This window comes from Mustela putorius, unplaced genomic scaffold, assembly GCF_011764305.1.
Source record: "Mustela putorius furo isolate JIRA1106 unplaced genomic scaffold, ASM1176430v1.1 tig00003834_pilon_pilon_pilon, whole genome shotgun sequence".
Classification (NCBI taxonomy): Eukaryota; Metazoa; Chordata; class Mammalia; order Carnivora; family Mustelidae; genus Mustela; species Mustela putorius.
The window spans coordinates 118,570,556-118,714,734 of NW_025421987.1; the positions used below are offsets into that span (position 1 = coordinate 118,570,556).

The 144,179-nt window shown below is 39.7% G+C and overlaps 3 protein-coding genes, 1 non-coding gene and 1 pseudogene across 6 annotated transcripts; 2 read left to right on the forward strand and 3 right to left on the reverse strand.

Annotated features, from left to right (window-relative positions):
- Window positions 1-6,016: 6,016 nt before the first annotated feature.
- UBE2E1 (ubiquitin conjugating enzyme E2 E1) lies at window positions 6,017-80,305 on the forward strand. 3 transcript variants are annotated; one of them, XM_045088965.1, is made up of 7 exons: window positions 6,017-6,201; window positions 7,313-7,497; window positions 11,503-11,553; window positions 69,940-69,996; window positions 77,020-77,152; window positions 78,306-78,453; window positions 79,510-80,305. In XM_045088965.1, the coding sequence occupies exons 2-7, from the start codon at window positions 7,346-7,348 to the stop codon at window positions 79,605-79,607; spliced, it is 639 nt and encodes a 212-aa protein (XP_044944900.1). In that variant the 5' UTR covers window positions 6,017-6,201; window positions 7,313-7,345; the 3' UTR covers window positions 79,608-80,305. The 3 variants fall into 3 exon arrangements, with proteins under 3 accessions (XP_044944900.1, XP_044944901.1, XP_004754419.1); XM_004754362.3 differs by lacking the exon at window positions 69,940-69,996 and having other exon boundaries at window positions 6,022-6,201; XM_045088966.1 differs by lacking the exons at window positions 11,503-11,553; window positions 69,940-69,996 and having other exon boundaries at window positions 6,018-6,201.
- LOC123394476 lies at window positions 21,622-23,459 on the reverse strand (annotated as a pseudogene).
- Window positions 31,877-31,983, reverse strand: LOC123394574. Its single transcript, XR_006609333.1, has one exon. It is a non-coding gene; the product is annotated as a U6 spliceosomal RNA (small nuclear RNA).
- Window positions 77,204-111,205, reverse strand: NKIRAS1 (NFKB inhibitor interacting Ras like 1). The gene is made up of 5 exons (XM_004754361.3): window positions 111,015-111,205; window positions 104,708-104,820; window positions 88,140-88,381; window positions 82,236-82,343; window positions 77,204-77,824 (listed from the first exon to the last, which is right to left on the reverse strand). The coding sequence occupies exons 2-5, from the start codon at window positions 104,799-104,801 to the stop codon at window positions 77,678-77,680; spliced, it is 591 nt and encodes a 196-aa protein (XP_004754418.2). The 5' UTR covers window positions 104,802-104,820; window positions 111,015-111,205; the 3' UTR covers window positions 77,204-77,677.
- Window positions 111,206-111,281: 76 nt separating this feature from the next.
- RPL15 (ribosomal protein L15) lies at window positions 111,282-113,838 on the forward strand. The gene is made up of 4 exons (XM_004754360.3): window positions 111,282-111,409; window positions 112,066-112,254; window positions 112,576-112,712; window positions 113,482-113,838. The coding sequence occupies exons 2-4, from the start codon at window positions 112,083-112,085 to the stop codon at window positions 113,785-113,787; spliced, it is 615 nt and encodes a 204-aa protein (XP_004754417.1). The 5' UTR covers window positions 111,282-111,409; window positions 112,066-112,082; the 3' UTR covers window positions 113,788-113,838.
- The last annotated feature ends 30,341 nt before the right edge of the window (window positions 113,839-144,179 follow it).

The following is a 144,179-nucleotide window of genomic DNA, read 5'->3' on the forward strand; positions in this document are numbered from 1 at the left end:
ATGCCTCTCTGTCTTCCCAAGTCTTTCTTGTCCTTCTCGGCTTAGCTATAATCCCTTCTCCCCCGGCCCTTGCTGGAGGCCAGCGAGTACCTCTTAGACTTCTTTACATCTGCTGAGACACCCAGTACTATGCTTAGCACACATGGGGCGATTAATAAATGTTGTTGATTAATTGATTTGTGGCTGAGACATAAGTACTGTCTGCTGCAAAGACAGAACTCGGTCATGTATGCTCAGCAAGTCAAGATTGGTGTGTTTGCCGCTGATCGCTTCTGGGGTTTTGCAGTTATTGAGGTAAAGTTTGGATTCAAAACCGGATCCTTGACTATAGAGTTGCCACACCATGGAACTGCGGGGAAAGTGATGTTTAAAAAGTTTTACAATAGATAATTTAGAGAGTGAAATAGAAGTAATTTTTCCCTACTATTTCATTCCTCCCAAATTAAAAAAAACTATGAAAGTGTTAAGTTTAAGGAGAGCACATGGGTGGCTCAGTGGGTTGAAGCCTCTGCCTTCCGCTCAGGTCATGATCCCAGGGTGCTGGGATTGAGCCCCATATCAGGCTCTCTGCTCAGCAGGGAATCTGCTTTCCTCTCTCTCTCTCTGCCTGCCTCTCTGCCTACTTGTGATCTCTGTCAAATAAATAAATAAAATCTTAAAAAAAAAAGTGTTAAGTTTAAGAAACGGTTTCAGAGATTAATGAACCCAAACTGCCTGAATTGCAGTCCAGTATGTTTCAATATAGTCCTTACGTTATCAATATAAAGAAGGTTGAAGAAGCTAGTTTGTTTAGAGAATAAGCTCTACAAAGGACATGCTAAATTATAAATTGAGAGAACGCTTTCCTACTAAACGCTACCCATTTGTCAGCATCAAACAAACCTTTTTGCCCTTGCCTGAGAAAGCACCAGACTCTTATCAAGTCTTGGTAAGTTTTGAAAATCACATGGTTGTTCAATGCCTCCATGTGGTAGAAAAAAATAATTTAGCTCTGTCCTAGCTTCCTGTGATAGCAACATTCAGGACCACTAAAGTCTAACAATGCTTAGGTCCTTCAAAGGGATCAGTGTTTTTTTAAAAAAGGCCTACAGAAAAATGACCTGAATTGAAGATAAAAGCCCTAGATATCATTAGACTTTATGGAATTGACCCTTCCTTGCGAACCTTCCTTATCTCTCTGTGTAAGGAATGCATTTTTCAGGCAAAGGAGCATCATAAAATAAATCAAGTGCACTGAAATCTGCAGTGAGTCCGTATTTTCAGAAAGACTTTATAGGAATTCTTTTTAAATTCCAAACGTAAGTTTTTTTTTTCTTTTGACAGAAAAAGGAAATCCTTTCTATCCAGCCATAAGGCAAGTTTAAAAATGCATATTAACAAGTGTTCATTTGCTTGATGGTTCTTTCGATGTGAAATTGGCCAAAGAGAACAGTTGCTTTTATGAAACACCTGAAGTTCAGTGTAAGCAACGAGCCAAAAATAGGAATGCTCAAAAGTTAGACTAGGTCCCTTTCTTCTGAATCAACTGTATCATTTCACCTACTAGGGATCAGTCAACACCTTGATCTTCAAGTGTTTCTACTTAAAAGTACTTGATACTCTAAAGATGGTTTGAGGAAAAGAGTTGGATTATTCTGAGGATAAGGAATAGGTATTAGTAAAAACTGAAGCCCACTTTCTCAAAGCTCAGAGATATCACAGTATTACATCACGTGGGCTTCTGTGACTGCAATCATCTTTTAAATGTAAATTGAGCATTCCTACCAAAGCATCCAGTGTATTTGTATGCATTTGCTGGCTTAAGCACAGCCCACCGCAGAGTTGGGGGAGTGGCAGAGAGATATTTTCCTGGCATACCTTTGATTTCTTTAAAAATGACATAGCATGAGAATGTATTACCTATTTAAAATATATCCAAAAATATAAAATAAATAAACAATGATGATTTTTCTCAGAATGGGGAGTAGGAACTTCAGTGGTGGTCATTGTTTTAAGTAAATGTTGTCAAGTAGTGATTCTTTTAACTTGCTTCCATTTTTTCCACTTTCCCATCTGTCTTGATTGTTAATATGTTATTTTTTTAAATATTTATTTATTTATTTGACAGAGAAAGAGCAGGAGAGCACAAGCAGGGGGAGCGGCAGATAAGGAGAGGGAGAAGCAGGCTCCCTGCTAAGCAGGGATATGGGGCTCCATCTCAGGACTCTGGGATCATGACCTGAGCTGAAGGCAGTCACTTAACCAACTGAGACCCCCAGGCACCCAATTGTTAATATGTTCTTGAAAATATTACCCAGTTTTTTTAAATATATTTTTTATTTGACAGTCAGAAGTCACAAGTAGGCAGAGAAGCAGGCAGAGAGAGAGAGAAGGAAGCAGGCTCCCTGCTGAGCAGAGAGCCAGATGCGGGGCTCAATCCCAGGACCCTGGGATTATGACCCTAGCCAAAGGCAGAGGCTTTAACCCATTGAGCCACCCAGGTGCCCCGAAAATATTACTCAATTTTTTAAAAAAGATTTTATTTTGGGGTGCCTGGGTGGCTCAGTGGGTTAAGGCCTCTGCCTTAGGCTTGGGTCATGATCCTGGGGTCCTGGGGTTGAGCCCCGCATCGGGCTCTCTGCTGGGCAGCGAGTCTGTCCCCCCCCACCCCCCCACCCCGGTCTCTGCCTGCCTCTCTGCCTACTTGTGATCTCTGTCAAAGAAATAAATAAAATCTTAAAAGAAAAAAGATTTTATTTTTGAGTAATCTCTACACCCAATGTGGGGTTTGAACCTACAACCCTAAGATTAGGAGTCTTTTGCTTCACCGACTGAACCAGCCAGGCACCCCCAGAGCTCTTTTATATTTAATACCTTTTTAAAAGATTTTATTTATTTATTTATTTTGAGAGCGAATGAGAGTGACAGAGCACAAGTAGAGGAAGTGGCAGGGGGAGTGCAGAGGGAGCAGCAGAGGAAGAGACAGAGGCAGGGAGAGGCAGAAGTAGGCTTCCCGCTGAGCAGAGAGCCCCCATGCAGGCTTGATTCCAGGACTCTGGGATCAAGACAGGAGCCAAGGGCAGATGCTTAACTGACTGAGCCACCCAGGTGCCCCTTAATACACATTTTTTAATGTAATTGAGGCTTTCCCCTCCTCTCCCCCCCATATCATCTCTCGGCAGCATGAGTGATAGCCACAATTTTGCCACCAACTTACTGCATGACCTTGAACAAGACATAACCAGGCTTTCTTTGCCTTAATTTCTCCATCTATAACACTAGAAATTTGAACTTGAATATATCTTAGGCCCCGTCTAGTAAATAAAATTCTATGGTTCCTTGACTCTCTCATAGGAGGCTTTTTATATTTGTCATCAATTCTAAGTCATAAAGGCTCCATGTATTCCATAACAGAATTCCTGAGAATTAGTATCAGGGTGGGATTATTAATAATTTTCTTTGCATAACAGTTAACAAACCATCTTTATCATAGAGCCTCATTTGACTCTTCTAACAGCTCTGCCTGTCAGTGCAGCACAGGTAGTCTTGCTCTTTAGAGACAGGGAAACTGAGGCTCAGGGAGTTCAATTTAACTCCTTAGGCCTTATAGCTAATAAGTAAAACTGGAAGGTTGCAAATGAATTTTTAGTTTTTTGTGACTGAGACAACTGTATATTTAAAATAATCTGATGTAATGATTAGTCTTTTGAGAGCAGTGAATTCTTTTCTAAACATTTTGAGGTTTTTATTCCCCCTCAATAGGTCATTCTCAAACCATAAAGCACTAACCAAGGTTAGAGATAAGGGCCCGGACACAAAAGAGGGCTACTATACTTCTAGACTGGTGGTTGGGAAAACACTTCTCTTATAGAGGAGGAGCCCTTCGATTACATGATTTATTTCCCGAGGGACAGATCCAACCCAAGCATCAACAATAAACACAAACTACCATGTTCAGGATTTTTTTTCTTTAGATATTATTATATTTAGTATCCTAGTATGCGACATATGCAAACCAAAATTGAAGAAAAAATTCACCCACTGTCCTAATCATATCAACAAATCAAACCTTTTATTTTCCTGTGTTCTGTCAGCTCTCTTCTTTATACATACATGATTTTTTACTGGTTGTACTCATAGTGTGTACATGTATTTTAATGTATCAGAAACTCAAATTTTTGTAAAAGAAAGCCTCAATTGTAATAACTTTATTTCCTTTATTCCAACTCAGTTTATTTCATACTTGCTTATCGTTTTCTTTTGAATTTATATCTTTTTCATTAGAAGCACAAAAATATATACTTTTTTAAAAGATTTTATTTATTTATTTGATACAGAGAGGGAGAGCACAAACTGGGACAGCAGCAGGCACAGGAAGAGGGACCGAGCAGTAGGGAGCCAGCCATGGGCTTGGTCCAAGGATACTGGCATCACGGCCTGAGCCAGAAGCAGACACTTAACCACCTGAGCCACCCAGGCACCCTACAACCTGGTTTTAGAATTTTTTGGTGGTTGTTTTTAAATAACATAGAGCAGAGAATGTCATTTAAAAAAATATATATGCTCCATCAGGACTCCTGAAACCAAATGCTATGTGTGGAGGTCTTTCAAAATTTCTATGCATTGGAGTGATTGAGGGATAGCTCTGTCTGAAGGTAGGAGGCTGGAGGCTGATATGATGACCTATAAAGTTTTTTTCCACTTCTTGAATCTTGGCAATTCCCAGTAGATACAGGTTTCCTGCTAAGGATTAAGAAGCATGCCCAATCACTTTCTCAGTCCTGATAAAGTTGGAGTTTCAATGTTGAGGGCTAGAAGGGTTTCAGGTGGGTGGTAAGAATGCTTGTTTTCCTGCTTAGTGGATTTGCCATAAGCTTTATACCTGTTGTGTTGCCTTATGGTAACTGAAGCCACTGTTGCCATGAAAAAGGATGGCAATTTGAACGAGATAATTTAGAATGCCCATGGAAATCTCTCAGCGGCTCCTTAATGTACCAGATCCTGTATATGTGGCATTGCACATATATCTTCAGTTTCCTTCAACTGAAATGATAAGTGAGAAACTAAATCATAATTTGATGCATTCATCTTTTTTTTTTGATGGCTTAATCTTAACCTTGGTAAAAGTGCTACACTGGGAACAATTCATAAGAATTACTGAGTGATTATTCTAAAAATATTATTTGAATAGCATTTATATTATTGTTTAAGCAGGTTCCAGAGTCCCAAAACTTTGGATCTAATTTTCAAAATCCAACTTTCTATTTAAAGTAAACTGACACCAAAAATTCTAAATCCAGTCTAATTCAATAGCAAAGGTAGCAAAGGGTTCTTTTTCCCAGTGATTTCTCACAATTTGTAAGGTCGATACACGTTGGTTTTACCTGTCACGAATCCTTTGTATCACTTTTACAACACACCACCATTTTTTATGAAAAGTGACTAAAAGAATCTAAAATTGTAAAATTGCACGTGCCTGAGCAGAAAACTCCAACTTTGAGATTTTTCTCCCAGGCGTGCCTAAACCGACCTCTGCTCTTAGCAGGTAAATTGCCAGAGGGTGAAGCCAGTGTCAGCTCAAAGGGAAACCCTGTTGTAGGATTTCTTTTATCTCCTTAAACTGATCACTTTTTCGGGGGAGTTTCCACTGCATTCTCTGGTCCAAAGTCCTTCCCACCAAATTACTACCTTCCCTACCAATTTGTCCCCCTCCTTTCCAAAAGCCCTTATTGGAAAGAACTTCCTCTCGTGACCGCCCTATTCCATACAGTTCCTATCGCTCCCAGCGCCCCCCATCTCGGAACGGCTTGCCCTCTCCAGCCCAGGATCCGGGTCCCCAAACCACTTGAGAGAAAATTCCCACCCCTCGCCCCTTCTCTGGCGTCCCGCGGCGGCGCTGGGGTGGGGGAGTGGGTGGGGAGGGGGGTGGGTTTCCCGGGGTCCCCTGTGTCCTCCTCGCGCCCCCCCCGGAGGTGTGCAGGGGGAGGGGAGCGCGGGTGGGTGGGACCGGGCCGGGTGGGGGAGGGGTGAGGGCGAAGAGGAGGAGGAGGAGGAGTGTGTGTGCGAGCGTGTGTGGCTGGGGGAAGCCATTGCCTGTTTAATAGTTGCTGTTGCTGCACTTCCGCTTCTCTCCCAGCGAGAGAGAGACACGAGTGGCCAGGCCCAGCCGCAGCCGCAGCAGCAGCCGCCGCGGCGGCACGGAGGAGCCAGACACAAAGAGAGGTACGGGGATCCCCCCTGCCGCCCGCCGCCCCCCGGCCGCGTCGCCGGGCCTCGGGGACACCCCTCGCCGCCTCCCCCGACCCGCGCCTCCCGGACCGCCCGGCACGGGGCTGAGGGGGGGCGGAGAGCGGCCGAGGAGCCCCAGGGGTCCGGGGCCCGCCCGCGGGGGATGGGTAGGGACCCCGGGCCGCGTGGGGTGCGGGGGCCGCCCGCGTCGGGGATGGGGGGGCATTGTGGCTCGAACTGTCAGCGCTGCCCCGGGAGCCCCCCACTGGCCGCTGAGGGGGTCGGGAGCGGGGGAGGGGGAGGCGGGGGAGCCCCGTTTCCCCCCCGGGGCGGGGGCCCGCGGGGATTAACCCCTCCGGGGCGGAAGGGCTCATTGTTATTCCTCCGCTGTGGAGGCCGAGCCCCCCCTTCACCCTCGCCCCACCCCCACTAGGGGTGGCTGTCGGGCGTGTGCTCGGGACCCCCGCCCCAGCCGCGCAGCCCTGGCCGGGCGGCCAAGCCACAGGCCTGCGGGGAGAGGCGTCGGGGCGCGGCGCTTGGGGGGGCCTTGGGCCTCGTCGCCCCTGCCCCCCCGCCGGCCTCTCCCTTCCCCCACCGGGCACCCGCTCCCCGCCTCCGTCCCCCCGTTTCGGCTTCCTCTCTTACTCCTCTCCGCCCCTTCTCTCTTCTCGACCTCGCCAAACTCCACTCCTGGCCCCAGCTGTCTCGCCCTGTTCAGTGGCCCCCCGCGACCCCCGGAAAGCCCACTGAAACAGCCCCGAGGCCAGCACTCCTTGCCCCGCCGAGGCGCTCGGCGCCCCCACCCTGCCCTCAGCCTGCTTGGTTTCTCCCCTCCCTGCCCCGAGGGGAGCCCCGGGGGGCGCGGGAGGGGCCTCTCCCTGAGCTGGTTCTGGTTTTCCCTCCGCGTCCCCCACTTGGGGCCAAAAATAAACGAGCCGCGTCGGATTTGCTAAAGCCTTAATGGGCCTGAATACTTGGAAAAGCGAGAGGAGGGCGGTGGGCGGCCGGGTGCACCCCTGGCCAAAGCCCTTCTGACAGCACCCGAGTTCCTTATTTACACTGACTGCATGGTCTGTGTGTTTGTTTTGTTTCTCTCCCCCTGCAGGGGCTGTTTGCGGGGTGGGGTGGGGGGTTCGCTATGTCGGATGACGATTCGAGGGCCAGCACGAGCTCCTCCTCATCTTCGTCCTCCAACCAGCAAACCGAGAAAGAAGCAAACACCCCCAAGAAGAAGGAGAGTAAAGTCAGCATGAGCAAAAACTCCAAACTCCTCTCTACCAGCGCCAAGAGGTACCGTACTCCACCCCCAACCTCCTAGGCTTCCTATTTTCCGAACTGCCTCTTGCTGCTTCGTTTGGTCTGCCTCCCAATGAGGGGTAGCTTGAATGCTCCTCTTGGTTTGCGTGCTGTTAAAAATGAAAAAAGGGCTTGGAAAAGCTTTAATTATTTTACTCTATTGCTTCTGGTTTTTCCCTTTTAATAGTTACCCACGTGCAGCTGTTGTGGCTTGCCTCTCTCATTTCTTGCTAAAGTTTGTAAGAATCCTCATTACTTTTATTAGTGACCCCCAAATCTGATTTCAAACTACTTGTCCTGTTAATCACTAGCTTGTGACCCTTCTCAAGGCTGTCATCCCACTTAATTACTAATACCTGCCCAGACAACTCTATCAGAATGAATTCTGTTACCGTTTTGCTTCCTCTTCACCTGTTGCACTGTGATCTTTTTTGAGTGGAGCTGCATAAACTGCATAAGGAATAACTCCTGTTAGTGGGGTAAAAAATTTAATAGGTGAAAACAGGTGTTTTCCGATGGAACTTAAAGAGATTCTTCTGATTTGGAGAGTTGAGGCAAATGATAAATGATGTAAAATGGGTGTTGTAGGTTGTTTGGGGGATTCTCTTTTTCTCTTTAAAAACTTCAATTTTGCCAAATTAAAGGGAGACTCACTTTTTCATGATACATCCTCTCATATGCTCTAAAAATTTTTCTTTTCCCAACTGAATTCAAGCAGTGGTTCTTTTTTCTTTACTATTTTCCTCTTAGTCTCTGAAAGAACCTACTTTTTTTTTAATCTCAAGCATCCTTCATTCAGTAATATTCTCTGATTCTGGGGAAACCCCGTGCCCTTTCATAAATCCTGCTGCTCTCAGGTGGACAGTCATTAAACTTTCAGGTGGCAAACCAGGAAGACAGTAAGGAATACAAATGGTGGGTTAGATAGGGGTATCTTTTTAAAAGGAACGTAAAATAAAACAGAATGTGAGTCTTTAGTTTCCACTGAGTAGTGAGCCCGGAACTCAGAGTCAAAGTTTGTTCTGTCATTTTTCCAGAAATTTGAAAACTTGGTAAAGTGCTTTGGTGATCTAACCGTGGGGGGAATGAAGGAGAGATGTTAGCTTATTTTAAAGAATATAGAGGTTTAGAGTTAAATGGCAAGATACCTTTGCAAGATTCTACTTATTTTTGGAGAGGTGGTTTGATGGCACCTCGGCTTCCCAGGAATCCAAACTGGCCCTCATTTATTAGTTCAGAACCTGGCATCTCCCCTGCTCACATTGGATAGGGCTTTCCTTAATCTCCCCATCTCCCTACCCCTCACTACCCTGACCTGCAGTACCTGTGCCCCCTGATCCATGCTGGAACAGCTTTGGTACTGACCTGAGTAAGGCAGGATATTTGCTTCAGATTATTAGTAATTTTTGTGTACCAGGATATCACTGGCGCACATGAATATATTTGGGGGTAAAAACACAGGTGTCAAATATAAAATAGTCTTCCTTTGTGTCAGCAAATTACGGAGGGAGATTTTCATTACACACAATTTGTCCATTTATGCTAAGGAAGTTTAAAAATTTATTTGAAAATTCCTGGGAAAGAGATTAGTAGGTGTACAAAAAATGAAAGGTGGGAAGCTACAAGGGGTAATTTTACGTATAAAGTTAACATCAGTTTTCGCTCCTTGAATATCTTATGGAAAGAGTGGCTGTTAGTGTTAAAGCAGAGCTAAGGTTAATAGTGAAGGCAAAAAATGGGAGAGGGGCAGCATATCCTGGAAAGAATAAGGGGGAAATTAATGTTAGTGGGACCCTATTAAAGCTGCTCTGTGAAATACATTGACTTGGAAGTTGAGTGTTGCTGTAGACTTGGAAAGGGCCCATATACTGGGAGACAGAATAAAAAAGCCTGAATTGGTAGACATAAAGTTACTTAACTGCATATTGGAAAGTGGTTTCATTTGTAGTCCATGGGTAGATGAAAAGCTCCTATTGAGAGTGGTCTGGACAAGAATAATTCTGTGAAACGTATGTTACTCGTACGAATCTTTTGTCAGTATTACGGAAATCGTGCAAATGTTAGTTGTAGAGATGAAGTGGTTAAAACTGGTAGTATACTTTTTAGGTATTAAAGAAGTAACCACCTTTTCAGTAAATATAGTAGAGGTTGAATTGGCAAGAAGTGAAGTCAATATGTATTTTTATACAAGTTGTGTTCAGGTGGAGGATATTTTTGCTTATGTCCATAGGTCTTAAGGTATAGTCATTCTAACATGCACATAAAGAATCAGGAAACCAGGATTCCAAACTTTTAGTCCAACATACAGTAATGAGTCAAACAGCCCGGGTGTTTGGGAATGTCTCAAAACCGAAATGCTTATTGGTAGCAAAAGAATTTAGCAAGACACAGATAAGTAGATGTCTGTAAAGGCTGTGATCAAACCGCCTTCTAAAGCTCACCAGATTTGTAGGGGGCAGGAAGTGTCCTCCAATAGGAAGGTCTAAAGAACTTCCCTAATAACCACCCTTAATTTCTCTTTACTTACACATGGAGAAAACAATGCCTTCTGAAACCTACTGCCCATTGCATCTACCCAGCCTATCTTCCCACCCTCAGAACCTTTGGAAAGAGAAAAGCAACCATTGTGATTCTGATTGCCTTTAGACAGTGTGTGTGTTTAGTTTTTTACTACCGTTCTACCCCCGTGAGATTTTTTTAAGTTGTACCGTAGCCCTTTGGGGTTTTATGTGATAGGAGCAAGAAAGGTTATAAAAATAGAAGGTAGATGTCACAGGCTTAAAGGTCTCAAACTTTGTCTTATTAATTGATGCTCTAAGCGCCTAGGTAAGCAGAAGACAAAGGCCAGGGTTTGGTGTGAACTGCTTGGTGGCGTCGGCCTAGGAGTGGGGGATGGGGCTCTTTGTGAAGTCGTGGGTTGGTGCAAAGATAGAAAATGGGCCAGGGGCCGCGGGGGGGGGGGTATTGTCCCTGGTTTTGTGTTTATGCTGAGATGGAGAAGGAAGGGAGCAGATCTAAGAGAATTTAGAGGATATCCAGGAAAAAGCAGGTCCGGAAAGGGGGGGGGCGGCTAGAGTGCGAGCGCTTTGCGGGACGGAGGCTGGGTGCACCTGTGCGGGTCGGCTGCTAGTGTCCAGTCTCGCTGGAGGGGCGGGCGGGAGTGTTGGCGCCCAGGGGTCCGCGCGCGGCGTGAAGGCTGGAGGTCCCAGGGCGCGGTGGAGGCGAGTGGGGGAGTCGCTGTGCGTCCTGGCGCGGGCTCTCGCCACCCTTGGTCCGCAACTTCACCCGCGGGTCTGGCGTGCGCCTCCCGAGTTGTCCGGCGCGCGCGGGCTGGGGGAGGGAAGCCCGGGCAGCCGAACGGGGGCTCGGCCTTGCGGCCTGCGCTGCGCCGGCACCCCGCGACGCGGGGCAGGTCAGTCAGGACCCGAGGGGCCTCGCGGGGAGCGGCCATGTTGGCTTCGTCACTGAGGACGCGGGACGGCCTGGGGAGGGCGCCCTGCCGAGGCGGCGGGGAGGGCATCCGAGGTGCCCGGAGTGGGGGGGGAGTGTGACCCGGGCGGAGATTGGGGGCGCACCCTTCCCACCCACGCGGCGGCTTGGGTTTCTCCGTCCAGGGAAGACGTGCAGCGCAGAAGTGAGTGTGTCCCGGCACATTCTAATGCAACTTGGGAAACGAGTCCGCAAGCGAAGCTTTACAGTGATTTCCTAAATGGAAAACCCCGAGAAATACAACTGCCTCAGTGTGCGAGGCAAGACTGGAACCGAAACATTTTAGATAACAGCAGGAGACCCCGGACCGCCAGCTCACTGCCGGTGGGAAAGAAGTTTTTTCCTAAACTATGGGCCTGAAGCTTTTGATGTGTAGTTTCCGTCTCCCTCAGTAGAACCCAGTTATCATGGCAGGCAGTTAGGGTTATCTGCCAGACCTATGTGTTACCGGTGGGAGGCTACCAACGCCTTCATGTTTCTTGTGTTTCTCTCTCACTTCCCTGACTCCAGGATTCAGAAGGAACTGGCAGACATCACTTTAGACCCTCCACCTAACTGCAGGTGAGCTTCCTTTCACATTTTTTTCTTTTTAAAAATCTTCTAATCTTTATCTTGGGGGTTTTCTTTTTGTTATTAAAAACTGCTTTTATTTCATGAATTATTTTGGTGCTAACATTAAGTAACAGCTGAAATCGATTAACCTGGAAGTAATGTTTTGGTGAGCCTCTGACAGTTTCAGTGTCAATGCTGAAGAGAAGTAATGAATTTATCTGGCGTGGACCCTTACACATATATAAAACAGAACTGTGAAATGAATTTAAAGGTGTACATTTGGCCTAATTGTGGACCTTGGATATGTCATTAAGGATTATGTAAAACCTTTTTAGATACTCAGGTACATTTTGGTTTAGAAAATTGCTTTGCCATCTTAATCTGTTTTCAAGCTCTCTGTTAAGCTAATAGATCATAGAGTTAAATCACAACAGATTCTCAAGCTTATTTCATTGTATATATAAATTCTGTGTTGGACTTTGGCAGATCAATTCAGGACATAATTTGTGGCTTTGATAGAAAGGTTTCTTAAATTGTATAGATTTAAGCTCTTCCATGTATATGTACGTGTGTATGTATACTTACGTGTGTTTCAGTTTCAAAGCAATTTGATTCCAGCTTTGTGGGGCATTTGCCAATCACTTTATTTTATTTAGAACAATTGTTTTGCCGCTGTTGAGGTAAAAGACTTGGATTTTATTAAGTCAACAGTGAACTGAGGAAAGAATTAATGTGTCGTAATAGGCCATTTATTTAAGGAAGATTAATTCAAATCTTTTACTCCACTAATTTAAAAATTAGGTGTAACATTTAACCTAATCCTCAGTTCTCAGGGTTAGCATTGATGGGATGCCACATATCAGAAGTGTTCTCAACTTAAAAGAAGTTAGTAGGAGAAAATATTCAGTGGCTGTGCGCAGAATTTAAAACAAGCATGTGGAAATAATTCAAGTTGAAAAACTAAATGAAATATTTTGTTTATTAACACTGAACTTTCTAAAGTATGGTTAATGGGTTAAATGGAAACTTTAATATTGCCGTTTGGGTTACATATGTTCTTACTGTTGGTCAGGTCTGGGCTTTTCTTTGGTAAAATTTTGTCCTGTTTTGTAAGGAAAGTTGTTTTGAATTTGAAATGCTCTTAAATTATGGTTTGTAACTGAACCACTTAACTTCTTAAGGATTTCTCTCATGGCTTTTAAGAATTTTTATACTAATGAGAAAGTGGAGAAATAGGCAAGGGTTAGGGCTGTGACATTTTACTTTTTTATTTTAGTGGAATCATTGTTCAGATAGAAGCCTATAGCTTCCCTTGGCTGTGTTGAATCCTTGGCATTCCCCATGGTAGATAGATGCATGCTGTGTAGTTATTGCTCGTGTTTGGTATCATGTCTCTTCCAATGTGCCTCTTGTGAGTTCAGACTTAAGCTGATGAAGTTATACAGTTTTTAAAGCATCTTTCAAAACTAAGAACATTGATCAAAACCTAATGGTTTTCTTGCAGATATGTGCAGTCATCTTTAAAATTGTAAACACTTTGAGGGTTTTCATGGGATTAACAATTTTTAAAAAATGGGAAAAGTACACTTACTTTCACGGCATTTGAGTTGAATTCATGTGTGAGAGATTTGTGCTGCTGAACATGTAGAACTTTTATTCATGGGAAACCCTCTTAATTACCCCTTCAAGATAAAACCTGTGAATGTTAGGGGTGCTCCGGTAAAGCACCAAACTGGATGGGAATTGGAAGGTTGGTGTGGGGAGACAAACTGCGACATACTTAAATAAAAATTCCAAAAAAAAAGATTCTTGAATTTGGGAGAAGACACTAGGTATCTAATTTGCAAAGAATATATTATGGTGAGTTTTAAGAATAAAGACTGCTTTATTTTCTGAAAACATTTTTACAGCATGACTTCTTAGGTGATAATGAATTAAAGTTTCTACTTTGTGTTGGCTTACTAGTGTTACTGACTAAATGTCATATAGTAGTCCCAATATTTAGCTACCTTAAATAAATTTGGTTTTGTGTTTTGGTGTTGGTACCTTTTGGGATTCAGTTATTAAACATTTTAATGTACATTATTTGAGATGGAAGAGGATAATTTGGGGATACTTTTGAAGTTAAAAATGTATGAATTAAATGACATATTGAATGCATTCATGTTTATTTTTAGTAAATCTTTCTGATGTTACTCCGCATGAGAGCTCCATAGCTTGGTCCTTCTGAAACTGTAATTTCATCAACTATGAATTCTGTTTTGAATGAGTAAACAATTGACTTTAAATTAACCTATTTATGTATTAATCCTTTGTAGGACTGCCTTTTTTCAATCAGTATTCAGCCTGTAGTTTTAAATTTAACCGTGTTACTTTATTAAAATACAACAGTTGGCACAGAGTAACCTCTCAATACACAGTTGATTATTGCAGATCAGTGGAAGATTTGCTTCTCTTGAAGGTGCATTGCTTGCATTCCAGTAATTTTCGCACTTTACTTGGCAAACTTCAAAGTTACTGAACTTAAACTTGTGTGAAATGCAGTTGCTAAATATGTTATAATGTGTGAGCGAGCACATAAAGTTAAATCCTGTGTTGAATATTGTGTTGAGTAGATTTTTTTTTAAGAATGGGGTGCAGGGGTGCCTGGGTGGCTCAGTGGGTTAAGTCCCTGCCTTCAGCTCAGGTCATGATCTCAGGGTCCTGGTATCCAGAACCCTGCAGGATGTGGGGGGTGTCTCTGCTCAGCGGGGAGCCTGCTTCCCCCCACTTTCTGCTTGCCTCTCTTGGTCTACTTGTGATCCCCTTCTCTCTGTCAAATTAAAAAAAAAAAAAAAGAACAGAGTGCAGATTATAGTCAGTGACCAGTCCGAAGTTTTTTAGGTGAATATTTAAAGATTTTTCTAAATTACCACATAAATCAAATTCTTTGGTATCTGTTTGGTTCTGTGTGTGTATGCAGATTAAGTAATAGTCTCCCCACTCATGTACTGTGTATGCATTTGGTTAGTATTTTCCTTGCATTTTGGCTGTTTGGGGGAAAAATAAACTGTCTTAACTACTGTAATGATTTCCTCAAGCATGCTCTATCCTGGATTTTAAAATTATGCCTTTTATTTAACTTTTTAAAAGTTTTTATTTAAACAAAATGATGCCTTTTAGATATCTGATGAACTCTGGGACCTAGAGTCAGTTTTGTACCTGTTATTTATAGTCTAGGGCTCAGGCTTTTCTAAATTGTCTAGTTACAGCTATATAACCAATCTGTACACATGTTTCTATAGATAGTATGTCTGTATGTAATAAATGATATTTTCCCAAATCCTTTAAATTCAGAATTTGTGTAAGGAAATACTAGTATTTTGAGTAAACTATTTATATAGCAACGTGAAACCTAAAAATTCAAATTTTTTTAGAGCTACTCTTTTAGAATAAAATGTCTTTGAGAAGTCATTAAATTTTTCAAGTAAGGTGGAGAATAATAAAAAATAAATTCTTGTTTTATATGACTTTATTTGATAATTATTTTTGTATTTCTTAAATATGTAAACCCTACTAAATAAATGCGTTTTATTTTTCTGGGAGAACTATAGAATCAGATATAGTTGGTTTTAAAGTTTTACAGATAAATCTTACTTTTATTTTTTTTTTTAAGATTTATTTATTTGAGAGCGAGCGAGTGTGTGTACAAGCATGAGTGGGGCGGGGTGCAACGAGGGAGAGAATCTCAAACAGACTCCTTTCTGAGTGCAGACCTGGACATGGGCTCATCCTACCACCCCGAGATCATGACCTGAGCCAGAATAATACCGAGAGTTGGATGCTCAATCACGAGTCACCCAGGTGCCCCAGCTAAATCTTTTAAATTATCTCTTTAAAGATAATTTAAAGGTTAAAGTGAAGAGCATTTTAAAAACGTAATGGATTTGTTGAAGAAGTTAAAGTTTTTTTAACCTTTTTCTCATTTACTAAAAGGGCCAACTATCTGACTTGCCTATCACATAGTATTGTAAAAATTCAAATGAGATGAGAGTTTTCTGTATGTGTTAGATGTTGGTATTATTAGAGTTGCTCATTTAGCTCCTTTTAATTGCTCATTTTTAAAATTAACATTATCTTTTATTGCTTGTATTTTATTTTTTAAAAAGATTTTATTTATTTATTTGACACGGAGAGAGATTGCAAGGAGGCAGAGAGGCAGGCAGAGAGGTTGGGGGGGTGGTGATTCAGGCTCCCTGCTGAGCAGAGAGCCCAATGCCAGGCTCTATCCCAGGATCCTGAGATCATGACCTGAGCCAAAGGCAGAGGCTCAACCCACTGAGCCACCCAGGCACCCCTATTGCTTGTATTTTAAATAGTCTTAAGCCATTATACAATAATTGGAGTGAATGTTTTTGAAAACTTGAGATGTAGAAGTTGCGCTGTAAAAAGTGAAAAGTCCCCCTCATGATCTCTTCTGATCCTGCTCCTTTACAGAGATGCTCCTAATTTGGAGCTAATTGCACTTTGTGTATATCCTTCTAGATAGTTTCTGTTAATGTACATTTTTGTATTTTTCTGGTTTTATAAAATCTGGAATTAGTGGCAATAATAATGAGATGTTAATTTAGAAATCCCAGGCTGCTAAACTTGAAAGGAAAAGAGGCCTTTTCCTTGGAATAGCAAAGGCCTATACATCTTGTCCAAATTTAGCTTGCTTTAAACGGTGGTTTGGGTATAAGAAATGGGCTCAATAGAAGTCCTTTACAAAATCCAGTATCTCACCTGAAAAAAGCCCTTTTTGTTTTTCATTAATCTAATGTTACTAAATGTATTAAAGATAAAAATGTGACTTCAATATCTGAACAGTGTTTAGTTTCATAATAATTTTCATTTGGAGAGTTACCAGTGCAGTGTGTTTGCTTTTATGTGCGCAGAGGCAATGTTGAAAAACAGAGAGAACCAGGAGACTGGAGTGTCAATGCAATCAAAGCCCCTAAACGAGGGTCAAGTTCCTGGAAATTAGATCATCATCTAGGGCCTGAGTGGGTAGGAAGGAAGGTAATTTATCCAGAAGTGAATTGCTTACTAAATAAGTAGGAAATCTTGTGACTGTTCTGTTTACTAAAAGACCATGTGTCTGGATTATAAAACTATACTACTATTGTTCCTCAGAAAGCTAAACAGAATTACCATATGACCCAGCAGTTATACTCCTAGGTATATACCCGAAAGGATTGAAAACACTGAGTTGAATAGATTGTTGTCAGTGTTCATAATAGCCCCAAAGAAGAAACAACCCAAGTATCCATCAACAAATGATTGAATAAACAAAATGTGGTATTTACAATGGAATATTATTTAGCCATGAAAGGGCATGAAGTTCTGATATATACTACAATGTAACTGAATCTTCAAAAATGTTAACTTAAGTAAATAAGCCAGATACAGAAGGACAAATATTGTGATTCTAGTTGCATGAAATACCTGGAATAGGTAAATCCATAGAGGCAGAGTATTAGAGGTTTTCAGGGCTATGGAGAGGTCAGAATGGGGGATTTATTTCTTAATGGGTACAGTTTCTGTTTGGGGTGATTAAAATTTTGGAAATAGTGGTGATGGTTATACAACATTTGAATGTCATCAAATTTCACATTTAAAAATGATAAAAATGGCAAATTTTATCACAAAAAAAAGAGGAAAACCCCTATACCATTGTTGTTGCTGCTTTTTAAAGGGTTTTTTTTTTTTTTAAATCTCAGAGAGAGAGCGAGCTCTTGAGCACACAAGTGAGGGGAGGGCAGAGGGGTAGGGAGAAGCGGGCTTCCAGATGATCTGGGAGCCTATTCGGGACAGATCCCAGGACCTGGATACTTGGACCTTAACTAAAGACAGATGCTTAGCTGACTGAGCCACCCAGGCACCCCACATTGTTTAAATGTTAGCAGTATTTTGAGGAAAGATGCTTATACCTTACAAGGCCACATATCATAATCTTTATGGATTACTGCACAGGATACTAATATTATATTCTTGTCACAAACCTTGAGTGCTGTTACATATGAAAACTGATGACCTTGAAGGAGTTCATTGTCTAGTGGTAAATGCATGTATGGTTCTTGAGTAGTACTTGGAAACATGAGTATTATTTGGAATAATGAGTGCACATCACATGTTATGAAGGTTCAGAGAGATTGCTTGGCCTGGGTGTGAGGAATAGTGTCTGGAGCACTCAGATAAAACTTCCTGGAGGAGATGAGAAGTGGAGTGGGAAGAGCAAGAGACATCTCTGTAGTAGAGGAAAGGCTGAGAGGGCACTATTAGGTAAGAGTGAATAAACCTCTGGCCAGAGTGGGAGGATAACCAGTAAGAGATAAAGGTTGTGCTCTTCAGAGTCAGGCTGAGGCTTTGAATTTCATTATATAGTTATTGGAGAATCATTGAAATCCTATTGGGCTGGATGTCTAATCCAGTTAGAACTGAGTATCTGGATAGAGACAAAGCAAGGGTGGAGTGGAGTTTGGTGGGAAGCAGGAGACTTGGTAGAGCGCTGCATTCGTCCCCGTGAGAGGCCAGGTGGGCCTGGGGCAGGTGACAGCCATCAAATTGGAGAGGAGAGAATGGGAAAGCAGTGGAGTCTAGAGAACTTGGCCACTGATTTAGAGATATAGGACTTGAAAGGACTCGGGTTCTTTGGGTATTGGGGAAGATGGTGGTGCCATTAAAAGAAGTCAGTAAGGCAGGAAGAGGAATTAGTTTGGGGGAGCAGAGGGATTGTAGATAAATCCTCTTTCCAAGGTCTAATTTGTGTGGTTTGTTGACCATATAGAGCGCTTAACATATTGTTGTCATGTAGTAGGCTCTCAGTAATATTTGTAGTTCCTTTTTTTTTTTTTTTTTTGAGGGAGACAGCGAGCAAGCACACGTGTTTGGGGGGGAAGCAGATGACCTGCTGAGCAGGGAGCCGGAGTGGCTCCATCCCAGGACCCTGAAATCATGACCTGAACTGAAATCAGACGCTTAACCAGCTGAGTCACCCAATGCCTCAATATTTGCAGTTTGATTTTACATTTAAGTTTAATGTTAATCAGTCATTGAACTCTGACATCTACCTAATTTTAGATTAGTTTAGACAGATGGATTATAAAGCCTTAAAATGCAGGGACCATGGCTTTTCTCCTTGATTTTGATCTATGTGTTTTCCCCCCAACTTTTTTATTTTGTGAATTTCAGAGCTACAGAAAAGTTGAAATGATGTGCATCCTTCACTCTATCTACCATATACAATATATATCTTCAAGGAATTGCTGTATGCCCATGGCTTTTTTCTTTTTTTTCTTTAAACTCTCTATATTTATTATTTGATAAAGAGAGAGTGTGAGCGTGCGCACGCCAGTGTGCAAGCCAGCACAGGCAAGAGGAGCTGCAGAGGGAGAGGGAGAAGGAGGCTCCTTGCTGAGACCAATGTGGAGCTTGTTCCCAAGACCCTGGGATAATGACCTGAGCCCAAGGCAGATGGTTAACTGACTGAGTCACTCTCTCTTATCTCTGTATGTTTATTTTGTGGGACCCTTTGACAGTGTGTTACAGGCATCATGGCACAACTGTGTTTAGGGTACATGCATTAAATCTGAGGTGGGCTGGCAGGGATGCTGAGGCTGGACCTGGCTTTGCGGGGGAAGTACACATTAGATTTAAAAGTTTGGGTGGTGGTTGAAGTACTCCTAATTGCCAAGAGGAGGAGGTGAATTGAGAATTGTGCTCTGAGGGGTGTCTACACAAGGATAGGGAGATAACGACCTGGACAGAAGCAAAGTAGGAGGAGAGCTGCAGGCCTTAACGGGAGGTCAAGGAAATTTTTTCGTTGGCCTTTGAAGTGTAGAATTAAGAGTGCTCTGTAGGCTGAGAGGAAGAAGCAAGTAGGAAAAAAAGTGAAAATGCGAGGGAGGGAGTTACTGTAATGTTTTAAAAACACAATTTTAGAGAAGGTGATAGAATATGGAACTGAGGTCATAAGTGGAGAGCGTATGTTTAGAAAGGCTGGAAGCCTGAACTTTATGATGGAGTGACAGTTTCAAAAGGATTGGAAGCATTTTTTGTCCTTGAGTAATACTCCAGTTACTTGTATAGGACAAAAAGAAGCAGCATATGTCCCCAGTGCTATTTGGGTAGATTTTTTTTCTTTCTTTCTTTTTGGGTAGATTTTAAGTTCCTTGAGAGCAGGGATGTCTTTGCCATCCCTACCTTGTCCAAGAAAGAGAAGATAAACAATACATATTTGTTAAATTAAAACACAGACACAAAAACCTAATTTGAGTCTCATGGCTTAATGGAATGTCTTCATTACCCTCTTTGGAAAATAATGGAAAGAGCTGGGAAAATTGCTGTCACATTTTACAGCTGTCTGTTGCTGGCAGTCTCTCTGAGTTGGCATCCAAGCAGTTTTGGCAATTTTCACCTTCTCGGAATCACAGAGGAACTCTGGACTGCAGTGTGATGCAAAAGACGGGATCAGTGCTTTGGGCTAGATTGAGAAGATGTATAAAGAAAATACCAGTACCTTTGGTTACCATGTTTTGACTTGATAAGATTACCGTTTGCTGACAAGTAAGCGTGGGTTTAGGCGTGCTAAGTAAATTGGACTTCCTAGCAATGTTCCCCCAAATCCTAAAGCTATTCCAGATAGTCAGTTATGTTATAGATGCTGGCACCCGCCTGAGACATCTGACACATTCCCAGTCATCAGTGGAGTGAAACAGGGTTTCATAATAAGCCCATTCTTATTCAGCCTCTCTTATGCAGCCATGCTGTAAAGTGAAACAAAAGACCTAGTAACTGGTGTCAGAATATGCCTCTAATCCTCTGGGAAACTTCCTACTCTGTAGGCTAAGAACCTCATCAGAGCTCTTTGCTGGAACATTGTAATCAAGGAATTGCTGTATGCTCATGGCTTTTTTTCTTGAAACCTCTATGCAAGTGATTATGGATAGTTTTGTAGAGTCTCTGCTGCACTGCATAGGTGATAAACCTGTGGAAGGCCAAGGTAGTGTTTCAGCCCAGTCAGCAAAGTCCTAGGAAGCCAACGGTTTTCATATGCAGAATGTAATTGAAAGTTGTCACTGGGTTTTGTTACCTGGGGCAGCATACTGTTCACTAATATGTCAATTAAAAAAGTAGTTAAAAACTGAATTCTGTCTGCTTCTAAAGAACCTGAATATGACAAAGGACAAGGCCAGGCCAAAATAAAGGGACTGTATTATCAAGCTCTTAAATAGCATTTAACATTGCATTCGCCACGGATGTCACATCTGACTTGATTCTAGTACTGAGTTGTGTCAGTATTAAATTTTGAATATAAATAATTAATGGAGAGTCGCAGTAGGATCTGCTAGCCTTGAAATGCTGATCATTATGTGTAATACCAGGACATTGGTTGTTTGTATCTATTTAAATAGAGGAAAATTGATGTGGGATGGATCCTAATTAATTTCTTTAAAAAGAGGCATAGAAGCACATTTTCAAATAGCAATAGATAGAGCAGCTTGGAAGGATTTTACTTAGAAAAAAGTTTTAGGGGCACCTGGGTGGTTCAGTTGGTCAGGCATCTGACTTCTGCTCTGGTCGTGATCTCAGAATCCTAGGATTGAGCCCCTTGATAGGCTCAGCGCTCTCCTTCTCCCCCCCCCCCCACCCCACCATGTACAGACACATGCGTGCATCCATGCTCGCTCGCTCTAATAATTAAAATCTTTTAAAAAGAAAAAAGGTTTTAGACTATAGTTCAGAAAGATTGTACAAGAGTGACAAAAGCATAAGTAAATTAGATTATATTCATTTAAAATAGAGTCCTCTCTGTCCTACTCAGGTGACTAAAACAGATCTGGCCTCTGGGTTGTGGAACTTGAATTTTATTTTACTTTTCTTTTTTTTTTTTTTTAAGATTTTATTTATTTATTTATTTGACAGATAGATCACAAGTAGGCAGAGAGGCAGGTGCAGAGAGAGAGGGAAGCAGGCTCCCCGCTGAGCCAAGAGCCTGATGTGGGGCTCGATTCCAGGACCCTGAGATCATGACCTGAGCTGAAGGCAGAGGCTTTAATCCACTGAGCCGCCCAGGCGCCCCTATTTACTTATTTTTAAATCACTTTTTTAACATATAAGAAATACATAAGACACAAAGCCCAAGAAAGTGCTCAGTCCCTGAGTTGGCAGTTTAGGGAGGGTTGATGACAATGAGCCTTTCCAGTCTTCCAGGGAAAGACAGGTTGAGAAGTCACAGTATCACAAGGCCCCTCGTGAACTCAGCACTGGGGCCACTCGCGGCCTAGGTTTTCCTTAACCTGGTCCTAGTCCTGCTTCCGCACTAAGCCTCCAGTTTTCAGAAGTCATCCAGTTCCCAGAATGTCTGCTTCTTTTAGCTCCCTAGCATTTTCAATCAGGGGAAAAGACCCTGTCAAGGTATTAGGATGGTGGGGGGAGAGCTCCCTAGTACCTTAACATTTACTTACCGTTCATCTGTTGTGCTTAGAACCTAAAGATCGGGGGAGTCTCAGGTTCCCTTAAGGGCTTGTTCGAGCCCTGGCTATTCATGGGGGTTTCTGAGGGCTGTCCTGTGCTTCCTTCTTGGAGAACACCTGCTTAGAGAGGAGGGAAAACTAGGTGCCCAGAGGCAGAAGAGGAAGTTGCTTCTGCCTCTAAGGGCAGAACAGGCTCTCAGGAAGATTTGATTTGGGGCCTTCAGTTTCAAATACTTCATTCAGGTGTTTAACCAGTGGGTTTGGGAGGCTCTCTGCTGCTGGTTTTCATAGGTGTCCTTGCAATACCAAGGGTAGAAGAGTGGGGGTCTGAGTTTTGGATGTGATTAGGACCTTCCAGCTGCTCCCCTGCTGGTAGGTTTGGCTGTGGAGTGCTCTCCACTGGGATGGGAGTATGCAGAATGACGGTGTTAGGTAAATGGAGTCCACCCTTGGGCCAGAAGTTTGTGTGGTGGAGGCTGTGCTGGAGTGACTGGGGTGCTTTTGGCTGAGCCCATCTCAACCAGGAGGAATCAGGTGGGGCAAGGGTGCAGCCTGGGGAAGGGAGAAGGTGCCTGGCCCCAGTTCCTCTTCTGGGTGCACAGCAGCTTGAGCTTCAACTCCCTATGTTGAGTTTCACACTTCCCTGAAACTTAAATTTTAGTAGGCAATACAGACAGTAACCAGGTGGAAGGTTAGGTATCTACAAGTTGTGTTAGTTAATAAGAGAGAAATTAACAGTGCAATAATGGAGAGTAATTGGGGTAGGTAAGTTACTTGGAGAAGGCTTAAAAAGACATTTAGGCAAAGACCTGCTAGATGAGAAGAAAGGAGAAAAACCTTGTTCAAAGTACAAAAAGAACATCCCAGACTGAGGGAAGCACAGACCTGGAGGCCATGAGGTGAGGAGTAGTACCATGTGAGGCGGAATCATGTAAACCAAGGTAGAGTTTGGATTTCATTCTAAGAACAGGGGAAAGCCATTCAAGGTTTTGAAGCAAGGAGGTGACATTATTTCAATAGTGATTAAAAAGTCTTTTCCTGCCTTCCTTGCTATGTGGCAGATAGCTGGGAGGAAGGCACAAGTGGAAGAACAGAGATCAGCAAGGAGGGTATTGCTCTATTCCAAGCAACTGGTGATGGCAGTTAGGATTAAGATGTTGGCAGTGGAGATGGGGTTAGAACACCTGTATCTGTTGATGGATTGGATGTGGGAGGCGAGAAAAAGGACCAAGAATGGCTCCAAGTTTCTGTGGTCTTAACAATTAGGTAGACAATGGCCATGTTTTACCAATAGGAACAAGACTGGAATAGGACCACTGTGTGTGTGTTTTGGATGAAGGCAGCATAGAAAATGAGTCCTTTATGGATATGTTTGGCTTTATTTTTTAATTATATTTATTTATTTATTTAAAAGGCAGAGAGGCAGGCAGAGAGAAAGGGGGAAGCAGGCTTCCTGCTGAGTAGAGTGCCCGATGCAGGGCTCAATCCCAGGACCCCAAGATCATGACCTAAGCCAAAGGCCGAGGCTTTAACCCATTGAGCCACTCAGGCATTCCTATTTTTTTTATTTTTTTAAAAATATTAATTTATTTGACAGCACAAGTGGGGAGGGCACAGGCAGAAAGAGAGGAAGAAACCGGCTCCCAGCTGAGCAAGGAGCCCCACACGGGGCTCAATCCCAGGATCTTGAGATCATGACCTGAATCAGAGGCACACAATTAACCGACTGAGCCACCCAGGCACCCCATGTTAGGCTTTTGATGGAGACATCCAAATGAAGGTGGCAGATAGAAAGTAGAAGTTAGATACAGGTGAATGGAGCTCAGAGGAGTATTTTAGACTCAAGTTAATATTCATAAGCTTGAGATACATACACATTTGGGAGATGTCAATATATAGAGGCCCTTGTCTGAGGAATCCCTCAAGCTCATCAAGAGAAGAAAGGTGGAATGAGAAGAGGGTCCAGGATGCAGACTTGAACCTCTAGTTTAGAGGTTGTATAGTCTGAAGGAGAAGCAAAGGGGACTGAGAGATAGAAGGGAAAATCAAGAGAGTAATGTCAGACAGCATGAGGTTGGGATAGATGAGCAAGTAATCACTGGATTTTACAGATCTAATGTAGAAGAGGTGATGCACAAGAGGGAATGATTTCAAGAAGGAAAAAATATTTGTGTTACTCTACCAAATTAGAAGATTTCATGTGTTTATCCAGGGGAGGTGATTTAGTATTCTCAGATTTTTACACTTTAGCGCAGAACTTCTTAAAACATTGTATAATTATTTTTCTTGGGGGGTGTGTGTCCTTTTTAGTGAATTCTCAGATTTGCCCCACCCCCACTAGAAAAAAGTTGACTTCTGCTTTACAAGATTCAAGTGCTTTGTGATCTTTATGGTTAACGTTGTAGTATGGATATCATATGTAAGTGCCAGGTTCCCATATCACATCTTGATGAATCCCATTACCAAGGCATATTTTATAAATACTGGAGAGTGGATAAATTGGAAAATTCCTGCTGCCATCCTTAAATTTTTTTTACATGCTTTGATTTGCATTGATCTTTTTTACTTTTCACACTTGTGGATGCATGAGAATGAATGGGTATATGTGTTTATTTATTTTTTTAAGATTTTTGTTTATTTTACAGAGATCACAAGTAGGCAGAGAGGCAGGCAGAGAGAAGAGGAAGCAGGTTCCTCGCTGAGAGAGCCTAATGCGGGGCTCGATCCCAGGACCCCGGGATCATGACCTGAGCTGAGGGCAGAGGCTTTAACCCACTGAGCCACCCAGGCGCCCCTATGTGTTTACTTTTAATACAGTGTAGATTATCATATTCAATTTTTTTATCCTTTTAAGATTGTTTATTACGTTTAAGCTTTACATTGAACTTACCTGGAGTTTTGTTTTGTTTTTACCTGGAGTTCTTAAAGCATCATCATATAAGCATCATCTTTCTAATCATTTACCAGTCATATTTTATGGTTTCATATTAACCAGGTACTCTTGATCCTTGGTCCTGTGTAACATAATTAAGATTGTCACTTTTTCTGAGATTGATCTTCTCAAGACACATACTTATAAATTACACACAGTAAGCCAGGGGAGAGTGGGACAACTAGAGTCATTGTTGAATGTGGGTTAATAGTTTCATATAAGAAATGTCACATGATGCAAAGTTTATCTTAATATTTCCCAGCAGAGCAGTATTTGTACATAATAGCCTGTGTATAAAAAATTCAGGTGCCAGATTCCCATTCAAATTTGGGTGTGGGGGACTTGGGGCATGTGATATGCAAACATCCTAAGTGGTCTAGGTCTGGTGTCTTTTTATCCACGTCACCACAAAAGTGATCAATCAGGTGCCTTTTAAAAAGATTTTATTTATTGAGAGAGAGAGAGAGAGAATGAGCATGTAGAAGAGCAGAGGGAGAAGCAGACTGCCTGTGAAGCAGGGAGCCTGATGCAGGATGACCTGAGCCAAAGACATATGCTCAACCAACTGAGCCACCCAGGTGCCCTCAGCTGGGTACTTTACAACATTTTTAGTCTCAGAAACATGGTGTAGTTCATTGACATTAATTTTTTTTCATTGACACTAATTTTGTTTAAAAGTTTTAAAGGTTCTTTGGTTTAAGATTGATGTTTTTCACATTTTCAAATCATTATTAGAGGTTCTCTTCTAGTATGCCTTTATAGTAAATGAGTATTTAGAGGAGAAATTATTTATGGTATCTCTGATTCAAATAACCGACAAATTTCTAAATTAAAATTGATGACATGGAGACATGGTTTCTATTTGGGTTGTAAATTTTTTTTTCTTGAATAAACAAATTGATTTAATAAAGGTTGATTATGTTTTATGGAGCTCTTAGTATATCAGAACGTCCTGTGGAGTGTGGTCAAGTGCTATTCACTGCTAGGCAATACTAGATGTGAAAGTTGGCTAATAGCATATATAAAAGGAAGAGTTCGGTTTTGCTTTTTTATTCAGTTAATTAACATGTATTGATTTCAGAGGAAGAGGTCAGAGATTCATCAGTCATTATATATCAGTGCTCATTATATCACATGCCCTCCTTAATGTCCATCACCCAGTTACTCCATCCCCCCACCCCCACCCATCAACTCCCAGTTTGTTTCCTATGATTAAGAGTCTCTTATGGTTTGTCTCCCTCTCTGATTTCGTCTTATATTATTTTTTTCTCTCTTCCCCTATAGTCCTCTGTTGTTTCTTAAATTCCACATATGAGGGAGACCATATAATTGCCTTTCTCTGATTGACTTATTTCACTTAGCATAATACCCTCTTGTTCATGTTGTTGCAAATGGAAGATTACATTTTTTATGGCTGTGTATTATTCCATTGTGGCAGGTTGTGTGCATGCATGTTCCTCGTGTGCACATTTTCCACATCTTCTTTACCCATTCCAGATAGTTTGGCTATTGTGGACATTGCTGCTATAAGCATTGGGGTTCAGGTGCCTCTTCGGATCACTACATTTGTATCTTTTTGGTAAACATCCAGTAGTGCAGTTGCTGGGTCGTGGGTAGCTCAATTTGCAACTTTTTAAGGAACCTCCATATGGTTTTCCAGGGGAGCCGCACCAGCTTGCATTCCCACCAACAGTGTAAGAGTGTTTCCCTTTTTCTGTATCCTCACCCCCATCTTTTGTTTCCTGACTTGTTAATTTCAGCCATTCTGACAGGTGTGAGGTGGCATCTCATTGTGGTTTTGATTTGTATTTCCCTGATGCCAAGTGATATGGAGCATTTTCTCATGTGTCTTTTGGCCATTTGTATAAGTCATGGTTTTTATTTGTATAATATGAAGCTTTAGGCTCAGATCCTGGTGCTGGAGATCACTGGGTGAGATGAAGGCAGCTGGATTGCGCTGCTTGGGTAGGTAGGTAGTGACTCAGACTGTCTTACAAAGGGATACAGAGTTCTGGGAACATTGAGGGTAGAATTAACACATTTTCAAGATTGGGAGACACCCTTAAAGTTTAAAGTATTAGTTGGAATGACAAAAGTATTAGGCATTGCCAGAGGGAAGCAAATGATAACATATAGAGCCACAAGTATTTGGCTCCATAGGAGCTTTGCTCCCCAAATAACTTAAATTTTTCCTACTACACATAATCCTTCCTCCTCTATGGGAATACATCTCAGTTTTCCAAGGTAATTTATTGGAGTTGGCTTTATAAAATTTTACTTCGTAGTAGACTTTGCTAGAAACACTTATCCTAAAGAAAAAAGAGATGTTGAATTGGTATACATCAAAGACACTGGAAGAAAACATTTGTTTTTATAACAAGCACCCAGGAGGATGTTTTATAAACATGAAAGATAACTTTCCTCTAACCTAAGTATTTCAAAACAAATATATGTTAAGTGATTATAGTAATGTGTGAGCAGAGACTAGCAGTAAAGACAAAAATATCAACTATTACCTAATAGTATATGATACTTCTTTAGCCTTGGTCCTTTTTCTGAGTAATTGTTTCTGTGGAAGTCTTCCGAACACAGAGCTTCAGTTTTCAGCAGACCGGTAGCCTCCCCAGAAGTTGTTTGTATTTTGAGATGTTTTCACATCTGAAGTGTTTATTACATAGAAAACATTGTCAGCTGATATGGACCAGCCCTAAAATAAACCATATGTTGAGGACACAATTCTTGTTAGAGCTGAAATTTGAAATTGATTTCTGTTCTGTCTGGCCATACTGCTAGGTTTTGTGTAGATGCAGGGCTTTCTGCTACTATTTTTAATACAGCTATTATACTTCTCTATATATTGAGAAGGGGTTTTGTATTGTAGTACCTGCAAATTAAAACAAATGATTGTGGGGGCACTTGGGTTGCTAAGTGTGAAGTGTTTGACTCTTGAACAGGTTCATGATCTCAGGGTTGTAGAATTGAATCCCATGTTGGGCTTTGCCTGGGCGTGGAGCCTGCTTAAGGTTCCTTTTCTGCCCCCTCCCCCCAAATAAAATAAAACATATGATTGTGAAAAAAAGTAAAAAGCTATTAAGATCTTGGAGCCTGTGCCTGAGTGGCTCAGTTGGTTGAGCATCCAACTCCTGACCTCAGCTCTGGTCTTAATCTCAAGGTTGTGAGTTCAGGCCCTGAGTTGGGCTCCATGTTGGGCCTACTTAATTAAAAAAAAAAAAAGCAAAACAGATCTTGGAGCCCAAATTAATATTTGTGGTAGAAATTTTGTAGCTAAAAGGACTGGCTGCTCCCTTTCTGTGCTCCTTTGTGTCCTAATTATTACGTTACATGGTGTGTATTGATAAATGAGTTTTTATCCATTCTCCATTCTGTTGCCAGATGACTGCTGCATTCTTCTTTTTCCACAGCCATTCCTGAAACCTTTCTACGTGATTTTTTATTCCAGTCTAGCTCTCACTGCTTTCCAAAGATACACACTCCCCAGCCCTTTTAGTAAACCCCTCCAATGCAGTTATCTTCAGTTCTGAAGCTTCCTTGATGATCTCTGGCAGGCCTCTATCTACTGTAGTGCATGGTTTGAGGGAGATAACATTTGCACATTGTCATTTAACCTGGAGGTGCATAAAAGAAATGCTACCTTGTTTTTTTTAAGGGGCTATGTCAAATCTCAGGATACCTAATGACATTACTGCAGGGTTAATTTTCATTTTCCTTTCTGTTGAAATCTTTGACAGTTCACTCTTGGATTTCTGGCTTTCCTTACACCCTGGTTGCCCCCTTCCCCTCATTGTACCTTCTACAAAAAGAGGATGAGACACTCAGGTGAAGTTTTCTCAGCAATTTCTACTGGACATGCTCACTTAAGTTAAAAAAATCAGTTAGTAGGGACGCCTGGGTGGCTCAGTTGGTTAAGCGGCTGCCTTTGGCTCAGGTCATGATCCTAGCGTCCTGGGATCGAGTCCCACATCGGGCTCCTTGCTTGGCAGGGAGCCTGCTTCTCCCTCTGCCTCGGCCTGCCATTCTGTCTGCCTGTGCTTGCTCTTGCTTCTTTCTCTATGACAAATAAATAAAATAAAATCTCTAAAAAAAAAAACCCAAAAAAACAGTTTGTAGACACTTGACTTTTTGAGGGAAGAGATGCAAATTGTGTGCATCCAGACTATATATATGAATTGTTATTGGCCTAACTTTGAAGGTATGATTCATTTCCTAACAGGTATTTACCAGGCCTTCTAGAGTAGTAATTAGGTTCCTTGAATGAGTTTTTAAAATGTGTAACTTACTGAACACACATCATTTGCATCATGAGAATTGTCTGTATTAATAACAGTTTTTTGTTTGTTTCAGTTAAATCTTAGTACTAGTTTTGCCAAGTGTATTGGGGCCTGGCAAGGTTATCAGTGACTCAGCTAAGGTGGGCGGGACAGTCTCCTTCTTGGTCCATTTGTGTTCTCTGCCTGTTACTACTGTGAACGAGGCTGAGCAGTACACATCACTGAACATGCTGCCAATGCTTTGGTCTCTGCCTGACCTGGTCTTTTCTATTGTGTGGTCCTTTGACCTAAGATAACAGCTGTAACCAGCTGCTCCTCACTATATTCACGTGCTCATTCTAACAATTGCTGGGCATTTCCTATAGAGCAGTAAAAAAGACCACGTCCCTGCCCTTATGGAGTTTACACTCGTATGGAGGGAGGACAGTTTAAAAATGCACAAAAGTGATTTCAGATAACAATACTAAGGAATTGGGACATCTGGGTGGCTCAGTTGGTTAAGTGTCTGCCTTCGGCTCAGTTCATGGTCCCAGGATCCTGGAATTGAGTCCTACATGGGCCTCCTTGCCCAGTGAGGAGCCTGCTTCTCCCTCTGCCTGTTGCTCCGCTGCTAGTGCGGGCACACGTGTTCTCTCTCTCTGACTTAAAAAATAAAAAAAATATTAAAACAGGGTAATGGCATAGCAAGTGGCTGGGCAGATTGGGTCATTGTTACAGGCCATTTTAGGGAGATGGCCCTTAATGATGACAAGGATCTGGCTATGAGAAGGGCATTTTAGGCAGAAAGACAGCCAACAGGTGTTACATGGGGAAGGCCAGCAAGAATGGCCATTGTGAGTGAGGATGAGAGTGGTAGGAGATGAAGCAGGCAGGAGTCAGATTTTATCAATTTCAGTAGAAAGCATTGGAGAGCTTTAAGTAAAGGAATGATAGACCACCACACTTGACCTATACTTGAAGAATAAGATTCTCATAAAATTTCCAACTCCTAAAAAACGAGTTTTTGAAGCTATTCTTTGTAAGTATCCTTTTTTTTCTTTTAGTTAACAGATTTTCTTGTACAGCATTTCTGTTACGTCTACATGTAATTGATATATTTATCATACCTATTATGTCTAAATATCTCTACCTATTACATCTAGAACTTTCATAAAAATTAGAGACATGCTACCCAAAATTGGCATCTAAACCTATGAAGGGAGGTATAACAGTATTCATCTTGTCTTGACATAATGGTTGGGTTGAAGTGTGGATGCTTTGTAGTGGGTATATAGCATTCAAACCCAACAAAAGCAGCTTGTTAGTTGTCTTTGTAATCTCCTTTCCTGGCTTCCTCACTGTGGAGTTGAAGTGAAGATAGCTTGAGTCTGCCAGTGTGGAAGCATCAAGAGTTTGGCTTTGTACCTCTTTAAGAACAGGAACAGCAAATGAAAACTTGAGGAAGCAATGAAGAACCCTCAGTGGTCTGGGAGGCAGCTTGCCAGATTTCCTCTAGTCCCCCCTTGGTTGGTTACCTGTGGTAAGGAAAAGATTTATCTATGCAATGGGAAGCTTCTTATCAGTGTGATATGACTGTATAGTAGGATGCTTTCCAGTTTCTTTGATTTGGTAGATGCTTTTATGGAGTAATAATTTTGCCGTAATGCTTAGTTAGAATAACTGAAAATATGTGGACTAAAGGGGACATGTAGGACAAACATAGGTGTTAAGGCTCTAAAACAGATTAGAGTAGTGATATAAACATTCTTAGACATGTATTTGCAATTTCAGTTACTAAAAAAATCAAGTTATTGAAACCTTTTTTATTAGCTTTTTTATCCTATAAAATGAAATGTAATTCTAGCATATCTTAATATTACAGGAGATACGGGGTTGCATTGATTAGGAATTAAATCGTTTCTTAATGAAGGGCAATTTTTCTCACTGAAAGACCAGTTTTTTAGTGATTTTTCCCCCCTTGAACTAATAATAAACAGCTAAGAGAAAGGCCCCTTAGGAAAATTTTTTTTCCCCACTTATCCATTATAGAAAAATTACACAGGTCATTCAGAATTCTTAAGGGGACAAAATTTCAGTGCAAATATAACATGGGTATTTGCTGAAAGGGAAATGAGACCAATAATATAAAATAATCAGCATTCTAAAAAACTTCACGTAGTTTGTATTGGACTTTGAAATGAATTTTAGTATTTATTTATTTATTTATTTATTTATAGATTTTACTTATTTGACAGAAAGAGTATACAAGTAGGGGGAACAGCAGAGGGGGAGAAAGAGAAGCAGGCTCTCCGCTGAGCAGGGAGCCCGCTGTGGGGCTCTGGAATCATGGTCTGAGCCAAAGGGAGACACTTAACCTACTAAGCCACCTAGGTGCCCCGAATTTTTGTAATTATATTGTAAAATGACATCAGTGTGTCCAGTATTCTGCATATTCACTTTATACAAAGTAATGAACAGATTGGTGGTATTTTGGACAACTCTTTTGACCTACCATACAAATCTTAGCTTCTTTTTGCTTCATATTCTGTGCTGTGGAGATTTTTTTTTTTTTTTATATTTTTTTCACTTTGATACCGTTTCCTCCGCGAAGTGCAGCAGCTCACTGGGAAGCCGCATAAAATATGGAACGCTTCACGAATTTGCGTGTCATCCTTGCGCAGGGGCCATGCTAATCTTCTCTGTATCGTTCCAATTTTAGTATATGTGCTGCCGAAGTGAGCACTGTGCTGTGGAGATTTTAAAAACAGAATAAAACTTAAATAATAATGATAGCCATTAACCTGATGTGAATATGATTGTTATTCTCATTTTACAGATAAGACAAGCCTCAAATGTTTAAGTAGCTTGCTGAAGGACACTTGGTTCTCCAGTCATGAAGCTATTTAGGTCCTGGCCTTCAAAGCCTTTATGCCTAACTCTACTGCCTCTTGTAGTAGCTCTATGAATTATATAGGCTTTACTTCAAATTGTTGCTTGTTAAATTTTACTTAGCAAAACTGTATTTAAATTTTAAAAGATAGGCTTATTTTACAGCCTACCTACTAATACTGTTTCATCAGGCTGGCTATTTACTTCTAAATGTTCTCCTTAGGTTTGATCTTTGTGGCATTCCTCTTCTTGAAAGTTTAAGGCCTCCAGTTGCTCTTCAGATGAAGTGCCCGAAATAATATATATGAGATTTATATGATATAAACTTCTTACCACCTGATTCCAGTCTACTGTATCCCCATCTTATTGTTTCTCCACCCATTACTTAATACATTTAGTCTGCTCCCTGGAATATTTCAGGAATATTTCATCTCTCAGTTTCTGTCCTTATTATTCTTCAAGACTCAGATAAAAATGATTCATTCCACACAACTCTCTCACCTGTGTCCTGTGACATATAATTTTTTTTAAAGGTTTTATTTATTTATCTGACAGAGATCACAAGTAGGCAGAGAGGCAGGCAGAGAGAGGGGGGCACAGGCTCCCCGCTGAGAGCCCAATGCAGGGCTTGATCCCAGGACCCTGAGATCCTGACCTGAGCTGAAGGCAGAGGCTTTAACCCCTGAGCCACCCAGGTGCCCCATGACATGTAATTCTTTACAACATTTATCACATTCATTCATAATCATTTGTGTCTGTCACTGCAGTAGACTAAGTTCTTTAAAATCTGATTGTTTTATTTTTATTGCTTGTGCTTAACACCAGGAAATAACTTAAACAATTTGAAAGAGTAGCGAAACAAATTACAGTATTTGATTAGCAGTACAGTAGTTGTGTAAATGTTATTAGGGCATTTCTTTAGATATTAACATCAGTCACTGAGAAATTATTATAGTCAAGTTGAAGGTGACTAAACCACGAAGTCTGTTTTAGTTTTTTGTTGATTAAAAAAACCAAAACAATTTCTGTTTTATGTTAAGGGCAATATTTATCCCTAAGATTTTATTTATTTATTTATTTTTATTTGAGAGACTGTGCGCATGAGAGAGCGCACAAGGAGGGAGGGGCAGAAGGAGAGGGAGAGAAGCAGGGAGCTGAGCAGGGAGCCTTACTTGGGGCTCATTCCCAGAACCCCAGGATCATGACCTGAGCCGAAGGCAGACACTTAACTAACTGAGCCACTCGGGTGCCCCTATCCTTAAGATTTTAAATACAGGTTTAATTTTTAAGAAAATATGGTATACCTAGTGATACAAAAGTTAGATCAGTTTTACAGTTTGAGAAGATGGGATTGTTATTTGGATATTTGCCTAAGTTAGTTGAAGCATTTGCTAAAAAAGGCAGTGGTGTTGCAATCAAATGTTAGAGTAATAGCCACCATCAAAAAAAAGGACTTGAAAATTTTTTACTACAATTATATGCTGAGCATTTATGTGTCCATATGCACAGCATTGAATTAGAATGTGTGGAGATACAAAAGTATGATACATGCTCTTCACGTGGAATGACAAAACAAATAATAAGTAAGACACTATTATTTTTATTATCCCCTTTCATCTAAAATTTTTGTCATGTGGTTGCAGCACTATCTAATCCTGTCCCTCTCCATGCACATCTGTAACTGAGTTTTTCAGTGGTTGGAGAGGAAGAGAGATTAGTGAATTTGCCTGGTGGCTAGGTTGGGGGGTGGGAGAATGAAAACCCTCCATCAGTAGCCTGAGGGGCAGTCCCTCCCTCTATTCTTCCTAGAGGTAAAATGTGAGGGTTTTTACAGATTGAGGGAGCAGAAGGGAAAGGTTACAGACCTTTTGAAGCTCTAAATTGAGCTAATGAGAGAAGGTGAGGGAAAGAGTTGAAGAAAGGGAATGGGTCTAGAAGAGAGATTGTATACTTCTTGAGGTTAGAAATGGGGTCTTTTCTGTTTCTCCCTACAGGTTTCATTTGGTAACTTGTACAGATAAGAAACCTCTGAAAGAAAAACAAAAGAAGAAAAGGAGATAGTCTCCTCCAGAGAGTTTGTGACTTAGCATGGATTGACGGGCTCTGCTGGTTCTGGGTCCCTAAGACAAGGAGCCCTAGAGTTTGCCATTATTTCAGAATTTCTGTAGAGAAGCCCTAGCATTGTTAGAATATACTATATGTTTTCCTTCTTTCTCATCTCCTTTTTATTGGTTAGATACATACTGGAATTTTGGCTCCAGAATGATTTAAAAAGATTTTTAAAAATTTTTAATTTTTTTAATTCATTTGACAGAGAGAGAGAACAAGCAGGGGAGTAGCAGGTGTAGCAAGAGAAGAGGGAAAGCAGGCTCCATGCTGAGCAGGGAGCCTGATGCACAACTCAAGCCGTGGGCAGACGCTTAACCAAATGAGCCACCCAGGCGCCCCTAAGATATATTTTTGCCAAGAAAATCTCTCTCAAGAAAGTCATGTCTGTATGATTCTTTATGGCCTTTATTTTAACCTTTATTCTGATGGCCCTTTAGACCCCTCTGGTTTTTTTTTTTTTTTAATGTTTATTGGTACATTATATTTGTTTCAGGTGTACAGCATTGTGATTCAGTATTGAACAACACAGGTTTGAACTGTGTGGGTCCACTTAAAAATGGATTGATTTTTTTTGTTGTTGTTAAGTTTTTAATCTATTTATTTGACAGAGACACAGCAAGAGAGGGGCATAAGTAGGGGAGTGGGAGAGGGAGAAGCAGGCTTCCTACCGGGCAGGATGCCTGATGTGGGGCCTGATCCCAAGACCCTGGGACCATGACCCAAGCCGAAGCCAGACGTTTAACGACTGAGCCACCCAGGCACCCCCAAAATGGATTTTTTAAAAATTAAAAAAAATTAAAATTTTAATTTTAAATGAAAATTAAAATTTTTAAAAATTAAAAAATTGTATTTTTCTTATATTTTCTTAATAATGTTTTTTTCTCTAGCTTACTTTATGAGTATATTTTATGTATACTTCCATGTATACATAGAAATGTACACAATATGTGTTATCAAACTGATTGTTACTGGTAAGGCTTCCTGTCAGCAGTAGGCTATAAAGTAGTTAAGCTTTGAGGGGAGTGAAAAACTTATATGTGAATTTTCAGTTGTGTGTGTGTGTAGCGAGGTAGGCATCTCTCCCCCTCGTGTTCAAGAGTCAACCCTTGTGGAATGATCACCACAGTAGGTAGTTTCCAGAAAAGATTTAGTTTCCAAAAAAGAAGATTTTTTTCTTATCATGAGAACTTTGAAGATTTACTCCCTTAGCAACTTTTAGAATTGTAGTCTGGTATCATTAACTATAGTCACCATGCTCTATATTACATTTCCATGACTGACTTATTTTGTAAGTGGAAATTGTACCTCTTGACCCCTGCTCCTGCTCTGGCAAACACCAATCAGTTCTCTATATCTATGATTTTTATTTTTTTTTAAAGATTTATTTATTTGGGGGGGTAGGGGGAGGGGAACAGAGAAAATCTCAAGTAGACTCCCACTGAGTACAGAGCCAGACCCTTGGGGCTGGATCTCAAAACCCCAAGATCATGATGCGAGCTGAAACCAGAGTCAGATACTCAACCAAAATTCATCTCAATTGCTATTTCATGAAAAGATGTAAGTTAGGCTGCTTAAATATTACCTGAGAGCTTTCAAAAAGTTTAAATTAAAATGAAACATCCACTTGTAGGAGAATAGATAAATTATTGAATCTCCATATGCTGGAAATTTTAGTGGTGTATGTGTGTGTGTTATACTTAGCATATGCTGTGAATAATATAGGAATAATATAGTAACTACTTTTTCAAGTTTTTATTTTTACAATAACTGTGTGTGTGTGTGTGTGTGTATGTATGTATGTATGTATAGTCTCTGGGTGTCCCCAGCTTTAACCCCTTTAAGAACAGAAACCCTAGAGATGGACACGTTTCCCAGTCCTCTGTGTAGTGGATGTTGCCACATGACTAAGTTTGGGCTAAAAAGATGTGAAAATAAGTGATGCATTTAACTTCCAGGTCATTTCCTTTAAAGGGAAGCACCCTACACTGGACTTTCCTTTTCCTTTTCCCACTTGCTGAGAAGTTGTGACAATGTGGACAGCCACCTTAAACCCAGAGGTAGAGGCAATACTATGAGAATTGTAGGACCACCTTGGCAGAGAATCTCTGAATGTCAGCCCTGTACTGAGCCACCTCTCTTCCTGAAAATAAACATAGATCAGTGAATTTATTTATAAATTTTATTTATTTGTCAGACAAAGATCACAAGTAGGCAGAGCAGCAGGCAGAGAGGGAGAAGCAGGCTCCCCACTGAGCAGAGAGTCTGATATGGGGCTCGATCCCAGGACCCTGAAGCCATGACTTGGGCCGAAGGCAGAGGCTTAACTCACCAAGCTATCCAGGTGCCCCGATCCTTTTTTTTTTTTTTTTTTTTTTTAAGATTTTATTTATTTGAGAGAGAGAGAGAGAACATGAGAGGAGGGGAGGATCAGAGGGAGCAGCAGACTCCCTGCTGAGCAGAAAGCCCAATGTGGAGCTCTATGCTGGGGCCCCAGGATCATGACCTGAGCAGAAGGCAGACTCTTAACCAGCTGAGCCCCCCAGGCACCTTAAACATAGATCCTTTTTAAGCCACTGAATTTTTAGGTTTCTATTAGGACATTTAGCCCATTCCCTCTGAATACAACATGATATTTTTAATTTCTTATGAAACAGGAAATCATTAAATTAGTACCTATAAGAAATGCCACACCTTGGCGCCTGGATGGCTCAGATGGTTAATTGTCTGCCTTCAGCTCAGGTCATGATCCCGGGGTCCTGGATCGAGTCCCACATCAGGCTCCCTGCTCCGTGGGGAGCCTGCTTCTCCATCTGCCTCTGTCCCCTCCCTATAAATATCTGCATAAATAAAATTGTTAAAAAAAAAAAAAAAGAAATGTCACACCTTCATTTATAAAAACAGCAAGCAGTATTCACATCTACCCTGTGCCTGGCCCCAAGGTAGGTGGTGGAACTGCTGTACAAATGAGAAGGTTGCTCTATTGAAGCTTTGGACATTTTTAAAAATGAGATATAGTCGACATATAACATTAGTTTCAGGTGTATAACATAATGATGCAGTATTTGCGAATTTTGTGGAGTGATAACCACAGTAAATCTAGTTAACATTCATCACCATACAGTTAACAAATTTTTCTGTGTGATTAGAATTTTTAAGATCTACTTTATTAGCAACTTCCAGTTACATAATACAGTATTATTAACCGAGTCACCATGTTGTACATTACTGACTTATTTTATAAGTGGAGTTTGTACCTTTTAACCCCGTCCCAGCCTCTGGCAACCACTAGGGAGTGCTTTTTGTTTGTTTTGTTTTTTTAAGATTCTGCATGTAAGTAAGATCAAATATTTGTCTTTCTCTAACATTTCAGTTAGTTAGTTAAGATCTACCCCATGTTGTTGCCCATGGCCATATTTCATTCTTTTTTATGGTTGAATAATAATTCATTGTGTGTTTACACACACACACACACACACCCTTCATTTTCTTTTTCCTTTTGTCCTTTGATGAACACTTGGGTTGTTTCTATATCTTTGCTCTTAATAAATAGCGCTGCAGTGAACACAGAGTACAGATACCTTTTTGAGTTAGTGTTTTCATTTTCTTTGGGTAAATACTCCATGTGTCTTGGCCATTATAAATAATGCTGCAGTGAACATGGGGGTGCATATATCTCTTCAAATTGGTGTTTTTGTTTTCTTTGACTACATACCCAGAAGTGGGATTGCTGGATCATATGGTAGTTTAATTTTTAATATTTTGAAGAATACTGTTTTCCATAGTGGCTGCACCGATATGCACCAACAGTACACAAGGTGTAGAACCCTGTATTTCCTAAATGCATGGGCTTAATCTCTGGGCCGTACTTGGTCCTAGTTCAATCAGGATGATATTCAAATTTTATTCTAAATCCTTTTTTTGAAGTTGTCTTACCCCTTCACAGGACCATTGACAGGTATAGAGGGTCTTGATCATTGCATATCATATAAATCGATTGAGGGTTCACAAATGTCAGTCAGCCTTCTTTGCCCAGTCCCCATTACACACAAAATAAAAATCACAAATAACAAAGAATTGTAATGTTTATAACCATCAGTAATTTTTTTTTGGCAAGCTCAGATCTTTTGAAATAAAAACATACAAAAAATCTTTAGGTTTAGAAACCCAACAGAACAGAATGAGGAGTAGTGTGAGTAAATACTGGAGTGGGGGCAGGTTTGGGGTTTTGGATGCATGGAAGCTCTTCACAAGAGAACAGTGCGATGCTTGGAGCAGTGGATTAGCGGCTGCTTTTCCTTGTGCTCTTACCTTATTCCGCTTCCCCATTCACCTGCATGTGGAGCCTCTCGCTGCCTGCCAATGGTGTTGCCTTGCCATTGCACTCTCTGTCCCTGTGTCATGGGTAAGGGAGTGTGTAGAGCCGAATGACTGGTCACAGTCGGAGCACCTAAATCACAGCAATAGATCCCTCATGGAGCTCTTGGTCACCGAACAACAAAAACAGTAATAGCTCATTCTTTTTAGGCTGTCATTGTGGGTCAGGCTTCATTCTAAGGGCTTTAAATGTAAAAACTGATTTAAAATTTAAACCATTCCTATTAGTGAGTGTTGTTCTTGCCATTTTACAGATGATGAAATCTAGGTGTAGGTTATATAGGTAGCTAGGAGGAACCCGGAGAGGAGCCCAGGCAGTCTGGGCTCCAGGGCCTGTGCTCTCAACCACTTCACTGTGGGGAGAATTAGGGAGTCAGTCTGGTACCACTTTTTGTTATTAAGACTCTCTATGTGCAAGTAACAAAAGTCTAATTCTGACTCATTGAAATAAAAAGATGAGATCATTGTAAGGATATCCAAGTATGTGACTGATAACTCAAAATGTTCTGGGTACCAGAAACAGCGGAAGCCAGGGATTCTTTTTTCTCATCTCTGCTGTTCTCTACAAGTATGCTTTATTTTTTTTCGTAATGCAAACTGCTACTGACTGTCCCAAAGCCTGACTGGAAGAGCATGGCCTCAGATGAGGTGGTACAGTTGGGTACAGGTGAAATACATGGGAACAGCAAAAACTAAAACATTTTGAAGTCTGGTGAATTCACAGTTTTTGTAACTAAAGTAAATAGCAGTATCCAAAATGAGTGTTCAGGTCATAAAATTAGCTATTCATTCATGGAATTTAGGAAACAACTGAGTTAGAGTACTACATAAAAAAATAGGTTCTCGGGACACCTGGGTTGCTCAGTCGGTTAAGCATCTGCCTTCAGCTCAGGTCATGATCCCAGGGTCCTTGGATTGAGTCCAGCATGGGGCTCCTTGCTCAGGAGGGAGCCTGCTTCTCCCTCTGCCTGCTGTTCCCCCTGCTTAATCTCTCTCTCTGACAAATAAATTAAAAAAAAAAAAAGTCCCCATTTCATTTATTGTTCACAGTTTTCACCTATAATGCATTTCACTCATTAAATATCCGGTATCTTCCATGTGTCCACAACTGTGCTGGGGATATTTATAAACAAGACAGATAAGGTCCAGGCCTTTTTGGAGCTCTCAGTCTGGGAGAACAGAGATTTTAAACAAATACAGGGGCTTTAAATGTTACTCTGAAAACAGCAAATTATTTCTGTTCTGGTGAGAAGCATTTCTTTTTTTCTTTCTCCAAAAGAGCAATATTGGCTTTTCTTGGAAATTTTAGAGCTGAAAGGGAACTTAGTTTTAGTTCACGTCTTCATTTTATAAATGAAAACTCTCAGATCTAGGGAGGTAATGTGACTTAAAAAGGCACAGCTGAGGACTGGTATGGTTGAGGATAGAGCACCAGTCTTCTGATTACAGCCGCTGCATGCGTAAGTGACATGACAAGATCATGCACAGAATCCATTCATTGAGCCCACTTTCATTGATTTGCTTTATGCTCTCTTTGTGCTAGATTGCTGGGATTATTCAAAACAAAGAAGATAGAGCTCATATTAATTATTTGGCATTCTAAAACAAAAGACATGCAATTTCTGGGAAAAATATTTATAAAGGAGTTACTTATTTAGCATATTGATTAGGATGGCAGGTCTTAGAATCAGATTGAGCTATGTAAATTTGGGAGGAACACAAATATCTGTACTTCAGTTTTCTTATCTGTGAAATGGGATAACAATGTTTGTCTCATAGGTTTTGAGGATTTAAAAATACATTGTATGTAAATTACTTGGAACAGTGCCCTGATTGTAGTAAGGCCTCAATTCATAATGACTGTTACTACTTTAAAAAGCATTCTTCAAGAAAAAAAAAATTTTCACTATTTTACAGATGAGAAAGTTGAAGCATAAAGAAGTAAAGTAACTTGTCCATGAAAATAAAGTAACTTGCCCAGCTAGAAAGTTTGACAGCCAGGATTTAAAAGCAAGGAATTTGAACAGGTGTGCTGTTTAGACTTAGGGGCCGAGTAAGAGAGGTTATCTTTCAAACCTAGCATCAGAACTAAGAGTACTCTCAAAATTCTAAGCATCCCATGATATTAGTGTCACACAGATAGATGTTTAAATATTTAGTGATGTATTTGCTTTCTTCTGAAGTGAGGAGGGACTACATTTTGGGAATCTTGCCCACTACATCCAAGTCCAGCTTGATGTATATTTTTATTTTTAGTGTTGGCTGATCCCACCTTTCAATTCAGAGGTTTTATGTGATGTTAGAAATCACAACTGTCTTGTTGCATTTTATAAGGCATTGAACATAGTTTGTGTTTGGTTGGGTTTAATCTTTGGCTTTTTGTTTTTTTTTTTTTTTGGTTAGGGGAGTAGCTTACTTGTTTGAGTAAGAATGGTTTATTTGATAAGCACCCTTTTTATCAAATCTTTTGAAGAACTTTGGGTGTAGAGAGAAGTAATATATGGTATGTACCTTCACTAGAAGACAGAGTCTGATAATTTGGAGAATTGAGAATCTTTATCATTCTGTTGAAAAATGTCCCTTTCTTTCCATGGTATTGTTGCTCTGTTTTACAAATTGATAGTTTTAAATCCCAGCAGGAGAAGATTTTCATATTGATTAGTGGTTTAATAAATGATAGCTGGCACATAACTTTTAAAAAATTTAATAAGAGTTTCTTTTAAGCAGCGTATAGTTGGGACTTGATCTTTTCCAATCTGACAGTCTGCCATTAAACTGGAATGTTTGAGCCATTTACCTTTAATGCTTCTTTTGATGTACTTGGATTTGAATCTCCTGTTTTAATGTTTGTTTTCTGTTTGTTCCATCTGTTGTTTATTCCCTTTCCATTTTTCCACACTTTATTTTGGGTTGGGGTGGATTTTTTTGTTTTGTTTTTTTGATCAACATATGCCTTGTTGAGTTAGTAACTATACCTTTTTGTTTTGTTTTTTAGTGGTTGGTATAGAGTTCATAGCATACCTCTTCAGCATATTACACTGTCAAGTGATATTATGCCCCTTCTTGTAGTATAGGATCCTTTAACATTTATTTCTTCCTTCCAGTTATAAACCCTACGATACTTTGTTACTGTTTTTGCTTTAGACACTTATTTTTTAGAGGGATTTAAGAAATAATTAAAATTTATCTTTTCCACAAATGTATTACCATTTTGGGTGTTCTTTATTCTTTGTATAGTTTCGGATATACACCTCATTATCTTCCACTTGAGAGACTATCTTTAACATTTCCTACAATCAGTTCTGCTGGTGATGAATTCTTCTGGTTTTTGTACACCTGAAAAAAATCTTTATTTTGCCTTTGTTTTTGAAACATTTTTGCTGGGTGACAGTTTTAACATGTTTTCTCAGGTCTTTCCCCTTTTTGTATATTAGGCTGTTTGAAGTTTTTCCACAGATCCCTGATGCTTTACTTCCAATGTCTGTGTGTGTGTGTGTGTGTGTGTGTGTGTGTGTGTTGAGTAACTTCTATTGCTGTGTTTTCAGGTTTATTCATCTTTTCTTTTGCAGTATCTAACATACTATTAATCCCATCCACTGTGTTTTTCATCTCAGATGTTATATTTTTCATTTAAAAGTTTGATTTGTGTATTTTTATAATTTCCATGCCTGCACCTAACACATTCAGGCATTTGTCTATCATTTTGAAATTGTCTATCATTTTGAACTTGCTAAATAGTTATAACAACAGTTTACTGTCTTTGTCCGTTAATTTTATTCTCTCCAGGGTGCTTGGGTGGCTCAGTGGGTTAAAGCCTCTGCCTTTGGCTCAGATCATGGTCCCAGGGTCCTAGGATCAAGCCCTGCATCGGGCTCTCTGCTTAGCGAGAGGCCTGTTTTCCTCTTCTCTCTCTCTCTGCTTGCCTCTCTGCCTACGTGTGATCTCTGTCAAATAAATAAATAAATAAAATCTTTTAAAAAAATTATTTTATTCTCTCTGTCATTCCTGGAATTTTTAATGTTGATTGGTTTTTCTCCTCACATTTTTTTTAAAAATTATTTTTTATTTATATATCTGTCAGAGAAAGATCACAAGCAGGCAGAGAGAGAAGCAGGCTCCCTGCCGAGCAAGGAGCCCAACGTGGGACTCAATCCCAGGATCCTGGGATCATGACCCGAGCCGAAGGCAGCAGCATAACTGAGTGAGCCACCCAGGCGTCCCTCTCCTCACATTTTTGAACTCCTTTCTGTATCTGGGAGTTTTTTTATTGAATACCATACGCTGTGAATCATAACCTTTTTGGGTGCTGGGTATTTTTGTATTTTTAAATATATTCCTAAGGTTTGCCATTAAGGTCACATGCCTTTAATTTACTTGGAAATAGATTGATCCTTTTGAGACCTGCTTTTAAGCTTTGTTAAGAATGGTCAGAACAGGATTGCCTGGGTGGCTCCGGGTCCTAGGATTGAGGCCCGCATTGATCCCTGCTTGACAGGAGGCCTTCTCCCTCTCCCACTCCCCCTGCTTGTGTTCCCTCTCTTTCTGTGTCTCTCTCTGTCAATAAATAAAATCTTTAAAAAAAGGAGTGATCAGAACTGTGATGAAAGCTAACTTTTCACTTCTACTGAGGCAATACCAATCTGTCCATCCCTACATTGCAGGGGCAATTGTAGGCCTTCCTATGTTCGTTTTTCTTTTTCAGGAATCATTACCTTGAGCCTGAACTCCCTTGATGTCTATTGTCTCCAGACTGTTTTGTTTCATCTGTTTTGGCTTTTGTTATTGTTTAAGGTGGTAGGGTAAATTTGGTACCTGTTATTCCATCTTGGCCAGAAGCTGAAGTGACTAAAAGACCTATGACATTTTTTTGTAAATAAAAATTAATCATTAGAAAATAGTACTTATTTGTTATTCTATACATTTATATGGATCATATTTACTTTCATAAATGTTGGTGAACTGTTTGAAAAGATTGAAAGGAGTTATTTGAAGAATTAAACTTATCTTAAATGGCTTGTGCTTAAAATTTTATATGCTATAATGAGTAAGAGATTTTATTTGATTCATGTTGATGGGGCACCTGGGTTGACTCGGTTGATTGGGCTTCTGCCTTTGGCTCAGGTCGTGATCCTGGGGACCTGGTACTGGGCCCTGCGTCAGGCTCCCTGCTCAGTGGGGAATCTGCTTCTTCCTCTCCCTCTGCCCCTGCTCTCCCCCCCACCCCCCGTGCATGTGCGTGTGCGCTCTCTCTCTCTCAAATAAATGGATAAAATCTAAATAAATAAATTCATGTTGATATTTGGAGACTGATACTGTTTCTGGCCATATCAGCTGCACTTTGTGATTAGAATTTTTAGTTGTTTTAGACTTCTGATATTTTTTAATCCCTCCACTCATACTGGTTTTTAGGATTAGATGTGTGTTGAGAGCATATTAATTCTAATATAATTACAGGTCAAGCCACATTAGAAGAACTTACTGTAGATGTTGATTATAATAGAATTTAGATAGCTACATTATTACAGATTACATTTCTACTTCAAATTTCTGTTGGATATGTAAATATATTTTAAATCTAATGAGAAAATGTAAACATCATAAAATCATCTTTTATACTTTTTTATTTTTAAAAATTGCCTTTTCTAAACCAATGTCATCCAGTTTTGGGATTCTGGAACCACATTTGTAGTCACTATTAACCAAAAAAGCCACATGACTACTTTTTTTTTTTTTTTTTTTGGTTAAAGATTTTATTTATTTATTTATTTGACACAGTGAGAAAGGGAACACAAGCAAGGGGAGTGGGAGAGAAAGGAGCAGAGAGCCCGATGAGGGGCTCGATCCCAGGACCCTGGGATCACAACCGGAGCCGAAGGCAGACACTTAATGAACCGAGCCACCCAGGCGCTCCAACACATGACTACTTTTGAACACAGTGTTACGCTGAACTATTCTGACACAAATTTGAAATCCTCTGGGTTAGTGAGTGAAAATACCACATGCAACTGCAAGTCCCAGTTTTATATCATTGTCCTAGATCTATTTGTTTTGTGGAAGTGTGTTTGGGTGGTAGTGGTTTAGAGTTCTAGTCGGAGAGGGGTTGATGGTGGGTGGTGAGGGGTAACTGCTGTCGGAGGCTCCAGCAAAAAAGGAGTCTCCCAAAAAAGTCTGACACAGAACTTAGTACTTTGATTATTCTAGTGGTTGTTAACACTGTGATTATTCTAGTGGTTGCTTGTTTACCTTGAAAGATTTATTAAGACTAGATGAAAGTAAGTATGGTGTAACTTTTAGTTTGACTTACTTAAATGGGTGGTAAATCTCAGGTTTAATAGACTCTCTGTTAGGATCAGGTAAGAAGGTAGATTTGAACTGTTTCATGGCCCATTGAAGGGATCTTTGGTCTTAACGGTGGTTCTTAGAATAGATCTTTTCATTTCAGTATCTTGTATCTGCTTTAAATATCCATAAATTCTTTCACATTAATCTGAAGATAAGTAAGCAATGCTTTAGGCCTCCTTTTGTTATATAAACTGAATTCAGAGCTTGAGGAAATAAAACTGAGTCTATTCTTATATACAATTTTGTATCAAAACCTAATAGCAGTTTTTGTGATATGAAATCTCATTACCATGAGTTACAAGGGTATTTTTAGATTTTAAAAATTTTGATCTTTTAAGTTATACATACGATTTTATACTTTTCAAGAGAATGAAAATTACTCATTTTAGAACACTAAATGAAGTAGACATTTAAAACTTAGACTCTTCGGGGCACCTGGATGGCTCAGTGGGTTAAAACCTCTGCCTTTGGCTCAGTTCATGATCCCAGGGTCCTGGGATCGAACCCTGCTCAGCGGAGAGCCTGCTTCCTCCTCTCTCTCTCTCTCTCTGCCTGCCTCTGCCTACTTGTGATCTCTCTCTGTCAAATAAATAAGATAAAATCTTAAAAAAAAAAAAATCTGTTAAAACTCAGACTCCTCTGGAATAGCTACTCAGAGGTTCACTTTTTCCTTACTTGATATCTAACTTTGACCTCTAAGAGGAACAATGTCTTATTTCCTTTAAATAAGAGCCTTATAATACTATAGTTATGGTATAAGTACCATAAAGTTTACCATGTGCTATAATTATATAGTTTATATGCTTTTTATATTAAAATATATACATAAATACAATACCATGTATTATTTACAATATATCAATGTATATACTATGTATAGTCTATATAATGCATTATATATATATAATAGTAGTATATAGTATAATATAAAGCTGCTTTTATGTCAAGAGCATAGTTTGTAGACAACTTCCTTCAGATTTCTAAGATTAAAACTGACTTTTTTGGAAAGCCATCTATCACCTAAGGGTAAAGAAGGGGACAGGGGAGGCTGTTAGGTTACTGTAATACCTTGCGTTGGTCTGTGTAATTATAAGCTTGATACTAGTCTTGCTAACTACAGGATAGACAATTCTGTTAAAATATTTTTTGATGACATTCTGAACTGTGCCCAGCATCATGCTGTTAAATGAGAGGGCCACTGCACAACTCTGTGGAGCACTGTTCTTAAAACATTCTAGATTTTCTGAGTTCTTGTTTGCTCGCAGAAATTTATCTTAAATCTTTGGTGTCTACTGCTATTGGGTAGATTATACTGTTTTGCTTTGTTTTTTAAAGAACTTATTTATTTGGGAGAGAGTTCATGCAAGCATGAGGAGGGGCAGAGGGAGAGGGAGAAGCAGGCTCCCAGCTCAGCTGGGAACCGGACCTGGGGCTCTATCCCAGGATCCCAAAATCATGACCTGAGACAAAAGCAGACATTTAACTGAGCCACCCAGGAATCCTGACTGTAATGGTATTTTATTTATTTATTTATTATTATTTATTAAATATTTTATTTTATTTTATTTTTTATTTCAGTGAGAGAGATCACAAGTAGGCAGAGCGGCAGGCAGAGAGGGAGGGAGAGGCAGGCTCCCCGTCAAGCAGAGAGCCCGATGTGGGGCTCGATCCCAGGACCCTGAGATCATAACCTGAGCCAAAGGCAGAGGCTTAACCCACTGAGCCACCCAGGCACCCCTGTAATGGTGTTTTAAACTTAAAAGTATTTATTTAATTTTTGTTACACACAGGTTACTTTCAATCAGTGAGAGCCATAGTGATTTACTCCCTACCTTCTCCCCTCTTACCTTCCACAGTTACTTTCGCCTCTACTTCCTGTTAGTTTATTTTGTCTTAAATCAGCATCTTTCCACTTTCCTTAGAGTGTTCATGATTAGCACTGCATACATCTTCCATGCCACAGTCATTTTTTTTTAATGCCATAGTCGTTTTTAATAAATATGTGGCATTTATAACAATGGACAATTCAGATGATTCTCATATCTATCTATAGCCGTCCTCAGCTGCCCTCTGGAGTTCGTGTTTTCAACCAAACACCGGAAACAAACCTATCTAAAACTTAGTTCCTTCACCCAAATGCTTTTCTTGTGTTTCTTTATCTCTTTAATGGGTATCCTACTTTTTATTCAAAATACAGACGATACCATCTTTATCCTGCATTGTGGTTATACCAGTTCAAGATGTCTTCTTGATAATTCTTTTACCATTTATAATTTTCTTTTATGCTTAGGGCTCTTTCACTGTTACATGCCAAACTGGTGTATGTAAAAATAATTTTAGTGGTAGAGTGTGTGTGTGTTGTGTTGTGTTGTGTTGAGAGTGGTCTCTCCCAGGTGCAGGCTGCAGTAGCTAGCTTGGTGTTTGTTGGCGGTTTCTCCAACACAAAATAAAAACCGAGAATTTGTATAAACTAAGTGCCTTTTTCTCCTTTTCCTTCTTGCTTATTTTATTCCATTTTATTCTTATTTTCTAGTACAATTAACCTGTAGTGCACTCCTTCTAATGTGTTTCTGTACATTATTAATATGTCTTCTTGCCAATGCATTTAGTGTATTTGTATTTTTAACTTATATAAATGATATTATCTCATTTTGTTTCCTGCTTTTTTACTAAGCACTATGTTTTAATTTCTTCCTGTTGCTCTGCAGAGGCCTAATTCGTTGCTCTGAACTGCTACCTAAAATTCCACCAGGTACATTTCCATTCTGTTTGTAGAAGCCCAGTTGGTTCTAGCTCTCCCCCACCACTGGCAGAGCAACAGGGAGCATTCTAGCATATGCTTCTGTGAACCTCTGTAAGAATTTAGCCAAACTGCAGAAGAATCACAGAGTTTGTTGAAGTTCACTTTTACTTAAGTTGTGCCACATGCTTCTCCAGAATGATTGTGTTTTTCTGCGTGCCTGCTAGTTGTGGGGCATGAGAGTTCTTGTTTCCCTGGATCTCCCTGGCATGGTCGGATTTTCAGCTTTTATCATTCTGTAGATATAAAGTGGTATTTTATAATGTGATTTGCATTTTCTTGGATTATACCACTTTATGTTAGTCTCTTGTCTTATACTTGTTAGATTTTTATGTATCCTGTTCTGTATATTGCCTAATCATAATCATTTGCCTACTCTTTCTACCAAAGTTCTGTTTGGATACGTTAGATATTAAACCTTTTTCTAGGTTTTGCATATGTCTTCTCCCTCTCTGACCACTATCTGTTAATTTTATGGTGTATAGGTATTAATTCTTCATTATAAATTTAATTCAGTTCCGGTCTGAATTCCAGTTGGATTTTATTTTTTGAGGCAACTCTATAAACTTAATCTAAATTTAGGTATGGAGAATGTGTTCGGAAACAGGTAGGTCAGTCTTAGAAAAAGAATAAGTTGGGAGGGAGTGGTTGTTGCATTACCAGATATATAAAGATGTGCGTCAATATACCCTGTTTTTCTTGCCCTGGTCTTTTAGAGTACTAAGATAGACAAATGAAGAAGATGAAGAGTGCTGAGAGATAGACACATGTGTTTTTGGATTTTAATATATGATTACCATGGTATCAGAAAACCAGTGGGGGAAAGGATGGAGCATTTAATAAATGGGTGTATGGAAAACTGACTCGCATATGGAGGCAAATAAAACAACTCCTACCCCAATACCATATGTGAGGAAAGTTCTAGATAGATTAAAGGTCTACATGTGAAAGGTAAACTGTTAAAGTAGTTGTTTTTGGTGGGGGAGATTGGTGGTAAAAAAGAAAATGTGACCTGTAGGCTAGGAAGGACTTTGGAAACCTATCTTCAAAAGCGCAAATTTTAAGATAAAATGAAATCAATTTATCGCATGAAATTAAAGTGTTCTGCTTAATGGACTTCTTTTTTATCTCAGGATCTAAATGGCAGTGTGCACTGCATGCCTTTAAGGAGGGAAGGCTGAGTTGGTTGTGCATGTATGTACTGTGTTGGCAGAAGGAAGGAAGCCTCTCTGTTGTCTGAGGTTGCTCATACCTTAACTCAGCTATGAAATTAGATGCCTCTACTGATAATTTCCCCTTTTTACAAGTGTCTATAGAGAAATAGCCTAGATCATTTTTTTCTAAATATATTATCTATGACAGAATTGTACCAGGTGGTGGTTTAAAACAGTGGTTAAAAATTCATTTTCTCAGGTGCCTGGGTGGCTCAGTGGGTTAAAGCCTCTGCCTTCACCTCGGGTCATGATCTGGGGGTCCTGAGATCGAGCCCCACATCGGGCTCTCTGCTCAGTGGGGAGCCTGCTTCCCCCCTCTCTCTGCCTGCTGCTCTGACTGCTTGTGATCTTTCCCTTTCTCTGTCAAATAAATAAACAAAATCTTAAAAAAAAAAAAAATCTTCTCTCCATCTCTCCCTCCCCTGTTGTTTCAGTATATGGATCTACCCTTTTCTGAAAGCCTCTACAGCAGAGGTTAGCCAACTTTTTCAGTACAAGTCCAAATAGTAAATATGTTAGGCTTTGCAGGCCCTGTGGTCTGTATTTAAACTGTTCAACTCTACCCATAGTACAAAAGCAGCATAGACCATACATAAATGAAGGAACATGGTGGTGTTCCAATAAAACTTTATCTATAGGCACTGATAAGATACTAGTGTCACAAAGTATTATTTTCTTTAAATTGTTTTCAGTTACTTAAAAAATGTAAAATTTGCCATTCTTACCTTAATGAACAAAGCAGGCAGTGGGCCTGATTGGCCTATGTGAGTTATAGCTGGCCAGCCCTGCTCCAGAAGGGTCCTTACTCAGCTGAAGTTTGGAAACTAGTCCTTGGGATTATCTAATAAAATTAATCGTTAAACTCTGCTATTTTGGGACATTTCTTGTTTTATAATAAACTTCCAGTACTTATGAGAGAAAGTCGTTCTTAAAAGGAAGGAATGATTACATAAATTTCTTATGGTCTGATGCAACATTTGATTTTTTTAATTGTTTCTTAAACATGTTCAAGAATGGATAGTGAAAAGGGAAACTGGAGTATTTAATTATATTTACTGTATCCTGAAGTATACCATTCAAGATGGAATTGTGAAAAGATGAAAAATGGAAGCAGCATTTTAATTTTTTTTCTTCCCTATTTAAAATAACAGTAGTATGGTATCTAGTTTTTGTTTTTGTTTTTGTTTTTTCCCTTTTAAAATGATTTATCAGGATGAACAAATATCTACTACCTTGAAGTACTCTAAGGACAGGGACTGGGTATGCTGTGTGAGGTCAAAATGTTAGTCATGATAGGGGTCCCTGGGTGGCTCAGTCAGTTAAGGATCAGACTCTTGATTTTGGCTTGGGTCCTGATCTCAGCATTTTGAGAGCGAACCCTACATTAGGCTCTGTGCTGAGTGTGGATCCTGCTTAAGATTTTCTCTCTCTCTCTCTCTCTCTCTCTTCCTCCTCCTGCAACTCCCCTGCTTCATGCATGAGCCGGCTCCTTTTCTCTAAAAAACAAAAACAAACATTAATCATGTTGTTATACACTTATTGATACTTCCAAAAGAGGAATTTACTATAAAATTTTTTTTGTAATTTTGGGGCTCCTGAGTGCCTCAGTGGGTAAGCCTCTGCCTTTGGCTCAGGTCATGATCCCAGAGTCCTGGTGTCTAGCCCCACATGGGCTCTCTGCTCAGCGGGGAGCCTGCTTCCCCCTCTCTCTCTCTGCTTACCTCTATCTACTTGTGATCTCTCTGTCAAAAAAATAAATGAGATCTTTAGAAAAAAATTTTTTTGGGTAATTTTTTCCGTAAGTTGGTGGAATGGTTCTCCTGATGGATGTTATAAGAAGAATAAACTTCTTCTCCCTTTGATTCATTAGTAGGGTGATCATATAATTATCATTGGTAATTTTAGGGCAGTAGGCATAAAGCAGGATTATCCTGGGCAAATCAGGATGCATATGCGTAATGACTCAGTTCACCAGGCACATACAATACTAATTAAAATAAAGCATGGGTCAGTCTTCTAACTTCTAGATGAGAGGAAGACATCTGGTAAATTAATGTCCTGCCTCAGTAGAACATGATGTCAAAATAAGCACTTTCAAAGAAAGTAAGGGTGGTGATAAATATGAGTAAGATAATTATAACTGAAATGAAATGTATTTTTACCTCAAAGGGTAGAAATACCCTGTGGTTTTAATATCTTAAAAATATATTTCAAAAAATAGATATTTCATACATCTGTATATGTGTTTGTGTGTATTGTATACATTGTAATTTTTAAAAAGTTTAGTTTGGAGGTAATGAGTGCACATGATAAGACAATTCAAACAATTGAAAAGGGTATAGAGAAACAGTTTTCCCATTTCCACCCTGAAAGGCAGTTGCTGTTGCCAGTTCCCTGTGCAAGTTACGCATATATTTTATCTATAGAAACACATTTGGGGCGCCTATGTGGCTCAGTTGGTTGGGCATTGGACTCTTGATTTTGGCTCAGGTCGTGATCTCATGGTCGTGGGGTCGAGCCCTAAATCACACTCAGCATGGAGTCTGCTTGTCCATCTCCTACTCCTCTGCCCCCCCTCTTTAAAATAAAATCTTTTAAAAAAAGAAATACAAACACGTATTCCCCTCCACTACCTCCATTTTTTATAAACACAGATGGTAATATGTTAGAGACACTGTTCCACATCTTCCTTTTTTTTTTTTTTAAGGATTTTATTTATTTATTTGAGAGAGAGACAGTGAGAGAGAGCATGAGTGAGGAGAAGGTCAAAGGGAGAAGCAGACTCCCCATGGAGCTCTGAGCCCGATGCGGGACTCGATCCCGAGACTCCAGGATCATGACCTGAGCCGAAGGCAGTCGTCCAACCAACTGAGCCACGCAGGCGCCCCACATCTTCCTTTTTTAACTTAGGATATCTTGGACTTTTCCCAGTGTTTTACAACAGGCCTTGGGTATCGTGATTTATACATGAAGAAACTCAGGCTCTGGGTTTAAAACTTGTTTTAAGGTAATGCATATTAAGTAGTTAGTTAAGCAGGTACTTAATAAATGTTTGGTCCCATTATGTTCTCTTGCCCAAGTATGTCTTTATCTTAAGGAGCTCAGAGGAAGATAATTGCAACACAAATTCAAGAAAAATAACAGGAGAAGTAATTATATATGTCCAAATCAATATGTGATACAATCATGAACTGCCCTGGCAGGGTCAGACATGGGAGAAATAAAAGTGTAGTCAGGGAAAATTTTACAGACATTAGGAGATGGGGAAAGGATTTAAATGGAAGGCCAAAAGGGGAGGACTTTACTAACATTTTGGGAAATGGCAGAATTGTTTTTCATAGTGGGTATATTATTTTAGATTTCCATCTAGCCAATACTTCTTATCTGTGTTTTATTATAGCCAGCTATTAGGTGCAAAGTGGTATCTCATTGTAGCTTTTATTTGCATTTTTCTAATAGCTAATGATGTTAAACCTTTTTTTTAAATGTGTTTATTAGCTATTATAAATCTTCTTGGGAGAAAAGTTTATATCCTTTGCCCATTTGAAAATTTGCTTTGTCGTTTTATGACTGAGATTTAAGAGTTCTTTATATTCCGTATAAAAGTTCCTTATCAGATACATGATTTGCAAATATTTTATTCCATTTTGTCAGTTGTCTTTTCATTTTCTTGGTGGTGTTTGCAGTCCAAAGTTTGTGATTTTTAATGATGTCCAATTTATCTATTTTTTCTTTTGTATGTGCTTTTGGAGGTTGTAGCTGAGACACCATTATCTAACCCAGGGTCACAAATATTTGCTTATTTTCTTCTAAGAATTTTATAGTTTAGTTCTTACATTTAAGTCTGTGCACCAAATTAATTTTTTATGTATGGCGTGAGGAAGGGGTCCAGTTTCATTCTTTAGCATGTGGCTATCCCATTATCCCAGCACCATTTGATAAAAAGACTATTCTTTCCCCGTTGAGTTGTCTTGGCAGCCTTGTCAAAAATCAGTTTACTCTGAATGTGAGGGTTTATTTCTAGACTCCCAGTTCTGTCCTGCTGACCTCTATGTCTAGCCTGTGGCCAGTACCATACTGTCATAATGTCTGTGGCTTTGTAGTAAGTTTTGAAATTGAGAGATGTGAGTCTTTAACCTTATTCTTTTTTTATTTTAGTTTATTTTTTATTTTCAGCATAACAGTATCCATTATTTTTTCACCACACCCAGTGCTCCATGCAATCTGTGCCCTCTATAATACCCACCACCTGGTACCCCAACCTCCTCCCAGATTGTTTTTCAGAGTCCACAGACTCTCATGGTTCACCTCCCCTTCCAATTTCCCCCAACTCCCTTTAACCTTACTCTTTTTGAGATTATTTTGGCAGTTCTGGATCCCTTGCATTTTCATATGAATTTTAGCATCTGTTCATCAATTTCTTTAAAAAAAAAAATCTAGCTGGAATTTTTATAGGGATTGCATTGAATCTGTAGAATAATTCAGGAACTCTTTCTATCTTAATGCTAGATTTCCATCTGTCAATATAAGATGTCATTTCAGTTTATTTAGGTCTAACTTAATTTCTTGCAAAAATGTTTTGTAGTTTCCAGTATATATATTTTGGACTTCTTCTATTAAGTTTATTCTTTTATTAAAGGATTTTGTTTGTTTGTTTGTTTATTTATTTGACAGAGAGAGAGAGAGAATCACAAGTAGGCAGAGAGGCAGGCAAAGGGAGGGGGAAGCAGGCTCCCTGCTGAGCAGAGAGCCAGATGTGGGGCTCTATCTCAGGACACTGAGACCGTGACCTGAACCGAAGGCAGAGGCTTAACCCACTGAGCCACCCAGGTGCCCCTAAATTTATTCTTTTTGATGGTATTATAAATGGAATTAAAATTTTTTATTTTAGGGGCCCCTGGGTGGCTCAGTTGTTAAGTGTCTGCCTTTGGCTCAGGTCATGATCCTAGGGTCCTGGGATTGAGCCCCACATCAGCTTCCTACTCTGGGGGAGGCCTGCTTCTCCCTCTCCCACTCCCCCTGCTGTGTTCCCTCTCTTGCTGTGTCTCTGTCGAATAAATTAATAAAATCTTAAATTTTTTTTTATTTTGCCATTATTCATTGGTAAACAATATAGAAATACAGTCAACTTTTGTATGTTGATTTTTGTACCCTACGGCCTTACTTAGTTTGTCTCTTAGTCTAATAGCATTTTAGTAGATTCCTTAGGATTTTCTCTGTACAAAATCATGTTATCTATAAATAGAGATAGTTTTTTGTTTTTTTTTTAAAGATTTTTTTATTTATTTGTCAGAGAGAGAGAGAGAGAGTGAACACAGGCAGACAGAATGGCAGGCAGAGGCAGAGGGAGAAGCAGACTCCCTGCTGGGCAAGGAGCCCGACGTGGGACTCGATCCCAGGACGCTGGGATCATGACCTGAGCCGAAGGCAGCTGCTTAACCAACTGAGCCACCCAGGCGTCCCAAAATAGAGATAGTTTTAATTCTTTTTCTTACCTAATTGCACTGGCTAGAATTTCTAGTACAGTATTGAATAGTGACAGTGGGTGTGTTTGTCTTGGTCTTGAGCAAAAGCACTCAGTCTTTCACCATTAAGTACGAGGTTAGGTGTCGGTTTTTCACTAGTGTCTTTTTAAGAGACAAACTTTTAAATTTTTATAAGTCCAGTTTGTTGGTTTTTTTCCTTGTATAAGTCATACTTTTTGTGTTCTAGGAATTCTTTGCCTGCCCCAGGATTATAAAGATATTCTCCTATACTTTCTTCTTGAAGTTTTAACTTTTTTTTTAAGATTTTATTTAAAATCTTGACATTAGAAATCACAAGTAGGCGGAGAGGGAGAAGCAGGCTCCCCACTGAGCAGAGAGCCCGATGTAGGGCTTGATCCCAAGACCCTGGGATCATGACCTGAGCCAAAGGCAGAGGCTTTAACCCACCAAGCCACCCAAGTGCCCTTACAGTTTTAACTATTAAGTTTTAGTTTGTTATACATTTGTCTTCATAATTCAGCATTTAAGATTAAATACATTTAGGAAAGTTGGCAGGAAAAAGGAGGCATTTGTCATGAATTATTTGTTTTTTGAAAATGAGTAAATTGGTGAGAATAACTACATGTAATCCAAAAGCCCTGCTTTGTACAACTTTTTTTTAAAAGATTTTATTTATTTGACAGAGATCACAAGTAGGCAGAGAGACAGGCAGAGAGAGGGGGGGAGGCAGGCTTCCTGCAGAGCAGAGAGCCCGATGCGGGGCTCGATCCCAGGACCCTGAGACCATGACCTGAGCCGAAGGCAGAGGCTTAAACCACTGAGCTACCCAGGTGCCCCTGTACAATTTTTGCATTTGTTAGTCTGCCACTGCTCCTCAGAACACCCTGGTGGTATTTTGGGGGGAGCACACCCTCATGACTGACATAGATGTTATTTGTTCATCTAACATTCCTTTAGGGTACCACCACCCCTCATTTTATAATAACCCTTTTCATTCCATCAAGAGTCTCTCCTGACCCCCAGGAGTGGTACATGACTCAAGCCAGCCCACCAGAGCTCTGCATTCTTCTAAGAACAGTGATTATTTCAGAGTGGGGTATGTGACCTAATCTGAACTGATAGGAGCTGTGGCAAAAGTATTGGGGAGGGCTCTTTAAAAAAGGTTATCCCTTTTCCTGAGGTAGCTGTGAGTTGGATGTGAGTCTTAAACTTCTGATGTCTACTTTTCCAAGCCGCCACGTGTGGAGAGCCTATCTGAAAACATAGTTGAGGTCATGAGCTCTTAATGACTGTATCCCTTTCGGCCCTCCCTTGGTGTTTTATTTTTTTTATTTATTAGAGAGAGAGAGCACATGCACGCATGCACGAGTAGAGGGAGAAGCAGACTCCCTGTTGAGCAGGGAGCCTGATGCAGGGTTCAGTCCTGGACTCGGGGACCATGACGTGAGCCAAGGGCAGATGCCCAACTGACTGAGCCACACAGGTGCTCCCTCCCTCCCTTGGTGTTTTAAATGATGTGGGCCAATAAATTCTTCTTTTGGCTCAGGGTCATTTAAGTTAGGTATCTTTGCTTGTAACTGAATAGGTCCTAACTAATTAGCTATTAGTCTTTTCAAAAAAAGGTCTATATGTAGGAATTTAAATTAGGATCTGTTTCCTTAGTAGATAGTAAAGGAATAATAATTTTTATGTGTGTGTTGTGGGAGGAAGCCGCACCTTTGGCCTTTACAGAAGCTAGGAGGTTCTGTTAAATACCTAGCGTCGTGATACTGATTTCATGGAATACTGAATTTAAATACTATGGTTAAATGAGAATTAGTGAGGACTTAATCTTTAAATGTCTGCTTTTAATGAATATATGGATTAATTACTCATTTGACCAACTTCTTGATAGTATTTTATGGGAGAGTTAAATGTACGATAGAAGCTTCACATTTAATTATGAGAGCAGGTTGTTCTCTGAAATCCTAGAATTTTCAGGTATAACTTTTATATATTTTTATTTATAATTTCAGGTATAATTTTTTATTGCTTTAGAGTAATTTGTGAGATTATAATTTTGAAATTAAAAATGAGGAATATTTTTTCAACTTAAAGATGCACAGAGTAATTATTTCAGGTATGTATCTAATGTAGAAATGCAGAGTTCACTGTGTAGTGGTGAAATTAAAACATGCTTAAAGCAATCTTTGGGTTTAAAAAGGTAGGTCTATCAAATGTCTCTTTTTTTTTTTTTTTAAAGATTTTATTTATTTGACAGATCACAAGTAGGCAGAGAGGCAGAGGAGAAGTGGGAAGCAGGCCCCCTGCTGAGCAGAGAGCCCATGTGGGGCTAGATCCCAGGATCCTGAGATCATGACCTGAGCCGAAGGCCTCAGAGGCTTAACCCCCTGAGCCACTCAGGTGCCCCAACATTTGTAGTCTTTTTTTTTTTTTTTTTAAAGATTTTATTTATTTGTTTGTTTGACAGATCAGAAGTAGGCAGAGAGGCAGGCAGAGAGAGAGAGTGGGGGAAGCAGGTTCCCTGTGGGCAGAAAGCCCGATGGGGGGCTTGATCCCAGGACCCTGGGATCATGACCTGAACCCAAGGCAGAGGCTTTAACCCACTGAGCCACCCAGGTACCCAACATTTGCAGTCTTTAGGAAGCATTTCCACTGTTCTTGCAAGTGTATGTTTTTAAATTTTATTTAATCAGAACGTACCTTAATAATATGTTAACATTTGTATTATTTGATTTCAGTATAATACTTTCGTTAGCTATGTGGAATTTTACCATATTAATTTTGACCTTTAAAATGAAAAGATTAGGTTGATTATTGGAGAGCCAAAATGTAGCTTTAGATTTTTGTGATAGCCATTATTAATACTCAAGTAGTCATTATTTCTATGGAAATGTTAGCACTTACTGCTTTTAAAATAATTGTGTAGGTTTAAATAGTGCTGTAGGGTTCAAAGCCACTTTGTAGTACTTCCTTTACTTTTTCTCAGTTTAGTTCAGTGAGGTGGTATGTAGGAGAGTATCATTGGCCACACTTGCCAGATAAGAAACTGAGGGTTGAATTGGAATTTGTATGCTGTTCTTATTTTCAAGTTCCTTGTGTGTTTAGTTGTATCTTACTATGAAGTGTACTTTTAAAGGTTTTTGAAAGCACTGTAACCCTTTCTTAAAACAGATTTCAGGGAAATCAAGCATTTAAAACATCAAAACTTTCTTCCCCCATCTGGAGTATGGTTTGAAAGTCATTGCTTTGTAGTAGACATTATTTTTCTAGTGTGTTGTTGAGGCCCAATATCTGTTAAGTTAATGCTGAGAGTTACTGAATTTGTATCAGATTTTGATTTTGTCTTCTGCTTTCTCCTTCCATGAATGCCCATTAAGTCCACTCTGGACCCCCAAACCCTCCAATGAAATGCATCACTCTTTATACCATTGCAAGGGGAGCTCCTTGGGGTTTGCCCCTGTGCTTTGACAGATTAACAGGGAAAGGCTTTAGAAAGGGGAGAGGGGAGATCAGAGGTAAGAGGAGACTTAAGCTGAGAATCAGAAAACTAATGTCATGATTGGCAAGAAAGTTTCAAGAAGGCAGGGTTGATAAGTTCTTGACCAAAAAGCTGATGAAGAAAGTCAGAAATGCTGTTTGAGATTGGAAGGTCTTTGGTACATTTAAGAGAACAGTTGACTGGAATATTGAGGTAAAGCAGGATTGAATCTTAGGTGGAAGGGTATGCATAGGTGGAAGCAGGAAGTTGCCACTAAAGGGCCAGGGAAAACTAGACCCATAGCTTGAAGGGAAGTGGGGGGTAAGGAGTATACTTAGGAGTAGGCTTTATTTAGTTGTGTTTCTCTTTTTGCATGGAAAAGTTTGAACTTTTTGTAATGAAGTGCTGGATTCAGTGATAAAGGAAGAGGAATTTGATAGACCACATGTTTGTCTTGGAAAGATGCACATATACTTCTGAAATGAAGCGGGAAAAGAAGAAATAGGGAATTGAAGATAGGGATTTTCATGTGGGAGAATCAAAGTTTGAGGGAGCAAGGGATACCAAGATAAGGGAGAAGTCCTTATAAAATAACACATTTAGTGCTTTAGGATGTTCTTTCCAAAGCCTATATCTTTTTGGTTGCCTGTCAAACTAGAGATGTATACCAGCTTAGACAGAATAACAGCAAATTTATTTAGGAAATAGTTTTGGCACAAAGAGGTTTCACTTCACCTGCCACTTGAGGGACTCTAAACAGTGTGTGTCAGCCTGCTGACAGGCAGGACTTCCTTGTGATTTGGGAGCTATTTGTGAACCTTCTGTGCACGTGGAAGTGGCTGCTATTGTGTGTGTGGTTCTCGGGGAGGAGTCTGAGTGATAGAGGTGCCACTGGGCTGCAGAGGGTTTGGCAGGCGGTGGCCTTAACCTAGGCCCGCTGGAGAGCTGAGATCCTGAGGACACTTGAAAGGTGCCGGGCTAGTTGAGCCTCAGGCTTGGGACCAGTCCTTTTTGCTGTTTAAGTTGCAATGGCAGGGGCGCCTGGGTGGCTCAGTTCATTGGGTGATCGACTCTGGTCATGATCCAAGGATCCTGGGATCAAGCCCTACATGGAGTTCCCTGTTCGTTGGGGAGTCTGCTTCTCTCTCTCCCTGTCTACCACTCCCCCTGTTTGTGCACTTTCTCTTTCAAATAAATAAAATCTTAAAAAAAAAATTGCTATGACAGATACCAACCACCCAGGGTTACAGGCAAAAGCTGTTACTACAGTACTAAATATTAAATTTCAATTCACAAGGGGCTGATATATGGTTGCTAATTCTATTTTGTCTTGCAAGGACATTGAAAACAAAATTACCATCTACTGTCATCAACATTTCACAAAATGGAAGATAATTTTATCACAAAATAGGAAGAACTGGTTATCAGAATGGATAGAACTTTATTTTAAATAAAATTTATGAAAAACAAATACTTTATCCTTTTCCCTTTATTCTTTACCTTTTGGTGAAAAGTTTGTCTTAGAAATGTGTGTAAGAATCACTGACCTACATCACTAAGACTGTTCATTTTGGGAAATTTGTTCTAAATACTTGTCCTCTTTTTTTTCCACTTCACCTCACAAGCGAAAGAACGGGAGCTCTTATGGTGGAAAGCCAGCATGTTTGTGTGCATGTGTGAGAGGGAAGGAAAGAGAGAATTGCCTGTGTGTTTATATTGGCCCATTTCTAAGCCACCTGCACTTGAGTTCACCTTTACTCCATTCCCTTTTATCCGTCTTCTAATAGTCTGCTTTCTGTTTTAATAATTTGTTGTTGACCCTCCTCTTAGCTGAGAATTTTATGAGAACAGACAGCAGACATTTTTGTGACTCTTGTAAGAATTTTCTCCATAGCATAATACTGAACAAATACGGTCTAAATGGATACTTTTAATTGGTTTATTGTATTCTCATAAAACAGATTAAAATTTATCTTACAATCTCAGTTCCATGTCTAGCAGCCCCAACTGCCAGAGCCACTGAAATGTTCCTTTCCTTCCCTTTGAGGAGGCAGTTCTTCTCCAGAACCGTGCTGTATGTACATTTTGCACGAAGCGAATGTGTAAGGGTCTCTGGACGTGGAGGATGGCTCTGATTAACATGATTATTGCTGAAGGACAAAGGCATTTTGCTCGACCAGACTGGAACTCAGAGGCTCGTTCCTTTGTCAGCCTGCCTGCTCCAGCAGCTGTCTGTCTGCTCCTGGCTGCCGAGCGCTCTCACCGCGGCTGGGTACAGACGAACGAACGTTCTATCCTGCGATCAGGTTTCTGTGGGGCTGGGACTGCTGTCGCAAGCTGCTCCTCCTCCCAGGCTGTTGAGGGCACCTCGCAGACTTTGCTGTCTTGCGAAACAACTCTTGACTGCTTGGATTTTGTCTTATTGCTTCAGCAGTGTCTTAGTTGGTGTGCCTCCCCATGGCTCTGTGTGGCGCTCATCGTTACTGTAAGCGCACGTTCACAAAACACTGAAATGGCTAAATATGGACAATGCTTTTGGTTAACTAAATTCTGCTAGAGGTATTAGTGGTTAAAAATCCGCTAGATTTTAGAGGCTAACCTGAGTTTATGTTGGAATTCCTTTTACCTCCTGCTTATGTGGTGTTGAATGTGCCTGTTCATGAGTCTTTATAAACTGTGAGCCCTGGTTCTTTTTAAAAGAAACACAACCCAACCAAGTTGCCAGATAAACTGATAAGATGTGTTTTGTTCCAAAATACTTCCATCTTTATTTGCCATAAAGCATAAATTCGATTTAAATAAAGCCATAAAGCCATTTAAAGGGTGCTTTTAAAAGAATATTAAACCTGGTATTTTTTTTTAACTTTTTGGAAGAAACCTACACGGTATCTAGACAGCATGTATGCTGTATTTTTTAACTACATATATCAGCAAGCAAGTATCAGTTAAGCATATAACTAATGGTAAATACTTTCTGAACTAAAATCAGCATACATGGTTTGAGAGTTTTCTGAAATGTTAATACCGTATTGAACATGCAGGAACATACACATAAACTCAAATTTTGTTTATTTAGCAAATGATGACTTAACTAAGTGCTGCATGGTAGTGTTTGGGATATCTGGTTAGCAATGCTGCCAGGAGACTGGGCAGGCCCTGCAGAGACTCTTGGGGTTTCTTCCTGTTCAGTGGGAATTGGATGTAGGCATGTATGTATAGATATAGTCAGAGGATTTGGTTTATTGATAGCTCTTAGGGATTGTCACAGTAAAGTACTTAGGATTTCCCCCAAGATAATTTTGTTCGCACTGTCACTGCTCTAATCCAGGTTGTTAGATTTCTGTAGTCTCCTAATTAGGCTCTCTGCTTCATTCATTGAAGATTGAATTTGTAGCTTCCTATTTCTGAATAGGTTGATGTTTTCAGTATTTAGAATTTTCTACTTCTTAAAACAGTGACTGTTTTTCACTTCACTCCTGTAGGTGCAAAGCTGTTAAAATCTAAATGGTTTGGTAGGCATTTAAGGTCCTCTGATTTATTGTCATTTAGTCTTTCCATTTCCAACTACATTCCTGCAGAAAACACATGTGTACCAAAAAAAGTTGTATGTTTTCTCTCTCTCTCTTTTTTTTTAACCTTCTTTCTTCCTTTTTTTGGAGATTATAACTTTACCCTACATTATATTTTTGAAAATTTTTTGGTTCATTGTGTGTATGTGTTTAATTGAGGTATTATTGACACTATGTTATGTCAACTGCAGGGGTAGAACATGGTGATTCCACAATTCTATATATTATGCAGTGCTCACCATTGTAGGTGTAGTTACCATAATAAAATATTACTGAATATATTCCTTTTGCTGCATTTTTACCCCTGTGACTTACTTGTTTTATAACTGGAAGTTTATACCTTTTATCCCCCTTGCTTATCTTGCCCATCCTCTACTACAATTGTTTCTGGCAGCTATCAGTTGTTAAGGGTCTCCCCCCCCCCCCCATCTAGGAGTCTGTTTCTGGTTTTTGTTTGTTCACTTGTTTGCTTTGTTTTTAGAGATTTCACATATAAGTAAAATCATATGTCATTGTCTTTCTTGGTCTGACTTATTTAGTGTAATCCCCTCTAAGTCCATCCATGTTGCCTTTTCATTTCTCGATAGTTTCCTTTCCTGTGCAGAAGCTTAGTATTTTGGTTTGTCTCTGACTGGCTTGCTTATTTATTTATTTATTTATTTTTTATTTGACAGACAGAGATCACAGGTAGGCAGAGAGGAAAGGCAGGCAGAGAGAGGAAGGAAAGCAGGCTCCCTGCTGAGCGAGAGCCCGATGTGGGGCTCTAATCCCAGGACCCTGGGATCATGACCTGAGCCGAAAGCAGAGGCTTTAACCCACTGAGCCACCCAGGCGCCCCTCTGGTTTATTTTTGCTTTTGTTTCCTTTGCCAGAAGAGACCTGTCCAGAAAAACACTGCTAAGGCCCACATCCAAGAGATTACTGGCTGTGCTTTCTTTTAGGAGTTTTATGGTTTCTGATCTTGCATTTAAGTCTTAAATCCATCTTGAGTTTATTTTTGTACATGGTGTAGAAAGTAGTCTAGTGTCCTTCTTTTGCATATAACTGTCCAGTTTTCCCAACACCATTTGTTGCAGAGACTGTCCTTTGCCCATTGTGTATATTCTTGCTTCCTTTGTTGTAGATTAATTCACCATATAATGGTGGGTTTATTCTGGTTCTCTATTCTGTTCCGTTGATCCGTATGTCTGTTTTTGTCCCTGTACCGTACTGTTTTTATTACTATAACTTTGAAGTATAATTTGAAATCTGGGACAGTAATACCTCCAGCTTTGTTCTTTCTCAAAATTGCTTTGGCTGTTCATGGTCTTTGTGGTTCTATATGAATTTTAGGATGGATTGTTCTAGTTCTGTGAAAAATATTCTTGATTTTTTTTTATAAAAGTTTTTATTTATTTGACAGCCCTCAATCGCAAGTAGGCAGAGAAGCAGGCAGAGAGAGAGGAGGAAGCAGGCTCCCTGCTGAGCAGAGGATCCCCTCTTCCCCCCACTATGTGGGGCTCAATCCCAGGACCCTGGGATCATGACCTGAGCCGAAGGCAGAGGCTTTATTTAACCCACGCACCCAGAAGCCCCAATACTCTTGGTATTTTGGTCGGGATTGCATGGAATCTGTAGATTGCTTTGGGTAGTATGGGCATTTTAACAATATTCCTCCAGTCTAGGGGCATGGTTTGTTTTTCTGTTTATATCATCTTCAAATTCTTTCATCAGTATCTTTCAGAGTATAGGTCTTTCACCTCCTTGGTTAAATTTATTCCTAGATTGTTTATGATTTTTGGTGTAATTCTAAATGGGATTGTTTTCGTAAGATCTTTTTCTGCTATTTCATTATTAGTGTATAGAAATGCAACAGATTTCAGTATAGTCTGTATCCTGCAGCTTTACTAGATTCATTTATTCTGATAGTTTTTTGGTGGCATCCTTAGGGTTTTCTGTATATAGGATTATGTCATCTGCAGATAGTCAACAATTTTACTACTTCTTATCAATTGGATGCCTTTTGTTTCTTTTTCTTGTCTGATTTCTGTGGCTGGGACCTTTAGTACTATGTTGAATAAAAATGGTGAAAGCAGACATCCTCATCTTGTTCTGATATTACAGGGAAAGCTTTCAGTTTTTGACCATTGAGTAATGTTAGCTGTGGGTTTGTTACACGTGGCCTTTATTATGTTGAAGTATGTTTGTTTGCTTTCATTTTTAGTTTCTAAAAGCCCTTCTTTCTTTTCTCCCTGCCCCCACTTTATTGAAATATACCATCGTATTAGTTTAGGGTGTAGAACGTAGTGATTTATGTGTATATTACATAATGACTTTACCACAGTAAGTTTAGTTTTAACACCCATCACCTCCATTGTTTCAGTTTTTCTTCCTGTGATGAGACTTTTAAGATCTACCTGATAGCACCTTTCAAGTATATGATACAGTATTGTTAACTATACTATATATTATATTCCCAGAACTTGGTATCTTATAACTGGAAGTTTGTACCGTTTGACTGCCTTCGCCCATTATCAGCACCTGACCCCTACCCTCCTTTTTCTTTTCTGAATACTGTTTTGTTTCATCAGTGCAGTATCTTCTGTCTCTCTGGATATTAGTAATTCCATTTATTTTTAAATTTTCTTTCTAAATTCTGTTTTCTCTAATTGACTGTCTTCTAGTTTGTTTTGATCATCATTTGCCATTTTAGAGAAGAACCATGTTCCTTGGTTATCTGTTAACTTAGTTAGGGAGACTTTTCCTCTAGGCTGTTAACATCCCCCAAAGGAGACTGCCTGGAGGGTAAAGGCCAAGCTTTGTTCTTGGAGCTGAGAAACAAAACTGGGGATCTTATTGTTGGCCCTGCATAAGCTCATTGTCAGTACAGCACCTCTGCCCTCATCCATATTAATGTCCCCTGGTTCAGAGACCCTCAGTTTTAAACCTCTCTAGAAAATAAACCCCAGTCAGGCAGGATAACTATTACTGTATAACAAACTACCACAACTTTAGCAGTTCAAAACAGTACATACATTTTAGTATGTACAGTTCACATGGGTCAGGAGTTGGGGCACAGCTTAGACCTCTATTCAGGGTTTTCTGGGCTGCATTCAAGGAACCAGCTAGCTATCCTGTGTGCTCATCTGTTGCTCAGGGTTTGCTTCCAAACTTACGCAGTTGTGACGTGGAGTTTACTTCCTTGCAGCCGTAGGACTGAAGTCAGTTGCTCTCAGAGACCACAGCAGCAGTTCTCTAGCCCTCTCTTTGGGCAACTGATATCATAGCAGCTTGCTCCTTCAGGGCCAGCAGGACAGTCTTTCTCTTGTCAGTTAAGACCGAGTCTTATGTAATAACAATTTACAGAAAACATAACCTGATCCAAGAGTGGTGTCCAGTCAGCTTTGCCTTATTCTGTTAGGGAGAAGCAAGTCATAGCTCTGTCCATCCATGCTCTCATGGAGGAGGTCAGAGTGTATTAGCGGGAGGATATCATGCTGCCCATCTCAGAATTCCATCTGTCACACAGAGTCTTGGAATTGGACCACTGATACACACTTTCAACCAATTCTTATTTTAAAACCTCCCCTGCCTCATTCTCAACCTCCTCAGGCACCACAGATTCCTGAGTCTTTAGGGAGGGTTATGTGGTCTACCTGGGCTTGATTTTTGGCTTTTTTCACAGCCACTTTAGGATTCAGCTTCTTGGATATATCATGTCGAATCCTTTACCACTTGCCAGTTTGCCTCCTAACTTCCAAACTTCTGTGAATATTATCCCCTTTCCTTTTCTTCCCATCTTTGTAGGTTTATGCCTTTAAAAATCTTTACTGTCATATTGTCGGAGTTTGGGGAAGGAGTGAAAGTTGGTATCATGGGTTCAATCTATCATCTTTGTGTATATGTTCTGAGATAGTTGTCTTCTCCCTCTGGGCCAGTATTTAAATTGGGGTTATTTTTTTTCCTTTTAAGAGGGAAAAAAATAAATTAAAAACTTCCCCTCTCATTTCATTTTTCATGTCCTTCTCTTCTTTAACTTTATTTTCCAATTATGTATGTGGGCTGTTAGCCACATTTTATACCTCTCAGCCAAGCTCCTCACCTTTGGCTTGGAACATCTGCCTCCTCTCTTTCAGAACTTTTCTTGCCTTTTGGCGTTTTCCATAAGACTTAGCCTGAATGGACATAAACCCTAGCAGTTAATTCTCTGCGAGTGTTTTTCATATAAAATTGGGAATTACTAGCTGACGTTTTTGTTAGGACCCTTTTCTGTTTGGGCATTATGCTCTGCACTCCTTTCTTATTAAATATTACATGGTGAGAATTTTTTTTCAGAAGCACCTGATTTTAGCATGTGGTAGCATATGCACTGTGTGTGTTAGTTTACAAGTCAGAATGGTAGCTGGTCAGTGGCCACTGGTGAAGGTCACATGTGTCTGCTTACCAGCACTTGGAGAAAATTTGTTAGACTTAGTCGGCTGTGAAATGGGCTGCTCCCACTTGGGCCGCTTTAGCAGCTGCTGCAGCACCGAGTTTTGTTAAAGCTGTTGTCTCCTCTCCTCAGCTAGAAGGTAGGGCAGAGACTTGGTGATGAGGTTTAGCAGTGAACAAGAGGCCAGAACAGACTCTCCCCTCCAAACGCAGCCCTGTATTTGACCCATAGGGCATAGTCCCTCATTCACACTCTCAGCCCTCTGCAAATATAAGCAGCCTGTGCCTTTCTCTCCTGGCCTTCTGGGGCCAAGAAGGAAACCAATGACTCTCCAAGTGCAGTAAATAGTTCTCCTCACCTTCTGACCCTGTGATTTCCTGGTGGTTCTGAGCTGTAGATCCTGCAATGGAGAGGGAGGGAACAAAGAGGTTGCAGAGGCCTCAGCTTCACAGAGCATTGAGCAGTGGGTGATATTGTATCCTCAGGCAGGAGTTGACCTCCATTTCGGTGGAGGTCATTCATTCCAGTGATTTGCTGGACCTCCCAGTGCCACCATGGACTAGAATGGAATGGAGTGGAGTGGACCAAACAGACTTCTGAGCTGGGAAAGTAGGTATCATGTTCTACACCTCCTTTTTAGCATTTCCCCCCACTTAAAGTTCTTTAGAAAGAAAGAAAGAAAGAAAGAAAATTGTATTGCTTATTCTTTTTGCAATTTAAGAACATAACATCTGGACTGTTATTCAGTTGAACTGATGCTTGTTTCCCAAAACCATCTTTGGTTTTCATTAAGCTGGGAGTTCTCAATTTTTATAGTTGTCACATGATTATTAAAATCCCCTCTCCTCCACACTAAGTAGTACTCCATGTGGTATGTACTTAAAAAAAAAAAAAAAAACTGAATCAATTTTTAAGAAATTTTAATAACCTTCTAGCAGGTCACAAGATTTTCTTGTTTGTAATTCTAGCTTCCTTCCAAGTATAAAAGACAAATGAAATAATAAGGTAGGAAAGGCAGAGTAGTAAATGTGATTAAACAAAATTGGTGGGGAGTCCAAAGCAGATAATTATATTGGAAACTCCATTGATGTATTGGGGAAAAAAAATCACTGTGGGAAAGAAAGCCTGGGTTGTATTGACCAGAAGTGTGATTTCCTAGCTTTAGGAATTTGTACAGCCCCATCACTTAATGTTAACTTAACCTTCTGAATGCTTCCCCATCTTTAAAATGGGAATAACGAGGGGCGCCTGGATGGCTGTCAGTCAGTCAGGTGTCTGCCTTTGGCTGCATTGGGCTCTCTGCTCAGGAGGGAGTCTGCTTAGAGGAAAGAATGATTTAAAAGGTCAATTTCTCTGTACATATTATTTTTCTCCTTTATCTACTTTTTAAGGCACAATTTACCTGCAGTTAAAGCCATCCACTTCAGATATTTCGTATCTTAATAACTATCAGATAAATTGACTATTAGATATCTCGACTATTTAGACATTGAACAGATCATCTTTGCTAACCGTTGGTATTTGGTGGGTGTGTCTGCTAAGTTGGCTGTCAGATCCCTTTGCCATGTTTTGAAAAATATTTGTGGGCTGTTATATAAACTTGAGCCCCTTTGCTTTACACTGTTGAAGGGTTTGCATTCTCTCCCTGGGTTCAGTCTCTCTCTCAGCACCCTATCTGGAGCATGGTATAAAGGAGAGTTTAGGGGAGGGCCTGATTTGAAGAGAGGAGGGAGGAGATGGCAGGATAGAGCGGTAGTGTCGGTAGAAGCTTTTACAGTACTAGGGCCAGGGTCTCTCTAATGAGAGACCACAGGACACCTTAACCACAATAATAGTTACTGACGGCTTTCACAGGGCTGTAAATTGGAGATGGGAGCAGTATTACTCATTTCCTGTGAATGACTGTTGTAGATCTTCATCCAAAGATGCAGTACTTCACTGGGTCACTATTGCACACGTATTTGGGCCGTGACAGGCAGGAATGAACTTGTCAAAAGTCACCCCTCTGAGACCCTTAGCAACTCTGTTCTCAAAACTACAGTCTACAGAAACTGGGCTGAAATTGCCTAGATTGAGTATCCTGCATCCCTGCAAATTTGAAGTCCTGGTTTTCTAGGCAGAAACCATCCTTACCCAGGGTAACCACAGTTACTTCTTTATTAGTTGACTTTCTCTGTTGCTAGGTGAATTTGATTTCATTTCTTCTACCCTTTGTTACATTCTTAAGAATGGAAATCCGTTGTTATTGTAAAATAAATCCCCTGCATCTCATCCTGCAGGTACAACCTTGATCAATAGTTTGGTTATGTGGTATGTCTTATAATGAAAATGAGGTTGTTTTGCACACTGTTGGGAAGTCTGCCTTCTCACTTCACATTATATTGTGGATCTTTTTTTTTTTAAAGATATTTATTTATTTATTTATTTCCCTAGAGAGGGAACACGAGCAGGGTGAGTGGGAGAGGGAGATGCAGGCTGTCGAGCTGAGCAGGGAGCCTGATGCGGGGCTCTATCCCAGGACCCTGAAATGACCTGAGCTGAAGGCAGACGCTTAACGATTGAGCTACCCAGCAACCCTCATTGTGGATTCTTAAAAACCTTGTTGAGTATGTGTACCTTGTGTCATTTAAGTGCTGCATAGTATACTGCTGTATGGTTGTACCACAGTCTAGCCTGCCTCTTATTGATAGTTTAGCTCATTCCAAACTTGTTTCATCATACACAAGGTTCTTATAAATAGCCTGGTACTGTAGCCATGTGCATGTTCCACTCATTTCCTGAGGGTAAGCTCTGAGAAGCAGAATTTCTGTGTCAAAGGGTATATTGGATTTATATTTGAATATATTTTAATCACAATCTATGATTACTAATTTACTCTCCCACCAGCAATGGGAAAGGATGCCTATTTATTTCATCATCCAGTTAACACAGATTTTTCAGTTTATCAAAATGTTTGCCAAACAAAACAAAAAATATTTGCCAGTCTTGGGGCATCTGGGTGGCTCATTCGGTTAAAAGCATCTGCCTTCAGCTCAGGACATGGTATCAGTGTCCTGGGATTGAGCCCCACATCATGCTCCCTGCTCAGCACGAGCCTCGTTCTCCCTCTCCCTGCCACTTCCCCCTGCTTGTGCTCTCCTGCTCTCTCTCTGTCAAATAAATAAATACAATCGTTAAATGTTTGCCAGTCTGATAGGCAAATGTGCCTCTGTGTTTAATTTGCATTCCTTTGAGTCTAAGTAAGATTGAGAATTTATTGGTCATATGAGTTCTTTTGAGAAATGCCTGAGTCCTTTATCCATTGCAGTTAGTATGTTTCAGGTTTTTTCTTTCTTTACTTTTTTTTTTAAGATTTTATTTAAATCACTACGTTGTGTAGTTCTGCAGAAAAGAGCTATTGTCTGATCCACCTTTGTCCTGACCACCTATGTATTTAACCTTGTTTAGGAAAAAAAATGGTTTTTGAGACACAAGAAATGCCAATCTCTTATTTAATTCTCTCTAATCATTCCTATGTGCCATTCTCTACCCTTCCCCACCCCAATTCCTTTTAGGCCCTTGACATCTAACTAGCTTGAATTTTACTTGCTTGGTACTTTTATCCCCTACTTTGTATATCAGCAGTCCAAAAGTTAAAGTATGATTTTTATTTTAATTTTTCTTAAGACTTTATTTGAGAGAGAGCAAGCACGATCAGGGGGAGAGGGAGAAGCAAACTCCCTACTGAGCAGGGAGCCGCATGTGGGGCTCAATCCTGGGACCCTGGGATCATGACCTGAGCTGAAGGCAGACACTTAACTGACTGAGCCACCCAGGCTCCTCTAAAGGGTGATTTTTAGTTTAGTTTACTAAACACTGTCATTATTCAGCCATCCCTCCCTGACAGTAAGGACCCACTGATGTCCACAGTGTTGTAGATCTGCTTATTTCACTATCCCTACTGTTGTCTCTTTCAAATTATTATGAAACGAGTTTTCTTTTAAAATTGTGTCCTTACTCCTACATCTGATTTTCTTTCTTCAAGACTGGAGTGTAGATTTCCAGAAAGCCTGGATTGTTTTCTAAAGCAGCAACATATAAGGTAAAAACATAATTGAATGGCTAGCTGAGCAAGATCAAGCTCTTGTAGTGTTTTGTTATTTCACCAAATTTGACAGTATTGTCAACGTAATTCTGAACAGTGGTACGTATTTTACCAGCTAATTAAATATTGCTAATTACTATTATACTAAGCCCTGGTAGTATGTGTGGAAAATCACTATTCTCTAGAGACTTAAAATCTGATCTTTGAGAGATTGTATAGCCACATAGCTGTAGCAATGTATGTAAATACCTGCCAATCTGTCCACTTTCCGGTTTGGAACAGACTTCAGAAATAAACTCTACAGCTTCTATAGGCCTAAAATCAGATTGAAAAGTTGTATCAAATTCCTTTCTGCTGGGAGAAAGGCACTATTTCCTCAAAGTCGATATGACATGATTTGGGGGGCCTCCATGGGAACACCATTCTTAGTGGACATGGATCATCTTGTTCTAGATCTTAAGTGTGTTGAGTCTGTTTTCCTCCCATGTGTAGGAAACTGTAATCCCCTATTTGGGCCCACTTTGTTCCAGTGCAACTGCTTAGATATACTGGATACTACTGATGTGAATTCTTACATAGAAGTCATTTAGGTTGGCCTTTAAACTGTAATTCTTCCAGGGAATGGTAACCTGGATGTACATCCCCTGCAGTACCACTTTGTAGGAGGCCTCTCTTAGTTATCCCCGTACGTGACCGACCCACTTTGTAATAGCAATGTCACCTCACCAAACCATGTCACTCGTGTGTTAGTAGTCACCTTACTGAGGTTTTCTGATTTTTCAAGTTCCTTCTGCCACTCACTTCTAGATTACAGAGAGCAACTGTTTTATGGAGGGATGGCGAGAACAAGATGTTTTTTTTCATTTTTTATAAAATTCCTCTGCATGTGCTATATAGATGTCATGGAGAAGGCAGCTTTCATTCCCTGGAGAGTAGTCGGTCTACTGGGACATAATTGTGGGCGATGAGGATTCCCTCTGGTAGATTGCTGCATTCATACTATTCTGTCATATTCTCTTTTCATTTCTTAGCAGAAGAGTAAATTAAGAATGGATTTTGAATAGTGGGTTGTCAGGAATATAGATTTGATTGTGGGTCTCTTCCTATAAGCATTTTCTAAGTTCTCTATATGGTACTTAGTAAGCGTTACTAGGGTTGATACTTGTTTCTTACTGCAGAGAATTACAGGTAGTGAAGGAAAGAGCTAGAGTGTGTGTGTATATATATATATATATATATATATTTAAGATTTTATTTATTTGACAGACAGAGATCACAAGTAGACAGAGAGGCAGGCAGGTTCCCCGCTGAGCCTCGGAGTGCCCTATGCGGGGCTCCATCCCAGGACCCTGGGACCATGACCTGAGCAGAAGGCAGAGGCTTTAACCCACTGAACCACCCAGGCACCCCAAGAGCTCGAGAATATAATTGGTAATTTAAACTTAGATCAAAAGGTAGAGTTGGCATTCATTTGCCACTTAATGTCCTCTGTAGCTAGAATCTCAAAGTTTTAATGGGCAAATTCTGATGCATTAGGTGTGGGGTGGAGTCTAAATCTGCATTTCTAACAAACTTCCAGAGGATGCTGATGTTGCTTTGTCCAGGGACCACATTTTGAGTTATCAGGGGTCTATGGAACGTTTAGGGCATATGCAAATCTGACTTTTAAAAGCAACCCTGGATATTGATTTCTCCCCCCTCCCCCTTCCCACACACAGCAGTAAAACAGATAAGAGGATGGGCACTTGAGCCTGACAATGGATTCAAACTGTGAAGCTCTTACCTTATTAGGGCTACCTTGATCACATTTCTCTAAGCAGGATTCTCAGCCTTGGCACTTTTGACATTTTGAGTTGAGAGAATTTTTTTAATTTATTATTTGACAGAGAACGCATAAGCAGGGGGAGAAGCGGGCTCCTTGCTGAGCAGGAAGCCTGATGTGGGGCCTGATCCCAGGACCCTGGGATATGAGCCAAAGGCAGACCTGACCCAGGAGCCCCTTGAGAGAATTCTTTGTTGTGGGGGCTATCTGGTACCTGGTACATTGGAGAATGTTTAGCAGCACCTCTGGCTGTCATCCACTAGGTGACAGTAGCACACTCCCTCCTAGCTGTGACATCCCAAAATAATCTCCAGACATTGTCAAATATCACCTGGGGGCCCCCACCATCCTCAACTGAGAATGACTGCTTTGGGGGCAGTGAGAATGTAGCAGTTTGGAGGATTTTATGACAATACATTTTGTATAAGCAACTGGTTTGAGAGGTTACATGGGATTTTTAGGTGGTTAGAATGAACTTCAACTCAGTTGATCATGAGCCTTTATCTACCCTTTTTTGAAATATGCCGACACATTTGCTAACTTGCTCCATTTTTCATTTATTTTGTGCTATTGCTATCCAAATGCCTGTCTTTAGCATGTTCCTTATCTTTTCATCTTCCCAGCCTTTACCCTCAACTTTTTTTCCCCTAAGATAAGAGACCACATAACTAAGCTTTTTAGAATTATGCCAAAAATAATATCTGAGTCAGGGTTTCTTTGTTTGTATGCAGGGGTCATCTCTCCCAATAAAAATTTTAAAAACTGATCAGATAGAAATATAATCTTTAAAAACACTGATTATAATTTCACCTTACTTCCAGGATGTTCTTTAAAAACTGAAATGCATTTTCGGTTGCTGTTGAAATGGAAGAAGAGTAGTCTATAGTAAGTTAGTATTGAGGATGGGAATGGGGGAGGACTTAAAACAACAACAACAACATGATTTTAAAACAAATTAAAGCTTAAACATTAGCTTATATGATCATCTTAGAAATTTTCAGATCAATGCAGAGAGCACATCAAATTCTGGAAGACTGCTCTGATAACAGTTTTTCTAACTGGTTTTCTTTCTTAGGATTATACCTTAAATGACTTGTATGGATAACATTTTATACTATTCAAATGCTATTACTAATAATAGTATTAATAGGGCATAAGAGGTAGGACATGTAGCCACCTTGTCCCGTGGTTACTAGAGGAAACATGGGTTTCAAGCATTAAGGGAAAGGCTGGTGGTAGGTAAGAGTCCTTGTCATTGAGTTTGTTGCTGATCAGTCAATAGGCTGATGTCCCTTCAGAAGAAGGTTGTGGTTCATGACAATTCCTGCTGCTAATGTTAATGTATCTCTCTGAAGTCAGAAACCATTACAGAAGTAAGAAAATACTGAGTCAAAAATAGGAATGATTTTTTTTTTCTTTTCTTCCTCTTTTTTTTTTAAAGTAAACTCTACACCCAGTGTGGAGCTTGAACTCAAAACCCCAAGATCAAGAGTCACATGCTCTACCAGCTGAGCCAGCCAGGTGCCCTTGACTATTATTTTTCTTAAAATGTTTGCCACAGCTCTCTTTATTTTGACTAGAAGGAAAAAAGACTGAATCAAGGCCAGAATTTTTTTCTTTTGCCTTGTGTAAGAGTTCTGTGTATTATACGTTTATTTTGAAAGGTGTTTTTGTTATGAATAAACTAATTCTCTAACAAAATGTCAAAGGCAAATAAATGCATGGTCTCCTTCCACCTTCTCAGTCTCAGCCTCATGTGAAGATTCTAATCACAGTTAATGTTGCAACATCTTCAAATGGGGACTTTTTTTTTTGTTGTTGTTCTCATTCTCTTAAACACCCCCATCTCCCATACTTTATATTCATTTTAGTAATTACTAATTTAGATCACATGCTATTCTAAAGTACACTTCCGTAAGTGTTTCAAACTTAAGTTGTATTTCTTATTGTGAAACTAAAAGGTATCTTAAAGGGTGGGGACAGAAGGTTGGTAAAGAAATATGCTGACCTGTGGGTAAACCTAGTTAGTCATTTTATAGAGAAGAGGGTGGGGTGCTGGAACAGACCTTTCTCTGTAGTGTCCCAGGTAAAGATTCTTTCCTCGTTCACCTTCACAGTAGCGTTCTGAAAGCTGTAAACTTGTGCCCTCCCCACTCCCCCCATAGGTCTCTTTACCCACTTTCTAGACCAGTAGATCCTTAACTTTTACAGTGAGAACCTGGAAGGGAAAAAAAGGGGGCAGAAGATTTGCAGGGCCATAATTTTTGTTTCATTCTATGATTAATAAAATGCATATGACAAAAAGTTTTATGAAATTCTCCAGTAACAGCTTTAAGGTGAGTAAAATTTTTCATCAAACAGCAATGCTTTGTCCTTCCAATGGGTTCTCATCCTTCCCTGTAACTCCCAAGTCCCCTGGCTGAGGACCTGTAGATAAGGGATCCATGCTGTTTAGTTTCCTACAGGGCTCTTGTTGCATGCTTTAGGATTTCAACTACATTTCATATTTCATTTAGTATTATTTTTCTTAATATAGCCCACTTTTATTATCAGTTTTCAAAGTTTAATGAAGCATGTTACTTTTTAAATTATAGTTATGTTTATATTGTATACTTAATGCCCTGTCTTTTTTTCTGAACTTTCAGAAAAGTTTATACCCCAGACTGAAAGCTGATTACACACAAGTAGCCACCTTGATTTGAATATCTACTTGTATCATAGGTGATATAAAGCTTATGTTCTGAACGGATTGTCTTTCAGTAACTTGTACCAGTGATTCCCAGAAGCAACCAATACCTGTTTAAAGATCACCATAGATTCTTAAGTCCCTTCCGAATATTCTAAATTCAGTAGGCCTAGGATGACAGGTCTCATCCTCTCACTTGAAAGTTCTATAGGTGATGTTGAGGAACAATGAAGTTTGGAAAGTACAGTTTTCCATAAAATCCATAAAAGCTGATATAGTGCTATATTGTTAAACCTTTGTTCTTTTTTCTGTACCGAGGGGCCAGCAGCATCGGGCCCATGTCAACATGTCACCTCTAGGGTTAGATGGACTTTACTGTTATTTTTTCTGGGTCTCTTTCTTAGCATTACTAAGCTGACTATGAGGTAAACTGTATGGAGTGCTGCCATTACTGGATTTTAGATGGCCTAGCTTCTTCTTCAGGCCTTGGTTCCTCATCGGTAAAAAAGAGGTTTACAGCAGATGATTGTCTTTGCCTTTTAGCCTTTAAACCTTAGATACTATGAACTAGATGAACCAGATTAAATAGGATAGTTCATCTGTTATCTGCAATCTCTGTATCAGTGGTGTCTTTACCTCACTTTTCAGTTAATTCTAGTCTGGTAAACAGGTGTCCCGGCTGGTAATGGCCAGTGTATATATAGACTTTTTGTCCAGATACATCCACCGGATGCAAACACGTAGGCAGACCAGATAACCAAGGACCAGTTCTAACCTTAGGGTTTGAAGCTGTATCAGGAGAGTATCCTTTCACTAGAGGTTACCTCATGTTCCTAGAAGTAGAAAACTGATTAAAAGTTCTCTCTACATCCCACCTTGTGCAGTCTAAAACAAGTCTTTTAATAGTTCTGAAGAATACCAATTACAAAGGATATTAAAGGACCATACTATTTGAATTAGTAGAATAATTCATAACTGTTATTATTATGATCACTACCATTTAATGAGAAACCGCTGAGTCTCTTTTTCTACAGAGATGCCACCCCCCATTTTAATTATCAAAACATTCCTGAGAATTTGTGATTTAGGTTTAGTGACTTGCTCAAGGTCACATAGCTAATAAGTGCTCAAGTCATTGTCCAAGCTCTCTGCCTCTTGGCCAGTTTGGCTCTACTCTTCCCATTAGCTCATGTTCTTTTATCTGTATTTTCTCCCTCCTTTTTTGCCCCATTATGTTTTCTTCTCCAGCTTTTGTTTCTTTTTGGTTTTCTTTTGTAAACTCATTCTGAAAGAAAAATCTGTAGTGGGTTTGTAGAAAGTGTAGGGCCCAGGCAGGTCCCCGCCCCCCTTCCCTTCCTCTAACCTTTCTCTTAAATGACGGAATTGAACCTCATCTCTAATCAGTTAGCAGAGGGCATCTTGAAGACAAGGAGTTCTTGTCTTGTTCATTATTGAAATCTCTGCCATTTAACTTCATGTACATTCAAGAGTGAATGAATCCAGTTCATACCATCCATTTGTTTAAAATAGCAGTTTGCCTGCTCTGTAGAAATTTTCCTGTGTATTGACTGGGATATACAAGTCTCTCCAAGTAAAGACCTTCCTGCTGACACACCTCATTATCCTTGAAGCAACTATCAGTAGCTAGGTTTGAGAAATCTGAGCTAAAACATGTAAGTTAACCACATTAGTATTGTCCTATCCATGCTGTGGGAAGTCTTTTTAAATTTAGTATCTAAAACCATTTCCCAAACTTGTCTTTTCCTCTCTCCTCAATAGGAGAGTCCTACCCACACTTGTTTTTATTATTGTACTTGGATACAGAGCAGAGCACTCTACAAGCCAACACAGTGCTTCAGAAGGGTATTATGGTATAACTAAATATAAATAACTGATTTAATAGGGAAAGGGATAAAGAAACATACCCACTCTGATATTTAGAGAACCTGATTACAGAATTTCATACATTGAAAGGCAAATGGAATAACTTGTCATTGGATACTCGGTCATCCTTGTGTTCCTCCCACCCAACATGGTTTATAATGTAAAAGGTACTAAAATCCATTGGACTCCTTTTAGGATAAGATTATGGGAGTAGAAGAGCAAGGAACAAGAACCCCAGTCAGTGGGTCAAAAATGAAACTTTATGCTTAAAGTGGTCATCAGAAACAAATAGCTGTGAGCAGAAACCACTGAATACTGCTTATGTTTTCTTATGATGTACCCAGGAGAGGTTTGAGAGTTGAAGAATTTCTTGCTTATTCACAGCTTAAATAGGCTTAGAATAGTTTAAACATTCTTTATCCTTCAGTTTACTTGACCTAAGGCTGATGGGTTTGTTGTAGTCCAGAATCAGATTGTGTGTATCTGAAAGACACTTCTATTTTATGGAGAGGATCCCCCCATTAAATAAAAAGGAAGAGAAGAGGTTATCTTTTTTCCTTTTTTGAATACCCTATAAAAACTTGGATAGTGCCACCACCTGCTTACCTTTTGATGTATTACTTCACAGTGCTGGTCCCAAAGGTGATAACATCTATGAATGGAGATCAACCATTCTGGGACCTCCAGGATCCGTGTATGAGGGTGGTGTATTCTTCCTTGATATCACTTTTACACCAGAATACCCCTTCAAGCCTCCAAAGGTAAGAATGTCCCAATTTATAGTTAAATTTACATATTGCTATGAGAGACTATTGAAGGTTTTAAAATTGAGTTTTAATCACAAAAGGTAGATTTCTGTTATATCAACAAATCTCTAAGTACATTTGGATGGACACAAAATACTGCACTGGGGAGGGGAGCTTTGCCTCTTGCAGAGACCATAGTTCTAAAAGTATGTGCTTTGTTTTGATGGTGCTTAAAATTCTGCTATTTTTAGTGACACAGCTGTATCACTGTGTGACTGTATTTTCCACTTAGAAAAAAGTTACTGAACAGTTAAAAATGATTTCAAAATATCTGTGCACTAAAATAATGAGAAAGAATCTCCTACCAAAGACTTGGATTCTGCTCCTTGTCATGTTTTGGTCTTGTTCAAATTCTTAATCTTCAGGCTTCAGTTTTCTAATCTAGGATAGTATCTCCTATGACATTCAATCTATGATTCTTATTTATACTAAGTGGAAATTTTTACTTTGGAATGATTCTGTGTGTCTCACACAAAAAAGTTAGGAAACCAAAATAAAGTAACCCAGGCTCATATGGCTTGTGTTAATTTGTCTACTACTATGATCCTTACCCATTTCTGGCTCCTCATTTGTGGAGACTCCATTACAGTGATTCTGTGACCTAGGTAGACGGGATATCTGTGGGATCTAATGTAAAAATCAGAAAAAGCAGAAACAAATCTCATCTTCATTTTTTTTATAGCCTTTATACCTAAACATCTTGCTTTTGTTTATGTACCCACTGTGTTTTAGCTGTTTGAATTCATTATGAAGTTTATTTTAAGGCCATGTAGTACCACCAGCTAACACAAGAGGTCAGCAAACAATTAGCTATTTCAAACTTGAAAAGTTAGGAAAATATTTAAAACATTGAAACTGTTAGAATAACTGAAGTTACTTTGCTTTTTGTTGATGGATATTACTTTTGAAATGACAGAGTGTATCAATGAACATTCTAATCTCAGATTAAAGTCGTTTAACCTATCTTACCAGCTTTAAACTGTATTCATCTTTTAAAATTTAAAATTAAAAAATTTTAAATTACAGAATAGCCACTCAACTGAAAAACAATATAGTAAAAATTTCATTGTTTGCTGTTTAAATTTTAATACTGTCTTTTTTTTTTAAGGTTACATTTCGGACAAGAATCTATCACTGTAATATTAACAGTCAAGGAGTTATTTGCTTGGACATATTAAAAGATAATTGGAGTCCAGCACTAACCATTTCTAAAGTTCTCCTTTCTATCTGCTCCCTTCTTACAGACTGTAACCCTGGTAAGGTTAATTTTTTTTTCTTCTTTCTCACCTGAAAAATACTTGTTTTGATAAAGTACAAGGACCTTCAAAAGAACAAAATGTAGGGGGCACCTGGATGGTGTAGTCAGTTGAGCATCTGACTCTTGGTTTTTAGCTCAGGCTGTGGGATCAGGCCATGTTTGGCCCTCCGCTCAGTGTGGGGTCTCTTTTAGGATTCTCTCTCCTTCTGCCCCTCCTGCTCATGCTCTCTCTCTCAAATGAATAAAAAAAATCTTAAAAAAAAAAAAAAAAGCTAATCTTTTTTTCAAAGAAAGTTTTAATCAAGAGAAGTTCAATCTACTAGTTGAAAAAGGCAGCAACTTCTGTGCTCTAGAACAAGAGGTTTTAAATTTTTCCATACAGTTCTCTTAAATCACATACTTATAACTAAATGTTGAGTCATTGCTTAACCTCTCCTGTGCCTTCTGGTTCACTGAGTACTTTCCCTAAAGCTGGTGTTCAATTTCGAAAGTGATAATTCTTTGCTTAATAGTGATTATGAGACTGATTGTGGGGGGTGGGGGAGGAAGCTTATTCTTTTTATTATTACAGATTCTATTTAGGTTTCAGAGCAACACTATACTTAATTGTTAAGGTCCAGGTTTTGACCTGGTAACCTGGCCTTTTCTAAGTAACTAGCATAGATGTAGTGTTATATTGCAGTAGCCCAGAGGACTACAGTATTCCACAAAGTCAGGTGAATACAGTTGGATTCCATGTTCATTGCAGCCTTGAAGTTCCAGTTTTTATTGAACTTACCTAGTAAGAGCAAAAACACCTCTAATTGGGTGGTGTTTGCTGGGAGAAAAATAGAATGAACTAAGGAGATAAAGCCACACTAGTACTAAAGCCTGAGCATTCTGTTTTGCTGAGACGTTTTCCCCTTGCAAGTGCCCAGGATAATGGAATGGTGTTTCAAAACTGTTTTTTCACAAATACTTTGCATACTTCTTCCCAAGCCGTCACTGATTTATTTGCTAAAATTTGAAACATTCTTTTCCTTTCTCCAAAGTAATCTACATTCTTTTCTTCCAGCTGACCCTTTGGTGGGAAGTATTGCCACTCAGTATATGACCAACAGAGCAGAACATGACAGAATGGCCAGACAGTGGACCAAGAGATACGCTACATAAATTGGGTTTTCACATTCTTACATTATTTGTCTGTCACAGAGAGAGCTGCTTATGATTTTGAAGGGGTGGGGGAGGGTGGGAGTTGGTAAAGAGTAGGGTATTTCTATAACAGATATTATTCAGTCTTATTTCCTAAGATTTTGTTGTAACTTAAGGTATCTTGCTACAGTAGACAGAATTGGTAATAGCAACTTTTAAAACCGTCATTAGTTCTGCAATATTAGCTGAAATGTAGTACAGAGAATAGACATTGGGTTCAGTTGCTTGTAGTCTGTAAATTTAAAATAGCTTAATTTTGTACAGGTTACACACATGGCCATTTATGTAAAATCCCTCAAGACTACACTTTTTTGTTGTTGTTCAAAAAAATTGGAACTTGTTTTCCTTTCTTGGGAGGGAACATGGATATTTAACAGTTTTTAGAGACTGTCATTTCATATATATAAAATGGATACGTGGCTATAAGACACCATATAGGAAATGAGTAGTTATGTATTTTATTTTATATGCCAATCTACTTTATTGTGACAAGATAAGAGGTTTGAATCACGACTTGTGAAAACCTGTAGTAAAATACCTTAAGCTGTTAACTGTAAGGTGTGAAATAGGAGTTGCTCAGTGGATTGGTTATATGTTGTGGACTACTTAAGTCTGCATTTGTTACTGTGCTAATAAACAATATTAAAACAACCACCTAACACTGCTGTATTCATTCACTTTATTTTGCCTGTGTTTGTAGTTTGTAGATTCTTCTAAACTTGGTAAGGCTTTGCTACTACACAACCTACAAGTACTACACACTGAATAATGTGCAAGGACCTAGGTTAGTTTTGGTGTGCTACTCTGTTTCTTAGGTGTCTTAGAAAAGGTCAGAGATGGATTCTCATGGCTAAATTAATACATCTGAGGGACGATTTGGCAGTACCTAAGTGTGTGTGTGTGTGTGTATATATATATATATATATATATATATATATGTGTGTGTGTGTGTGTGTGTGTGTGTATATATATATATCCAGTAATTCTGTTTCTTTGCGTGTACTCCAGAGACTTCTTAAAATCACTGTAAAAGTATTTCTTCATCTCTTTAAAAATAATAGGAAAGAAACGGAGATCAACCTCAGGTAATGACTTAACCATTATCTGAATAGTTTTTTGGGGTTCCCCCCCCCAAATTGTGATGAGGAGGTTTAGCCAATTAAACAGAAGCAACACTGGCTGATTTACAAGTTTTGTATTATACAGTTCTTGGTTTGAACTCTCACAGAAATGAACCAACTAAATCCACTGTACCTAGCCTTAAAAGTATTCCACTTAAATACGGGATAAGACTCTTAATCTTGGGGTCCTGACTTTGAGCCCCATTGGTAGAGTTTACTTTAAAAAAAAAAAAAGGTTACAGTGTACTAGTTTTTTTTAACATGTCTTTTTGCCGAACAGCTTATTTCATATTTTACATATAAATCAAATAGCTAAGGGAGCTATTTGACAGAGCCTGGGTGGCTCAGTTGGTTAAGCATCCGACTCTTGACTGTGGCCTTAGGTCTTGATCTCAGGGTTATGAGACTGAGCCATGAAACCTGCTTAAGATTCTCTTTCCCTCTCCTTCTCCTCCCTGCCCCCACTTCTTTTAAAAAAAAAAAAAAAGGCTGCTTTGCCAGTTGAAATACTAAGTACAATAGTGTCAAACTTGCAAAATATAGTTAGTCCCACGGCTCGGATATTGCCAAAATCTTCAAAGAATACCACAGCACAAACTCCGGTATCTAACAAGACTACCTTAAGTCCAATATTTTTATGATACGTTTTATTCCACATGACTGTGTATCCAGAAAACTACTGCAAAAGGCATAGTAATACTTGTGGAAAATGGAAGCTTTAGTGCCTTTCAGTGCTTAGCGGTTTTCTAAAGAAAGAGCAAACGCTTTGAACATACTTCCACCACCTACTACCTCAAGTCATGCTAAACATAGAATTTGAACAAAGTTAAATCATGGGTTTTGTTCTACTTAGCAGGGTCTCCATGAGATAAAATTTAGTTTAACACCTAAACTGTTTACTGGTTGTGATCTAAAAATGACATTAGATGATTAGTGAACTTCTTAAAAACAAAATTATATTTAAGCTAATAAGTTTGCGGAGTTATATAGAAAAATGGGTTTCTGGAACAAGTTGGGGGTTGTGGAGCTACTGCTCACAGGTATATCTGCATACTACCCAAACTTTATTTTACTCTTTAGACAAGTACAACAAAAGAGCAGAGGTGCTAAGTTCAGGGACAAGTTTCAAACAATGACAATGCAAATCTGTTATTTCGTATCAGGCAATAAACTTAGTCCAAATAATTTATAACCTAAAGTGCATTAAATTACTTAAATTACTTCTTTAACGGTTTCCTAAGGACCAAAGTAGATGCAAATGGCCTGTTTTAAATATGTTCATGGACACCTAAGGCAATCACTATTCAACAAACAGTTGTAGCATTACTGATTTTTAGTTTTCCGTGTTAGAGTTCCCTTTGTTTTTCCTCCCAGGCAAAGGAAAGCTTGATTTGCTCTGGGGCTGGGTAAGTTTGCTGGCTAAGAGAGTGAATGGCTCAATCAGTGTTCTCCGATCTGTAACTGTTACCTCCCACAGGCGTACTTTCTCACTTCTTGCCCACTGCTGTGCCACCTCAGCATCCACTTGTCTCTGCTCAGAAAGGTCAATTTTGTTTCCCAATACGACAATTGCCACCTGAAAGGAAGAGAAAAAAGATTACACTTCGCCAACATCAGTTCCTAAGCAAAATAGAAAAATCAAGAGAACTGTCCTGTTGAATAGAATTGCTGCTTCAAGACTGATTCTCAGATATGACCTGAGTCAACTTAGTAGGACATTAACCTCATTCTTCCTGAATGCATATTTGTTAAAAATACAGATGCTCTACACCTTAACTAGGAAACATTTTAAGTCATCAGTAAGTGAAGTTACTTAAGTCAGAAATGAATAGAAGCTAAACTTGGGGCAATTAATACCTAAGAAATAGACAACAGTTTCTGAAATGTGTCCACATTTCAGTGTAGCTATACTTGCTGTTTGGGAAATCTGCAATATCTACTTCAAAAAAAACAAAAAAGGACCGGGGCTGTGAGAGTTTACCCCTAGAACCTAAGTTCTATGAGAATAGGAACTGTTAACTCCGTTCACATTATTCCTGATCACAAATATGTGCCTGATGCAAGTGCTAAACGTGTTGAATGTAGGGACCAACAGCAGTATTTTACACTAAATGTAAGGCAGTCAGTCCTTCCCTTAAGCTTGAATGCTTATTCTACACCATGCAGTTTCAGGCCACCAGAACACAGCAGTCACAAGGTAGTCAAGGCTCAGGAGGAGGGAAGGTCTGGAGGAGAGAGAATATCCAATTTTCAGGCCCTTGACTATATAAAGAAGACAAGATCATGGAAAATAGAAGAAGGGCAGTAAGAGTTTATTACAGAAGGCACCTCTGAGGAACAGCTTTGAATGAGGACATACAAGCCACTGCTGTGTTTCTGCCTTAAGACAGCTCTCTGTGCTCCAGCTGGACCGTGCCTCCCAGGTAGGATGGAGCAGCAGGCCCAGAGCTCTCGTTTTCTTGGCAGTTCTCGTATTCCTTCATTTCTCAACAGGATCTATCCCTTCAGGCCCTCCTGTCATTCTTCATCGCTCATGTTTTCAGCTTTACATGTTATCTCCTATTCCGGTCTCCCATCGCCCACCCTGACCTATCCAGTTGCAGAAACTGTTCCATGTTGCCCCTAGACTCAACAAAATCCCCCTTCTGTCCCCATATCTGCTTTGAATATTCCCTTCACCTTTTTAGCTGAAACTGGCTCAGCTCTGTAGTACTTAACCCCACAGTGAGCATGGGATGGAAGGGGTAACCTTGTCCCTCAATGCCACCTCCAATAATGTCCTTCTCTAAGAACCCTAAAACTGAAGGCTGGTGCTATTAGTCTATACTACCTACTGTGTGTTTCCCACCCCCATCCTGCTGCTACTCATTAAAGACCTGGCTCATGGTCACGCCCACACTACTTTTATCTTAAGTCCTAGTGACTTCACTAACCAAATAGCCTTAACCTCCTCCTGACTTTGGCCATTTCCTCCCATGAACACACCCTACTCTTGCCATTATTAATGCTCCCTTACGTGGTCCCAATTCCAGGAATCCCACTCCCACCTCTGCCTTCCTAGTCCATGCCTAACGCCCTGACTACAACAATCCTCAACACCAGAAGGACCTACAACCCACTGGCTCACCCACCTTTATCACTGTCCTTCAATCCCTCTCCTGTCCTAAGTTCTCAGCCCAGTTTAGATTCTTTTAATTTACTACCTTGCCATCATCATCCCATTATATTCACCCGGTCAACACCCCCCCCAACCTTAAATTTAACTCTTAATTGGACTGACTTGAAGTGAGCTGGTGTTCCCCAGCAAATACTGTAACAGCTCCTATCTTGGCCCTCTTCAACCTCCAACATCTCTTCTTTCCCCACGTTACTCTCTCAGCTGATGTCTGGACTATTTCAGTAGGAAAACAAGCAGTTAGAACTTTCACCTGCATCCACCACCACATCTAACAACCTACCATCTTCTACCCCAGATAAGACTGTCATTCCGGCAATTATTCCCCTCCCCATCAATTTCCTCCTCTTTTGAATCATTCCATGAGTATGCAAACACTAGCTCTTGTCTAAAAAAGTCCTCTCTTTTACACATCCTTCTTCAGCTGCTGATTCCCTTTAAAGGACAATATATTTACCCTTTGACTCAAAACTTTCAAAGAGCTATCTTTGCTGTGTCCAATCCTTATATCCAGTCCAATCAAACTTCATCTCACTGTTTCACTCTAATTATTTTAAAAACATCCCAAGTTTCTAAAGACTGGCCACATGCTAGTCCTCAGCTTTCCCGACCTATCTGCACCATGATGCAGTCTGACCTCTCTGCTTTTTAAAGTGGTTTCTCCTCAACTGGTAACTGTTTTAAGTGCTCCGGAGCAATAGCATTTCACAAAACTTGCTTCTCACCTTGTTCCCCAACTATGTTGTCTGTTGTCAACACAGCAGCCAAAATGAACATTTTAAAACAAGTCAAAAGATGTTTAGCCTTATTTGTATTAAGGAAATTGAAACTACTAAAGTACCATTTTCACCCCGAAGATGCACAAAATCCGCAAACACACACCGTTGTTAAGACTGGAGAACAGGTACTTTCATACCCTTGTTATGGTCAGTAATTTGAGAATATATCCTTTGATTCAAGAACCCCATTTTGGCTGATCTTACAACTATAAAACATACAAAATAATAAATGTGTAAGATTATTCATTGTAGCAAAGTTCATAATAGCAAATGACTGTAAATAGCCCAAGTGTCCCATCAGTTTGGAACTGGTTAAATAAGTATGATACAGGGGCGCCTGGGTGGCTCAGTGGGTTAAAGCCTCTGCCTTCAGCTCAGGTCATGATCCTCGGGTCCTGGGATCGAGCCCCGCATCAGGCTCTCTGCTCAGCGAGGAGCCTGCTTCCCTCTCACTCTCTTCCTGCCTCTCTGCCTACTTGTGATCTGTCAAATAAATAAATAAAATCTTTAAAAAAAATAAGTATGAGACATCCATACAACGAATATGCATCAGTTTTTTTTTTTTTTATAATTTTTTAAAGGAATCTGAATACTGCTATGGAAAGGACTCCCAAGATACATTACATGGAAAATAAAGTGCGTAACACTGTCCTACCTTTCGTGTAAGAAAGTAGGGGTTGGGGAAAACTATATGTATATTCCTATTTGCTTGTATTCATAGAAAGAAATTTTGGAAGGATGCTCCAGAACAAGTAAAGTGATAAAATAGTTAAAAAAGCATGCTTGAGGTGCACCCTGGCTGGCTCAGGTGGTGTAGCATACGACTCTTAATCTCAGGGTCATGAGTTCAAGTCCCATGTTGGGCACAGAGCTTACAATCAATCAATCAATTGATAAATGAATAAAAAATGAATAGTATGCTTGAGATAAAGGAACTCAGTGGTTGAGGATAGAGGTGGGAACGAGACCTCACATTAGTCCTTTTTATATATCATTTTTATTTCTGAAACATGTGCAAACATTACCTATTCAATTTTTTAAAATCAAACATGAAAATAAATAAAGCAACGTAATCTATTATGTCTTTCCTTTGCTCAAAACCAGTGGCTTCTGATCCAAAGTGTGGCCCTCATCTCCTACCATCCTCTTCCTAGCCCAGTCTGGCCTCACTGTTGTTCCTGAACATGACAAAGCAAACTTTCCCAGACCCTTGCGCCTGCTAGTTCCCCCACTTGGAGCCTCCACACGGGTCTGGCTCCCTCCCTCATTTTTTTCAAATCTTTGCTAGAAGTCACCTTATCAGGGAGGCCTTCCCAGATGGCCCTACAGAAAAATAGTACCTTTGCATCCTGCTCTACTCTTAATTTTTCTACATAGCATCTGACTCTTTGTGATACAAATGTGTGTGTTGTCTGTTGTATTGCCTGCACCTCACCTAAAACAATGCCAGGCATATAGTAGTTGCTCAATATGCATTTGTTGAATGAATGTGCTTCTTAAAATCTCCGTAACAACCATATGAGAAAGGTACTATTATCCCCATTTTATGATTAAGGACACTGAGGCAGAAAGTGGGGAGGCAGACCCAAGATTCAAGTACCAAATATGAGTGGTCAATGAATCACTCTTTCAACTTTTGGGGGGCAGGGAGGAGAATATGAAGGATACCCTGGAAAATAACAACAGCATTTATGTGTTTCGGTGGGGAAAACGGGTGGGAGGAGAGCATCCATCTGCGACCTGCCTCTATGTTTTTTGAAAACTGAACCTTGTGACTGTAATCTATTCACAAAGCAAGTATTCAGAATAATAAAATACCAACAACTCAGATGTCCTTCAACGAGTTAATGGTTAAATAAACTTTGGTACATAAATACCATGGAATATCACTCAGCAATAAAAAAGAATGAACTACTGATACATGTAAAACTTCGATGACCCTCCAGAGAATTGTGCTGACTAAAAAATGCGGATACCAAAAGGTTACACACTGTATGATTCCATTATGTTGACCCTTCTGAAATGACAAGGTTACAGAAATGGAAAACAGATTAGTCAGGGATTAAGGGAACAGGATGGGAGGAAAGTGGTTATAGCAAAAAAAGATAACAGGAGGGATCCTTGCAATGATGGAACCGTTTTCTGTATCTTGACTATAAATGTCTTGGTGGTAACATTATACTAGTTTTGTACAATGTTAGCACTGGTGGAACTGGGTAAGGGATCTCTATAATTTCTTTAAAATTGCATGTGAATCTACAATTATCTCAAAATAAGTAGTTTAGCATAATAAATAAAATATAAAAATCTAGGTTAAGAACATCTTCGCCAACGCTGTTAACCAATACATTATGTGGTTCCCTAGAGGAAAGGGAGTCAGCCATGTGAAGATATGGGGTAAGAGCTGCATTAAGAGTTCCAGGAAGGGAACCAGCAATTGACAAAGACTTAAGAGGGGAACAAAGTCATCACATTGAAAAAAACGAGAAGTAGGGGCACCTGGGTGGCTCAGTGGGTTAAAGCCTCTGCCTTCAGCTCAGGTCATGATCTCAGGGTCCTGGGATCGAACCCCACATCAGGCTCTCTCTGCTCAGTGGGTAGCCTGCTTCCCCCCTCTCTCTGCCTGCCTCTCTACTTGTGATCTCTGTCAAATAAATAAATAAATAAAATCTTTAAAAAAACAACAAATAACAAAACAAAAACAAGAAGTGGACCAGTGTCCCCAGAGTGCAGTGACAGAGGAACAAAATTATAAAAACAATGGGGCGCCTGGGTGGCTCAGTGGGTTGGGGCCTCTGCTTTCGGCTCAGGTTGTGGTCCCAGGGTCCTGGGATCAAGCCCTGCTCACGGGGAGCCTGCTTCCTCCTCTCTCTCTGTCTGCCTCTCTGCCTACTTGTGATCTCTGTCAAATAAATAAATAAATCTTTAAAAAAAAATTATAAAAACAAGACAAAGAGGATAGGTACGGGCTGGATCATTTAAGGCTACAGATCACAGTAAGGAGCTTATTTCTAAGTAGTAAATGAGTATAATCCAATCATTTTATTTATTTATATGTATTTATGTTTATATTTATTATTTTCTGCTAAGGCTGAAAACAATCCTGTTTAGGCAACGAGACAAAGAGAGCCCTAGGAAACATTGTTCCCAAACAATATGAAGTGAACTATGTAGTATTTGAGACATCATGTTATTAAAATTCAACTTGCACATGGCAGCAAGCAAAAGCAGAAAGTCAAACGCTGGTCCTGACTGAATTCATTCAATCCTGTATTTCCTGGGCTAAGAAAAAATATTATGAAGATTATAGGTACATGAATACAATTTAAGGCTTTTTAAATATTGTTACTAACCAAAAGTCCATGCTACAAGTTAAATATTATAATTCATAGTTAGCATTTTTAACAAACCCACTTACCTCCTTTTTGTCTTTAAACTTATCAATTTCTTTCTTCAGAAGTTCTACTCTTTGAAAGGATTCAAGGTTATTCACACTGTACACAAGAACAAAGCCATCAGCAAATGAAAAATAATGTTTTGGAAGCTCCACACCTTCCTGTAAACCTCTGGTGTCATAAAGATGTAACTGTTCCTTTACTCCCCGATCTGTTTCCACTGAAGCCATATATACATCTTCCATTGTTTCACAATCTTCCATTCCTGGGGTTAAAAAGAAATTATTCTCATATTGAACCATTATGCTGTACACCTGAAATTAATAAAGTGTTAACTCAATTAAACCTCAATAAAGAAAAAATATTATTCTTTTTGGATAACTCAGTACCAATTAGTATTTTCCGTTCCTTTAGAAGTTTGCTTTCTAGAGGTTTCCCTATTTACTACATGTAAGAATTATATTTCCATTTACTAAATTTCTTTAAAGTGAAAGGTAGTTGTTACAGTAAGTGAACAAAGTGGCATTAAAATATATTTCATCTGATTAGAAATAAAAGTAGAAATAAAAACTTGGCAATGAGACTTGGTAGTAGGTATTTTTTAAAAAGTAACTGTTTACAAAGTCAAAGAACTTAGTACCGAAATTGGAGAATTAAAGGCAGATTTTATGTTTTTAAAGATTTTTATTTATTTATTTGATAGACAGAGAGAGATCACAAGTAGGCAGAGAGGCAGGCAGAGAGAGAAGGGAAAGCAGGCTCCCCGCTGAGCAGAGAGCCCGATGTGGGGCTCGATCCCAGGACCCTGAGATCATGACCTGAGCTGAAGGCAGAGACTTAAACCACTGAGCCACCCAGGCGCCCCTAAAGGCAGATTTTAAAAGCAGCTTCAACAACTAAGTACTTCCATTTTCTTCTCCATCACAGCCAAGGACAGAACCTGTGGTAATTTTGCTGCCTTTATTCTATACAACTTCCAGTATTTCCAGAGTCTGTTTAAGGGACTCAAAAACTGGTATGTCATGTCTGGGCCTGAGCACTAGGCTTGAGTTCTCAAGTACCTACTGGGCATTTATATGTGAATGTCACTGTAACATAAGGACTTCAAACTAACAAAACCTCTCTCTCCTCCCTGCACTTGTTCTTCCTCCTTGCTTTCTTTCCTTTATCGCCATCTCTCCCTGGCAGTCTTCAGAGTTCTTGCTGACCAAGAAGAGTGGATGAAAGTTATCAAAAATCAGCCACTCTGCTGCTGGAACACCTGTTTTATCTGTTGTCTCCTTCATTCCTGTTGGCTTGTTATATTCACCTGAACGACTGCAATAGCTCAGTAAACACCTGGTAAAAGACCTCCTTCCCAAACATCACTGAAATGTGAACTCTATAGATCCTCTCCTGTCCCTTGTACCAGTAATACCACCTTACACTTCAATTTTTCCTTATCTTTCCCCTCAAAAACGCGACTGTCAATGCTGAGAGCCAACACTGGCTTATCTGTCTTTACAGCTCTGAGGACTAGCAAATTGACTTACATACCTAGAAAGGCCTTAGTAAATGTTTGCTGAATGAATGAATGAATGAATGAACTCATCTCATAACTGATGTCCTAGTTTCTGTTCCCTTCTGGCCTGAGTGATCCTTTTAAAATGCATTTTTGTTTGTGGCATTTGTGTGAGTTTTGTCTCTTCAACTAGTCCCACATCTTTGAGAGAAACAAACCATTCTGTGTACATAGCAAGTATCCAATAATCATTTGTTGATAAGGGAATTAAGGGGAGATTAACACTCTGAATTTTAATGAACAGTGAAGAGGCTTATAAGATAGGTTATCTAGAGCCCCAGGAACTATCTTCCTATTTAAATATGAGCTATATCCAGAAATAAAATCACGTGAATAACATCCTATGCCAATAAAACATTCAGGTATATCCCAGAAATTTGCTGGTTCTGTTCCAGACCTCTGCAATAAAATGAGCATCACAATATAATCAGTCTTGAATTTTTTGGTTTCCCAGTGCATATAAAAGTTAGTTTACACTACTCTGTGAACCAGACTAATGCCATCTTAGACAAATCTGCCATGACCACTCTGATCTGAAGCCTTCCAGAGCAGTCTTCCCTGCCCCATTCTGTTTTGCCACACGCTTAAGCACACCCTTGGCGCATAATGTCCTTGATCTGCTCTGGAGATTGGACTATGATTCTCAAACATTCCTTCCCAGGTGGTCTTCCAACCTGTACTCCTCATCCTTTGGGCGGTAAAAGCAGGTCTTATAGGAGGTGGAGTTGCAGAGATATACTTGCTTGCAGCTGCCCAAGAGGGACTTCTGTTCAGAAGCCCCTTTAAACCATTTTTTGTCAAGTTGGACTTGTTGGCCTTTTTCTTCAGTCTTAAGGCTCCTCTGGCCTTTGAATATCATTTTGCCTATTACTTCCCTTTCACAGAACAGTTGATGAACCAGGCAGGAGGAGCCCAGAGACTGAAGAATAGGCAAGGAAATGAAGCTTCTTTTGGGGGAAACCCTGGAGTGGCTGACCACAGCAATGTGGGAAGGCACAGTCTGTCTGCTTGATGGCTATGGATTTCTGCATGGGGACACTCTGAAAATGCCATATGGATTAGAGCTATTACAAATAGCTCTAATATCTAATATCTAATATGTAATATCTAATAATCATATTGCATGATCCACTAGGGTAAGGAAGGCCACCAAGCAATGGGGTTGGCTGCTCCTGTGGGCTCTTCAGGATGCCATCAATGCCTGGTTCGGGGCAGAAGTGAAATAAAGGAGTTGGAGAAAGAATTACAACTAGAGAAGGACAGGAGACTATCTACATCCCTTTTGGGTCCTAATTTGGTAGATACTATCTAAAACCAGGATGCACAAATTGAGACTTTAGTGTGTCTGTCGCTTTGTTTGCCCTAGATGGCATAAAATGTGGCAACCTCAGATTACAGCCATCATTTGAAGCCTGTCTGGGATGCTAAACCATGGAACTCATGGGAAACATCTTTGTATGCCAGGAAAGTAGGATGTTTTCAGTAGGAGAAGGTATGAAAAATGGAGATGCTTTTTTATTGAGGAATAGAAAAATAATTTTGTCCTAAAGAGGATCTGATAGTCTGGAGAGGAATAAAAAACAGGACAAAATCAGAATGGAGAAAATCGTAGAAGGTCTGTGGAAAAGGAATATTTGGAAAGGAATTTTAGGTGTGACCAAGCTGGCTAAGATTAAAATGGATTTATATTAAAATGAGTTTTAATATCAAAAGTAAGTTGATGAAAAATTAGAATCTGGTTTTCTGTCTGTTAAAAGGACATATAAATCTTAAGTGTTTTTTTCCAAACATAAGTGGAAAAAGCTTAAGCCATCTATACAGGTTACCTTACCTTACCTTATTCCATCTACCAAAAAAACAAATTTAGATGCAACATTTGAGTGAGTTTTGTACCTACTTCATGGCAGTAATTTTAAAACAGAAGCTATAAAGTTTCTGTATCTGTATGTATGTGTGTCCATATGTATGTGTTATGTAGTATTTTCTACCTCTGGATGGTATTGCTAAAATTTGTATTAAAAGAAACCTCTATTTAATTGGCTTAAAGAAAATTAAGCATTACATAATTTAAATTCTCAAATATAATAAAAATTAACCCAAATGTTCTTTAAGTTCATGGGATCTAACATAATTTTTCTTAAAGTTTTAAGTTTGTTGGTTTAATTAAAACAGGTATGTCTTCAGAGTTATCAACATCAAATATGATTCCAATAATCAAATTTACTAGTTAAGTTCATGTTCATCTATTACAGTTTGTCAGCAAAAATAACTTAGAATGTTGGTTGATTTTGTCTAATGTCTTATGAAATTTTCACAGGTCATCTAGACATAATTGTTAGTAATACAAAGACTGAACAGATAAAAAGTTTTAGGCAAATTTTTAATTAGCTTCCCAAATCTTCCTGGTGTCTTGGAACCTTAAAGTTTTGCTAAGTGAAGAATGCTGGTATGACTTCACAACTGCTTACTTAGTTTTTACTAGAAATTAAGGGTTCTGAGGGTTAAGAATTTTATGTAATATATGTAATCAAAGCTGTTAGAAATAAGGTTACTCTAAAACAAAGGCGCCATTAGGGTAGCCCAAAAGCAAATGTGGCATAAACTGCTGGCAGTGGGCATAAACAGAGAAAAGACAGACTGCCAACCAAATACTGTTCTAGTGGTTTCAAGGAAGGAGTTTACTTCTGCTCAGCAATTTAAGCCACTGCCCTCTATCCACCCTTGGGAAAAAAACTAAGCCACAAGTGATTTCTTACCAGGGCCAGGTACCCCCTTGCCCGGAGAGACCAGGGATGGGACCAAGGTTGCTTCCATGTAAGAGTAACAGGGGGCAACAGGAGGTCCCGAGTACAGCTCACAATTTACTGGACACCATAAAATAAGCAAAAAACCATGTCCTGAGTGGATACCAGAGCAGAATGTACCCTAATTCATGGCAATTCAGAATGGCATTCAGGGAAGCCACCAACACTTATGGAGGGAAAAGCCTGGGTGGCTCAGTTGGTTAAGCATCTGCCTTTGGCTCGGGTCTATGATCCCAGGGTCCTGGGATGGAGCCCCAAATTTGGCTCCTTGCTCAGCGGGGAATCTGCTTCTCCCTCTGCCTGGTGCTCCCCCTGCTTAATGAGCTCTTTCTCTCTCTCTCTCTCTGACAAATAAATAAAATCTTGGGATGCCTGGGTCACTCAGTCAGTTAAGTGTCTGCCTTCAGCTCAGGTCATAATCTCAGGGTCCTGGGATCAAGTCCCACATCAGGCTCCCTGCTTCTCTCTCTGGCTGCTGCTCCTCCTGCCTGCTTGTGTGCTCTCTCTGACAAGTAAATAAATAAAATTTTTAAAAATAATAAATAAATAAAATCTTAAGAAAAGAAGAGCATAAGGGGAAAATGCACAACAGTGTGCTTGAGAATAAAAGTCCAACTGCCCCTTATGAGGTTTTCGTTTCTCCAATACTGAAGGATATATTAGTCATAGATAGATATTCTTCTGGGAAAAATTACTACAAAGCTCTGTAGGAGAATTTCACATTTGATTTACAGTAACTAAAAGGATCTTTTAAAAAAGATTTTATTTATTTATTTGAGAGAGAGTGAGTGAGAGAGAGAGCATGAGAGGGGAGAAGGTTGAAGAAGCAGACTCCCCGTGAAGATGGGAGCCCGATGCGGGACTCGATCCCACAACTCCAGGGTCATGACTCAAAGCAAAGGCAGTGGCTCAACTGACTGAGCCACCCAGGTGCCCCTAATTAAAACTATTAAGGGGAAATGCAAGTTGGGATCCCGTATTACTCCCTCCCAGGTTATAAATTAAAGGATTTAAGGAAATACCTGCCACTATAGGGGAATTAGCAAGAGTACAAATAATCAGCCCGGCACAAATTCCCTATAATAGCGCTATATGGCCTGTGAAGAAACCAGATGACATCTGGAGAAGGACCGTAGATTATAGAGAACTAAATAAGGTTGTACTAATATTACCTAAATCACTGAACAGAATGTACATGGTGTATGTAGGCTCTTACCATGTGGTTTCAGATTTAGCCAATGCTTACTCCCCCCCCCCCCCCGGGTGGCTCAGTCAGTTAAGTGTCTGCCTCCACAACCTCAGGGTTGTGGGATTGAGCTCTGCATTGGGCTCTCTGCTCAGGGAACCTGCTTGTCCCTCTCCCTCTGTCTGCCCCTCTCACTGCCTGTGTGCTCTCTGTCAAATAAATAAAATCTTAAAAAAAATTTATTTGAGAGGGTATATGCATGCACATGAGCATATGTGGGAGAGCAGCTAAGGGAGAGGGAGAGAGAGAATCTCAAGCAGACCATGGCTGAGCACAGAGCCTGATGCAGGACTTGATCCCATCACCCAGAGATCATGACCTGAGCTGAAACCAAGAGCTGAACTGACTGAGCCACTCAGGTGCCTTCCCCTGCCCCACCCCCAATGCTTTCTTTAGTATCCTTTGCATCCCGAGCCACATGAGATGGTTGACAACAGGTATTCCAGACATCGCCACAAAGATATTTGCCTAGCTCCACTATCTGTCATGGTAGACCTGCTCATGACTTGTCTTTATATCCACCACTACTCATGGTTAAAAGGTACCATATGTCAATGATGTGATGCTAACCTTTGGAGACTTCCGTTATTGTCTTTTCTTGAACAGTCTCTGCTCTCATCTGAACAAGCAAGGATGTGCCATCAAGCCACAGAAAAGTATAAGGCCCTGGGCCAGTAGTCAAGTTTTTGGGGGTTACATGGTTAGGTTAACTGACAAGGCTCAGTGACTGACAAGATCCAACAGTTTCCCATCCCTCAGACAGTTAAGCAATTGCAAGGGTTCCTAGATCTCCGGGGTACTATAGGGCCTTTAGCCCAATTTAGCACATTGCCTATACCCTCTCTACCATCTGGTGAAAAAGGAAGCCGACTGGCATCAGGAAGAACATCAAGCTGGCTTTGATGAAGCTATTAGTTACTCAAGCACAAGCCCAGGAATGCCTTTACCTAGTGTCCTCATGACCCTAGATGTGACCAACAATGCCAAATGGGATAAGCTGGGCATTTTGGCAGGAACAGCACAGAAAGTTAACCCTGTTGAACTTCTGATCACAACTCTGGAAGGGAACAAAGATCCAATATTTTCCTACTGAACAAGTAAGTATAGGGGCTATAAGGCCCTTCAACAAGTAGAGCCCCTAACTGCCACTCTTTCAGTAACCGTCCAGACTGGGTTGCCTATAACAGGGTGGCTAGATTATATATTCATAAGACTGGCCCTAACACAAGCCCCCACATTGCAAAGATAGCATGCTTACCCACAACAGAGTGTTCTTGCCAACAGTCCTCTGGGAGCTGAATTACATGGTATTTTGGAGCCAGAAGAATATGAAACCTTTAATGGCCATCCCCCAAAAGCCTCCTATGGAAACCCCTCACAAGTAAAAGGCACATATCCTATTCCTGAAAATACTTGGTATATGGGTGGCTCTCCTAGAAGGAATCCTAGTCACTAAACTGCAGGAATAATCCTACTCCAGACTGATACTGTCCAGTTTGAGATTGCAGATAATAAAAGCAGCCAATGGGCTGAACTGAGAGCTGCCTAGATGGTAGGTATACATGAACTCTGACCCCTTACCCTCTGCATGGATAGTTAGGCTTTCTATAAGGGCCCAATGGGCTCAGGCTGATTGGGAAGTTTTACAGAAACCATTATGGGGAGAATTATGGAAGAATATATGGAATATAGGACCCTGCTGCCTCCCATACTGTTTTCCATGTCTCAGTGCATAGGCCTGTCTCACACTATGGGAATACTGAGGCAGACACCTTAGCAAAAAGCAGGGCCCTTACCTCCATGCAAAGTTCAGAACTGGCTGTGTGCTTTTATAAGCAGTGGGCATTGCAATGTAAGGGGGACTGAAACATAATGAGGGGAGCTGGCATGCCCCTTTACTATACTGACTTCCTAGCAGTACCAGTAACTGATCTGCTCCCATTTGAGAACTAGAAAGCTCCACACATCACAAGATACATACATCACGCAATCAAACTGCTTTTAGATTGCCAAACTGATTATATAAGCCCTCTAACCATAAGTCAAGGGAAAAAGAACACCCTAACTTGTGTGGCTATAGCCAGGGCTCATCTAAATCCTTCCCTGTAAAAGGGCCAATCAAAATGCTGCCATCAATGCCCAGAACAACTTAGTGCCATATACAGATATCCTCAAAAGATAGACTGTGATATTGAAACACATTACACTAGATATGATGTGAGGACGTACATTGGTGGTTTCATTTTCCCTATACTCCTCAAGCCACCAGGCTAACTGAAAAGAAGAATGGCATTCTTAAAGCTCAACTCAGAGCTCTCTTACAGATGCCATGGCTGCATGGATAGACAAGTCTTGCCAGAAACCATACACTTGTTAAATTCAACTGAGACCATCTGTGGTGACCATTTCTTGCCACAGTAAGAAATGCTCGAGAGAGCTAAGGAGGTCCCCATTGTTCCTGCTGGAGTTGGGGCCGAAAACAGTCAACACATACATATTCCGGACAAGCACCTATACTGAAAGGCTTTAAGTCGCCTTTCATGGTTGTTTGTACCACTTTTAATTTTACATGTACAGGCTGACTCTTTGGCCACAGGGCAACATACCTGGTATGTCCCACCTACTCGTGCACCACAGGCTACCTCTGTGCTCCTGACAAAGGGCAAAGGCAATAACAACATCTCAACAGAGGGAGAGAATCTCCCCTAGACAAGTACCTACTACACATTTATTCTTTTATCCTCAGCCTGCTGCTTCTCATGTTCTGATAAAGGAGACCCTTTCCTGCAATGAACATAGACATATGTGGATGGTTTACAATGAGATTCATGCTAGATATGTGGTTTGCTCCTCTTTTCATAGGTCTCTTCTCCTGTTGCTATCTACATTACTGCTGTGGTTTATGCCTTCAACTTGAACACAGTCTGGCAAAGGAAGCTACTGACAAGTGCCACTCTCTGATGGCTGAGGGAATACTGCAGAAAAGGTGGGCATGAGAGATTGTGAGAGCCAGATTTGAGAGGTGGAGTGTGTGAACCAAACTAACGTCATCTTGGACAAATCCGCCATGATGACCACTCTGTGATCAGCTTTCTTAAGCACAGTACCCCCCACCATATTCCTTCTGTTTAACCATACCCTTCACTAGATCCTTAGGGCGTAATGTCCTTGATCAGCTCTGGAGATTGGACTATGATTCTCAAACATTTCTTCCCAGGTGGTCTCCCAGCCTTTCCTCCTCAGCCTCTAAGGCTATAAAAGGTCTTATGGGGGGTAGGGTTGCAGAGATCAACTTGTAGCTACTCAAGACACATCTCTGTCTGCAAGTCCCTTTAATAAACCATTTTTTGTCAAGCTTGACTTGGCCTTTTTCTCCAGTCTTATGGCTCCTCTGGCCTTTGGAGATCACTTTGCGTGTACCACCCTTTCATGCTGGTCTATTAAGTGTGCAACAGCATTATGTCTAAAAAAAGTACATACCTTAATTTAAAAATAATTCATTGCTAAAAAGTGCTAACCATCACTTGAATTTTCAGGGAGTTGTAATATTTTTGTTGCTGAAGGGTCCTCAACGTTGACGCCTGCTGACTGACTGGGGTGGTAGCTAAAGGCTGGGGTGGCTGTGGCACTTTCTTAAAATATGACAACAGTGAAGCCTAGTACATCAAATGACTCTTCCTTTCACAAAGAATTTCTATGTAGCATGTGATGCTTTGATAGCATTTTTAAAAGATTTTATTTATTTATTTGACAGAGAGAGAGAGATCACAAGTAGGCAGAGAGGCAAGCAGAGACAGAGAGAGGGGGAAGCAGGCTCCCCACTGAGCAGAGAGCCCGAGATCATAACCTGGACCCAGGACCCCGAGATCATAACCTGAGCCGAAGGCAGAGGCTTAACCACTGAGCCACCCAGGTGCCCCTTTGATAGCATTTTAACCCACAGCAGAACTTCTTTCAAAAACTGGGAGTCAATCTGGGGCACCTGGCTGGCTCAGTTGGTAGGGCATGCAGCTCTTGATCTCAGGTCCATGAGTTCAAGCTCCCACACTGGGCATAGAGAGCTTACTTAAAAAGAAGAGACAAACTGGAGTCAATCCCCTCATACCTTGCTGCCTTTTTTAAATTTAATTTTTTTAGTACTCTCTATACCCAATATGGGGCTCAAACCCACAGATCAAGAGTCACACACTCTTCCAACTGAGCCAGCCAGACACCCCCTTGATGCTGCTTTTATTAGATCAGTTTATGTGATACTCTGAATCCTTTTTTGTTATTTCAACAGTCTTCACAACATTATCACAGAAATAGATTCTATCTCAAGAAACCACTTTCTTTGCTCATTCATAAGTAGCAAATTCTCATCTGTTAAAGTTTTATCATGAGATTGCAGCAATTCAGCCACATCTTCAGGCTTGCTCCACTTCTAATTCTAGTTCTCTTGCTAATTCTCCCACATCTGAAGTTACTTCCCCCACTGGTCTTGAGCCCCTCAAAAGCATCCATGAGGGCTGGAATCAACTTCTTCCAACTCCTATTAATGTTGACATTTTGACCTGTTCCCATGAATCATAAATGCTCTTAATGGCATCTAGAATGCCAAATCCTTTCCTGAAGGTTTCAAGTTGGAGCAAGGTCCTTACTCTTTAGGCAGAAGAACCTGGCCAGTGAAAAAGGAAAATTCCTAAACATACTAATATCCAGGGTTCCTTCAACAAATGCTCTACTGGATCACCTTACGGTGAAACTCCAAGTCATAAATCCTAATTTCACTCTTAGAGCTTTCAATTAGCTTTTCAGTTTCCCATTCCTAATTATGAACAGATAACCAAGGATTACCAGATAGTTGAGGAAAAGAGACCAAAAATCAGAAAAAAGCACCTTAAAGGGAAAAGACTATGCAAAGAAAACAAAACACTACAAAATATTTACTAGAAGGGATAAGATAGGGCACCCATGAAGTAAGAATAGGGTACTAAGAAATGAAAACTCAAGAGAAGGGCTAGAATATAAAGATGAGAAAAACTCAGAAAGTGAAACAAAATAGTGAGAGATTAAAAACAGAAATGAAATTCAAAAATTAGAGGACTAGTCCTCTCAAAAGAAAGTTCCAGAAAGAGAACAGGAACACAGAAGAGGGAAAGCCTCAAGAAAACAATTCAGAACTGAAGAACATCCATTTCCATATTGAAAGAGCCCACTGAGTGCCCACTATCACAGATGAAAACTAATTTGATACACCACTGTGAAACTGCAGAACACTAAGGACAAAGAAAAGAACCTACAAAAGCTTCCACATCCAAACCATCAAGAATCATAATGGCTTCTCAAAAGCAACACTGGAAGCAAAAAGAGAATCTGGTAAAATTGAAAAAACTCATCCTCTCTGAACCAGCAATTTCACTCCTACATATATAACCCAGAAATTGTCCACATATGGGGCGCCTGGGTGGCTCAGGCCATTACGCAGCTGACTCTTGATTTCGGCTCTGGTCAGGATCTCAGGGTTGAAAGATCAAACCCATGGTTCAGCTCTGCACACACTCAGCACAGAATCTGCTTGTCCCTCTCCCTTCCTCTTTGAGCCCCATCCCCCCACCCACCTCACACACCTGTGCATGCACTCTCCACCTCTCTCTCAAATAAAGAAATAAAATCTTAAAAAGAAAAAAAAAAAGAAAGAAATTGTCCATATAATAGCTGGGCTAAATGTACAAGGTTGTTCATTATTTCTAATAGCCCAAACTGGAATTAATCAAAATGTTCATCAAAAGAGAAGTGATACAATAGCCAAACTACGGAAAGAACCTAGAAGTCCATCAACAGATGAATGGATAAAGGAGATGTGGTATACATACACAATGGAATACTATGCAGCCGTAAAAGAAATGAAATCTTGCCATTTGCTAACAACGTGGATGGAACTAGAGGGTATTATGCTTAGCGAAATAAGTCAATCAGAGAAGGACAACTATCATATGATCTCCCTGATATGAGGAAGTGGAGATGAAACGTGGGGGGCTTGGGGGGTAGGAAAAGAATAAATGAAACAAGATGGGATCGGGAGGGAGACAAACCATAAGTGACTTTTAATCGCACAAAACAAACTGAGGGTTGCTGGTGGGAGGGGGGTCGGGAGGGGGGGGTGGGATGATGGACATTGGGGAGGGTATGTGCTATGGTGAGTGCTGTGAAGTATGTAAATCTGGCGATTCACAGACCTGTACCCCTGGGGATAAAAATACATTATATGTTTATAAAAAAATTTTAAAAATTAATTAAAAAATACATTAAAAAAAGAAGTAATAAATTCAGGTATACTCATATAATAGAATACCATAAGCTTTTATGAAAGAAAATTTTTAAGTATTTTATTTATTCATTTGAGAGAGACAGTGAAATAGAGCAGGAACAAGGGGAGAAGCAGAACCAGACTCCCCACTGAACTGGAAGCCCGATGTGGGGCTCGATCCCAAGACCTGGAGATCATGACCTGAGCTGAAGGTAGACGCCCAACCATCTGAGCCACCCAGATGCCCCAAGCCCTTATGAAAATTAAACCATAGCTACCTTCAACAATACAGATCAGTACTAACAATACAATATCTAACAAATATAATGTTAAGCAAAAGAAGCCAGAAACTGAAGAATTTATACAGAATGATTCCACTGACATAAAATCAGTAACAGGCAAAAGTAAACTGTATCATTTAGTGATACATATATAAATGGGAAAACTACAAAGAAAAGGAAATGATTAACTAAAAGTTAAGGGAAAGGCTGAGTTGTGATTGGAGAGAGAAATATGGCAGCTACTGGAGTGCTTTCTATTCTACTTTTTGACCTGTATGGAGATTACACAAAGGATTGTTTTATAATTATTCATTAAGCCATTAATATGTTTTATGCACTTTTCTATGTTGATGAATTTGATGAATTTTATAATAAAAAAAGAAAAGATGATAATGGAGCAATGCTTGCAAAATTCTGAAAGGAAATTATTCTCAATCTAGAATTCTATACCCTTCAAAATTCTAATTTTGAGAGTAAGAGACATTTTCAAACATGAAGGCTGGGGTGCCTGGGTGGCTCAGTGGGTTAAAGCCTCTGCCTTTGGCTCAGGTCATGATCCCGGGGTCTTGGGATCAAGCCCTGCGTTGGGCTCTCTGCTCAGCAGGGAGCCTGCTTTCCCCTCCACCTCTCTGCCTGCCTCTCTACCTGCTTGTGATCTCAGTCTGTCAAATAAATAGATTAAAAAAAATATATGATGGCTCAAAAAAAATGTGTCATGCACATTTCTTCAGGTAACTATCTGAGTAAGCCCTCCATCAAAATTATCACATACTCATAGAGAGATGAAGACTTCAGATCCAGAAAACACACCCTAACACAGAGGTACAAGAAATCACAGGAAAAATAGAAAATACCACTATTCAGAAGCTCCAGGATTACTACTGGCATAGTAGTACCAAAATAGTACCAAAGTAGTAGCAGGCATAGAGGGCACTTTAACAACTGTCATCACCTTGATGCTCCACTCCTGTACAACCTCTTCAACTGACAAAAAGTCCTGTAAGATATGTTCCACCAAGAGGGTGTAAACCCAAAAAAGATAAGAGATCTAAGACACAGGACTCAGGGGTTCCTGGATGGCTTAGCTGGTTAAGCAGCTGACTCTTGGTTTGGGCTCAGTTCATATTCTCAGGGTTGCAGGATCCAGCCCCATGGCAGGCTCCACGCTCAGTGCAGTCTGCTTGGGATTCTCTCTCTCCCTCTCCTTCTGCCCTTTCCCCTCGTATAAATAAATCTTTTTAAAAAATAAATAAATATATATTTTTAAGGATTTTATTTGCCAGAGAAAAAGAGAGAGAGAGAGAGAGAACAAGAATACAAACAGGGGGGAATGCCAGGCTGGGGGAGCAGCAGGCAGAGGGAGAAGCAGGCTCCCTGCTGAGCAAGGAGCCCAATGCAGGACTCATCCCAGGATCCTGGGATCATGACACGAGCCGAAGGCAGATATTTAACTGACTGAGCTACCCAGGTGTCCCTAAATAAATTTTTAAAAAAGGAAAACAAACAAACAAACAACAACAAAAAACAAACAGTAACTCAAACCCAGGAAGAAAGGTAAAGAAAAGTTCCACAGTGATAGCTGTGTAATAAGCTAACATAAGAGAATCACTAACTCCTGGAAGGATAATCTCCAAAGGTGGAGGTATTTGATGTAGCTGACTTTGTAAAAACTGAGAACCATGTGTACATGTGGAAGAATTAGCAAAAGAATAAAACTAAAGAGATGACAAAGCAAATATTAGCCTCCAGATAAATAAAAATAAAGAAAAGAAACAATCATAGTACAAACTATTGATCACTGAGAAAATTTACATGCACCAGCAGTTTTTAAAGTGTGGTCTAAAGATCCCTCAGTGTCTCCTTTCAGGGAATCCATGTGCACCAAAATATTTTCATAATGATCAAAGACCTCTGTCTTTTCCACTGTGTTGACATTTGCACTGATGGTGTGAAAACAATGGTGGGTAAATCTGCTGGTGCATTAGGACAAATCAAGGCAGAGTACCAACTGTATTTATTAGCAGTAGCATTCTTCACCACCTCATACTTGCCATTTGGGGGGGAAAAAGCCAACATAAGAATGTTCTTGACAGGGGCACCTGGGTGGCTCAATAGGTTAAGCCTCTGCCTTTGGCTCAGGTCATGATCTCAGGGTCCTGAGATCGAGTCCCACATCAGGCTCTCTGCTCAGCGGGGAGCCTGCTTCCCCCTCTCTCTGCATGCCTCTCTGCCTATTTGTGATCTCTCTCTCTGTCAAATAAATAAATAAAATCTTAAAAAAAAAAAAGAATGTCCTTGACAAATCAGTAAAAATTTACATATTTTATTAAATCTCAAATCTTGAGTATACACATTTACATTTTAAAATATTCTGTGTCATTAATGCATAAAGTATTCTGCATGATGAATTGTGGTAATTGGAGGAAAAGCTCTTGTGTTTGAGTTGCAGATTGAACTAGCCAATTTTTTTTTTTAAAGGACAGGAAAACTATGTTATTTGGGGTATTTGATAGATGTTTTCTAAAAATGAATAAGGGGAGCTTATCATTTTTGAGAAATATAACTGGCAATATTTGTTGTCAATGATAAAATTTGAGCTTCTGAGTGAAAATAAGAATTGTACCCATCACCACGAACTTTATAGCTTCTTAATACTGGTAAGATTGGTGATGACATTAATAAATATTATTTGGAAGATCTGCTTATCTCAGTGAGCCAGTATTTTTTCAAATGACCAATTCATGATGTTTAAAAACCAGTACTGGGTAAAAATGCCATTTATAGTTCAAGATAGATCAATAGAGTAGGAAAAGTTTACTAACGTGGTTTCCAATAAGCTTTAAGTAAACATCACTTGTTGAGTTTTAGTGAAATAGCAAAGAATACCGACAATTATCTGGAAAGGCTATAACATACTCCTACTTCTTCCAATGATTTATCTGTGTGAGGCAGGTTTTCTTCATATATTTCAACTAAAAAAAATATACCACAACTGATTAAATACAAAAGCAAGTAGATATGATAATCCGGCTGCCTTATAGTAAGCTGAACATTAGATTTTTTAAAATGTAAATCAATGCTCATTCTCTCACTTTTTTGAAAATATAATTACTTTTCATAAAAATGTTATCTTAGCATATAACAGGTTTATTATTTTAAGCAATAAATGAGTATTTTTAAAAATTCCTCAGTTTTAACTTCTAACACAGTAAAAATATTGAATGATAAAGCCTACATAAACAAAACCTGTTTGGAATTTTAAGAAGATAAAGAGATTTTATCCTCTGGACATAATTTATTTTTGCACAGGCATAAATTAGAATTGGGAGGTAAAAAAAAAATTAAGAATCAATAGTGTGGGGGCTCTGGGTGGCTCAGTCAGTTAAGCATCTGACTCCTGATTTTTGGCTCGGGTCATGATCCTAGAGTTGCGAGATGGAGCACCACCTGGAACCTGCTTAAGATTTTGTCTCTCCCTCTCCCTTTGCCCCTTTCCCCGTCTCTAAAAGAGAAAAAAAGGGGGGGTGCAGAGAAACCATAGTGCAGTGTTTGTGACAGGGGGATTCTGAAACCAAAAATTCTCAAAAGTTTGAGAACTGCAGGCACTGGCATCATAATAAAAACCAAATATGGATTTAACCAAAATTGTTAACTATTATTTTGGGAAGCTGGAAGAGAAGACGGGTCAATAAAAGATCATCAAGACCCATCAAGATGGGTCAATAAAAGAAATGTGCTCTGAGCTACTTGCTAGAGATAAATACTTTGAAGATCCATGGTTCCACTTATCTAACAAACCTCATTTCATTCTAACCTGTAATGTCTATATTCCTTACTAAACGATGATCTCCTTAAAAAGACAGAGATATGGTCTACTTCAATTCTGCACTTTCAAAAGGTCTCATTACAGCCTGTATCATACTGCAAGTATTTACTGATTATTTAACTCAATGAATGGAAAAATGAATGTGATAATCCATTCACAAAATTAGGTCATATTAGCAAATAAGAGTTTCTTCCATTTTTCAAACTTTTATAGCAGAACTGGAAAGTCCTGTTTGAAACTTGAATAATAGATCACTGTTCAGTGTATTCTTAGGTCAGTGATTCTATGACTCCAACGCCACTATTTATTATGTAAATACACGGGAAACTACATATACACATACACATTTGTTTTCTTACCTGTTGTAACTTACAGCAAATACTCCTGAATTTCCATAACAAATATTATTTTTTTTCTCTCCCCTACTTCCCCTGCTTTTCAGTTTCTGTTGACTTCAACCCATTAGTCCTTATGGATTATGCCTCATTTTTGATACCATTACCCATCTTTAGGTTAGCATGGCCAACAAAAGACCCTGAACAGTTCCCAGAACCTACAGAGAAACTAGAAAAAAATAATCTTACCAATAGTATGATTCCCATAAAGAAGCTGCTCCAAAATTGCCGTTTTCCCCACAGATAACAAGCCACAGACCACAACCTTGCAGCCCTTTCCCATCTTCTCTCAGGATATGCCACTGTGAAAAGAATAAAAGATCTGTGAAACTGTATACTGTTTGAATCAACCGTGTTTCCTTTTTTCTATGTTTAAATAAGTCATACATATGCAAGGGGAAATGCCAAAAATAAAAAAGGATATATACAATAAGGCATAGCCTTCCAAACCCATTCCCAGTCTGCCATTTGCTCCTTTAGAGCAATCAGTGTTACCAGTTTCTTACACATTTTTGCAGAGGTAATCTAGATAAGCACAAGAATACATGTAGATACAAATATATGTTTCTTTTAAAAAAAACACACATTTTCTTCAAAGACTATTTCAACACTAAGTCTACAGAAATCTAAATCAAATCCTAGATGAAACAAATCCTTGAAAAACACTGCCTGCTCATCAATATTTACCTGGAAAAAGCCCAACATTCAAACAAAAATTTAAGGAGGCATGAAGACAAAAATTTGGATAGAGAATGGACATGATTTTTTAGAGAAACATTAATGCTATTAATGCCATCCGTCTTTTCTCAGGAGAGTGAAAAACTAGGCTCTCTTCTTCATGCTTCTTTTTGAGTCATGCTTTTTTTTTTTTTTTTTTTTTTAAGATTTTATTTATTGGGTGCCTGGGTGGCTCAGTAGGTTAAGCCTCTGCCTTCGGATTAGGTCATGATCTCAGAGTCCTGCGATCGAGCCCTACATCTGGCTCTCTGCTAGGTGGGGGGCCTTCTTCGCCCTCTCTCTCTGCCTGCCTCTCTGCCTACTTGTGATCTCTCTGTCAAATAAATAAAGTCTTAAAAAAAAAAAAAAGATTTTACTTATTTGACAGAAAGAGAGAGAGAGAACAAGCAGGGGGAGCGGCAGGCAGAGGAAAAGGCAGAAGCAGATTCCCCGCTGAGCAGGGAGCCTGATGGGGGGCTGAATCCCTGGACCCTATGATCATGACCTGAGCTAATGGCAGATGCTTAACTGACTGAACCACCCAGGTGCCCCCAAAAGTCTGTAATTTTTATAACCCAAATTAGCCACAACACCAACCTGCTGACAGGAAAAATTTTATTGCTACCATTATTGCAGCACAGTAGTAACACAGCACTCATTGCCAGAGGAGTACAGTACATTTTACCAGTAGAGAAATAATCATCACTTAATGCAATGTAGCCATTATTTTCTGGTGGCATGCCTGGGGTCCTTCCAAATAGTCCCAAGAATACTTATCACTTATTTCTATGAGAACTACTTCTCTTAAGGGACATACATTTGCTCAGGGTCCTGAGATCGAGTCCCACATCAGGCTCTCTGCTCAGCGGGGAGCCTATACACACACACACACACACACACACACAAATACATATATATTATATTTACTTTTTAAATATTTAAAGTCATCTCTATGCCTAATGTGGGACTCAAACTCATGACCCCGAGATTAAGAGTTGCATACTCTACCAACTGATCCAGCCAGGCACCATTTTTAAAAATATATTTTCAACATAACTGCAATAGAAAAATTCTCAGCCTTTATTTGTAAGAGGAGAGCTCTGTGACACACTGATCATCTATGGTATGATATCTCCTATGTCAGCAGCTATGGACTATTTTAAAAGGTTTTCTACACCTGAATTTATGATTAATCTAATGTCATCTCATTGATTGTAGGATTCTACTCCTTTTGCATTTTGTGATCTCCTATAAGTTTATGATATCATTGAATCTTTCTTTCAAAGCGTTTTTAATGATAATAGTTAAAATTTAAAGGAAGTTGCCACTTAACCATGCCACCAACCAAAAGGATAAAAAAGAAATCTGTCAGATAAGAAAAATGATGGCAGCATAGAGCAATTCCGTTGTCAGAAAAGGTTGCTACTGGAATCGAAATTCTAATTTTTTTATTGTTATTTCCCATCCCCTGAAAATGTCTTAGTCCCTGCAGAATTTCTAAATACCTTACCTTCTCTTCTTTTCCTGTTCAATAAGAAAATGGCCCTTTCACATGTCATATCAATCTTCAAACAAACACAAGTGCTTTAAAAGGGCAGGTACATGCTGCAGTTAAGTGAACTAGATAGTTAAAAGGAAAAAACAACCCAATTATTAACAGCAATAGACTCCCCATAAAAGAGAGGCAAATATGAGTTCTGGGGACTCCAGCAAACTGGGAAAATGCTGAAACCAACAGAATCCTGAGAAATCCCAATCGAATACTCCACTCTTAGGAAGTGGTCTTAATATACTTGCTTTAAAAGTGGCATACTACTGCAGCGCCTAGGTGGCTCAGTCGTTAAGTGTCTGCCTTCAACCTGGGTCATGGTCCCAGGGTCCTGGGATTGAGCCCGCACTAGGCTCCCTGCTCCTCGGGAAGCCTACTTCTCCATCTCCCACTCCCACTGCTTATGTTCCCTCTCTTGCTGTCTTTCTCTGTCAAATAAATAAATAAGATCTTTAAAAACTATATAAATAACTAAAAGTGGCATACTACAATTACACTTTGATCACTCACTGCTAATAGGATTAGCAGATGAAGTGTGTTAAAGATACACACTACTTTTAGTGTATGTGTGTGTATAAATAAACTGGGGGAGTTATTTTAGTCTATCAGAGAATCTCCATCAAAGGCAAACAGTAAAAATAATTGAACAGAGGGTACTCAAACACTGGTAAGGATTTTAAGGTATTTCATAAGGAAAGAAGCAAGATAAAACAGAATAACCCATGTTAAATATTTTATACCATTAAAAACAAAACAAAGATGAAAGGATAAATATGATTAATCAAAATACAGCTGAAACACTCTAGGTTCTAAGTCGTTGTCAAGTGGGAAACAAAATTACCTAAAGCTGAAGGTTAACAACCTGCTAATGAAAGTTAATTGTTTTTAATAGTATCTAATGTTTTTTAGTAGCCTCCACACTCAGCTTTGAGCCCAATGCAGGACTTGAACTCATAACCCTGAGATCAAGATCTGGGCTGAAGAGTTAGACACTTAACTGACTGAGCCACCCAGGCACTCCAGTTAGTGCTTACTGTAAAGCACTAGTTAGAACTACTTAGTACAGTCCCTATCCTAAGTAACTGCTGAACAATAAAATTCAATCTGTGACCTATTAATCCTCATCTGATATAAATGACTTGAGAGAACAGCCTTAACAGGCAAAATCCAATGCAGTCTTAACTGCATATTGCTTTGCTTTCCAGGCTAATCAATAATGTTTCTAGAGAATAAAAACATGACTTGATCCATTCCTGTGGAAAACACTATGCTTGGTCAATAACCCCTTTAACGAGCTATCAGAAACAGCTGCTCGAAACTGCCAGTACTTCTGTTTTTCTAAGGAAATCATTCTACTTTTATAAGTTAAACACAACTTTTTTTTATGCTACTAAAACAATATTAATACTGAAACATTTAACATCACAGAGAGATGTTATAATCATATTATGAAGCCTCGCATGGAGAAAACTTTTACACTGTGTATTTATGCAAACAGCAGGTACTGTGCGCAACACTTATCCATATATGAATAATTTTACATAAACATACATTTAAAAGGTTTTGTAAACAATACTGCACATTATAAAATATAATGAGCAGATTCTAGCTTACCATTCTTTTATTCATTAAATATTCACTGAGGTCTTACCATAATGCCACTCATGAGGGACAAAACTAGGGGGGCAAAACCAGAAATGATACCCGCCCTCAGCAATCTCAGAGTCCATTGAAAATACCAATCCAAATCTTACAAAACTACTAAGAAACTACAAACTGCAAATGAAGAAACAAAACGGCAAAAACTAATTAAGGAATTAGCAGAAATTATTTGCATTGCCAGAACTCCTTTCCAAATGATTCATCCAACTTTGTAGTCATTTTTTAAAAGTAATCTCTATGCCCAACATGTGGTTCAAACTCGACCCTGAGATCAAGAGTCACATGCTCTAGAGGCACCTGGGTGGCTCAGTGGGTTAAGCCTCTGCCTTCGGCTCAGGTCATGATCCCAGGGTCCTGGGATGGAGCCCCGAATTGGGCTCTCTGTTCAGCAGGGAGCCTGCTCCCCGCCCCTCCTGCATGCCTCTCTGCTTACTTGTGATCTCACTGTCAAATAAATAAATAAAGCCTTAAAAAAAGAAAAAGTCATATGCTCTACTGACTGAGCCAGCCAGGCATCCCTTTATTTTTTTAATTAATTAATTTTTTATAGCCAATCATTGACTCATTTTTCTTTTTATACCCCACATCTGATCCACCAGTAAAGCCACCACCTTTGGAACACATCCAGGACTGGACCACTTACTTACCAGGTCAACTAATGAAGTGATCAGAGGAACCAACTTCTCTCACCTGGTCTCTTAAGGATGTCTATGTGATAATCCCCAAAACCTGTGAGTATTTTATTTTACAAAGTACCAGGAACTTTGCAGCTGTGATTAAATTATGACGCTTGAAATGGGGAGACTATACTGGACTATCTGGGTAGACCCAGTGTAATCACATGTATCTTTATAAGGAGAGAAGTGTGTCAGAAAGAGAAACAGAGAGTACAAAGACGCTATACTGCTGGCTTTGAAAATGAACGAAGGGGTCAGAAGCCAAAGAATGCTGGTGGCCTCTAAAGGCTGGGAATAGCAGGGGCACCTGGGTGGTTCCGTTGGTTGAGCATCTCACTCTTGGTTTTGGCTAGGGTCATGGTCTCAGGATCATTGGACTGGCCCCTCAACCCACTTTGCCCTCCTATGTGGAATTGGCTTGTCTCTCTCCCTCTGCTCTTCTCCGTGCACTGGTGCCTACCCCCCTCCTCTCATATAAATAAGTAAAATCTTTAAAAAAAAAAAAAAAAGGGTGGAAAAAGCAAGCAAATGGATTCTCCCCTAGCTTCTCTAAAAGGAACACAGCAATCTGATTTTAGCCTAGAGATTTCTGACCGGTGTAAGACAACATATTTGTGATATATTAAGTTTGCTGTCATTAGCAAAAAGAAACTAATACAACTTCCTAGTCTCTCTGCTTCAACATTTTCCCTTCTTTTAGGGTCAAAACTGCAATCCCAATAATCCTTTAAAAATGTAAGTCACAAGAAGTCACCCTTCTGCTTAAAATCTTCCAATAGTTTCTGATCTCAGGCAGTGTGAAAACCTAAGAACCTCCATCGCTCTCATGTTATCTGCTAGTTTCCCTTACGGTTCATTCCTGCCACACTGCCTCCTTGGTGTTTCTGTTTGAATCAAGGCATACTACAGCCTTGGCAATTTTCCTTTTGACTGAAATCAGCCCAAATCTCCAAGGTTCACATCCTTCCGGATTTTTCTCAAACGTTATTTCTCAGGAAGACTAATCCCGAATATTTCATCCAAAATTCTGACCCCACCCCCACGCCAACACTCTCCTTTCTCTCCCCTTAACGTTTGTCATTAGTACTTTTTGCCGAACATAATATGTATCTTATTTATGTTTATTGCCCATTTCCAAGAAAGCTAGAATTTCTGCGTTCACTATTGCTGCATCCCCCAGCAGCTGGGACACTATCTGGCACGTATTAGGCATTTCATAAATATTTGCTGAATAAATCAATGAACCATGTGAGGATTCCTGCAATGGTAAAGCTACAATTAAAAAAAAAAAAAAAAAAAAAAGGAAAATAGGGGGAAAAAAAGGGAAAACCCCGCTAATAAGTTAGAAGGTAAACTACATGACTGCATCAAAAATGAAAATATTCTGGAGACGCAAAAAACTGGTTAAATGTTTCTCAATAAAATAACTCAACCCAAAACGCCAGCATTTTCTCGGCATTTCTTCCCTCAAACACTCGCACCTGCAAACCAGGTCTTGGCATAAAAATATTTTGCCTTTCTTAAAAAAAAAAAAACAAAAAACTGGTTCTGACGTAGCAAATCTGGGACCAAGTCGGCAGGAAAGGCACGAAAATGGAAAGGCGCCGAGCCACCCGCGCACCCCTCCCTAACCCCCCCCAGTTCCCCACCCTCCGACCCTACTTGAGGGTAAAATCCCCCGGAACCCGGGCCTGCAGAGGCTGAAGCCCGAAGGCGGGGCGCGCGCCCCCACCCGTGAAGCCCTGACAGCACCAGCGTGTTATCTGGCTTGCTGGGGTGCAGCTAGTGGGATAAGGGGGATAGATAGCGCCGCACTGGGATACCCGCCGCGACTCCCCAGGTGAGGAGCCTGCGGCGCGTTAAGCTCTTCTCTGTACCTCAAGACACAAACCTTAACACCTCCACAGGCTCCAAAGACGCGGTGCTTCGGCAGAGTGGCTCCACGACCGGCTTCGGCCACGTGAGCCCCGCCCCCAACTTGCCTCCTCCCCTACAAGACCGATGCGGACGCCGGCCAGTCGAGGCCTAACCAAGGACTCTCGCTCTTTGAGCAGCCCCTGCGTCTTAAACTCAAATCCTAAGGACCAGAGGGGTGGGATAATAAGGGAGGCTGCGTCCAATCCGGGCCGAACTCCGCCCACCAGGCTCGCTGCCGGAACTACATGTCCCATGAGGCCGTGAGACCTGAAGCTTTCCACCGGAAAGAGGCTCGCCGCTGAGGGGGAGGAGCCCAAAAAGGATTGTGGGAGAAAGGCTCTTTCCTTTCCGTCGGGCGGCAGCCATCAGGTAGGCTGGGTTGCTGCTATTCGGTGTTGCATCCGCCGCTCATCTCCGTTCGCTTCAGCCATCCAGACTCAGGGACCCTGCGTCCTTGGAGCTCCTTCTGTGTCCTGTGCGGCGCGAGTTCGATCGGGATGCGGGGCTGCGCGGGCTTGGAGAGGCGGCTCCCGAGGCGGGCTGGGGTGGTGATGTGATGGCGGCGCGAATTCGAGCGGGCCCTGTAACGTGAATGAAAAGGAAGCATGGGGCTGAGGAAAGGAAGGCCGGGCCTAGAGGGTCCTAAAGCGAGGCCTGTGGATTGAGTGCAGTAGTGGATTTTCCTCGAGACATCCTTCGGGGATAACGGCCGCAGCACCTTAACCTATGGTATCGGCGAGGTTTCTTTGCAGGCCAGGCCCTAGGGGACACCGACTGCCGCATTCAGCGGCCCTCCTCAGTGCTCAGGTCTGGTGCCATTCATTCATCAAAAATGTACCGAGACCCTTCTTGGCGCTGCTCCGCGCTAGGGTCGCAGAGGTGACAGCTGTTTTCCTAGGGCGCAGCTATTCCTGCAGCTCATGGAGAGCCGTTTTCAGCCTCAGTGGTTTTCTTGTGCCTGGTGGGGAACTAAGATGGACGGACGCGATCGTCTCATATTTTAAATGCATCATGGTTTTTTTTAGCTCAAAGCTAGGCCAAGATGGGCGCTTACAAGTACATCCAGGAGCTATGGAGGAAGAAGCAGTCCGATGTAATGCGCTTTCTTCTCAGGGTGCGCTGCTGGCAGTACCGCCAGCTCTCTGCGCTCCACAGGGCCCCCCGCCCAACCCGGCCCGATAAAGCGCGCAGGCTGGGGTACAAGGCCAAGCAAGGTGAGTAGTCTCTGGATCCTTGGATAAAATGGTCTTCTGGGGACATGCTGGAAGACTGGTATTTATACGAGATACTATGGCTCCAATATCTCCGTGTAGAGTGGGAATGAGAAGTTAGTCTTCTTGGGTCACAAAGTACTTCGAAAAACAGTGGGATGTGTGTTTTTAGAGTAAGTCTCAAGTGGTAATTTATTTTATCTTCAGGTATGTAGTATTTGGTTTACAGCCCAAAATACATTCGACATTGCAGCATTTAGTAGCAAGTTAATGAGTCTTCATCAGTCTGGCTTTTATAAGACCACTGTAAATGTGTTTGTATAGGTTATGTCATATATCGGATTCGTGTGCGTCGTGGTGGCCGCAAACGCCCGGTTCCTAAGGGTGCTACCTACGGCAAGCCTGTCCATCATGGTGTTAATCAGCTCAAGTTTGCACGAAGCCTTCAGTCTGTTGCAGAGGTAAGTGATTTTTCAGCAGTTGTATCAGTCATCTGGAAATGGTGGAGAAGAGTTAGAGGACCTTTGTAAAGTGTTGCTGTTGAAGTCATAGTCTTTGTTATTGTGTCTTTGCTTGTGTGTAATGGAACGGGTTTTAAGGTTAGTGTGAGCCTTGGAACCTAAGCTTTTGAAGGGAAGTAAACTTTGTTTTGAAGAACATACCTCCCCAGGTGTACAGAAGCTGTGCATTTGTTCATATGGCTAGTTTCCGGTGTTCAGTTTTAAGTTGTCTTTCTGGGTTAGTAAATGAAGCTGTGCTCTCTCCGAGAGGTTGATAAACAAGGGTTTGTTGCCTTCTGTAAACTGAAAATTTTTTATTTTTAAAAGAAAAGACAAAGACATTTTATATTAAAGAGACCATTGTGACCATGCAAAGCCTAAAATAATACACTCATTAAGATTTTGTATGAAAACTTCGCTGATCCCTCAGTTGTCTTAGAAAAGGACTAGGTTCCTAAATTTTGTTAGATATTACTAACATTTGTGCCTTGGTCAAGGAGAGGGTGATAATAGGCAGTGGTTTCAAATAAGAATGTTTCATGTGTTTATTGTAGTAAGTCTTACTCATATTTGGGGTCCTAGCCTCTGGGAAGATGCTTAGCAAATCTTCAGGTAGCTAAGTGAACAGCCCTAGTGAGTTTCTTGTCTGGTATGGTAAACTAAAGGGGATTTTCCTTAATTTCCTACTGTGGGAAACAGGCTGACCTTGAGCCTTTTTTTCCTATTACAGGAGCGAGCTGGACGTCACTGCGGGGCTCTAAGAGTCTTGAATTCTTACTGGGTTGGGGAAGATTCCACATACAAATTCTTTGAGGTTATCCTCATTGATCCATTCCATAAAGCTATCAGAAGAAATCCTGATACCCAGTGGATCACCAAACCAGTCCACAAGCACAGGGAGATGCGAGGGCTGACATCTGCAGGCCGAAAGAGCCGTGGCCTTGGAAAGGGTCACAAGTTCCACCACACTATTGGTGGTTCTCGCCGTGCGGCATGGAGAAGACGCAATACTCTCCAGCTCCACCGTTACCGCTAATCAAAGTAATGTTTGTAAAATTCTTACCTAATAAACAATTTAGGACAGTCATGTCTGCTTAAAAGTGTTCTTTAATTTGTCTGTTAAATTTAGTTGTCTGCAGATTGTTCCATGAATGCATTGTCACATTATGAACGTTAAAGTGCAATAATGTTTGAAGACTAAGTGATGGTGTATCTTGTTTCTAATAAGATAAACACTTTTGTCTTTGCTTTATCTTATTAGGGAGTTTATATGTCAGTGTTTAAAATACTGTTTGGTATAATAGGTATAAAATAAATTCTGTAAAAGTGGAATGCATAAGCTAGCCATGTAGATTTGTTGGTGCATGTAATGAAACCTACAGCTTCATTGGGGTGATGTAATGCTTTGGTTTACTCTCAAATGGCTGTTATTAGGGGTTTGGGAAGAAGAAGCTTTTAAAACTGGATCTAACTTGGAAATGTGAAGACTATCCTAATCTTTAATCATGATCATACGCAAACAGCATTAACTAGGAACTACATTTTTTATACTGAATCCAATATTCCAACTATGTAACTGTTGCTTTGGAAAGGATACTTAAAAAGAATCCCACCAATTTTTTAAGAGAATTGAATAAACCTACCTGTTACAGGAAGGTTTTCTTAAAAATGAAAATACATCCTGCTTAACCAAAGCAAAATTGCCTTGGTCTCCACAGGACTGTTGAAGTTAACATAAAATGTGGAGGCTCCTGGTTGTATCCCATAACTCCATAGGATCTGTGGAATCCTGAATTTCCTGTAAAGCGGTTAGTTAATGGTCTCTATGAAAACTGATGGAAATTGAACATTAGGTAAATGAGAAGACTAAGATAATGTAAGCCAGTAATTAGTGCTAGAATTGGGAAACTGGTGGCCCTCAGATAACCTTTGAAGTGTGAGGATAAAAAATTAAAATTGGCTTTGATTAGAATCTTAAATACTTTATCCATGGTCTTTGTGACCTTTATGAATCCACTAGCCACCTCAGGAGAAAAAATGGGGTTGGCTTTAAAAGTTTGTCATTGCTCATTCCAAGTCCCAAGTTATCTTGGATCAACCCACTTAAACATTCCCATAGGCTATTGAGAAAAGTCATGTAGTTGGTGTCAATACAAGTCTATAGTTTCCAATCTAATCCATACATGTGTTAGCCCAGTCATTTTTCTCCTCCTTAATTCAAACCCCTCAAAATCTGCCAGTCCCATCAATTGTGCCCATGTTGATGTTCAGTATACCACTATTGTGTGTCCATTTTGTCTTACAGTAGATGAGGTTTTTGTTTTTCAGGGTGAATTTGGGTGTGTAGGAACTACAGGAGAGGAATTGCCCCAATTTTAAGTTCGCTAACTTAATCCGTAGTTTGATTTCAAAATCTAATTGCTGGTTTCCTTGAACCAGTTTTTACATTTTTTTTTTTAGGGGTCTTAGACTCAGTTAAATGATGACCAGAAAAAGGCTCAAAACCTCTTGAGACCTAAATTCCTTTTCCACTCAAGAGATCCTAAACCATATATATATTTTGTGTGTAGAGGTTGTTCAACTAAAGGAATAAATGTTTATTAAACTAAAATGGACCTGTTATCTTTTGTCATCTAATGCTAATAAGCAAGCCAAACACCCTAACCTACAAAAAATTGTAATGGCAGAAACAGTCACTTTGAGAGAAAATAAAATGTATAGTATTTAGTCTTGAGAATTTTTTCCTCTTGGTTCTTTGGTGCTTGTGTGAATTAGAAAATACCCATTTAAATGTTTTTTCAAACAACGCTAATTTGGGAAAGACAACAGGGAGGGTTCAGGCTAAAGGTCAGTGTTCCTTATTTCCAAAAAGGGCTTGCTTACATTCTTGGTACTCTATAGTTTGCTGTCCATTACTGTAGCTATTTAAGTGTTGTCATTCCAGTGCTAGAAGCTGAAGTCCTAGATGACTTCCGTGATCTTTACACACTTCCCCACCACTGAATTCATGTCCTACTGCTCTCTTGATACTGCAGTGTCTTTGCTGTTCTCAGACAAGCCAAGCACTCCTAATGTCTTTGTGATGAGAAAAGTCCCAGATCTTAAATGTCACTTTAGAGGCTTTCCTGATAATCCAACAAGCATCTTCTTGTTTACGTCAATGTTTCTAAGTGTGATTAAAAAACACCTAAATCAAAATTTTCTTTAGAAATAGAGCAGTTGGCTTCTTACAACCCCACAAAAGCAGGTTGTATTAATAACAATTCTTCTGATGAGCACACAAACCTAAAGATGAAGCAACTTGCTCAAGGTCACAAAGTGGGTGGCTGAATTCATATCCTCCCAATAAGATTAAAATTTTGACTAGGTAATACATTGACATGTCTAAAAATTCAAAAGGTACAATTAAGGTTGACAGTAAAAGTCTCAGGTCTCCTCTGGAGACAATCTGATCAGTTTTTTGGATTTTCATCAGGAGATTCATACGTGCACAAAAAATACTTTGTTTTTTTACCCAAATGTTAATATTGATTTTTTTTTTAATTTAGTTACAGAGAGCTTGTTCTACATCACTTTATGACTGCATGGTATTCCATCATAACAGATGCATCATAATTTGATGTGGCCACTTAACGAAGAACATTTAAAATTACTTCCAGTCTGTTGCTTTTACAAAATTTTTTTGCATATATCAGTCTTATCTGTAGGTTAAATTCCTAGAAGTAGAATGGCAGTTAAAAACTATTGGCAGAGATTCTGCTCTACCAATCTGATAGGAAAAATGGTATTCTTAACCTAGTTTCATTTTTGCACTTAAGAGTGTGGCAGAGGCAAAGCCATGTGCGCATCATAGTCGTTTTTTCCCTCTGGACATATACCTAAACTATGTTTTCCTGGTCCTTTATACAATTAGGTTGGAGTTTTATGACATTCTTGGAATGAACACAAATGATTTATTACTTCTTCCAAGACAAGGGTTGGTATACCAGTGGAGGCCAATAATCCAAATAGCATAGCTACAAGAGGAAGAAAACTGCTCAATCCCTATCAGACTGGACAAGTGAGAATATTTTGTGTTAAGCCGCTGTGTTAGTTGTGTTCATTCTTATGGCAACCTAGCCTCGCTTGACCCTAACTAATTGAATAAGTAAAGTTGAGCCTTATTTATAAGAGTTGTGTTTGGGGGCGCCCGGATGGCTCAGTTGGTTGAGCCTCTGCCTTCGGTTCATTATCCCCGGATCCTGGGATGGAGTCCTGCATTTGGCTCCCTGCTCAGCAGGGAGTCTTTCTCCCTCTGCCTGCCTGTCTCTCTTTCTCTCCCCCCCCCTGTCTTGTCAAATGAATAAATAAAATATTAAAAAAAAGAAAGAAAGAAAGAAAAATGTTGGCCTTAAAAAAAAAAAGCCTTAGGTTTGCTTTACAGTGACCTTTCTTTATAATCTTGTGTCCATTTTTCTACCAGAATCCATACTGTATTAAATGGAGGGTGGTTGCTAGCTTATTGCTAACCATCATTACTCTGCTCTTATAGCTGGGGGGCGCCTAGGTGGCTCAGTTGTTAAGCAGCTGCCTTCAGCTCAGGTCATGATTCCAGCCAGGGTCCTAGGATGGAGCCCCACATTTGAGCTTTCTTTTTGGTAGGAAGCCTGCTTCTCCATCTCCCATTCCCCTTGCTTGTGTTCCCTTTCTCGCTGTGTCTCTCTGTCAAATAAATAAAATCTTTTAAAAAGGCAAAACAACTTAGAGCTCGACCAGTTTCCCACACCATACACAAAAATAAACTCAAAATTGATAAGACCTAAATGTGAGACCTGCAACCATGAAAATCCTAGAAGAGAGAATAGGCAGTAATTTTTGACGTTGGCCTTAGCAACATTCTTCTAGATATGTCTCCTCAGGCAAGGGAAACAAAAGCAAAAATAAAGTATTGGAACTACATCAAAATAAAAATCTGCATAGAAAAGGAAACAATCAAGAAAACTAAAAGACAACCTACAGAGTGGAAGAAGCCATTTGCAAATGCTCTATCTGATAAGTGATTAATATCTGAAATATATAAAGAAGTTGTACAACTCAAAACTGAAAAAACCCCAAATAATGCAATTAAAAATGTGCAGAAGACATGAACAAACATTTCTCCAAAGATGGCCAATGGATAGATGAAAAGATGCTCAGTATCACTTACCATCAAGTAAATGCAAATCAAAACAACAGTAGGTTTCACCTCACACGTGTCAGAATGGCTAAAATAACACAGGAACACAAGAAACATGGGGGGGGGGGGTTGTGGAGAAAAAGGAATCCTCAGGGACACCTGGGTGGCTCAGTTGTTAAGTTGCTGCTTTTGGTTCAGGTCATAATCCCAGGGTCCTGGGATCAAGCCCTGCAGTGGGCTCCCTACTTGGCAAGAGGGAGAGCCTGCTTCTCCTTCTCTGATTACCCCTGCTTGTGTTCCCTCTCTCACTGTGTCTCTCTCTGTCAAATAAATAAATAAAATCTTTTAAAAAAAAGAAAGAAAGAAAAAGGAATCCTCATGCACTGTTGTTGGGAATGCAAACTGGTGTAGCCACTGTAGGGAAAACAGTATGGAGTTTCCTCAAAAAATTAAAAAATAGAATTACCATATGACCTAGAAATTCCAGCCCTGGGTATTTACACAAAGAAAATGAAAACACTAATTTGAAAAGATATATACACCCCTAGGTTTATTGTAGCATTACTTAACATAGCCAAGATATGGAAGCAACCCAAGTGTCCATTGATAGATGAATTAATAAAGAAGAGGTTGTATATACACATACACAATGGAATATTATTCAGCCATAAAAAATGAATTATTGTCATTTGCAATAACATGGATGGATCTAGAGGATATAATGCTAAGTGAAATAAGTCAGAGAAAGACAAATACTATATGATTTCACTCATATATGGAATTTAAGAAACAAATAAACAAAGAGAAAAAAAAAATCAAACTCAAATACAGAGAACAAACGTGCTTACCAGAGGGGAGAACCATGGGGGGGGGGGGTGAAATAGGTAAAGGGGATTAAAAGTACACTTTCTGTAATGAGAATTGAGTACAGGATTTTTGAATCACTATATTGTATACCTGAAACTTATATAACACTATATGCTAATTATATTGGAATAAAAATATTCTTTTTTTAAAAATATTTTTCTTATTTATTTTTTAGAAAGAGAGAGAGAGAGAGAGAGAGAGAGCACGAGAGGAGAGAGGTCAGTGGGAGAAGCAGACTCCCTGGTGAGCAGGGAGCTGGATGTGGGACTTGATCCTGTGACTCCAGGATTATGCGCTGAGGCAAAGGCAGTAACTTAACCAACTGAGCCACCCAGGTGCCCTGGAATAAAAATATTCTTGAAGGTGACTTTCTATAGAGTAAGTTCTGGAAACTCAACTGTTCATTTTATCCTTTTGATTCTGAGCTGTGATTTCATCTCTAAATTCTGAAATTGCTAAGGGATATTAGTAGGTATATGGTATCAGTAAGGCAGACTTGATTAAGCTATAGTAAAAAGCATTCCCCCAAATCTCAGTGGCTTAAAATAATAGGTTTATTTCTTGCACATATTAGGTTCATCATGAAGGTTCATCATGGTCCCCTCTCTAGAAACCAGGCTATTGGAGTAGCTGCTATCTGGAACATTGCCATGTGCCCAAGGCAAAGGGCCAAGAGAGCACAGTATAGCATGCCCTGGCTTTTAGTGCTTCTGCTGAGATTTTCAGAAGCAAGTCTGAGATTAAGGGGTAAGGAAGTGAAATCTTACCATGTGTCTGGTAGGAGAGGAAGAACCATTTATTTGTGAATAACTCTAATAGCCATCACATACACTAATCCATTGATTTTCTTTTGTCCTTGTATATGTGTGAGGTATTGTGGAGAAGAGCTGGTATACCAAGGGGGCAGAGCAGAAACTACTGCCATCCACCCTGGCAAAGAGGAGTACTCTGTAACTGACATTGTTTAAAATTGTCAGCATGTAAAGGTAGTAAAAACAGTGATGACATTTAGCCAGCTTTTGTTGTTTTTAAACTCTTTACAGAGAATGCAACCACCTACTGAGTTGATTTTTCTTTTAATACAAATTAAGGTTATCTACATACAACTCAGCAAACAGTTTGCCTGCCACTTTATTATGTGACATGGTTTCTTTCTGGAAACCACACAAATATTTACTGGAAAATACTTTAGAATTGTGCCGTCCAATGTGGTAGCCACTAGTCAGCTGTGACTATATTTAAATTAAATACAATTTTAGGGGATGCCTGGGTGGCTCAGTCAGTTAAGCTTCCGCCTTCCGCTCAGGTCATGATCCCAGTGTCCTGGGATCTAGCCCCATATATGGTTTCCTGCTTAGCTGGGAGCCTGCTTCTCCCTCTCCCTTTGCCCCCACTCCTGCCCCTGCTCCTGCTCTCTTATGCTCTCACTCTCTCTCATGTGTGTGCTCTCTCTCTCTAAAAAATAAATACAATCTTTAAAAAAATTTTTTAAATAATTTTAGAAGTCAGTTCTTCAGGGGCACCTAAGGGCTCAGTTGGCTAAGCATTCAACTCTTGATCTCAACTCAGGTCTTGATCTCAGGGTCATAAGTTCAAGCCCCACATTGGGCTCCATGCTGGGCATGGAGCCTACCTTAAAAAAAAAATGTCAATTCTTCAGTCCTACTAGCCACGTTTCAGGTGCTCAACGGCTACACTGTTTATCACTTTGGAAAGTACAGAAAATATTTTAACCATCAGAGAAAGTTCTGTTGTACAGGTCTGCTGCTTTAGACCCTTGACATTCTTTTCTTTTTTGTGGTAATTCTCAGTAGGTAAAAATGAGGCATCTAACGTCTGGTTTTCCCATACAAAATCTGTTTGATGCATAAATTTCTTATCAGAATAATATTTATTGCCACGGATTTTTAAGGTGTGTATGATTCCATTTCCTTTGCTGGGTTGATATTGGGTTTATAGAAATTCTAGACAAGAGTTTTGTCCCATGGGGATTTGGGTTGGCTCAGTTAGTAGAGCATGCGACCCCTTGATTTGTGGATGGTGAGTTCAGGCCCCACATTGGGTGTAGAGCTTACTTTAAAAACAAAAACAAAAACAACAACAACAAAAAAGAGTTTTATCCCATCAGCATTAACTATACAAGAAAGAACTGCTACAACTTTACTAAGAATGAATATTTGGGTTGATAAAGACCTTTAGTTTTCCACAGGCTTCAATGTAGCCTGCATTTCCCGCCCCCCCCCCCCACCCCCAACTCAAGTACTGGATACTCAAAATAAGTTTATAAATATTCATTATTTGGAATAAAAACAGTCATTGGATTTTTCCTAGAAGGGCTAAGCTGGGCTGAGATACCAGTTGTGAGGTGATACGCAGCCACAAATTATATCTTGACCACCCCACAGAGACTCACCCAAATTGGCAGTTTTGCCCAGTAACCCTCTCCCCACAGCCCCATCAATATCTTATAGTTCAGCCTTGGGAATTTTGCTTGAACATTTACCTCATTCATAGATTTTAGCTATTGTTATTAATGCTGCAGTGAACATCATCATTATACATATAGTTTTTAATCTATTTTTATATAGGAAAAACAAAACAGAGGCCTTTATTAGGAAATACCGATCAGGTTACCTTAAAAAAAAATCTCTGCAAAGGTGGCTTGGTTAGCTTGTACCTTCAAAACTCATAATTAAAGCATTCAAATTTAATGAAACATCTGGAATTCATACTTCACAGCTCACTCTCAAATCTTAGTGAAGGAAGACTCACCTTTAAAATTGACTGAACCATTTAATTTGTTATACCATGACCATCTGAACTCTTTTGCTTGCAATTCTCATTGCAAGCAAAAAGAGGTTGATTATTTGGCAATCCTAGTTGATTTAGAAATAGTAATTGATAGGTAATATAATTATCAGCCATCTAATCACTAAACTTCTTTCTCTGAGACTGTAAACAGACCATTTAAGTTCCAGAGGTTGATTTTTTCTTTAAAGATTTTATTTATTTATTTGACAGAGATCACAAGTAGGCAGAGAGGCAGGCAGAGAGAGAGGAGGAAGCAGGCTCTCTGCTGAGCAGAGAGCCCAAAGTGGGGCTTGATCCCAGGACCCTGAGATCATGACCTGAGCCGAAGGCAGAGGCTTTAACCCACTGAGCCACCCAGGCACCCCGGTTGATTTTTGTTTGGTTGGTTGGTTGGTTTTTTGGTAATCTCCACACCCAACATAGGGCTCAAACTCCCAACCCGGAGATCAAGAGTAGCATGCTCTTCCAACTGAACCAGCCAGGCACTCCCAAAGGCTGATTATTAACTAAGCTAGAAGTTTCACTTATCAGAAAGGAAAATCCCAAATATGATCACTCACATTAAAGAATTCTGTCTGTTGGCCTGTAGTTGGATTCTTTTAGAATCTATTGCTGCTAACACACCCACATTAGTATTGTGATTAGGATAAAAAATAGCTGAATGTTCCACCCCTTCCCAATTTAGTTCTCTAATTTGTTCATTCTTGGTCATTTTTGTATGGTATATGTTGGTATAATGACTGCTCATAGATTTGATCCTCTATGTCCTTACCATACCCTGGCTCTTCCCTTTCTTAAAATTAGTCAGTGAAGAGAGAATTGGAGGCCCCAGTATAGGATCAATAACAAAACCTAAGAACAAGTTCGAGAAGTGCCTAACTCAAAGATCAAAATCACACTGAAGATGTTAGCCACCAACTGAAAAGTTTGCCTACTGAAATGCATCCTACAATGTAATGGTAGAAATAAATATGTGTAAGGCTACAATATCACTGATTGTTTTATGTGACATGCAAAATACTTTTGAAGTTTTGAAAACGCTTTGAGCAACAGCATTATTGCTGTTTCAGTATGGTGCTCTTCCTCTTATTATTCTTCATAAATGTCATTATATTTTAAAAGCTACTGCCTTTATTTCTATCTCAAGAAAGAAAACTCTCAAATAAAGAGCCTAACCTTACACCTAAAGGACCTAGAAAAAGAAGAACAAAGAAAGCCCAAAACCATAGAAGAAAGGAAGTAATAAAGATTAGAGCATAAATAAACAAAGTAGAAACTAAAAAGCAATAGAACAAATCAATGAAACCAGGAGCTGGTTCTTTGAAAAGAGCAGCAAAATTGATAAACCTTTAGCTAGATTCATGAGAGAGAGAGAAAGAGAGAGAGAGAGAAGTCAAATAAACAAAATCAGAAATGATAGAGGAGAAATAACAACTGACACCACAAAAATGCAAAGGATTATAAGAAAATATTATGAACAATTATATGACAAAAAATTGGACAACCTAGAAAAAGTGGATAAATTCCTAGGAACATATAACCTCCCAAAACTAAATCAGGAAGAAATAAAAAAGCTGAATAGACCAATTACCAACAATGAAATTGAATTAGTGTTAAAAAAACTCCCACCCGGGGCGCCTGGGTGGCTCAGTGGGTTAAAGCCTCTGCCTTTGGCTCAGGTCATGATCTCAGGGTCCTGCGATCGAGCCCCACATTGGGCTCTCTGCTTGGCAGGGAGCCTGCTTCCCCCCTCTCTCTCTGCTTGCCTCTCTGCCTACTTGTGATCTGTGTCTGTCAAAGAAATAAATAAAATCTTTAAAAAAAAAAAAAAAACAACTCCCACCAAACAAAAGTCCAGGACCAGACAGTTTCACAGGTAAATTCTACCAGACATTTAAAGAAGAGTGAACACCTATTTTTCATTAACTGTTCCAAAAAATAGAAGGGAAGAGAAGGTTCCAAATTCATTTTGTGATGCTAGCATTACCCTGATACCAAAACCAGATAAAGACATCACAAGGAAAGAGAACCAAAGGCCAATATCTCTCATGAATATCGATGTAAAAATCCTCAACAAAATAAAAATCCTCAACAAAACAGAATCCAAAAACACATTTTAAGAAACATTCACCACTATCAAGTGGGATTTATTCCTGGGGTGCAAGTGTAGTTTAATATTTGCAAGTCAGGGGCACCTGGGTGGCTCAGTTGGTTAAGTGTCTGTGTTTGGCTTAGGTCATGATCCTGGAGTCCTGGGATTGAGCCCCATGTCAGGCTCTCTGCTCAGTGGGCAACTGCTTCTCTCTCTCCCTGCCACTCTTCCTGCTTGTGTTCTCTCTCTGTCAAATAAATGAACAAAATCTTAAAAAAAAAAAAAAAAGCTTTAAAAAATAAAATAAAAAATTTATTTAAAAAATTTTGCAAATCAGTGTGATACATCACATTAAGAGAAAGGATGAAAATTATATGATCATTTTGATAGATGCAGAAAAGCATTTGATAAAGTACAACATCCATTCATGATTAAAAAAAAAAAACCTCAACCAAGTAGGTTTAGAGGGAACATACATAATAAAAGGCATAAATGAAAAATCCACTGCTAACATTATATTCAATGGTGCAAAATAAGAGCTTTTCTCCTAAGATCAGGAATAAAACAAGGATATCCATTCTCACTACCTTTATTTGACATAGTACTGCAAGTCCTAGCCACAGCAATCAGACAAGAAAAAGAAATAAAGGTATCCAAATTGGTAAGGAAGAAGTAAACATTTCACTATTTATAAGTGACATGATACTATATACAGAAAATCCTAAAGATTCTACCAAAAAGCTCTTAGAACTGATAAATGAATTAAATAAAGTTGCAGTATATAAAATCAATATACACAAATCTGTTGCATGTCTATATGCTAATAATGGAATAGTAGGAAAAAAATTTTAGGAAACAATTCCATTTATAATTGTACCAAAAATAATAAAATACCTAGGAATAAACTTAAGAAGGTAAAAGACCCATATTCTGAAAACTGTAAGACAGAAATGAAAGAAACTAGAGATGACACAAACAAAGGGAAAGATATGCTATGATCATAGATTGGAAGAATAAATATTGTTAAAGTGTCCATACTACCCAAAGTAATCTACAGAATTAATGCAGTCCCTATCAAAATATCAATAACATTTTTTCACAGAACTAGAACAGATAATCCTAAAATTTGTATGGAACAAAAGATCCTGAATAGCCAAAGCAATCTTGAAAAAGAAGAACAAAACTGGACGTATCACAATCCCAGATTTCAAGATATACTACAAAGCTATAGTAATCAAAACAGCATGGTACCAACACAAAAACAGACACATAGATTAATAGAACAGAATAGAGAACTCAGAAATAAACTCATGATTATGTGGTTAATTAATCTATGACAAAGGAGGCAAGAACATGCAATGGGAAAAAGACAGTCTCTTCATCAAATGGTGTTGGGAAAACTGGACAGCAATACCCCAAAGAATGAAAGTGGACCACATTCTTATAATATACACAAAAATGAACTCGAAATGGATTAAGGACCTAAATTTGACACCTGAAACCATGAAAATACTAGAAGAGAGCATAGGCAGTAATTTCTCTGATGTCAGCCATAGCAGCATTTCTCTAGATATGTCTCCTCAGGCAAGGGAAATAAAAGCAAAGATAAACTACTGGAACTATATCAAAATAAAAACTTCTGTTGGGTGCCTGGGTGGGTCAGTGGGTTAAGCCACTGCCTTCAGCTCAGGTCATGATCTCAGCGTCCTGGGATCAATTCCCACATTGGGCTCTCTGCTCGGCGGGAGCCTGCTTCCTCCTCTCTCTCTCTCTGCCTGCCTCTCTGCCTACTTGTAATCTCTCTCTGTCAAATAAATAAATAAAATCTTAAAAGAAAAAAGAAAAAAAAAACTTCTGCACAGCAAAGGAAACAATCAAGAAATCTAAAAGACAATCTGTGAAATGGGAGGAGATATTTGTAAATGACATATTTGATAAAGGGTTAAATTCCAAAATATCCAAAGAGATACAACTCAACACCAAAACCCCAAATAATGCCATTACAAATGGGCAGAACACATGAACAAACATTTTTCCAAAGAAAACACACAATTGGCCAGTGGACACATGAAAAGAAGCTCAACATCACTCGTCATCAAGTAAATGCAAGTCAAAACCACAATGAGATATCACCTCATATTTATCAGAATAGCTAAACACACACACATGCACACACACACACACACACACACACACACACAGGAAATAAGCCTCATTCAAGAGAGTGTGGAGAAAAAGGAGTCCTCATGCACTGGTGGTGGGAATGAAACTGGTGTAGTCACTGTGGAAAACAGTATGGAGTTTTCTCAAAAAATTAAAAATAGAATTATCATATGATACAGAAATTCCAATCCTGGGCATAATACTATATGTTGCCTAGAATCATATTCATATACAGTATAGTTGCTAGTACTAAAAAACAAAACAAAAGTCACTTCCTTTTTAAAATAAAATAAAACTTTAATCTCCAGGGCTTGTAGATTGAGAATGGTCTCCAAGTGGGATTGAGTGGCCAGACTATTCAAGATCCCCTTTATCTTCTAGAGCTCTTTGTGGTCATCTCTGTCACCATGCTGACCTCCTTGCTACTCTGTAGTGTAGCTGGGAACAGGAGAAACTATTCGAAGAGAATTTTAGAAGAATCAAGAGGTTAACAGGAAGGAAAGACCCACACACATATCCAACTAGGTAATCTAGTTTGGGGGAATTTGGCTGGCTCAGTTCAAAATCTTTAAAAAAAAAGATTTTATTTATATATTTGAGAGAGAGCATAACAGGGGGACAAGGAGACTCCTCCCTGAGCCAGGAACCCGATTCAATCCCAAGATCCTGGGATCATGACATAACCCAAAAGCAGATACTTAACCAAGTCAGCCACTCAGGCACCCTGAACATGTGACTCTTGATCTCAAGGCTATGAGTTCAACCCCCATATTGGATATAAAGATCACTAAAAATAAGTAAATAAATAAATAAATAAACTTTAAAAAATGCGATTTTTAAAAAAGATAATCTACTTTTACCATTTGGGACTCACTGTGATGCCTCAGGCAAGCTTCTTAGTCTCTCTTGTGTTTCTATCTCCCATTATGAACATGAAAGAGAGTGCTGTGTGTTAGTAAGGTGATAGTTAAAGACAAGGAGGCTGGAGTCAGATCACTGGAATTCAAACTCCTGTACTCCCAATTCCTGGCTGGAATCATCTTGGGCACATGGCTTCAAGTTCTTGGGTAAAGTGGATAAAACAATAACTTGAGGTTTGTCAGTAATTTTCCAATTCCACCTGGAAGAAAGAGTATTCTGAGAGTCTGGATGTCTAGGTCATATATTTTTTTAATTTTTTCGAAGCTTTTATTTATTTATTTGACAGAGAGAGACACAGCAAGAGAGGGAACACAAGCTGGGGGAGTGGGAGAGGGAGAAGCAGGCTTCCTGCTGAGCAGGGTTTCCAATGCAGGGCTTGATCCCAGGAACCCTGGGATAATGACCTTGAGCCTAAGGCAGATCCTTAATGACTGAGCCACCCAGGCACCCCTAGGTCAGATCTCTTAGAGAGAAGTATTTCTGTAGTGGGACAAAGGGATCTACTTAGGTCATGATAGCTGCCTGAGATTTCTCTCAAGAGTCAATTTTCAAGATTCTGGGGCAAGATGGTGGGGGAGTGGAGACCTAAATATCATCAGGTCCCAGAAGTTCAGCTAGATAGTTATCAAACCATTCTTAACACGTACAAACTCAACAGGAGATCAAAGAGAAGAATAGCAGCAATTCTAGGAACAGAAAAGCAACCAGTTTCTGGAAGGTAGGACGTGTGGAGAAGTGAATCTGAGGTGATATATGGGAAGATAGACGGTGGGGAGGAGGGGCCGGCTCCTGGCAAGTGGCAGAGCAGCAGAGCACAAAATCAGAACTTCTAGAAGTCTGTTCCACTGAGGGACATCACTCCAGAGGCTAAGTGGGGGGTGGGGACAGGGACAGTGTGGTCTTAGGACCCATAGGGTCACAAAAAGACCAGGGGGATCTGACCAGGGGTGGCAGTGCTCCCAGGTATTGGAGCAGGGAAGTCGGTGGCAGAAACAGAGGCAACAAGATGCTCTCAACTCAGGTTTACCTTAAACCATGATCTGAGGCACCATCAGGACACTGCTCTTCAAGCAGGAACCCCATGGGTGGTAGATCTGGGAAGACTCACCTTCCTCCTCTAGGAGGAGTGGCATGGGAATGTGCTGCAAGAATCTGCTGTGTTTGGAGACTCTAAATGGCGCCATGCACCAGAGATAGAAATGTTTGGCCACAGGCTGGGTGAGCATAGAGTGTGGCCAGAAACCAGGGAGATGGGAGGGATTAACTGCTTTTCTCTCAGGGCACACTGAGGAATGAGGCCCTGAGCCTTCAGCTCCTACAGGCCAGAGATTGGGAGGCCGCCATTTTCACGCCTGTCCTCCAAAGCTGTACAGAAAGCATTCAGGGAAAAAAAAGCTCCCAACAGCAAACATGAGCAGATTGCTTTGCCTGGCCTCTGGCAATGGCAGTGAGATTCTACCTCAGGCAAAGACATTTGAGAATTACTGCAACAGGCCCCTCTCCCAGAAGATTAGCAAGAAAACCAGCCAAGACCAATTTCACTTAGCAATGAGAACTGTGGAACTCCAGAGCTAGGGGAAAGCAACACACAGAATTCACGCCCCCCCCCACCCCATGATTCTTTTGTCTTTCAAAGTTAAATTTTTTTTTTAAAGATTTTATTTATTTATTTGACAGAGAGAGATCACAAGTAGGCAGAGAGGCAGGCAGAGAGAGGAGGAAGCAGGCTCCCTGCTGAACAGAGAGCCCGATGCGGGACTCAATCCCAGGACCCTGAGATCATGACCTGAACCGAAGGCAGCGGCTTAACCCACTGAGCCACCCAGGCGCCCCAAAGTTAAATTTTTAAAATTTTATTTTTTCTCATTCTATTTTTAAAATTTTTCCTCCTTCTTATTTTAACCATTTAAACCACTCTTTCTTATTGATACCTTTTTAAAAAATCTTTTAAAATTTTCATTGTTATAGTCATATTCTAACCTTTCATTGTCTTTAACTTTATTTTTTGTATACATATAGGTTTTTCTTTCTTTAAAATTTTGGGATACAGTTTCTTCTAACAGATCAAACTATAACCTAAATCTAGGACATGGCTTTGTTCTGATCTCCAGCTCAATCACATTCTTTCCTCTTTTTTTTTTCTTTCTCAACCAACTTCTTATCTTATCAATTTCTTTTTTAGAATCTTTTAAAATTTTCATTTTTACAGTCATATTCCATCTCTTCATCATATTTATCCTTATTATTTTTTGTGTATATATATATATATATATTATATATATAAAAATGTGTGTGTGTGTGTACACACACACACACAAGTTTTTCTTTCCTTATAATTTTGGGAGCATTTTCTTCTAACAGAGCAAAATACACCCAAAATCAAGTGTGTGGCTCTCTTCTGTTCACCAGTCTAATATTATATATGTGTGTATACACACACATACATATATATATATATATATAATTTTTTTCCACCTTTTTTCTACCCCTGGTTTTAGGTTTCTTCCGATTTGGTTAGTGTATTTTTTTCTGGGGTTGTTGCTACCCTTTTAGCATTTTATTATCTCATTCATCTATTCTTATCTGGATAAAATGACAAGGTGGAAAAACTCAGCTTGAAAAAAAAGAAGAAGAGGAAGTACCTCTAAGTACCTCTTAGAGTACCTCTTGGGCTAGGGACCTAATCAATATGGACATTAGTAAGATGTCAGACTAGAGTTCAGAATGATAATAATCAAGGTGCTAGCTGGGCTCAAAAAAAGCATGGAAGGTACTAGAGAATCCCTTTCTGGAGAAATAAAATCCCATTCTGGAGAAATAGATAAACTAAAATCTATGCAAGTTGAAATTTAAAAAAGGTATTAATGAGGTGCAATAAAAAATGGAGGCTCTTACTGCTAGGATAAATGAGGCAGAAGAGAGAATTAGTGATATAGAAGACCAAATATTGGAGAGTAAAGAAGCTGAGAAAAAGAGAGATAAACAACTACTGGACCATGAGGGGAGAATTCGAGAGGCAAGTGATACCATAAGATGACACAATATTAAAATAATTGGGATCCCAGAAGAAGGAGAAGAAAGAGGGAGAGAGGCAGAAAGTATATTGGAGCAAATTATAACAGAGAATTTCCCTAATTTAGCAAAAGGAACAAGCATCAAAGTCCAGGAAGCACAGAGAACCCTTCTCAACATCAATAAAAATAGGTCAATACCCTGTCATCTAATAGTAAAACTTAGAAGTCTCAGTGACAAAGAGAAAATCCTGAAAACAGCTCAGGACAAGAGGTCTGTAACATACAATGGTATAAATATTAGATTGACAGCAGACCTATCTACAGAGACCTGGCCGACCATAAAGGACTGGCATGATATATTCAGAGCACTAAATGAGGAAAACAGGCAGCCAAGAATACTATATCCAGCTAGGCTGTCATTGATAATGGAGAGATAAAATCCTCCAGGACAAACAAAAAGTAAAAGAATTTGCAAACAACAAACCAGCTCTACAGGAAAATTAAAAAGGGTCCTCTAAGCAAAGAGAGAGCCTAAAAGTAGTAGACCAGAAAGGAACAGAGACAATATACAGTAAGAGTCACCTTACAGGCAATACAATGGCACTAAATTCATATCTTTCAATCGTTACCATGAATGTAAATGGGCTAAACACCCCAATCAAAAGGCACAAAGTATTAGGATGGATAAAAACAAAACAAAACAAAATAAAACAAGACCCATCAATATACTGTCTGCAAGAAACTAATTTTAGACCTAAAGGTACATCTAGATTTAAAGGGAGGGGGTGAAAAATAATTTGCCATTTTAATGGACATCAATAGAAAGCTGGTGTGGCAATCCTTATATCAGATAAATTAGATTTTAAGCCAAGACTATAACAAGAGATGAGGAAGGACACTCTATCATATGTAAAGGGTCTGTCCAACAAGAAGATCTAACAATTTTAAATATCTATGCCCCTAACATGGGAGCAGCCAATTATATAAACCAATTAATAAAATAAAAAAAAACATGGACAATAATGCAATAATAATAGAAGACTTTAACACCCCTCCTCACTGAAATGGACAGATAATCTAAGAGAAAGATCAATAAGGAAACAAAGGCTTTAAAGGACACACTGGACTAGAAGACATCATAGATATATTCAGAACATTCCATCCCAAAGCAACAGAATACACATTTTTCTGTAGTGCACATGGAACATGCTCCAGAATAGATCACATCATGGATCACAAATCAGGTCTTAACCAGTACCAAAAGATTGGGATCATTCTCTGCATATTTTCAGACCACAATGCTTTGAAACTAGAACTCAAAACCACAACAGTAAAGTTGGAAAGAACTCAAATACATGGAGACTAAAGAGCATCCTACCAAAGAATGAATGGGTCAACCAGGAAATTAAAGAAGAATTTAAAAAATTATGGAAACAAATGAAAATGAAAACACAACTGTTCAAAATCTTTGGACACAGCAAAAGCGGTCCTGAGAGGAAAGTATACAGCAATACAAGCCTTTTTCAAAAAACAAGAAAGGTCTCAAGTACAGAACCTAACCCTACACCTAAAGGAGCTGGAGAAAGAATAGCAAAGAAAGCCTAAACCCAGCAGGAGAAGAGAAATAATAAAGATCAGAGCAGACATCAATGAAATAGAAACAAAAAACCCAACAGAACAAATCAACTACGAGCAGGTTCTTTGAAAGAATTAATAAGATTGATAAACCCCTGGCCAGACTTATCAAACAGAAAAAAGAAAGGACCCAAATAAATAAAATCATGAATGAAAGAGGAGAGATCACAGCTGACACCAAAGAAATACAAACAATTATAAGAACATATTATGAGCAACTCTATGCCAACAAATTTGACAATCTGGACGAAATGGATGCATTCCTAGAGACATATAAACCACCACAACGGAACCAGAAAGAAATAGAAAACCTGAACAGACCCATAAGCAGTAAAGAGATTGAAGCAGTCATCAAAAATCTCCCAACAGACAAGAGCCCAGGGCCAGGCAGCTTCCCAGGGGAAGTCTACAAAACATTTAAAAAGGAATTAATTCTTATTCTCCTGAAACTGTTCCAAAAAATAGAAACAGAAGGAAAACTTCCAAACTCATTTTATGAGGCCAGCATCACCTTGATCCCAAAACCAGACAAGGATCCCATCAAAAAAGAGAATTACAGACCAATATCCTTGATGAACATAGATGTGAAAATTCTTACTAAAATACTAGCCAATAGGATCCAACAGTACATTAAAAGGATTATTCCCCATGACCAAGTGTGATTTATTCCAGGGCTGCAATGTTGGTTCAACATCCACAAATCAATCAGTGTGATACAATACATTAATAAAAGAAAGTACAAGAACCATATGATACTCTCAATAGATGCTGAAAAAGCATTTGACAAAGTACAGTATCCTTTCCTGATAAAAACTCTTCAAAGTGTAGGGCTAGAGGGTACATACCTCAATATCATCAAAGACATCTATGAAAAGCCCACTGCTTTCTCAATGGAGAAAAACTGAGAGCTTTTCCCCTAAGGTCGGGAACACAGCAGGGATGTCCATTATCACCACTGCTATTCAACATAGTACTAGAAGTCCTAGCCTCAGCCATCAGAAAACAAAAAGAAATTAAAGGCATCCAAATTGGCAAAGAAGTCAAACTATCACTCTTTGCAGATGATATGAAAATATATGTGGAAAACCCAAAGGACTCCACTCCAAATCTGCTAGAACTTGTACAGGAATTCAGTAAAGTGTCAGGATATAAAATCAATGCACAGCAATCAGTTGCATTTCTTTACACCAACAACAGGACAGAAGAAAGAGAAATAAAGGAGTCGATCCCATTTACAATTTTACCCAAAACCATAAGATACCTAGGAACAAACCTAACCAAAGAGGCAAAGAATCTATGCTCAGAAAACTATAAAGTACTCATGAAAGAAATTGAGGAAGACACAAAGGAATGGAAAAACGTTCCATGTTCATGGATTGGAAGAGAACAAATATTGTGAAAATGTCTATGTTACCTAATGCAATCTATACGTTTAATGCAATCCCTATCAAAATATCATCCTTTTTTTTCCAAATAACTAGAACAAATAATCCTAAAATTTACATGGAACCAGAAAAGATCCTGAATAGCCAGAGGAATGTTGGAAAAGAAAACCAAAGGCAGTAGGATCACAATTCCAGACTTCAAGCTCCGTTACAAAGCTGTCATCATCAAGACAGTATGGCACTGGCACAAAAACAGACACATAGATCAATGGAACAGAATAGAGAGCCCAGAAATGGACCCTCAACTCTGTGGTCAACTAATCTTCAACAAAGCAGGAAAGAATGTCCAATGGAAAAAAGACAGTCTCTTCAACAAATGTTGTTGGAAAAATTGGACAGCCACATGCAGAAGAATGAAACGGACCATTTCCTTATACCACACACAAAAATAGACTCAAAATGGATGAAAGACCTCAATGTGAGAGAGGAATCCATCAATATAGTTGAGGAGAACACAGGCAGCAACCTCTTTGACCTCAGCTGCAGTAATTTCTTCCTAGGAACATAGTCAAATGCAAGGGAAGCAAGGGCAAAAATGAACTATTGGGGGGGCGCCTGGGTGGCTCAGTGGGTTAAGCTGCTGCCTTCGGCTCAGGTCATGATCTCAGGGTCCTGGGATCGAGTCCCGCATCGGGCTCTCTTCTTGGCAGGGAGCCTGCTTCCTTCTCTCTCTCTCTCTGCCTGCCTCTCCATCTACTTGTGATTTCTCTCTGTCAAATAAATAAATAAAATCTTAAAAAAAAATGAACTATTGGGACTTCAACAAAATCAAAAGCTTTTGCACAGCAAAGGAAATAGTCAATAAAACCAGAAGACAACGACAGAATGGGAGAGGATATTCACAAATGACATATCAGATAAAGGGCTAGTATCCAAAATCCACAGAGAGCCCTATGTGGGGCCTGATTCCAGGACCCTGAGATCATGACCCGAGCCGAAGGCAGAGGCTTAACCCATGAGCCATCCAGGCACCCCAAGAAATGAGACTTATTAGTCCCCAGAGTGTTTTCCAATACTAAGGCAGGAAGTAATATGTAGGAGCAGGTACAATTAAGGCATAAAGGAGGATCCATAAAGTCCCCAGGGTTCATGCAAGACACACAGAGGAGGCCTTCTCTCCCTAGCAAGGAACTTATCAAACTCAACACCCAAAGAACAAATAATCCAATCAAGAAATGGGCAGAAGACGAGAACAGACATTTCTGCAAAGGGGACATCCAAATGGCCAACAGACACACGAAAAATTGCTCCACATCACTCAACATCAGGGAAATCCAAATCAAAACCACAGTGAGATACATCACACACCAGTCAGAATGGCTAAAATTAACAAGTCAGAAAATGACAGATGTTGGTGAGGAGGTGGCAAAAGGGGAACTCTCCTACCCTGTTGGTGGGAATGTAAGCTGGTGCAGCCACTCTGGAAAACAGTATGGAGGTTCCTCAAAAAGTTGAAAATAGAGCTACCCTATGACCCAGCAATCACACTACTGGGTATTTACCCTAAAGATATAAATGTAGTAATCCAAAGGGGCATGTGTACCAGAATGTTTATAGCAGCAATGTCCACAATAGCCAAACTATAGAAGGAACCTTGATCTCCATCAATAGATGAATAGATAAAGATGATGGAGTATGTGCATATATATATATAACAGAATACTCAGCAGTCATCAAAAAAACCTGAAATCTTGCCATTTGCAAAGATGTGAATGGAGCTAGAGGGTATTATGCTAAGTGAAACAAGTCAATCAGAGAAAGATAATTATCATATAATCTCTCTGATATGAGGAATTTGAGAGGCAGGGTGGGGGGTTGTAGGGGGAGGGGAGGGAAAAAAAATGAAACAAGATGGGACTGGAGAGGGAAACAAACCATAAGAGACTCAATCTCAGGAAACAAACTGAGGGTTGCAGGGTAGGGGTGGGGAGGGATAGGGTGGCTGGTGACATTGGGGATAGTATGTGCTCTGGTGAGTGCTGTGAATTGTTTAAGACTGATGATTTACGGACCTGAAGCAAATGATACATCACATGTTTTTTTTTTTTTTAAAAAGAGCCAATTTCTGGCCCTCTAATTCTACATTTCCCCTGAGCAACCACTTAATCAATAATTTGGTTCTCCACCTGGGCTTTTTTTCTGCAGACCCTAGGTCTGGAATTTCAGTTTATATATCATCATATAAAAATGGTCCTAAGTGTATACTATTTGTGCTCATTTACCCCCCCCAGTCCCCAGTAATTCCTTAGTAAATTAATAACATTTCTGAATATAACAAGACTATTTAATTTTAAAGTATGCCATATTTGATTTGTGACTAAAAGTAAATCCTGTTGCATTTTGACATGATCTAGAAAAAAAATTACACTAATATTTTTTTGCCTAGAAAAGTTGTCATTTGAAATAATGACATCTATAGAAACTGATCCCACATCAGGGATTCTGGTGTTCGTGGTTATCACGGAAATCCTCTTGGGGAATACTGGTGTGCAAGTTATGCCTCAGAGTTTGTCCTAACACATGGCAAAGAAACTGGATTTTTACACATTCCTGCACCAGTCTCTCATGGGCTTGGGGTCACCTGGGGAGAGTGTAAACTCCCAGGCACTAGAATGTCACCTAGCAGGCAAGTGGCACCTGTAACTCTAGGATACAGGTGCGGGCCCTTAGAAACAAAAGCACACAGAAGCTGAGGAGGGCAACATAGGATCAGTAAAAAAAAAAAATCCTCAGGGCGCCTGGGTGGCTCAGTGGGTTAAGCCTCTGCCTTCGGCTCAGGTCATGATCCCAGGGTCCTGGGATTGAGCCCCACATCGGGCTCTCTGCTCAGCAGGGAGCCTGCCACCCCCTCTCTCTGCCTGCCTCTCTGCCAACTTGTGATCTCTGTCTGTCAAATAAATAAATAAAATCTCAAAAAAAAAAAATCTTCAGTATTCTGGCTGAGCACCAACAGTGTCTGTCTCAGAAAATTACAGTGCTTGATCTCCATTATCTTCTCTCCATTTTTTTTCTTGAAAGCATTTTCATTATCAATAATTTCTTTGGCCAACATTTCAAGGCTAATAGAATCAAGGAACAGTTTTACATGACTTACTTAGTCTTCAGTGTTTTGGAACTGTTCTTAAAACTGAACCAGTTTTAGATAAATATTTAAATGTGATTTTTCAAAACACATTCGAGTCTGTAGTGGAAATATAATTATTTAATTACATGTAGTCTCTTCTATATACAATAATTTTCTTTTTTTAAAAGTTTTACTTATTTAAGCAATCTCTTCAACGAAAATGGGGCCCAAACTCATGATTCTGAGATTGAGTCTTGTGCTCTTCCAACTGAGCCAGCTAGGCGCCCCCAGTGATTTTTTTAATAGTCAATTAAATTGTAATTTCTAGGTGAAGTATGTTTCCAAAATCTCATATATCTTAAAATAAATGACAGTGTTCTTAACAAGCTTTCATTAAATCACTTTTAATTTTAAATAAGTAGTAAACATATATTCGACTTCTTGGCTAATCAAGTGTTCAGAGTACTCCAAGGAATACTAAGTTACTTTAAGTTTTTCACATCATTTAAAAAGAATGTTTAAAATGTACATTAGGGGTGCCTGGGTGGCTCAGTAGGTTAAAGCCTCTGCCTTCGGCTCAGGTCATGATCCCAGGGTCCTGGGATTGAGCCCTACATGGGTCTCTCTGCACAGTGGGTAGCCTGCTTCCCCCCACACTCTGCCTACCCTTCTACCTAGTTGTGATCTCTGTCAAATAAATAAATAAAATCTTAAAAAAAATAAAATGTACATTAAAATTGACTATAAAAACCACAGTCTAGACTCCCTGTACAAATTATTTCTATTTCTAAATATGCTTAGAATGTATGGGACTTTTTTTTTTTTTTTTAGTGTAATCTCTTCACCTAACATGGGTGAAGCTCAAACTCATGACCTGAGACTAAGAGTCACAGGCTCTACTGACTTAGCCAGCCAAGTGCCTTTAGACTTTCAAACTTCTTCTTCTTCTTCTTCTTTTTTAAGATTTTTATTTATTTATTTTAGAGAGAAAGAGAGAGAGAGAGAGCAAGTGGGGGATTGGGGGATGGAAAAGTTACAGGGAGAGGGAGAGAAAGAATCTTAAGCAGAATCCCCATTGAATACGGAGCCCAAAGAGGGGCTCAATCCCATGACCCTGAGATCATGGCTCTGAGATCACAACCCGAGCTGAAATCAAGAGTCAGGTGCTCAATGCACTGAGCCACTGAGGCACCCAGACTTTCAAACTTCTTGACCATAAGGCTAAGAAGCAAGAGGCCTTTTTTTTTTAATTACAGGAAATTTGAAAATACAAAAAATAATTTTAAAATTACCTGAATTCTACCACTTAAAACCATGTTATCATTTGGTTTCTTTTCTTTGAGATTTTTTTTTAATCATAAAAGTCATAGAAATTCCACCTTTAATAACGGTGGGATCTATAATCGGTGGAATAGGTAATCTGGACAAGTTCTCTCTCTGAGGACAACTAGAAAAGTAGAATAAATTTTATATATAATTATATACACACACATATATAAAGTGAATAAAGTATATATCCACACACATATAAGTATGTAATGTAAGTATATAAAGTATATATATACTTTATCTATATTCATGTATATGCAGGCTTTGGAGCTAAAAGCAGTGAAAACTTAGAGAACCCAGATCCAGGAGAACATGAGGAGTCTGGAGAAGGTGTGTGGCATTCAGGAAGGGGTATGTAGGAAGGGGTAGCCGAGATGTAGAGAGGCAGAGCAGCACTCTGATAGCCTTGGTGGGCTATAGTGATAAAAATGTAGGGATCCACCAAGTAGTGTAGAAGGACAGTCCTGATAAACCTTCTACACTTTGGTTTGGGATTTCCTAAAATCTATTCCCTACAAAGTAGCAAGAGTGACACTTCTAAAATTTGTTAGATCATGGTACTCCTGCTTAAAACTCCCCGGTGTCTTTCAACCTCAGAGTAAAGGATAAAATAAGGAAAAAAAAAAAAAAGGACAAAAGGCCTACAAGATTCCTACACTAGCAGTTTCCACCCTATCTTGAGGTTCAAAGGACCCAATCCTTTCTTTTTAAAATTTAAAATCCAGTTAGTTAACATACAGTGTAATATTAGTTTCAGGTGTACACTGTAGTGATTCATCACTTCCATACAACACCCAGTGCTCATCACGACTGCACTCCTTAATCCCCACCACCTATTTCACCCACCCCTCCTGCCCCCGGAACCATCGGTTTGTTCTCCATAGTTAAGTTTGTTTCTTGGTTTGCCTCTCTCTCTCTCTTTCTTTTTTTCACCTTTGCTCATTTGTTTTGTTTCTTAAATTCCACATATGAGTGAAATCATATGTTATTTGTTTTTCTCTGATGACTTATTTTTTTTAAAGATTTTATTTATTTGACAGACAGAGATCACAAGTAGGCAGAGAGGCAGGCAGAGAGAGAGGAGGAAGCAGGCTCCCCGCTGAGCAGAAAGCTGGATGCGGGTTTTGATCCCAGGACACTGGGATCATGACTTGAGCTGAAGGCAGGGGCTTTAACCCACTGAGCCACCCAGGTACCCCTCTGATGACTTACTTAACTCAGCATAATACTCTCTAGCTCCATCCATGTCATTGCAAATTTCATTCTTTTTTATGGATGAGTAATATATTCCATTATATATATATAGATGGATATATACATATATCTCTCTGTATATCTCCATATACATAAAACACATCATCTTTCTCTATTAATCAGTCAATGGACACTTGGATTGTTTCCATAATTTGGCTATTGTAACTAATGTTGCTGTAAACACAGGAGTGCATGTTTCCCTTTGAATTAACATTTTTGTATTCTTTGGGTAAATACCAAGTAGTGCAATTGCTAGATCATAGGGTAGTTCTATTTTTAACTTTTTGAGGAGCCTCCATACTGTTTCCCAGAGTGGCCACACCAGTATGCATTCCCACCAACAATGTAAGAGCGTTCCCCTTTCTCCACATCCTTGCCAACACCTCTTTCTTGTGTTGTTCATATCAGCCATCCTGACAGGTGTTGAGGTGACATCTCCTTGTAGCTTTGATTTGCATTTCCTTGATGATAAGTGATGTTGAGCATCTTCTCATGTGTCTGTTTGCTATCTGTATGTCTTCTTTGGAAAAATGTCTATTCATGTTCTCTGCCCATTTTTAAAAAATATATTTTATTTATTTATTTGACAAGAGAGACACAGCGAGAGAGGGAACACAAGCAGGGGGAGTGGGAGAGGGAGAAGCAGGCTTCCCACTGAGCAGGGAGCCTAATGCGGAGCTCCATCCCAGGGCCTTGGGATCTTGACCTAAGCCAAAGGCAGATGCTTAATGACTGAACCACCCAGGCACCCCCTCTGCCCATTTTTAATTAGATTATTTGTTTTTGGGGTCAACACCCTCTTTTTTAATTTTTTTTTTTTTTTTTTGAGAGAGAAAGCAAACACATGTATGCGAGTAGGGAGGGGAAGATTGAGAGAGAGAATCTCAGATAGGCTCCACACCTGGTGTGGAGCCCAGTGCAATTGAGCACAGGGCTCAATCTCATGACTCTGAGGTCATGACCTGAGCCAAAATCAAGAGTCTGACACCTAACCAACTGAGCCACCCAGGCGCTCCCAACACCCTCTTTTTATAATAAAAATTTATAATGCCCTCTTTACTTTCATAATAAATGTATATATAACAACTAATCTACAAATATAATTTCAGAAAAATCAATATAATGCCCAAACTGTAATATAAAGGAAATATAAAAGTAATCTATAACAAAACAATATGTATTTAAATATGTAAATTTCTGCATATAACTAGTACAGATGATCTAATGAAGTGATAAATAGTGTTTATACTTGTCTGCAGAATAACTGTAAATACAGCCTGATACAGGTGTGTATGTTATCAGCAACTCGAATATCATAAATGGTGTTGCCATCGATGATATGATTTCTTTTTTTTTTAAGATTTTAAAATTTATGTATTTATTTATTTATTTATTCGTTTATTTATTTATAAGTTAAAGAGACACAGTGAGAAAGGGAACACAAGCAGGCGGAGTGGGAGAGAGAGAAGCAGGCTTCCTGCTGAGCAGGGAGCCTGATGCGGGGCTCCATTCCAGGTCCAGGGATAATGACCTGAGCCGAAGGCAGAGGCTTATTGACTGAGCCACCCAGCACACCAATGATCTGATTTCTGAACGGTTTAAAAAATCTTAGCAAAGTTCCAAACTAGATAAACAACCTTACCTTCATTTGCAAAGTAGTCACACTCCTAGAGAATATGGTATATATTAAAATCATACCAAAAGTAGTTTGTGTTTATATGTGAAATGTAGTTCTAGGCTCATATAATAAAACATTCTTTCCTCCTTTCACTGTGACGATACATTTGGAAGTTGTGTTAAACACAGGACAATTCCCCACTGAGTCGGACTGTCCCACATAGTTGCAGGATTTCTGGCAGTCTTGAAATGCAGGTAGTCATGAAATACAGGTAGCACCCCTGCCATCATTGTGACAATAACACCCCACGATTTTCAAAATGGTCCCCCAAGACAGAGGAACACCTTCACTGCCTTTGAGTCTCACTCTTACCAGGAACTGAGGGGCATAGTTACCTCCCCGAGTTCATTTCCCACTGTTTTTCCTTCTTCCTGCCTTTGCAGCTACATTGACCTCCTTGCTGTCTTGGAATACAATTACCCGTGCTCCAACTTTAGGCTCTTTGCAGTGGCTATTCTCTCTGCCTGGAATGATCTTCCTCCAAAGACATGACTCGCTCCCTCACCTCCATTGAGTCTTTGCTCAAATGTCACCTTCTCAGTGGGACCTTCCTAGACCCTTTATTTAAAATTTAAAATTCCCCCATCCTTGCCCTTGGCATTCCCTCTTCTTCCTTTCTCCATTTATTTTATCCCCATAAGAGCACCATCTGCCAGTCCCCATGTTTCACTTATTTATTTACTCTTTATCTGACCACCTTCACCGCCAGAAGTCATAAGTCTAGTGCAGTTAGTTTTCTTGTCTGTTTTGTCTATTATGGTGTTCAATAAATATCAGTGGAAGGGGAGGAAAGGCAAAAAAAAAAAAAAAAAAAAGGGAAAGGAAAGAGAGGGAGAGAGTGAGGGAGGGAAGTGGGCTTCCAAAAAGTCGTGAAGGGGTATGAGACCCAGATCTGTCTTCTCACCCTCAACTATCTAGCGGGTTCAGAAATGCATTGGCTGTTGCTTCCTTGCGCCAAAGACTGTCTCATATTTCCTCCTTTTGGAAACTGGGCAGAGACAGAGTTTCTGATCCCTTGTTTATCTGGCACTGCAATACTAGTTATTAGTCAGTGGATTAGTCAGTGGAGTCTATTCCTGTTTCTTAAAGTTGCTGTAAATGGAGAGGTTAATTTTGAGTTGAGAGTTGGTGAGAACCTCTACAAGCCATATTAACCCAAAGCCAATAGACTACAAATGGTTGTAAAGGAACATGGCTTAGAGCCCTTGATCTCCTTATAATGTGGTGCATTTATGGACCTGAAAACTCACAACTAAATGGAAACATCAGACGTTATTATGGATATAGAAGACTTTTCAAGGGATGTTGTGAGTTAGTCACAGGAGGCAGGTTTTAATAATAGCTATTGTGAAAGTGCCTATAAAATAGGACTAAATAAACAGGGGTTTAATAAACAAAGAAATCACACAGTGAAATTCCAGTCATTTGTATCAACTGCTATACCAAATGATATCTGGAAGCTCCTGTCTTCCCTTGCAATTTCATGAGCTGAAGCGTACATCTTAAACAAAACAAGTTCACCTAAGGACTATATATTATTACCTTCCACAAAATAACCTCCGATGTTTTAGAAAGAAATGAAGAATATTGCAGGTGCCTCTCATTGGAAACGGAAGGAACTAATAGTGTGTTCCATTCTTGCTTCTTCCTCCAAAGCAGGGTTTTGTTTTGTTTTGTTCCTATGGCAAAAGTCAGTAATATGAAAATTAATGGGATTGTCCCATATGTGTTTGTGGTAGGCAGAACAATGGCCCCTCTGAAGGTGTCCATGTCCCGAATCCTGTGATATTTATACCTGAATCCTGTGATATTTATATAGTAAGTTACAAAGCAAAGGGGAACTAAGGTTCCAGGTGGAATTAAGTTTGCTAAGCAGCCAACCTTGAAATGGGGAGATTATCTGGTGGGCTCAATGTAATCACAAGAGTCCTTTAAATATGACAGGGATGCAGAAGAGCGTGAGGGTCAGAGAGATGGGCACATAAGAAGGATTTGACTTAACAAATTCAAAATTTGAAGAGGGAAGAGGGGGACAATCTAAAGAATGTGGACAGCCTCCTAGAGCTTTCAGGAAAGGCAAGAAAACAGATTCTACCCAAGATCCTCCAGAGAGGAATGTAGCCCTGCTAATATTTAGATTTTAGTGCAGTGAGACCTTTGTTGGACTTCTGACTTACAGATCTGTAAGATAATAAATATGCATTGTGTTAAAGCACTAAGTTTGTGGTAATTTGTTACAGCAACAATAAGAAACTAATACAGTACTGTTCTGCTGTCTCCGTTTGTCATTTAACGTCCCCCACAGCAGTTACTCTCTCTCCTACTCCAAACCCCCAGAGCTCTAGTTCTCCTTTCTGCTGTCAGTTTGTGAATCACTAGTGGTTCTCAGTAGGGCAATTTTGCTCTCTCTTCCCACCCCCAAGGGGACATTCGTCAATGTCTGGAGACTGTTTTGGTTGTCACAACTGGGGACTGGGAGGTTTGGTATTGGCATCTAGTGGGTAAAAGCCAGGGATAAAACCCTATAACACACAGGACAGCCCTCTACAACAGGATTATCTAGACCAAAATGTCAATAGCGCCACTCTTGGGGAAAATCTGCTGTGCGTACATATTGGCTTATATAATATCTGGGGTCAGAGGGACAACTGCCCACATTCAAAGAGTTTTTGTATCCTCCTTTCCCCACTGCTTCTCTCTTCCCGTCTACCCCTCTCTGGACACTCCAGCCCTTACTTGTTTTGGTTTTGCATTCTTTACATGATGAAGTCTCAGAGGGGCGATTCCCCCCAACCCTGGAAGTGAAAATCGTTTTTTAAGGAGCAAAAATACAGATATTACAATAGTTTGTGGCCCTTCAAAACTCAGCCTCACCCGAAAAACTCCTGTTCTTTAGTACTTCATTTCGCCCATTTTTTTTAAGTACTCCTTTTTAAAAAATACTTTTTAATTTTAAAGTAAAAAGCCACCCAGGCACACTCTTCTGACCTTTTCTGCTAGATTTAAGGGGAATGTACTCCTAAGGTGTTAGAACAGTTGTGGCGGTTAACAAAGAGTGTTAATGAACAAATGTTTTTGCAATCCAGTAAAGTCATTTTGAAATTTGCATGCTTATGTATTTTTAAAAATATACTTAAGATGAAGTACAAAATTATTGCTCAACCTGCTAACATCTGGTTTAAGATGTTTTGCCCTGGCTTACTTATTCCTTCATTTTTCCTAGGACAGGTCATTAATTTTAAGAAGGAAAATCTAATAGTGTGGCACAGTCATGAATATATAACCACAAATAATAAAGACTCTAAAATAGAATACGTTTAGTTTCACACCATGTAATACTTTTTCACTTTTGTTAAACAATGCTTCCAAAGGGTTAGTTAGGTGTACACACCAGCAACCTAATAAATATTTTATGAGACTAAATTTTTTGCCTTTTGAAGTTTATGTATTCATATTACAAATATTAACAATGCTATGAGACATTTCTAAATCTAGCTCATCAAAGAGTGGCGAGGTAATGACCTGACTTTGATATTAATCCAGAAGAAATGGGGAGGGTGTGTGTGTGCGTGTGGGTGTTTATCATTTGCTCCTTCCTTCCTTCCTTCCATCTTTTACATGCAAAAAACTTTTTCCACAAAGGAAAACCAAACATCTTCTCACCTTTCTTCGCCCCCAAACAAAGCACTCCAATAAAGCAAAACTAAACACCAAATGTAATGGTATCCTTATGTTTTGTCCTGGGTATAAAGTAAGAAGGATATATCCATCCTAGGCAGCTATGGGCCATGCTGTCATAATGACAAGTCTTTTATGATATTGGTTCTTTGAATGATTAAACGCTTATTCAGTGATTTGAATGATGTCATTCCATTGTGGTTCCTCTGGCTATTTTGCTTTCATACTGCAAATGTGTTAAAAATTTAAGTCCCAGCTTGAACTTTTATTTATGCTGAGATCAGCCCTGTGGATTGTCTCATTACGCAGGGCCTGCGGGGCA

Coding starts and splice junctions, on each gene's coding strand:
- UBE2E1 (XM_045088965.1), top strand. CDS start 7,346: ATGTCGGATGACGATTCGAGGGCCAGCACGAGCTCCTCCTCATCTTCG. Junction 7,498..11,502: donor CTCTCTACCAGCGCCAAGAG/GTACCGTACTCC, acceptor CCCTGACTCCAG/GATTCAGAAGGAACTGGCAG. Junction 69,997..77,019: donor CTAAAGCAGCAACATATAAG/GTAAAAACATAA, acceptor ATTACTTCACAG/TGCTGGTCCCAAAGGTGATA.
- NKIRAS1 (XM_004754361.3), bottom strand. CDS start 104,801: ATGGGAAAGGGCTGCAAGGTTGTGGTCTGTGGCTTGTTATCTGTGGGG. Junction 82,344..88,139: donor AGTTTAAAGACAAAAAGGAG/GTAAGTGGGTTT, acceptor TCTTCCTTTCAG/GTGGCAATTGTCGTATTGGG. Junction 77,825..82,235: donor AGAAAGTACGCCTGTGGGAG/GTAACAGTTACA, acceptor TTTTTACATTAG/ATCCCACAGATATCCCGTCT.
- RPL15 (XM_004754360.3), top strand. CDS start 112,083: ATGGGCGCTTACAAGTACATCCAGGAGCTATGGAGGAAGAAGCAGTCC. Junction 112,255..112,575: donor GGGGTACAAGGCCAAGCAAG/GTGAGTAGTCTC, acceptor GTGTTTGTATAG/GTTATGTCATATATCGGATT. Junction 112,713..113,481: donor GCCTTCAGTCTGTTGCAGAG/GTAAGTGATTTT, acceptor TTCCTATTACAG/GAGCGAGCTGGACGTCACTG.